A 144179-nucleotide genomic window follows, 5' to 3' on the forward strand; every position below is an offset into this window, starting at 1 on the left:
TAGACACAATGCGAAGCAATTTATGCCGGGGCGAAAACAAAAAATTAAGGATGTTTTTTATGTCGATTTCGAAGTATTTTTACGTAATCAGTGTACCTATGTGTTACAGGATTGCGTACAGGAAATATATTAAATCCGCTATCTTAATTTGTACAATTCCAAGAAAATGTATATAATTCCTAAAATCGTTCCGAAATGTAGAGTAGAGTCTAGAGTCTAGAGAGCTTTATCTTAATCTAATATTATATTATAAAGGCGAAAGTTTGTAAGGATGTATGGATGTATGGATATATGGATGTTTGTTACTCTTTCACGTAAAAACTACTGAACCGATTACAATGAAATTTAGCACACATATAGAGGGTAACTTGGATTAACACATAGGATAGGTTTTATCCCGACAATCCCACGGGAACGGGAACTATGCGGGTTTTCCTTTGAATACGCGGGCGAAGCCGCGGGCGGAAATCTAGTAATTGTATACATTTTCTAGTAGAGTAGTGAACAATTCCAAAATGTAACTCATTTCCCGTAGCAATACTTGAAATCCCTTCAGGCTTAGTACACCGACGCACATGACGGTGGGACATACTGTATATCGAAAGTTGTATCTCTGTACTATATCATTATATGTTTAATATTTATACCTTATATAGTAAGTTTCACAATAAAGAGAAGTTAAATGCCTTTAGTACTAGGTATAAACTATAAAGGCAAGGTATTTGCTTATAATAATTTTTAAGGAGTATATTTTCATCAAAGATTGTATTTTGTAAAGGCTGTCCGGCAGAATCGTCGTAAGCGATATGACCGCCTTGTGTTCAATTTTATTTTTATGACTGTATTTTATGGCGTATTTGTGGTACATATCTACAATTAAGGTAGAGCCATTTTAATAGGCAACATTTGACAGTTCAACAAAATTCAACAACGTAACCTAGTAACGACAACATAGAATAACATGATATTTCTTTCTGTTAGATCTGCACATTTGCTTAACTTTTTTCAATAACGATTACATATTTATAGTAATAATGACCGATACAAGTAATTTTAAGATTTCATTTTACTGATGAACCATTCTAAACATAATAAACAATTTCTGAATTGAAGAACTGACGTCGCTACAATTTTGTGTCAATAAACCTTTTTTCTTTTTAAATACCAGAGATGTTACTCTAAAAATCGAGATCTGACATCTAGAATCGAATGCATTGATTATTTGTGAACAAAAATCATCATAAATTAATAAATTCGATTTACAAATGTTTCAAATCCGTATCGATTAATTCACTTTAATCGATGTTTTTAAGCAGGTTACCTCTCTTCGAAGATAAAATTGATAGACGTCAAATGTTGCCTATTAAATTGGCTCGACTATAAGTATTTACATAAATAAAATATTTCTATTGTATCTCTCACTTCATAAAAATTTAATTTAATACTACTCAAATTTTACTATTGACACTATAATTTCATAGTATCAAATTGTTTTGACCCTGAATTACTTTTAATTCTTAAATAAAATAATATTTAAATTAAAAATTTACGCACGTTTCAAACTCGCTGGCATATACAATGATGAATAACAGCTATCGATCTACCTTTTATGTAAAGTGATTATTGACGTTTGATTAATATAAAATTGTAGGTACCTACAGATAAATTTACAATACGTGTAAACATATATTTTGACACAACCTCAGTGTGTGACGGCCAAACCGGCAATATCGACACGTCGCGTTATCGTCCTGCGTCTATTTGATAAGGTTAAATATTGATAGCGCACAGCCAGTTCGGCGCACACGACGACGTTCAATTCAAATTTAACGACAGGGAAGTTTGCATTACTCATTATAGCCATAAAACGATAATCCGCATATGTGCGTGTCCAGACGAGGCGTCAGTGTCTCGCTCCCCGCGGCGCCCGCGCGTGGTCATACCGCGGCACTGTGGCACCGCGCTCACTCCAACTTGGCAACGCTGATCAATAAGGAACAATGAATCTGCAGAACGGCCGCGGCTGATGGCTCGGTGCGCTCTGAGCAATCGCGGGAACGCGTCACCGTCCCTTCGCGCGGTCCTCCACTAGTGTTTGTGTTGTGAATTAGAACGGATATGTCCTCGCCTCTATTCAACTTTCCGCCGGAAAGTTACTCGGCCGTTTACACCAACGACGTGACGACGAGTGCTAATGTAAGTACTAAGTTTTGCAGGGAAACCTTATCGCAGCGCGGGTCGCGGTATGCGTACGCGCACCGGCAAGGTCGCGACGCTGCTTATTGGTGCATTCAACTCGTGTGCAATAGGCTGCTCTGAAAGAAAGCGGCGTGTCAACACATTGTACTAGGAGCTAAGTAGAAGAGCTTCATAATGAAGGAATAGACCATACGATGTAGATAATCAAGAAAAGATCAGTATTCGTTTATAATTAATTCGTTGTAATTATAGACTATAAGGAAAATATTGAACGCTCCAAAGTATCTTGAATTCACAGTAATAATACTCACTAGGTACAAAGAGGACGTGTATTATTAGCTATGTTGATAAACAGCGAAACTTGAGTAGGAAAAAATACCAAGCAAGCAAAGCTCAGATCAGGCGCCATATTTGTTAGTAATAGTATTAATTAAATAAATAAATTCACATACAGTATAGACCTGATATCATAAGGCAAGCACTCTTTTCGTCTTAGATATTTTACTAAACTGAAGTTATGACGTACATTGCCTCAGCAAATATCACCTGTCCATTTTAATGTGATATACAGTAGTGCGTCAAACTTTGTTTTTATTTAAATATCTTTATAAATTAGCCTTTTTCATTTAAAAACAGGTCATGTCAGTTAATTAAAACCAATTTACATGATAATGTTGAATTTTTAAACATTCAAGTAGTTAGCAATCTAAAATCGGGACTTTATTTTTCAATATTATACAAATCTTCTAGATATCATTAACAATTTCTTCCCAATAAAATATAGATTAATTTTTTTTAGCTCGCTTTCTATTTATTTTAAACTAGCTCGTATATATTTAAATAACATGGCTGAGAAGTTTTTATCAGTGTATAGAGAGATGGTATTCAGCATTAAAAGCAATGATTTTATGACGTCAATAAAATGAGTTAAAAGCTCATAAAGCTTATATATTTAATCAATTAAGTAATAATTTATTTAAATTAAGGATAGTAATTTCTTATTTACATATTAACAATAAACCGCAACTAATTACGCCTCAGCTATCATTATGTACCAACAAAGAAAGCTTGACCAATAGCCGATGGTAATACAATTGTTATAATTATATTGAAAAAAAAGTGACGATAAATAAGATACGAGGCTGATTTCAAAAATAATTGTTTCCTTTTTCAAAACATCTGTTATTACTTCTTAACTTTATTAATCCGCGGAAAGGGAAAGCAATCTGACCGCTAGAAAAGCTTATATATATATAGTTCAAGCAATATTCAAACTATTAAAGTATATATGTACATACATTAAAAACATTTTAAAATGCATTTGATTTTTTTTATATTCCAAAAAGGAGTAGAAACTGTTCGCTTAGAAAACTAATATTATGTTCAAGCAATATTCAAGCTTATAAGCATACCCATATATTACATTTTAAAAAGCAATTATGTTATCGTCATTTGTTTTCAGGTTACTTGCAAACCAGTAAATGGCGGTCCATCAGATGTGTCCTCTGCATCCAACGCCAGTTCTCCAACAACATCTCTGTTCAGCTGTTTTCATTGCGCTGTATGTATAATCACAAAATACTTAAAAGTAATAACATAGTATAATAATGCAGTAATGGCCAATTTAGGGTAGATTAAAGTTGTTATTTCGATTTCAGAGGAAAATATGAGTATAAAAATCGTATGGATATTTTATTATCAAAATATTCCGGGTCCAACATAATATAAATTAATTAATAATTATTATTATGTATTACAATCAACAGCTTAAATCTGCGATATTGGTATTGCACCGCTACATAAAATTATACCAAAGCGCTTAGTAGTTAGTTGGTACTTACATATGCATTAGTGTCTAAATAGTGGCTGCGGAAAACTTAATGAAAAGCTAAATGGAATCACATTCAACTACTTACGTAATTTTTCTATCATTAATACGTAAAACTAATAATACATATTATCAGTTATCTATTATAAAATAACATAAAGCAGTACGTAAAATTTAAGGAAACAAGAATACCCCATACCATTTACCGTAGGAACCATAATATTTCAAAGAACGATAATGTTCCGTCAACCCAACGTTTTTTCTCTAAAAAGATGAGATCAACGGGCTCTCGCAAGGACACGTTCACGAAAACTGAATAAAAGAAAACATTTTGTCGGTGACATATTGTAATCGATTGGATTATGTGTATGATGCATGAAATATCACTCGGATGTAGCTTGGAATACGTAGATATTTAATTGTTACATCATCCATGAGATTGATAACTATTTAGCTCAACTAAAATTTGCATCCTGACTTTTGTCAATGATATGTTGATTCATGTAGTTGATTTAATTATATAATTAACTAGCTTTCCACCCGCAGCTTCGCCCGCGCAGTCAAAGAAAAACCCGCAAGTTCCCGTTCCCGTGGGATTTCCGGGATAAAACCTATCCTATTTCCCGGGGTAAAAAGTAGCCTATGTCCTTTCTCGGGTATCAAAATATCTGTATACCAAATTTCATGCAAATTGGTTCAGTAGTTAAGGCGTGATTGAGTAACAGACAGACAGACAGAGTTACTTTCGCATTTATAATATTAGTATGGATTACAAAGTCGAATTAGTGATTACATTGAAAATTATTTTAGTTTCAGAATAGCATCAAAGTCATCAAGAAGGACAAACATTCTTCCAAAACTAAGGTAAGAAAGACATAATTTAAGCCTTTGTTTAAATATTTCTATATACTATCTCTCTTTCTGATGCACCATATATTGCATTCTCTTAATTTGTATTATCTGTTCTTAACAATAAATACATAAGTAATTGCAAATCACGTGGAAAAATCCGGCAAAATTATAATATTATGTTAAGTGACATCCCAAAAATACATAACGTTTTATATAATTTGATCGCGACTATGTAATAATGTCCCAATATACTAAATATTTAAATTTTTTTATGCGGATTACGTTGCGTAATATTTGGATAAAACATGACTGGTGGGTTCTTCAATAAAAAAACCTTTGAATTATACAAAATCGTTACTATAGTCGTTTTGTAAAGATTTGTCTATAAATTGTACCCGTTTTGAGTAAACATTCTTGTTATCCTTAACGCATGTGTTGCGAAAACTTAATGCGCAGTTGTTCAATATGTTAGACTAATTTATATGGAAAAATATTGTATCAAGCCTAGACAATAACAAGAATGATCATACGATATTTTTCTCCTGATTTGCATTTTGTAAGATATAACTTGATAACATCGTTTACATATTTCGTATTTTCTATTGCAACGAAGTTCCTTATTTATAAGAACTAAGAACTTAAAATAGATAATAGTGCGAATATTAGAAAGTATCTATAATTCAACATATTTAATTAGAATTATTAACTATTAACGAAGGATTACAAAAGCTTTTTTGTTCTATTTTATTTAAATCTTTAGATTTAAAATCGAATCAATGGATAATTAATGAGTAGGTACCATTCGCGTTTAAAATACATAGTAGTCATCATCAGGGGAGTAATTAATTTAAGTACATATTCCTACTAATTAAATAAAATAAACTAAAAACAACTTCAGCAAAATTATTCATAGATTTGGGCAATGTTATTGCTTTATCTTCATACTTTTATTATATGTACTGTTATGGAATTTGATTTCAAAGTACATACAATAAGATTTAAGGAAAAACGAAAAAATAAAATACTACGATAATACATCACATTTTCTACTTTCAAGTCTAAGCGATTGTTCTAGTAGCCGACCCCTTTACACAGCCATAAAAAAGGTTCTAGATCTGAAAGTAAATGGAAGTATTTATGAAAATTGTATTTTCTGTAATGCATGAGTTTTTGAATTAATTTGATATTGTGAGGTATAACGCTTATAAATTCCGGAGTGAGTGACCCGGTGGGACGGCGCGGGCGACGGATCACGTTTTCTCTCCCACTTCACCGACGAGGGCTCGCTTTCTTTCCTCCGAGTTTCAGATACACGTGACCGTATAATTGGAGCTTAGATTATACTCGCATGGAACTGTTTACTCTAGCCTCCTCACGTTGATTGCTTGTTGTTTTCCACAAGTTTGATAATGTGAAAGTTTGCATGAATAAATGATGAATAAAATATATTTATTTCCAACACGTTTCGCGTTAACTGTACATGGTTATTGATTAAAGATATATTCTTATAATACTGATGGAAGAGAAATACTCTTTTTCATAAACATTGTTTTTTAATGTCAGGTAGGTAAACACATATATGCGTAATATGATACCAGAAATATTAAGTAGGCTTTATTTTTTATATACTTATTAATAGCAAAAAACGCATCTCTTTAATAATACACTGTGGTTAAATTATTATTTATCATGGAGTAGATAATAATAATAATGAAGCGGCCACGTAATAGCATTAAAAAATATCCGCAACATTAATTCACAATGAGCTTTGGTAGAATACTAGTGGAGACGTTGTGAAGCATCATAAAAATATTTAATAATTAAACATGTAGAGCAAAAAATAATTGCTGGTTGCTTATTTTTGGTATGTTAATGTTTTCCTTGTTTTACTACTTAACCGCAGCCGTCAGCAGTGCGTTCAAATAAAACACATTCTAAAAATAATTTTCCCTTTGACTTTGTGATCTGTGCGTAACAGTATGTTAAACTTACATACCGTTCCAAAGAGTGGAAAAAAAAACTTGAATTATTAAAAATTTCGCGATTTAGCCATAAATTCGTAAACAACGTTCTTGAAAATATCACCTTATGAAATAAAAATGAAATAATAGCAATTTGAATTTGACTTTACCTTACCATTGGGCGTATTCAGAAAGAAAGCTTGAAACTTATAAGCGCTTATAAACGCTTATCGGCGCTTGTCATGTTCATTGTCTTGCTTGTCATATTTATATGAACATGTTACATGACAAGCGCCGATAAGCGCTTATAAGTTTCAAGCTTTCTTTCTGAATACGCCCATTGAAAATAAAAGCAATGAGGAGTGATGAAATATAATCTATCACATTATAATTCTTAAGTTGACAGGACAAAAAGAAAACGAAATGGTAACAAAGACATTAATAGTAAGTAGACATCGGAGTCACGTGTATTTCGCTACTTTTTTGAGCTAAGTCAATGCTTTAAATTACTATCACTTGCTGGGAGCACGTGTTTTAGGAATAAATTATAATATTTCAGGCGGTTAAGTCAAGCGTTCACTTCAGAAGTTTGGAGCTCTAGAATTCATGATATGTAATTAGAAGCCACGTGAAAGTTGAAAGTTTAAAGAAATGGAAAGTGTTTCCTTCATTTCATGTTCGTTTATACGCGTTCCTTGCCATTTTAATACATTACGGTTATTTTGTTTGTCAATTTTATTCTAATTGTTCCAAAAGTTGATAGTTTTTTTTACAGTTTACATTACTGTAAGTTTTTGTAGTTAAAACGTGAGAAGTAACAAAAGAAACTTTCAGTGGAGTTTTATTGGACGCAACTTTTCGAAGAACTTGCATTTATAAAAACCTTCTATGAAAAGAATATTTTTTGTGGTATACTCACTAAAGAAATTGTTCAGTAGTGAACCGCTTTAAACTAGTTTTAGGCTTTGTAAAATAGATTTTCAATACGATCTTTTATACTTTAATTTTTTATTCAAGTTGCAATGATGTAGCTCAAAATTTACAGATAATAATAGAGTTTCGGTTATATTTATATTTGTTATTAAACAAAGAAAATAATACAAAACAATATATGTACTTTTTACAGAAAAATAAAATGTATGAATAGGAATATCTCTAGACTCTAGAGTTCAAGCGCTTAGCGCTTTCGTAATTAGGTGTACTTTAAAGTTGTTTTGCGTTGCGTATGCGCTTTGCAATTCTGGGTTAGGTCGGACTGATTTTATGATCTTATACATCATATTCTAGCAGTCTGCAGTATGTAATATTTTTGTGATGGTAGGATATAAAATGCGAACAACATTTTTTCATTCAACTGTAAATTATTAATACCACCGTTTGTAATACTAGAGGTTATTATTGTAGTAAGTACGTAGATACTTTACGAACTTACACAGCTTCTTAAATTTTAGATCAGTTACTATCAAACAGTTTGATTCCTTTGAAATAATAATGAATAAGATACCGTCGTATAAATTCGGAATTCATCTATTCACGGTGATACAATATGTTATGACTTTAATCGTGTAAGTTTCAAATAGTTTTAAATGTTTATGAACTCTAAAGTTTTACATGAATTTCAAGGTCGCGATCACGTTTTCAATACTTACCTCAGAAAAACAAGTCCACACGAGTGAAATGATAAGCGTAATGTAATCGTTACATAATCCTATCTACATAATATTGATCTTGTCCCGTCTTGCGAAACCGATAAAGAACCCACATAAGTACCTAGACTTCGTATAATATAACATTCGCAGGTAAAAACATGTATGTAATATTTAAGAAACTCTGGAAAGTGCATGAGAGTTGTAGAAGATATTACTACCTTCATTGAATCTATAATTCGTGGGTCGTTTAAAAATTAATAAATGTCTATTAAAATTTAATGGCCACGAATAATAATTGCTCACTAACATAGGCAGGTTTCTATTATTCAAAATATTAAAACATGATTTTTAATAAAATTAATACGTATATTGTCTTCTGTTTTCAATTGTTTTTTTTAATTCTCCCGAATTCTAGTCTGTATTCCGACCAAATCTCCGAAGTTTGTTTGATTTTCTTAATTATTGAGAGATAAAATTTTCCCAGTTACGTACACCGATTTGGCGGTACACTCACCCCACGCGTAGACCGACACGATTTTTTTTCATATCTACAAATAAACGCATATTATGTTTAAAAATAAAACTGTCGTTGAACTTTGCAAAAACAAAATAATAATGCTTATTTTGAAAATCATAATATTATTCTAATATCCCATACTTAAATTTGTTATTTTCATAATTATTGTTTCTATTTAAATTAGGTACATTATGTCTACCATAAAGATATGCAGTATCTGTTGTATTATTTCAATTAGGTACAAATAAAGTATTTTAGACTACAGGCCCGTGTTGAAAAAATTATGGGTCATTTGACCCACCACCTGACCTATCTAGAATGATATAAGAGCATAAAATAATAAGATTCAGCACTATGACGTCACTTGTAAGCTGTCCACCTGAGTGCAGATGAGAATTCGAAGGTTCAGGTAGAGATTTTCTCCCCTTGTCTCCATGATTTTTGTACAGCGTTGCGGAATAATTGATTAAAAGTAGTATAGAAATAGTATGACACAGATGCCGTACAAAATCAAATGACCAAATTTACCCCGGCAACTGTCGAAAAATAAAAATAAATTCCGACTTTGTGGACCACCATTTTTGTACGGCATCTGTGTCATACTATTTCTATACTGCTTTTAAGCCATTATTCCGCAACGCCGTACAAAAATCATGGAGACAAGGGGAGAAAATCTCTACCTGAACTTTCGAATTCTCACCTGCACTCAGGTGGACAGCTTACGAGTGACGTCATAGTGCTGAATCTTATTATTTTATGCTCTTATATCATTCTAGATAGGTCAGGTGGTGGGTCAAATGACCCATAATTTTTTCAACATGGGCCTGTAGTCTATTTATTTCTTTGTCAACGGTTAGTTTTTTAGATTTACGTGTGTTTGTATGTGACTTGCGTACATAATAAAATTCACGTGTACGATATAACATGGGTGTAACATGAGGCCTGAGGGTTATGTTTACCATATTTTTAACGTTATCTTACAGTGCGTGGTACCTCGTACCTACTTACTAGTGAGCCAAAGTATTATATTACTAGAAATCTATAGTATGTAGTTAACTACAAAAATTATTGTTACTTATATGTGCTTATATACATTTTTACAGTATAAATAAAAAAATACAAATTGTAAAGCTTTTTTTTATGATATATAAATTCTTCAATAATTTATATATCTAATATAAATTATTGAAGTGAAAAAATAAAATTTATAATGGATGAATTCTTAGATGAATTGGCATTATTTCTTCGTAAAATAAATTAGATCTATATTTTTCGAATTTTTGTATCAATAATAATTACCAGCTTTCCGCCTGCGGCTTCGCCCGCGTTTTCACAGAAAAACCCGCATAGTTCCCGTTCCCGTGGGATTTCTGGGATAAAACCTATCCTATGTGTTAATCTAAGTTACCATCTATATGTGTGCTAAATTTCATAGTAATCGGTTCGGTAGTATTTGCGTGAAGGAGTAACAAACATCCATACATCCATACTTACAAACTTTCGCCTTTATAATAGTAGTAGGATTATTAAGAATAGCTTATGTCGTTATACTCCATAAACTTTATCGCCAAATTCATTTAGCTGGAAAAAATTTTTTGGGTTCGGTTGGTACCAACCTAAGGTATGGTATGTAGGTACCTAATACCTATAGGTCAAGAACGAAGTGACAGGAACTAGTTACATTTATTAATACATATTTATGAATATAATTACCTACTCACTAATATAACTATATATTTATAAAATATACACATCATATTTTTGTGCATGTAAATACAGGGTGTACCAAAAAGTAGTGATGAACGGAAGCTGAGAGGTAGAGGACCTAGAGGGCTATCCGAATCACCCCCATGTATGTTATGCGATTTTTCGTATTTTCGGAGTTATTACGTTTTTTTCAATTTTTCACCTATCGCCGAGTACGATGATATTTTCACTCATGCTGACGTCAATGATTGCGGAAGATGCTTGATTTTTTTTTGTGTGCTAAGCTGAAAGATAGGCCAATTTAATATGGTAACATTTACTATCGTTAGATCTTTGAATGGAATAAAAAAAAGAATTAAATGGCAAGAAAGATAAAATTACCCAGTATGTTCACCACTTCAAGGGCCCGTAAAAAAATAAAATCACATAAAAAAAGTATTCCGTTTGACTTTTAAAAACTTGCTCTATCTATCAGATAGCTACCCTAAAAATTTCATTTAATTATTGAGAAGGCTTCAATCGAAAAATTTAAATCTAAATGTGGTAAGTGAAAAAATTGAATTAACATGATGATCATTAAAACCAATAAATAGGTGTTTAATTACCAGAAATTTTTAAAATAACCCCGCTGTTGCTCAATGCAAGTGCGACATCACCGTAAAAAGTTGTCTTTTAAATGTCTGAATACCCTTTTATCATTTTTAATGGTTTCTTCTGCTACTATGAATTTCCGGGTTATTTCGTCCAAATTGTGGCAGTCTCTCGTCTTTGTAGTATCCCCACGGAAAAAAATCAATAGGGTTTAGGTCGAGGGACCGTGGAGGCCAGGCTTTAAGGCAGGCGTCACCGGCGCATGCGCAGGCTGCAACGACCAATCCATCTTTCAGGGTATCTTTGCCCTTTAGCCTGGCCTGCACGGTCCCCGGACATAAACCCTATTGATTTTTTTCCGTGGGGATACTACAAAGATAAGAGACTGCCACAATTTGGACGAAATAACCCGGAAATTCATAGTAGCAGAAGAAACCATTAAAAATGATAAAAGGGTATTCAGACATTTAAAAGACAACTTTTTACGGTGATGTCGCACTTGCATTGAGCAACAGCGGGGTTATTTTAAAAATTTCTGGTAATTAAACACCTATTTATTGGTTTTAATGATCATCATGTTAATTCAATTTTTGCACTTACCACATTTAGATTTAAATTTTTCGATTGAAGCCTTCTCAATAATTAAATGAAATTTTCAGGGTAGCTATCTGATAGATAGAGCAAGTTTTTAAAAGTCAAACGGAAAACTTTTTTTATGTGATTTTATTTTTTTACGGGCCCTTGAAGTGGTGAACATACTGGGTAATTTTATCTTTCTTGCCATTTAATTCTTTTTTTTATTCCATTCAAAGATCTAACGTTAGTAAATGTTACCATACTGAATTGGCCTATCTTTCAGCTTAGCACACAAAAAAAAATCAACAATCTTCCGCAATCATTGACGTCAGCATGAGTGAAAATATCATCGTACTCGGCGATAGGTGAAAAATTGAAAAAAAACGTCATAACTCCGAAAATACGAAAAATCGCATAACATACATGGGGGTGATTCGGATAGCCCTCTAGGTCCTCTACCTCTCAGCTTCCGTTCATCACTACTTTTTGGTACACCCTGTATAGGTAATAAAAACTAATTTTATTACATTGAGTTACTATGTACTACGCTATTATAATATTTTTAATTCGTGTATTATTTAATTTTCTTCCATATTTTACAGCGGATCGAACAACATCTGAATAGACAGAAACAAAAACTTTGTACATAATTATAATTCTACTTGGTAGTTATATTCATTACATTTTGTTAATTATACATTTCTTAGAGATTAAAACCCTAACTAAATAAAAAGTTAAGTAAGTACTAAAAAAAAATTTGAATGTAATCAACGAACATAATAATCAGGTCGGGACTTGGGACTTTCTGATGATGAAGCCGATGAAAGAGCCGATGTTATAAAATTAAGGTTATAACAACGTTACTTTAAACTAGATAAAAATAACTGAATAATTTGAGTTGCCTGCAAGATCTAATTTACTTACGCCTCTAATTTTTTAAGAAATCGTTGCATTATTTTTTGTTTATACTAGGCACTTTATAATTCACTGTAAACAAGTAGGTATAGGTGTATGATATAGAAATGCTAAGAAGTTTCTATAAACAACTGAAAAAACTTAAAAACATATCGAATTGATATTGATTTCATTAAAATTGCAACTATAGGTAGTTGATTGAATACTATATAAATATTTATAACTTAGATAAGTCAGTGACGTGAGTTGTTTAATCATAAGTATGTGCGGCGCTTCGTCGTGACTTAGTTGGTATGTGAGTACCTACTTAATAGTTAATTCATAATTTCGTTGCTCATGCCGTACGGAGTAAGGAAGCAAGCGAGAACTTCGCGTGTACATAATGCGATGTATAGGGTATTTCGGTTCAGATAAGCAGGCAGGAGGCAAGCCGGTACAGCCGGCAGAGGTCAGTATTGACGTCAATGAATCACGTGATCGTGTACTAATACCTACCGGACAAGGATAGATAGGCGCGTCGCAGTTGCTACTTGCAAGTCGAAGTGCTGAGTGCTGCGAAACGCGCGTCACGCCGCACGTGGTGGCTGCAGCTGTAGCCCTCAAAACTAGTTCCACAAAGCCTTGGCAACAATAACCGTAGACTTTACAAAGCCCGAACTTACATTGAAGATACAACTTTCTCATTTATGAAAATTTTGCATTATTATGTTCTTGAGATGTTTTTGTTTGCATCTTAAAACAATACCTACTACATACATGCATATTTGATATTACATACACAGATTGGTATTTAATCAATTTGTTAAAAGTATTGTTGGAATTACCTTAATCTCTCCCGAGATAAAATCGCAAATATAACTAGGTTTTAAGTAACAAAAATGTTTTCTTTTTTATCTGTTTCTTCTTTACATCTGATCTATTAAATTCTATGCGTTTTACCTATCTTTATATTACGCGCAAAAAAAACAAAGGAACAAAGGACCATTTGTATAGGAATTTATTTATCCTACTATACTTGTAAAGCCGAGTGTTACGCTACAGCGTATTAAATAAACTAAATGGTCAGGCGTTCAAAAATTGCTTACTGCTTTTATTTTATATTATACAGACGACACTCAAAAATCTAGCATTTTAATTAATTTAAATTCAGTGTTTTGACAAAAAAAAATAATTTGCTTAATTCGTGAATTGATAACATAATCAAATATAATAATAATGAAAAATAAACGAGGGTAGTTATTAATTATTACATATATTATTCAATAGCTAACTAAACATAGGTTAAAAGTCTAAATTCAGTAAAAAAATGAATACGGCAACATTTCCAAATAAAATTTCAGTTGCTATTTATAGTATATTCGCCACATTAAAAATACAAACGTGACGAATTTAAAATATGTATGTTTATGATATTAATACAAATATTATGATTTAAATTTTTAGATTTAGTTACTTATTTGTGATTTAAATACGAATTTTGAAATCCGCATTTTATTTGCGTTAAATTTTCACCACCGGATAAACCTTTTAAAATTGCAAAATATTATTGAAATGTAGACTTGCTTTTTAAATTCCATAATATGTGGCAGTTATTTATACGTAAACCTTATTCATTCAGCATTATTCGAAAGTTCATTATGGGGCATAAAGTAGATATTAATTTCATTTGCTACAAAGTAACTCAAGGTTCCCTAAACATTTCACATGAGTGGCGCCAGTCTAGGTGTTTATTGAGAAACTGGATATAATTTGCATTTATTGGATGTTTTGTATGAAATTGAATACATTATCCTTTTGACGTCAATCTATAATAACTGTCATCGAGGTCCCAACAAACGATTTTTCTAACACTTTACTTTTCATGTTTATGATTTCTGTGGAAAAGGAAAAATATTGAATAAATAAGTTGTATGGTTATATAATTTACAGTTTTTATTTTTGGCTTAAGTGTGAGTATTCACCTTTCAACCGTAACATAGTTTTGCCAGGTTTATTATCATAATATCTATAGTGTGTTGAGGCCCTTAAATTAGTCTATGAATATACCGCTACTTTCTATGATATTAACTTCGTAGAAAATTTATCACCTGAAAACCGAAGTTTACTCGTTATTGTAAAACGTAAACGTATAATAAAGTATAATACAAGGAATTGCGTAATTGTGTTTTTATTGTTAAAAACAAATTGTCGTCAGAACAAAAGTTCATGTTTGTTTCCAATGAAACAACATTACACCACAATATTCTATAAATAAGTTAGTGTTTAAATAAAACTTGTATCGTAGCCTATCGAAAGGCTTCGATATATAAATAATTAAATGCAGCTATTAGTTAGGTAGTTATCGAATTGATTCAACATTAGAGTTGATTAGCAATTACCATTTGGTAGCAGGTAGGTGTAAACCCTGCCAGCAGTCACGTAGGCTTTTTGATTTAGTAGAGTCGCGTGCCCTCTACTAATTGCCATAACATTTATGCAATAGAGCCTCATTTTGAATATTTAGCTATTAAACTATTTATTACTAGGGTTCCGCCCGCGGCTTCGCCCGCGCAATCAAAGAAAAACCCGCATAGTTCCCGTTCCCGTGGGATTTCCGGGATTACATCATTTTCCCGGGATAAAAAGTAGCCTATGTCCTTGTTCGGGTATCAAATTATCTCCATACCAAATTTCATGAAAATCGGTTCAGTAGTTTAGGCGTGATTGAGTAACAGACAGACAGACAGAGTTACTTTCGCATTTATAATATTAGTATGGATTATAATTTATGACCTGGTGTTGGTGAATATATCATGGATCTAACAGTTGTCACATAATTAGTTTTATAGTGTAAATTTTCAATTAAATTCATACATATTTTTGAATAAATCTTGTGTATTTATAGTCTAGTAGTTGATCGTGTATCAAAATTTTATAGTGAAAAGCTCTGTGTTTATGGAGCTTTATACGATATTCATTTTTTATTCTTTTCTATAAAATAATATTACAGTGGAGAAATATAGTACCTACAACTAAACATAGCAACCATATAATATTATATCCGTGGAATATTATTTACTTTGGTTCATATATGGTAGTCACACTACTTGAGTAATATTTCCCCAGTTAAAGATAAATTATGTTGCAGTTTTACTATTAGTAGGTAATATGTAACTCATATTATGGTCATGTACTCGTAAACACTGTTCGTTTAAATTTTTGTTGCATAAAACCATCCTAATCCGAAAAGACGTCAATCGATAATGATCTTGTCGCGGTTTATTATTTAAATTATTGCACACATATATTAGGGCCAGCGTCATTTTTTTATAATTGCCGTCCTCATTAGGGTGATAGTATAATATTTATAAAAACCAATTTAGGCGAAGCGTACGTGACTAAATACAAGTGTGTCAGATCATAATGATCAAGAAGCGTGTTGATTAAACGAATATTAATTAATATTTAATTGATTTCAAAATTCAGATATTATTTTCCTTATTCAAGCAGTCATATAGGAAATGCTAGAAAGAGGCACGCGGGCGAGCTTTCCTCTTTTGGCAGAGCGATCTTTAAAGGCGAAGCGTGTACCATATTTAGATCTAGAATAAGACGTTGCTTCAAGCTGCGCTATCTTTCACAACGTTTAATTTATGTAAACATGCCTTTGCATATTTCATACACAATCATAATTATTAATGATTTCCTAGATATATCAATGAGAGCTTGCAACGTCTCTAATGAAAATACGTGAAGCAAGCGTGAAGCATTATATGAAACGTTTTGAATTTATAAATTATACCGGGAATTGTAATGAAACTGTTGTCTGACAGACTTTGTTCAGACGTTATTTATAGAATCTCGTAGGCTATAAATTTTGATGTAGCATTGTTTGACTGGTGTCAGTGTAGGGCAAAGGGCAACGATCAATCGTCCCGGATCAAGTTAAGAATGCAGACGTTCGGGGTAAACGCACTTCGGATACATGATGCATTATGTAGGAGGTGCATCATTGACCCCTCGGAAACTGATTTCGTTTACTGCGATCAAACCTTAGGTACACCGAATCTTTTTGCAAATCTCACAAGAAAATATTCAGGACCGAAAGCCTCTACGAGGAAAGTTTAGTACGATAAACCTTAAAACGTATATTATTACAATGCAGTTGTAAAGTTCGAACGCAAGCTTTTGAAGGTAAAGTTGCTACAAATAACATAAGTAATATAATGTTTAATCATTTTCAAAATTAGGTATTAAGGATGATATTATTTTAACATTGATGTATTTGTATTAGTTATTTTGGTGTAAATTATTTTTATTTCCTATGAAAATAAATAACTTAAATATTTACAACTAAACAGTTTATAACGAACCATTTCGAAGACCGGGAATTTACATTATTTTATAGTATTATAAATTGCATATTTGGACTGGACCATTAATTATTCCGGTCCATTTATTTATTTTAACTAATGTGAAAGTTTTTACGAGTAAATTAAATAATAACACTGAACACAGAATTTTCTAAAATTTTCCAGAAAACTGGTTGTTATTTAAAGTATTTCGTAAACTGCAAAGAGTTTTTAAAGTTATTTAAATAAAGATTTGTTTTAACTAATGCAAGAAATAAAAACGTACATGTTTCATAAATATTATTCTTTTCTTTATATATACTTTTCATAGAAACTTGGATTTTTATCTATTTCATTTGATATTTTTTAGCAAATCAAGCGTTTATTAAAAAAAAAACTTGATTAAAACATCAACAAAACTATCGAGCTTTTATACGCCACCGACAAGCGACAGCGTCATAGCGCATACATTTATAGAGTTAAAATTAGTTCGAGTAGCATGCGTATTCATTAAATGGTCGTGTGAAAGAGTGGCTGTTGTGATTGAGGTTAAACATAGGTTAAATCGTAATTGGGCTTGACAAGACAGATCAAATATAAACGATGAACGACTCGGAACGGTGCGCGCCCACGGGCAAGGCGCGTGCTGTTTAGGCCTTTTATACCCACGCATTTCCGATTCATTATAATAATGAATTAATATAATGAATCCGAATAGTGGAAGCTGCCTATTTGGAACACTGACGAATCGCTTTCTTGAAATCTGTTAGACTCTCACACAGTCATGGGATGTACTTATTGATTCGTATACATATTATTTTAAAGTTTTTCTTATTCTAATACTAATACCTATTTGAAGTGAATGTTAAAAATTACTTATTTATTCCTCGCTGTGCTCATGCAGCTGCAGTGTAAAGAGCGTGAACAAAATATTGGGTCTAAATTACGAAGACATTAATCTTTAAAATCAAAGACTCTGATTGTAATCTGCTGATCAATGAATCGAATTACCAAACGCAATAGCGCAGATGAAATAGCATCTCGCATTTGTATTTGCATCGTGATTTATTATTGCGAATAATTTTTATAGTCTTTAGTTTGTAGGCGGCAGTGTGTTTGTCGCAAAATGGTCGTGCGTGCTTGCCGATTGTCCAATGCCGCCATTAACTTCTTCAATCAATGCTATTTACCTAACCCATAATAGTCTTGTGCTGTTTGCTATTTGAATAAAATAATGATTGAAGATACCAATTACTAAGAATTTACTATTATTATTCTATAAGAATTATATATTGATGATTTATTGAAAAAATAAGCTACAAGTTGTCAATAGTTGCTTTTATTTAGAGATATTCCTAATTTTATAATCTATATCTGATCCCCCAACTTTCATGAAAATAAGTAAATAAATAGACAGAAACAAAACATACTTTTACAATAATTACAATACATATTTGTAAAATGTACATATCAATTAATCATATTAACTATACATATTAACAAACATACAATTTCGAACAAGACAGTACCTATTTAGAATTTAATCTGAAGATTTAATAATTTCAAAGATGCAAAGATTTAATAATTTCAAAGATGTTATTATCCTTTTCTTTGTTGTTTCTTTTCATGAAATAAATGGGAAAATAACACTGAATTTTTAATATTACTATTCATAGATTTGTATATCCTCTCAAATCTTGTTTGTTTTTGCGAAAATCCAACTAGAATTATTAGGCTAAGTCAAATTTATTCGACTCTTTTTATTGAAATTTATTTGCATTTATACATTTGAGGAACGTACGAGAATGTTTATAACACACATTCAACTATCAAATTGGGGATTTATAATGTTTTTATTCATGGTTTTAAAAAGCATAACAAGAAATTAAATATTAGCATACTTTAAAACTCATTGTAATTTCGTATGGGGTCGGTGCCGGCAATTTTAATGCTGGCATTAGCAATTTTGGACGTCATTATGTAAATTCCTTATTTAAAATTAGTATAGGCACATACGTTTCCCATGCAAAGGGTACGACTTGCTTTGCAAATAAAAATAGAATTGAAACTCGTCAATCTTTGACGTATTCGAAAGTAGATATACATATTATACTGATTTAGGAATAATTTCATATTGGTATCCCAGTAATGGGGCATGGCCTTAATATATGTATGGAAACATAAAATACCTACTTATACTTTAATTAAGATAGGATGATGTGGAAGACTATTTGATAAAATATTTGATAACGATAACACAATACTACCTACAAACTATTTCATAAAATACCAATTACAACATCAGCCAAACTAGATGTAAATGATCCATAACAATAAGCTTAATCTGCTATTTTATTATGTAAAAGTCATTTTTACTGAACACATTTTATTCAGTTTTTCATTATATTATAATTTCATTTATATCAGTTACCCACAAGTACCTATAATTTTCATATCTCTCCCTAAATATCTTCGTTTAAAATGTGTTTGTTTATTAGTTTTTTTATTTTTTATTTGCTCTAGTTTTATTAGTGATAATAACTGAAAGACGTTGGACGAAAAACGATAAAAATGATACCTACCTCTCGATCTATCGTATATGATTGATACTTTTCAGGAGTAGGTACTTAAACTCCTTGGAAAATATCTTCTCTTTCACCTTTTGCTTTTACATTTTATTTTATCTTTGATAATTTTTAAAGTAAACAAAAATTACTACAACAGTTTCACTAATTAAAGTTATTTTTAATATTATAAAATTGAACCGGTTTTGCTCATAATATAATCGTAAAGGTAGGCTTTCTTTTTTCTTTGCTATTTGTGCTCAATAAATGTTTCTCTATCTATTTTATAATACAAGAGACAGGCTTATTGAATATTATTCAATCATACTTAGTCATAAATGAAAAAATAACTACAGGAACCATTTTTTTTCGTACAAAGAACGATATAATTTTATAATTTCTGTCATTATGGTAAATATAAACTATCATTCTAATATTGTTTCTACTACCTTAATAAGTTTTAGTTACCTATACCTGATATACCTGATATTCCTGATATTATTATAATACTATGTTATACGGAACTCTAAGTCAGTGAGAGGAACTTGAACTTGATTATTTTCATTCAGATTCAGATCAAGATTTGAATGAGAATATCAACAAGGATCTTGCAAAAAAAGGAAATTATTTGCTAAACAATACCGAACAGACGTATCATTCATAAATTAGAGACGTAAAAGTTTAACATAACTAGGTGATTATAGTGTAGTCACGCTGCAATATTTATGACTGATTCTTATCTTTTTACATTTATGTAGCAGTCTCATGTATTTGTTGTATGTTTCTTCCTAAATAATACAAATTCTATTTGAATATTGACTCAATGTATGACTCTCACAAACTTTCTTTCAGTTTAAAAATCCAGTTTTGTAACAGCATATAGGTACCAAAAGAAAATTCCTGTAGACATACGAATAACATTTATAGAATTCACGGCAATTATTATTATCGTTAATTGGGTAGAAACCTGTAGTAGAGATTCTATACTCACTGAAAATGAGTATTTTTCAAGAAATAGTTGTACATGTACGTTTATAATTAAATAAATATGTATGCAAAATTAAAAGGCAACATATTAGTGAAACTCTGTTCGTAAATCAGTTAGTGAATTGTACAGAAAAATTATATTATATCAGTAAATAATTATGAAATAATTGACAAACACAAAATACGTCATACATAAGGAGGCATGAGGAGGAGCTACGCGACCCTTGCGCTCGCAGGACGGGCGCGAGCAGGTCAATCGCCCCCAACGAGATCTACATTCGATTATCACTGTGATTGTCCTCGGGTAGTATTTTAAGGAGTTTCCTATTAATATTAACGTCCGCTGCATATTCAACGCGACCTCGGCCATGGACCGGTCATCCGGCGAGTTAACTCTACGACCGGCGCGACGTCTTACAACGCAAGTACCGATCGCGTCAAAACTACGTCGAGCATTACTTATCTACCTATTTTAAATTTGAATTTATACATCCTAATTAAGCTTAATTTCGAACGAAATCATGAAAAATTCCACAATACAATGAGGATCTAGCTGATTTTGCAAAGTTATTTCATTTAGATGGCTCTACATTGGTATGTAATATGGATGTGCAAAGTGTAAAATATAAAAATCGTGTTAAAATTTATTTGTATATAATGTAAAATAAAGTTTTTAGATATGCAGTGCAAAGTCTAAAGTCTGATGAGAAAGTCCTGAAAGATTTTCCTTTCATCGGCGATCGCGCCGGAGTCAGTTCACTGCGGGTTCAATGATCCGATTTAGGGATTCACTAGAAACACCTCGCCCCGACTTTAAATATTTAAAACTATCTATGAATAATTTTAATGTATGAATAAGTACATGACGGCTCTCATTTTTTTAGGATCAAAGATCTTTCAAACTCGTACTTCATGCCTCAAGGATTGGGATAGCAATTTATTCCTTTAGAATCACTTCAGAGATCCGAAGGTGGAAAGATAAACCGAGTCGACCACAGAGGTAAATAAGAGTCTTATGGGACAATTAATTTGTTTTTGTTTAGGTAATAATAGCAAAGAATAATAGACTCAAGTAATTTACATTTAATTCCCAAAGCATATAGTAATTCTTTGATAATTGTATGCCATTCTATTGAAAACTAAGTGATGACTTTACAATATCATAGAGCCAAACTTGAACACCTTTTTGAATAAATTTTGATATCAGTTATGAACGAAATTGAAGTCTGTGATTTTCTATTTAAATTATGTAAGTAGCTACGTACGTACCTACGTTCGTACATACCTCTGCGTTGAATACTCTGAACACCGTAGAAAATCATCAGAGGCGGTTTTCTTTTCTGCTGTGCACATTGTTTATCAGTATATGTAACTGGATATGACAGGCAACTTCTTGCATATTAATATTTCTATTAGCCATTTGTATTATAATCATATAAAGCCCACCCATGATGACTTCAAAGAATCGTACCTAGTCACAAGAGGAAAATTAAACAAATGTTCGTTGTAATTTTGTTATAATGAGTTTGAAAGTTTAATTTAATTTAGAATATATATCATAGTTTTCTCATAAATCGTTCACCCGTTACAAATAACATTGCAAAAGCAATTTGGCTGAACAAACGATTACAAACTTTATCTCTCATTCAATATTAGTTTCAGCTTTAGTTCAGATAGCGTTATAATCTTTCATTTATTTTTCTTGTTGTTTCTGTACATTTCCGTGAAAATATGCTTTCGCATGTTACGCTAATATTTTGCAATACCTACCCTGTATTATTTACTTATTACTTCCTCGTTTTAATAAGTTCTAAAATTGATTGATATACTTAGCCGTTAATCTAAAAATAGTCGTCACAGTCACCAAAACAGACTACATCAATGGCTCATTATAGCTAAATAAGCGAGCATCCTAAAACAACGACAGTATTGTATGATGTTTAGCTTTTCCCATAGCCCGACCATACTTACAAAGTTACAATACTAAGAAATCACGTGACATTACTTATTCGTCTAGTTTTATTGATTCTTGTACTGGTCTTATTTTTTGATAAATTTTATTGTCGGTCAGAGACACGTATGTTGAAAACGTGTTGAAAACGAATAGAATCTATAAAACTTATTTTATTATAAGGTATGAGACAAATAACGTACATAATGTAGGTAGAGTTGTTCCCATTTTGCAGACGCAAACAAAATAACTTTATCCAAGTTCTTGATTATTGACGTCAATGAGCAGCGACAAATTCAGCAGATATTAAATAAAAATATGGCTGCTAAAAATAGCTATATTACAATAATTATCGTTTTTAAGTTGCCATTAAGCGCTAATTTGAATCATTAATTAATTCAATGTTATTTCTTGTATGTGTGCCTAAACTTGTGTCTGGGACGTCAAATATAGCTATGGTGGTTAATTCATTGGCGTTCTGCGTTTCTCGTCATTACTTGGGCCCAAGATTTTCTTGTTACAAGTTAATGTTCATACTGAAATCTCCAGTGTATTAGATATAAGCTTCTTGCTTGGGCCAATTTCTCTGAATGTGATACTGTTTAAGACTATCTACAGACCAAATCTACATACATAACATGTACTGTACATAAATTTAAAATAATAAACACAAACATTCAATTGACGTCAACAAGGGGTAAAGTTCACGACATTGAAGGAAAGAAAATGTTCAACTTCAGGGGTAAAACCCACAGGTAACGGTGTACTCAGAAAGGAAAATCCATTTTTTTTCCATTCCATTTTGTGTATTTGGAAAGAGCTTAGAATTCATAAATGTTTTGCGTCGATGTAAATGTATTGTTTTCGTAGTAAACACATAGTTTCTCAGAATTTTAATATTATATGATGTGTATATTTAATCTACAAATTTTAAGCCTGAATGAAAAAATAATCATCATTATTATATTTACTATAACGTGCTTATTATTATTAATACAGTTGAATTATAAATCTGGAGGCAACTACGAAGTGTTTGTGTTTCACAGATTTGTGTGAAAACTGTAAAGTCCTATTGTGAACCTCTGTGAGAACAACACCCGACTGTATTTTTTTACTTGTGAATTTATTAATTATTTTATCCTTTTACATCCAATAAAAAACTGCTTTTTTCAACTTGTGCACTTGTGGCAAGAATACTACACGTAACTTGTGGTTTACAACTATTACCCTTAAAGGATGTTATCTAAAACATTGCCAGGGTTTTTCCCTAGTTATAAGTATGTATTAAGTATTAACCACAGAATATATAGTAGTACTACGGTATTAACCACTAATGAAATGAACTTTTGTCCCTTGACGTAATTCCAGCATCTTTAATATTATTTCAACTTTATTGTATGTTTAAAAGATGATGGTTTTTTGTGTGATCAAACTTTGATCAGACGAATAGACATGTAGCTATCATCATCTTTTAGTATTTTCGCGTTTAGTTAATATCTACATATTTATGTTATTACTCGTTACATCAGTGAGCTAAATCCTTACTTCTCAAATACTTTTGCAAATACTTTTTGTGCGCATTACTTAAGTGTACATAAGACATATTTGTAGTGTTTGCTCAATGGCAGAAAGTGCGGGTTCAACACGATGTACCAGAGAAAGTGCAGGCTTGCGTGCCGCATTGACGTCAATTGGTACTGCGTTTCACAATAAGCGCTAAGCCGTGCGCGTGCGTCGAAATCGGCAACCTCGATAGCTGGCCTTACTGATGACACCTTACTACTGATACCTACGATATTTGATATTTGTATACACGCTATGACGTCTAATTGACGTGCTCTACGGTTACAAGTTCCGTAGCTCGTATGCTTCCTAATTAAAATAATATAAAATATATGTAAATGTACAGTTATACGTAAATAGATTTGAAGAATTTTTAAGTGCCTATTATTCTGCATTCAAGTAAATCCAATCCACTGATGTGACGTAAAACACAGTCCAATTAAAATACAGATCACGTAGCAGTTTCTATTGGTATACATCTTAAAAACCCAGTAGTTACATTAACAAACGATGTGCGTCAACTCATATAATCTTATATATAAAAATGAATCGTAAAATGTGTTGGTAAGCGCATAACTCGAGAACGGCTGAACCGATTTAGATAATTCTTTTTCTATTATATTCCTTGAAGTACGAGGATGGTTTTTATGTAGAGAAAACGTAAATATGTACCACGGGCGAAGCCGGGGCGGACCGCTAGTATTATATATGGGTCATTGTCAAATTTTGCGCAGGTAAACTTGTCCCTCAAAAGTTTTTTACTTTTATACCATTAAAAAGTTAACTGTCACTCAAAACTTACAGCAAATACAAACTTAATCGCATTACTAATAATATATTAATAAAAGAAAGGCCTATTTTTTATTTTTTATTTTATTTTTTAAAGTAACATTGTGGTTTTTTCTGGTAACAGAAGGGTTTTCCATACAAATTTGACCTGTCCCAAGTAGCACTTCGTTACAGAAAATATAAAATAAGTACAATTTCCAATATACCAACCCACATCAATTAAAATATTACTATAAACAGAGTATTGTAAATATTTCTAAGAGTAGATTTTAAAACCGATCAGTGCTAAAATTTATTTAATAAAATTTTTTTTAACTTTGTCCCACGTAGTGTTTAGAATCGTGTGCTCTACTATGTTACTAAATAAATAATTACTCAAAATAGAGGTGGCGCTGTTTTTGACTTTCTATTAGCTTGAGCAAGGTTTCTGCAGCCATTGTGGTCGTTCGTTAGGTCGGGGGGAGGGGTACATTGAATTTCAGTCGACCGCATGGCGTTGAACGTGCCGCGTGTTTTTATTCCGCATCAACATTGTTACCTCCCTATTGACGTAAGTAAAACCGTTTTTTCTATTATTTTACGTTCAATTTGTTGTTTAAGGGGTAATTATGCTCAATTTGAAATAAAAAAATAACTAAATGCATTATTCTATGATTTATGTCTTTTAGAATGTAAAATTTACAACTCTGTTATCATCATTCTGTTACTAAGCTTATGGTAACAGAGTTGAGTAAGCATGTATTCTTTAACTTTTGTTTGAAATTTTATATTTGTAATATTTTTTTTTCTTAATAATCGGTTTCCTAAAGTAATTTTGAGTTGTTATATGTAAATAAATCATATATAATTAAATGTAACCTTGAAGATATTGTTACAGGATATTCTGCCGTTATTAACGCCCTTAAAATGCTTCTCACGCTAGCTGAGCAGCAAGCAAGTTAAGAGAAACATATCGCAGTTATTTACAGATTATATAAAATTTAAGTAACACTTACAAACAGTAAACAAGAGATACGAGACGTATTAAAAACAATGCAACAGAGAAAAACGAAAAAAGTTTAAAAATAAGGACGGCAATGCAGTAAAACCAGTAAATGCTATTAAAAAACGCCATGAAAAAGTTAAGAATCGGAAGGAAAAGTATGCTATTGATAAAATATTAGACAAGAAGGCCGTTAAATTCTCTAGGCAGGAAATACAAATTATACAAGAGTGTCTTGCTGTGGATCAAAGTTTCATATGAAAAAAATCAGCCCACATGTAAGAAAAATGTTTTAAAAACCAAAATACATATTTTCGAACGTGACAACATATCAAGAGTATGCAATTTATTCACTTATAGTACAAAAAGAACAACTAAGTTACTGTGTTACAACTCTGTTACTTTCGTGTCCCGAAGATTAAAGAACATATTTACGAAATTTAGGAAAAGCTATTCAATATAATACTGCTATATTACAATAGGTTAATTTGCCAGTTAATGAAGCGGTTATATCTTGTAATTAGCTGTTAATTTATAGATATTTCATGGAGTTGTGTAGAATTTAAGGTTTGTTATTATTCATAAAGTAACAGAGTTGACTAAAACTTTAAATGAATTACTGTAAAACTTAAAAAAGCTTGTACTTCTAATGGTGATTATAAGATATAAGACTGTAATTAATATAAAAGCCAAAATATGTGCAACTGGCTTATTTAATTTTATGATAAAAGGTAAAGTATAATGATAACAGAGTTGTATTTTTTTACCACCCTGACGCACTAAATCTGAAATAAATCTTAAATTATTAGCTAAACATCGCGGCCAACTTAAATTAACCCTACTTCAGTTGTTTTAACAGGCACAGGCATAAAGAAAAGTTCAATTTTAAAATATTTTCTTTTTCACATTTTTGAAATCTGCAGTTACGTTTACCTGCGCAAAATTTGACAATGACCCATATACTTCTAACTAGGTAGATAAGAAGTTGAGTATTCTGTTAAATGTCTTTTGTAATTTATATTAAAGTAGCTTTTCCATGCATATTATATTTAGTCATTGAAGGGTAAATATTATGGAATGTCACAATAAGAATGTAGGAATTCACATTCGGAGTAAGGAAAGTGTGTAATAGTAAATTTCCGTACAAACGACGTGTAAACACATAAAACATTCGTAACATTTACACAATTTTAAAACGATTTTTAGGACTATAAACTAGTTAAATATTTAAACTGGCTTGGAGCCATATCAGTAAATAGATCAAAGAGAAAATTATACTTTTAATTCTAACATCAGATGCTGTTTTATCATCACTTCGTCAAATTATATCGTGATATAATATATGTTTTTAATACAAGTAATTAAGTGAATTAAATCGAACAATATTCATTAAAACAAAAACAAAAACAAGTTAATAAAAGCCCTAGGTTTTTCATTCTTAGTTAGTCCTAGAAAGCTGTTTTAGCAATTATTACGAGTTATTCAACAATTTGAAGTTAGGGATTAACTATAGATTTTTTTTATATGATAAAGAAGCAGTGACTTGACATATTTATTTATTTACAATATGATGAGGTTATTTTATATTTTTATTTTGTAATTGTTAAGCCAGGCGCCGCTTGCGTGTTAGCACTGACCCGTTCGACTGTACATGGGTTATCAGAACTCTCGGCTCTTTCCACTCATTCACTGCAAACCGGCACAATCCCAATATCACAAAAGATTACTAAATACTACGTATATTATAACGAACAATAGTATTACGTAGTGTCTTAGAAGGTACTTACATACAGGCACACAAAGCAAAGTGATAGCAAGTTACACTTATCCATACATAAGGTTAAAAATTTGGACATACATAATGAATATCGAAATGTATATCGAAGAACGTATGAAATGGTGAATTATGATCTCCATCTTCCTTATTTTTATTTAAAGAAAATACAGTAACTTAGTATTTGATTACTTGCTGATATTACATATAAAAATAATGACTAACTTCATCAACTAATAACTTTTATAACTCTAGTGCAAAAAAGCCGTTCCGAATGGAATTGACTTGCAGTGTTGTTCTTTTGTTTGTATTCAATTGATGGTATACCGTATACGCTATGTTTTATTATGATTCGCTCTATCATCAAGTAGTTATGCTAAAAAGCTTCATAGTAATATTATCACCTTATCACAACAATTCATTAATACTAAGATCATTAAATGTTTACATTATCTCAATAGCAGTAATTAGTCGTGTGTGTTTCTGTGTCCGTAGCGGACGTGGAGTTATACATTTTATTACGATCATAATCCATTTATATTATAATGATATCCTCGATAATAGATACTAATACATTGTAATACGTACTAATTATACTTTTGAAGAACAAACACGTATTAGAGACCACACATAGAGGCCCACCCATAGATACTGACTGTTCAAGTCTGAACAATAATATGCTTATAAAATATATCTTGTATAGCAAAAGATATTCAATTTAGTTTTTATAGATCAGTCTCTATCTAGCTTCCATCAGTATTGTAGGAAATCAGTATTGTAGAAAATGTTTTTTGGCAGATTTTTCTATTATAAAAATTTCCAGTAACTAAATAAATCCAAATCGTTCCCATCACATTGGTTCAAGAATGTTTTTGTGACTACAATGTAATGAACTTTGTTTTCTTAATATTTGAAAAAAAAAAGTTTACAGTTCGCATTTTAACGCGGGCGATAACGAAATACAACATGCATTTTGTATTTTAAATACAATAAATTTAACATGTCATAAATATATCCATAGCGTGGTACATGTATGAGGCTAAAACCGTAAACATTCTCACGTTAAAGACAATGTGCATCTTTCCGTTCATTGAAAACCGTGCCAATGTAACTACTATACTATCACAGTATTACCATTATTTCCTACAGTAGTGCGACGAATGTACTTGTGCAGAGAAACGGAGGGGAACTGGCGGGGGTCGGGCGACGCGGGCCGCGTAAAGCAAACACGCTTAGTTTGCTTTACCTAGCGCGAAAGGATGACGCAGTCGTATTTTTTGTGTAATAATTTTATTATACATAGGTACTTACATATTCTATTATGGCGCGCACAAACTGTTCGGTTTACGGATGTAAATCTACATTGAAATCCGAGAAGGAAACAATATTTCAGAAAGATTGTATTAATTGTATCTGTTGAATTAAAATCAAAGCTATGTATATGTTGTCCTCATTATTTTCTAATCAGATTGTACATCCCAATGCGAATGCATTTCTTAGTTAAATGTTATAATATACAATTAAGAACATCCAAAAATAAAGTGTCCACGTAAATAATATTTAGCAGTGCAATATCTGTAATTATATATTTATGAACAAATAATTACATCAGATTTAATAATCGGAATTATTTTGAATGTACATATGAATAAAGATTTCATCATAATATTAATAATCACAATTGTTTTATTTCCCATTTGTTGCAACCCTAGCGTATTTTCGTGTGGCAGCGTAAGTACCTACGCTGGCGGCGGCATCGCGCGACATCAAAGGCGATTCCTTACTGTAGGAAATAATGGTAATACTGTGATACTATACTAATAACAATGCTCTGTAGCCGTGAGAAAAGTCTCTCAACGTCATACGATAACTAATTTGCTATTAATAGAGCTGTCTCTAAAATTATCAGTTTCTAAACCAAATTGGGCAAGTCTCAAAATCTTATATATAAAAATGAATCGCAAAATGTGTTGGTAAGCGCATAACTCGAGAACGGCTGAACCGATGTCGATAATTCTTTTTTTATTATATTCCTTGAAGTACGAGGATGGTTCTTATGTAGAGAAAACGTAAACATTTACCACGGGCGAAGCCGGGGCGGACCGCTAGTATATTATATAAATGACACATATTTTATTACTCGCGATCGTTAGTTAATAGGTAGTTACGATTTGAAACCTTCTAAATTTTATATGAATCGTCAATTGCAACCATTTTCACGAGGTATGAACGAATTCGTCATTACTTTTACACGTGATACAATATAAGTATAATCAAACTTCACCAATAATATCTGCGTGCAACTAATTTAACACCAATCATTATATTATTATAAGCACTTGACCTATTATCGAGGTCTATCCTCACATTATAATAATTATTATAGAGGTGCAAAGTCAAATCTTGGTAATTGAAATTTTACTTTGTATGTACCTACCTATTTTATTTGTTGCTGTGCTAGAAATGTCCTTGAAATGTCTTAGAAATTGTGAAAGTAATTTATAGCATTGTTATTTGAAATTTTATTTTCCAAGGATTTTATTTTGGTTTTTACCAGATAAGTACATGAATTACGAAGTAAAGTAAAGTCAAGTAAAGTCTATTTGCATACAGTAAATTCCAAACTTAGAAATTGTGTAAAAATTGGTACAATTATTGCTCGCATCCAACATACGTTTGATAATTTATGATCATGTGTCTAATTATGGTGCGTAGTACCTATGGCCTCGCGTGGCCACATAAAAATTATCGTAAGAAGGGGAAAGGTCTCATTTGAACTAGTTTTAATGTGACCTTTGTTATTGACGAAACTAATTAAGTAATTGCGTCTGGCGAGTGGCGAGTCTGTGTACAGACAGACGGTACGATAACGACCGAGTTCGATAAAAAATAATAATTGAACGCAATATTTTTTTCTTACTGCATTTGGTCGTGTCGAAATTTGATCATTCAATATGTATGAGCACGATTACAGCGATTCATTTCAAAGAGGATATCGACCTTCATGAGGTTTGGGACTACGAATATTGAATTGAATTTTATTACTGTTTAAATTGAAGTATACATATTTTAAATCCCCTATACATGTGTGGCATTTACTATGCATTCTTCAATTCGTTCTGAATTAGAACATAGAATAGCCAAAACATTCACCATCATCGATTGTAGTCAAGATTCCACGGTTTTCTTCTTGCGGAATCTATTCCAGCCTTTGCCATGTATGTCCTTTTTTTTAAGCGGGGAAATCTTGCATATAGATACCCACGGCCTCCGGGGAAGGGGCCGTGGGTTATGTCGGATTCCTAGCGACTAAAACACCACTGTGTTCCGTCAAGCCGCATCAACGACAGGACCACCAGTATGGGAAGAATTCATCCGTGACCCCATCAGCGGCAGCCCGTCGCGTCGCCGGGCCCAAACAAGCTAAGAGCTCTACCGTCATGGAGCGACGCGACGTGAGCGGAACACGTCTCACGCCGCCGCGCCTCATCGCACCGGACAATGGACTAAATCCTGCCATGTATGTCCGTTCTTCAGATACTTGCTGGTGAAAAGTATCTTGTGGCAACGTTTCTACTCGTGGATTCTTTAATCTATTGGCATCCATTACGTATTATCTTTACTAAACTGATAAACTGTTATATATAACAAAAGAGTATCTGCTCAAAATTAGGAAGAAAGAATTTCTACAAAAAAACTTATTTAAAAGTAAATAAGTATATGAAATAGAAATACATAATGTTAACTTGTTGCTATAAAAACATTTGACGTAATTAAAGTGCCGATAGATGTAAAAAATGCTACTTGAAAATCAATTTGTTAATTTTAGTGCATTTAAGAAGTTTTAAATACATTTAATGTCTTCAGAGCTGTGTAAATAAATTAAACTACTTGACGTCAATTCGTATTAATTTTATTATCAGTGAAATAAATTAAAAATAACTTTGGTGCGGAATTCAAATTTAACTCCTGTAAGGTCTTTATTTAAAGGTTGTATTGGAGACAAATCAAGAACAAATTAGGAAGGTATTCATTTGATAAAAAAATTATTTTTATAAGAAAACAAAATGTGAAAGTAAAAAATTAAGTAAGCACCAAAGTAATTTATGAAACAGGTACATTTTCTTTTCAATGTAGGTAGGATATTTAAATAATATAATAACTTTGTATCATTCTTTAATCTGAAATAAATAGTCGCACGATTTATGTTTTAAGTGCCTTTTGTAAACCGTTGTCATAAATTAATTTTGAAATAAAACATTTTATATATGCATATAATTGAAGAGTCATTTTCTACTCGTGTATATCTTTATTGCAGTTAAAAATAATTCAGTTTTCTTGGAACGGAAATAAATAAATTCCTACTTTTGCAACTGGATTACGTATTTTTTGTGTTAAAATCATATATATTTTAAAATATACATGTCTGCAATAGAATTTGGGTGGATACAATAATGTAGAGAGATGTGTAGAGTATTTGCAATAGATCGTAAAGGTTGTTACTTATTCAATTGCCGTATATAATAACTGATTATATAAAGTGTAAACTCATTGTTATGAATTAAATGCGTAGGTGTGTGTTACGTTGCAAGGAAAATAAATATTACGCATTGAATTTGAATCACTGTTGATTTAACGAATCAATATATTATACTAGCGGCCCGCCCCGGCTTCGCCCGTGGTACATATGAAAAATAGATGTAGGCCGATTCTCAGACTTACCCGATATGCACAGAAAATTTCATGAGAATCGGTCCACCCGTTTCGGAGGAGTATGCAGACTAACATTGTGACACGAGAATTTTATATATAAGATTATTATGGTCTGTGTACCTATAGTCTATAGGTAGATTTTGTCATATTCATATAAATATGACATTGATTATTATCAATACGAGATGTTTCTCGTAGCGTATGCAGTTGTACAAAAAAAATAATAATTAATGAACCACCTTAATTTTCTTATAAAGGAACCATAAAATATTTGTGAAATATATAAAATCCGCTATGTAAATAAACCTGTCGGCTGCACCATATACGACATTTATTTAGCAAGCCCATTCGAATAATTATGTGCGTACCCATAAATATGTATGATAGTGTTCCATTGACGTCAATGGCCGCTGCTGCATGCTGCTTATACGGCGTCCTGTCCTGCTGCGGAGTGCCGACCCTCCCCCGGCCGTTTACCTCTTTCTGGATTGTTCCTGGGCTACGTGATAGAAATTAGCCTGAATGATTAATTCATATTTATGATAAAGCTGGCCAGACTCTCGGACCAGGTATACGCGCTGCTGAGAATTTATGAGAAGACACTAGTTAATTTTGTGATTGATTAACATGTATTTCTAGAATGAACTGAATATTTATTCAGTTACCCGAATCAGAATTCATTTATTTTAAATTATTTTATAGCAAAAGTAGTTTGCTCTATATCAATTATTATAACAACTTTTAATAAAACTTTGTTGATAGATATGTCATTCATAATTTATTCAAACTAATTTCATATTCATTTGACAAGCCTCTCTAATAAATTCTTATGTAGGTTAGCTTACATATAAAATGGCTTCCCGGCAATAAAAAATAACAGGCCTAATAATTATTGTTATATAGAGTAGTAAAATAGACTCACACAGCGACCTCATCAGCGACACATTCATCATGGAATTTTAGCCAACTTCATGTCTTCAAAATATGCTAAATAGGTGCATAGTTTTAACGGGTTTGCAGTACTTTAAATTAAATGATAAAAAAAATAATGAATGCTTACAATGAGTCCAGGCCAAAATAAATAGCTTAAATAAAATACATAGGTATCCCATTCTAAATCATAACCTTTCATTTCTAACAGTCCACGGTTTCTGTAGTACAAAGCTGTAAGTACATTATAAGATTTGCGTAGATACTCGATAATATTTTTTTATTAGTAGGATTACTGATTATTATTAATAGGATAACAAGAGGATAACGAAGTAACTTTGAACGGAAGTTGTATTTGTGCTATATGTTTATTAATTACGATAAAAGTTGGCCTGTGCTCTTGGAGCTGTATATACCTATCTGTTATATTATGACAGCAATTAGCAACACGTTCAATATATATACATGCATTATAAAGGTCACATGACAAGGTATTGTAGAGAAATTAGTAACAAAGAACCGGGTCAAAGCTGCAAGATTATTATATAAAAATTATATTATGTTCGTATTTCTAATCTGACATTTATATATTTATTATGTTGTAACTCATTATCACTACATAGTATAAAACAAAGTCGCTTTCTCTGTCCCTATGTCCCTTTGTATGCTTAAATCTTTAAAACTACGCAACGGATTTCGATGCGGTTTTTTTTAATAGATAGAGTGATTCAAGAGGAAGGTTTTAGCACAGATTAGAGAATAGTTACTTCGGTTTTAGTATATAATTTATTAGGTTTTAGACAAAGCGGGCGAAGCCGCGGGCGGTAAGCTAGTAAGTCATAAATTACTTAGGTAAGTAAGAACATTATCTTATTGAGTGTCGCTTATTAAATTTACTTTAAAAATTGTCGTATCATGTATGCCATTTGTTTTATACAATAGTAACTCTCATTATAAAATAAATGAAAAGATGTAACGTAATAAATGGAATCTGATGAATAAAATTGCAAATGAGATTGCTCGTTACAATGGAACGCTTGTATTGTTTCTTTATTATTAAAAAAAAACTTAATTAAGTTTGACAACGTCTTTGCTGTCCTTGATAATATATTAGTTCAAGGCTAGCAAGTTTTATTAGCGTTATGTACTAGTTTATTCATTGCTTAGGTTCGATAATTTTCCCTAAAAAGCTTCATTATGGTGATTTTTGTCAATATTATTTTGTAGGATATTTTTGAAAATCACTTTTGTCTGTTACCATCAATTCCAAAACTGTATGAAAGAAATGCCAAAGTTTAATGAATATTACTCTTAATATGTCAACACATATAGTAATGTACATTTCATTGTACACTGTTCATTAGGCAATCTCAATCACTTTTTGTTCAAATTTCAAACATAATCTACGTGCCTTTGATATACTGCTATTAAGTGCTTATGCCTTTAACTGAAAGTAATTTAATACAATTGGTTAGTATAAGCCTTGATTGTATATAATGTTATCTAAGCTTTGGATTGCAAGCAATTGACGTCACCGCCCACAGGGTCAGCCCACTACAAAGTATAATATATGACATGCCATATCATATTAAATTTGTTGTTATCTTAGTCTGTTATTAGATTTAACTAAACTATCCGAATATAGTCAAATTAGACCGATTTAGTAGGTATGTAAACTTTTCTTAAGAAAACGTAAATCTAGTAAGTTAACTTTGGGTAAGAAAAAAATACACATTCTTATAAGTACACGATTATTTTCTCTCTCAAATTAAATAGTGATAAATAGCGATGGAATATAAACAAAGCCAAATATAATTTAATGTCACAAGTCGCTCTTGACACAGTAATTACTTCATTTAGATAAATCAGAGAACAATAATAACAATACGTTTATTTTAATTGTTCCGTGAAATAAATTCTTAATGCATTTTAAGAATTAAGATTATGTAGGAACGAGTATGTAATATTTATAGCAAATAATATTTTTAGGTTATTATTAGGTAAGTATAATATTATCATTATCACATTACCACAGAAGAAAAGGATTTTTTTTAAGATTAAAAAAATCTTTTTTTTTTAATTCACATTTTTAATAATTTGTAATTCACATTATTAATATTTTTTTTACAAACCAGTAGATATACGTTAATTTTTGATCCTTCAGCACTTGAGCCATCGGAACAGAGAAACTAAAATTCTCATATATTCAAAACAAGACAATAATTATGGTCCCGTTAGTTATTCATTGGTTTGTCCATTAGAATGTTGTAATATCCCCTTTTACTTTTAAAGTTTCAATTTCATTCTTCTTTATCTAAATGGCTTTCTTGTCACTTCGTCCAAACGCTCATTAAATCTTTAACGCCTACTTTCCTGACCTACCTCTATAGACCGGGAGATACTGACACAAAATTTCGAGTCATTTGTAACAGGATGGCGGTTCTACAGGGGTCTTAGTACGCAATGACAAAAAGAAAAACGATGGCGTGAACGCTGGTACCGGCGGCTTAGTCGCGTGGGCGTTAGTCGAACTCGTCGGAAAATAGCGAAAGTCAAACGATTTGTAACAGTATGGCACTTATTTTTCCTGTAAGTTTGAGGATCAACAAATATAAATACAAAATTTCAAAGATCTATGTGTTGGAAATCTTCACTTATATAAATTAATAATAAATTAAGTTTTCAAGTATGACAGCACTTTTTCCCCCTACTAGAAGTATGGCAAATATAATAATGGTCACATTTTATCAAATACTCTCCAAAAATCCAAATGCAATACTGGTACAAAAAGTTTGGCGAAATAAAAAATTTTTACAGATTTTCGGAGGTATGGCGACCATTTGGAATCGTCCGAAAAGTATGGCATGGCGATTTTCGTAAATGGCTGCACGACGATAGTTACCTGTGCAAAAGTTAGCCTGGTACAAATGGTTGAATGATTGTTTTATTTAAATCAACACATTCGCGTCGGTATGGCGGGCTGTAAGTCACACCGGAAAAGTATGGCATGACACTACCGCCTACTACTTTTTTATGGGCTATCGGTAAATTCTAAAATTTTTGTGTTACAAATCGTTTGACTTTCGCTATATTTCCGACGAGTTCGACAAACGCCCACGCGACTAAGCCACCGGTACCAGCGTTCACACCATCATTTTTCTTTTTGTCATTGCGTACTAAGACCCCTGTAGAACCGCCATCCTTGTTACAAATGACTCGAAATTTTGTGTCAGTATCTCCCGGTCTACTACTATATTACACAAACAATTACTGAGTTTGACTCAACGAATACCTTTTAGGCATGTCTAGGCCTTGTTATCTGTTAGTATCTCCACGTACGTACAAAGATTCATTATAACTTATTACTATAACGAGTGATTATGTTGTATGATAAAGCGATATGTAGTTCTTGTAGAATTTTAATAAACCTATTTAAAGCTTAAAATAACATGTTTATCTTTATTGTGTTTTTTTTCAGTACACAAAGGTCCGATGAACTTGTTAAATTCTTATTAAAAACAAGATTTCGGTCGGTATAAGGGATTAATATGGGTATTGTTTGGTCTTGAAAAATACTACATATTTTGTTAATTACGCGCAACAAGAATTCTTTGAAGATCCTGTTTTATATTATTTGTAGAAACCTTCAAAATAGTTCTAGTGTTTGTTCTAGTACTTCCTATGAACCGGTAATACGAATAGATTGACCGACCGGATTTTTTACGTTCGTTGGCAACCCAACGGGAAGAAGAGTGCGGGACGCTTGCAGCCGGTAGAGAAAACGACGCGTTACAAACATGCTCTTTGTGTTTCGACTAGAATTAAATTATAATAATACTACTTAATTATAATAAACTGTGAATTGAACAAATACGTTGAATAGTGTTATAATATTAAAAACTGTATGTTCACTGCATAAAAAATACGTTTTGCCTAAGCTTATTGAATGGACAAGAAGAGAGGTTATGTTGACAAGAGAGCTTGGATTATTAGTGAGTAAAATCATCATAATATTTTAGTTTGTATGCCACGTTTAGTTTTTATAACATACTCTGTATTCGAGGGTAAATAGGAACTCACCTCGCATACATAAATATTGCGAATTCTTTAGAATCGACGACCAGAATTTTAATTAAAGTCGATATAAGTCGGTTAACCAATTGTTTACCCATGTACAAAACATCGAGATCTCATTTTATTTGCATTGTAATTATTATTTTTTTTTGCTTGCCCTTGACATAATGATGACGATTTTTCGACGCTTTGACTCGCTACGTGACTCATTAAAATTTTGTAATTATGTAGAGAAAATAGGAATCAAGTAAGTACTTATATAATTTTCGATTACTGTTTACATGTTAAATGACTTAATCCTTTTATTTTTAATATATTATTAAATTGTATTTTATGAATGTAGTCGTGATTTTGTCAAATAAAAAAATCTATAAAATGTAAGTTAATATTTGTGACTACTAATAGTTTTATAACACTGTTTATATGATACTTTTACAGACGTCATTTATGAATCACATTAATTTTATGCTATTGCATATTTTGAATTTTAATTACCAATACCCACTTAAAAATAGCTAATAATAGCTGTTAATGAAAACTAAACGATTTCATATAACAATATTTCATTGGTTAGAAATTTTATATGCAATATAATAACTAAGCTATTTTAATTTATTTTTTGAATTTACTAAAACCGTACATATTTTTCAATGAAGTAGGTACCCCATTTTATACGACATTATTTTGTATCATAAACTAGCTGTAATTACACTATTATACGCATAGGTGACTTAATTTCTTGTTCGACTTAATTTTCTTCATTTAGAGTTACGCAACTTTTGCAGTAGCTACTAGGTACCTTCTGGCATCTTCTGGTACTAATTCAAAACAATAGGTAATTGTAATCTATAATTGATATGACGCAAATCCCTTTGTATGTTTGCTATTTTTTCCTAAACAATCGTAGGTACATGTCGCCTAGGCATGTAATAAACTTTAAAACAAAGGCACCCATTTAATCGTTCAAAATAATGCGTTTTCATAATGACTAGGTACTTGTTTTTAGCATATTATTTACGCTCCTATAACAATGTGATATTCCGTAGAGGTCCACTATTGATTGTAACACGTCCATGACTTATCTATAGACTATATCGTGCATACAGCTTATCTCCTACTTCCGTTGCGTTGTTGCGTTTATCCGATATCGCACGAACAGTCATGTATGTATATCAGATAATGCTCTCAATTATTATTAGTTATTAGTTATTACTATAATGCTGTCATAATTCAGTACTGCTACGTTTCAAAATAAATACAAGTTACAACAAATGATTACAGAATTGTAAGCGTTATCAGTTTATTCAAACAACAAGCCAAACTTTTTAAATGAAGTTTCTAGACCAAAATAATTAAAATGTTCCCTCTTAATTTGACATCACACATGACTCTTACATACATGATATATTTTTTTCATAAACTCCGGATAGGCATGAAATAAATAAGTTGGGAATTAAAATAATATCGATATAATTTACAACAGTCAATATGCGTGCTTTTCAAGGCGAAAGCTCTGCCCACATGACTCGTGTTCTGGTTTCGATGTCCGATGTACATAGTATTTAGTTATTTATAGTAAAAGCGGGTCAGGTCGGTGGCCTGGCTGTCGCAGGCGGAGCAGGGAAAGTCAGCCGAGCGCGGATACTAGTTATAGAGTTTCCTTTTTGCAAGTCGGGCCGAACGCATGCGCGGGGCGCAATGTACGTCAGTGTTGCGTGGAACCGACGTTCACTTCGGACGCGCGATTAGCACGTTAATTTGTGAAGTATTCGCCGTGCCGTGCATATGGATAAATTGTGTTTGTGTGTGTGACGGATACAATGAGCGGCACGGGGGTCGCCTCCCGGGGCGCGGAGTCCATGTCCCTTCCCACGGACCTGCCCGTCAGACTGTACATGCGAGCGTTGCGGCAGTACCAAAAGTTATTAGACTTGAAAAGATTCACGTCTAAAGATAAAGTAAGCGGAAATGTTTTCATCTCCTACGAATTGCACTATTTGCATTGCTTAAAGGTTCTTAGGATTCGGGACGTGGTGCTTGATGTATTATAATTTATCCGCGGTTCAGTCACCTCCGTATAAATTATACCCTATTCAAATATCACGGTTTCTTTGTAGTATTCATAATCAGGAGGAACTATATTATAAGATATTCAATCTTGTTTTTCAACTCTTTATAATATATAAGCAGTCGGAATGTACGAAACATTGGTGTTATTTCGTCTTGTGTAGAATTCGGACATGACCTTATGAAGGTTCCTTGAGTGACCTTATTTAACTTGATGTAGGTAGCGCTCAATAATATTACTCTATATTTACCTTAATGATGCCTTGCATGTTGAGAACTACGATCTCCTTGCATATAAAGGATTTGTATCTTTGTTTTAAAGCGTGCAAGATTTAAATCGTGCCTTTAAACGTATATACCAGAAATAGAGTTATCTAAATATGTGAATTTATTACAATATATCTTAGACATCCAGGTTCATTCATATCTTCGTTGTTTTTAACTTTTTAACTTTTTAGCTTTTTTAAATTATAACAATATTTTCATTTAATATAATATATATAAAAATGAATCGCAAAATGTGTTGGTAAGCGCATAACTCGAGAACGGCTGAACCGATTTCGATAATTCTTTTTTTATTATATTCCTTGAAGTACAAGGATGGTTCTTATGTAGAGAAAACCTAATTATGTACCACGGGCGAAGCCGGGGCGGACCGCTAGTATAATATAAATATACAAAAGAAATGTAGAGTTCTAGAACTAATACTCACTTATTGACTAAAATAAGTAATTAAAATAGGCTCTTGATATTATTTCTTAAAACGTATTCACTTTAATTAGCTACAGGATATTTTTGCAGTCAAGTTAGTAGAACAGTCTAAAATAAGAGTACCTGCAAATTGCAATGGCTTGAAGCTTACTCGCTTGTAGGTAAGTTTGGGATACTTATTCTCTAATCTGTGGATGAATCTCATATTGTACGTATAAAAAGATATCTGCTAATGAATAACACAGACACCATTAAATAATATGTATGTTTTTTATACCATTTGGTTTATTATATATACCATATCAGTGAACTTGACGAGTGCGTCAGATAGTTTGATTTTTTGTCTCTGGTAACATCCTTTCAACAGTTGCTAGTACATATATGTATTATTAAAAATGATTTCAACTACCGGCTTTCATACAGAACTGATCTCGACTTTTGCTATTTATGAATATAAAGGCATCAAACCCAATTCATTATTCGATAATACGTATAATATAATTATGTAGCCATGTACATTTGAATTACTATAGTTTATATGCAAGAAGAAGATAAAATGATGATTAATCTCCTCGACTGCGTGGGATAATAATGACACATAACTTAAAGGTTTATATTACAATGGTGTTTGTTACAAACAACAATATACTTCTAGGTATATAGATCGAGGTTATTATGTATCACTTACATGCCGTGGTGAGCTCGTATTACACGAGTAACGTCTGGCTTATACATGTAACATTAGCTAATACATATAGCTATTAAAATTAATAAAGAATAACGATTAATCTGATAAATTTCTATCAATCTCCTTTTTTATTTTTCTTTCTTGCGTGGTTTAATGTATTATTAGAAAAATGAACAAACGAATATAATATGTATAAATATACATTTTTTCGTGAATATCATCATTCATCAGTCATCACAAGTTAAATTTATCACTACGTTACGTTAAATTATCATTTGCAAAAAAATGTTCAAAAATAGAAGAGCTATTAGCTCGGTGCTACTGTGAATCATGTGGATATTATATAGTAAATTATTCTTAATATTTGTATGAAATTTTAAAAAAATAATCAAGGGCTTAACAGCTAAATGTATTTATAAACTTAATTATACAGAAGATACGTGTATACTTTATTACCCGCAAGGTCGACAAGTGAAATTAAACGAAGCTATAGCTACGTTTACAAGCAAATTTTAGCCCGTTTGTTTTTACTGATATTCCATTCATAAACCAGTAGGAACCTATCGTTACTATTAATGTAAGATTGTACCTTTATGTACTAATAAATAAATTGGAAAATAGTTATGATGATGATATGATGAGTAAGATATGAGGTGCTTTTCGAAGCGTCAAGCTGATATCTCCTAAACTCAAACTCAAACTCAAACATTCATTTATTCAATTAGACTACTATTTAGTAGCACTTTCGAATCGTCATTACATAGTATTTTTAACATTTACCACCGATTCGGAAAGCAGTATCTATGGAGAAGAATCGGCAAGAAACTCCATAGTTGCTCTTTTAAAATAATGTCAATAAATTTACATAATATGTAACTTATATCTAACTACATAATATGCCAAAGAACTGTCCTGTGGTTTTTACGCGACAACCCTCCATGGGTCTTTATCGTCCATATATTCCTGAATACTGTAGTACGCTCTCTGAACTAGTACATTTTTTATGTAAGTTTTAAATTTAGAACTACTAAACTCTTTAATATTGTGAGGAATTTTATTGTATAAGCGTATACCTTGACCCATAAATGAATTTTTAACTTTAGCTAATCGGAAAAATGGCATTTCAATTCTATTCCTGTTCCTTGTGCCATAATCGTGTCTATCTAATACTCTTGTGTGTAAGTCAGAGCTTTTGTGTACATGCAAAATATTATTAAATATATACTGTGATGGTACAGTAAGGATACCAGTATTCTTAAAATGATCTCTTAGTGAGTCCCGAGCACGTAAATTATATATAGAGCGAATTGCTCTTTTCTGTAAGATAAATATAGTTTCTATATCTGCAGCCCTGCCCCACAGTAGAATTCCATAGGACATAATGCTATGAAAGTAGCTGAAATAAACCAATCTAGCCGTATCTTCATCGGTGAGATGCCTTATTTTTCGGACTGCATATGCAGCAGAACTGAGCTTACCTGCAGCGGTGTTGACATGGGCTCCCCACTGTAGTTTCTCGTCCAATGTTAACCCTAGAAATACAGTAGACTCAGTAGACTCCTAGTCCTATATACTCTGTAATTTGTTCATATTTAAAATTAAACGAAAAAATAGAGTCTAAAATTTATAGTCAAACTAATTTACTTTATCAAAAACGTACTTTTGTATTATCTTGGTATTATCCTTGTACGTCTGAATAAGTAATTTACATTTTCGCACATAGAAGTGATATTGAGTAGGTACGTCATTTAATTGGCGTTATCTTAATTTTGGGCGTTTCACACACTTCCCATACAATGGCGGTGAGAAAAATAAAAATATTTGACTGATAGGTCAGTTTTAGAGATCTGTCGTTCAATACCGGGCCCCAGCGTAAAATGAGTATAGGTAGCTAAAACGTGAAAACACCTAGGTTAACACTCTCAGGATGTTGACCGACGGGAAAAGCTTCAAAATCTCATAAGTTTATTGAAGGAAAGAAAGAAACATTTATTTTTTGACTCAACCAAATTTTAAAATATCATTAATTTTCTCTTTTGAAGTTTTACTGGCCCTTGGTAAACGATTCGACAGTCGACACTGACTAAAATATATGTGCACCGACTCCGTTGATTAATTTTCTTCACTATTAAGTTTTTAAACCCGTGAATCATCTTCAATTAAAAGCGAATTTATCTCTACTTCGCTGTCACCTTTAAATACAAAGAAAAATTAACATTCGTTCCACTTTCTCTGTGCGCGACTGACGCATAAATATCTCTTTGTTCTCACGACAGATTTACTAATGGTTGCTGGATTTCCCATCATGATTGCAATACAATAGATATTTAACTTTATCAGAAGTATGTAGAATAAGTCGTAAACGACCAATGCTAAAATGTCTAAGCAAGTAACAGTCGATATTCATTGTGCTAGAGACGGTAGGGTGTCTTTTTGGGAAGAGGATTTTTCATATTTATGTGTCGTTAATATAAACGTGCCAGATTTATTAAATAATATTTCAATACATTTGGTGTGTATCTTGTAGAATATATGTAATTAAAAACTTCACGTTATTTTTTTTATCTAACTTCTTTTTAAGCAAAATATGCTTTAAACAGCTATGACGCTAACTTCGCTTAAAATGAAGGAAAGAAGGTAAAATAACTAAAATTTAATGAGCTTTTGTAAACATACGAGTATATTACGCAATGCAATAACAATAATATAGTCATGCGATTATTTGACGCGTGATGATAACGGATTCTCTTAAACTAAAATAGACTCATCTTGTCTCAATGTTATTTTAAACATTAGATAACCTATGATACCTACTAATTTAAGCATTTAACGAGAAATTAAGACTCAATTAAATTTTACGTTTCAGAACCCTTTTTGTTATTATTTTAGATAGGTATTTGAGTATTGTACGAATAGTTACACATGTTTAATTTTTAAAGTAAAACTTTTATTACATCGTCTCAAACTTTTTGGTCTGAAAGCAGTGTTCGGAACCGTTCGAACAGTTTCACTTTTACCGTGGTTTCATAAAACCACACAACATTTTTTTATTGTTGTGTAGAATAGAAATAAAGATATTCAGTTTCTATCATAAAAAAATTTAGTAAAACTTTTGATTTTGTTTAAAAATGGCACTGTAAATTGTAATAGCTTACATACATATTTCAATTTGAAATTTCGTTCAACATATAATTAAAATTTATCTGGATTGCCTGTTGTCATATTTTTTCCTCAACCAAAACTCATATATTTATAATCTAAGTTTATAATAATTAAACCGATAAACGTCATAATATCATGACTCTTCTTAAAATATTTTATTATTTGATAATAATATTTATATACGTAATGAACAGTGTTTTAATGCTTTCGGCTTCAGAGTCTTCATTTTTGCAAGAAATTATTTAGAAGAAATTATTTTCTCTAAAGATCCATTCAGATACTTATGAAGAAAATACTTTCTGTTCTTTTATACTGTTAACTCAGCAAGCTAAGCTTTTATACTGTTTTTGTCTATGGCACTAACCTACCATAATATATAATGAACGATTTTCACTGCCCCGTGACTATTTCTATTCCATTTGAGTTTTTTTTCAAAAATGTATTCTTTGCTCGTCTTTGACAGTTTACGAGTGACATTTTAATATTATCGTGTAATATACTTTATTGGGCGGATAAGTTTTATACATGGGTTGAAAAATCGGCCCTAAGTTATAAAGATCCATTTATTATTTTCTGTAAAGGTCATTGGTACCTATTGTATTCTATTTACGTTGGTCCTCATGTCTGTATTTCATAAATGGGTAATTAATTGTTTAACCTGTACCTTAAAGTTCAAACGACTTAAATGTACAAATACATTCAACTACTATTGACCGTGATTTTATTTATAAACGTGCGTAAAATAAATTATGAAACACGTGATGTTAAATAAATATAAATTATTTGTATTAATACATATATGACTTTTTGAGTTTTTTTTTTGAGTTTGACTCAAAAGAAATATGTCCTAGCCTTAAAAAATTGAAAACATACCTAGTCAAGATAATTATTGCAGTAGTTACAGGCGAAACGTGTAGATGATTCGTCAAGATTCAATTTACTAAATATCTATGTTCGAAAAAAAATACAATTAAAAACATGGAGTATTTTGTTTTTCAAGTTAAGTTTAAAACTGAAATTACTCAAATAAGTTTCCGAAGAATAATGCTCAGTTTCATCTCCTTTTAGAGTTGTTTTATTGAATACTTCCCGGGTGCATTTAAATGAATTATCGTGTTGTTTATTTAAATGCAATGAGAACCTTTTACGTCACATTGGATAATACAAGCGGAAATAATCACAAATCATTCAGCTAGCTTCCTTGTTGGCACCTTTAACCCGAAGATATTTATGCGCCTACACTTGGAGTCAGTCACTGAACATGCCGTAATTATTAATTTGAATGCAATGGCAAAGGGAGAGGATATATTATTGTACCTACAGTTGCACTGATGACTGTGATTCAAGGTTTTCTTGTGTACTTATCTTTGACGTTCCTCTTTATTCTGCATTTTTACTTGGATAGACAAACATTTATTCACAAAAAATTTCTATATAGCTATCTAGGATACATCTCTCTATCTTTTAATATGATGTTTCAACTGGGAATCTGTCATCTGACATCTATACATCTGAATGATTAAGAATATAGATTTTGTTTCTAAGACGATTTCTATATCCTATTCTCTAATATCTATATACATATTCATTAAATGACTACCTCGTGTGTTCATAAGTTTTGAGACGAACTTTATAGTTAAAAAATCAGATAAAATATCACTGGCTGATATTTATTTCTTTTTCTAATTTTTAATTTGGAATGTTTCATTTTAATTCCTTTGATTTTCAAATTAATTTCTTTAAATTTTCTCGTGATGGAGGGAACTAAAGAATTACGTGCGACCGTGATTTCGCTGTTTAAGGCGGGGAAAACACCAATGGAGATTTCTGCGAGGTGAATATTTTTGGTGTGAGCCGTAACTTCGTGTATTACACTATCAAACGATACAAGGAGACTAATTCTTTGCAAGATCGCCAAAGAAGTGGCCGGCCACGCTCTGTGAGGATGCCTGCGAACATCAAAATCATCAGAGAGCGACTTCGCCGAAATCCATGTTGCACTCAGAAAAAACTCGCACTGCAGACTGATATTTCGCGCGTATCAATCAACAGAATACTGAAATATAATCTTAAGGTTGATGTTCCGACCGTCCCTCCATACATTTTTGATTACCTCTAAACACTTAACACAGACACTATTTCTTTAAAACTAATCATTTTATCACTTCTCTATAATGAAATGTGTGCGCGTTCGACCTTTTTAATCAATAATTTACAATATTTACTTAGAAAAACAACAGTAAAATACCGGAAAAATTTGACACTTCTACAGTAGTGTGCGTGACTTTTGCCAAGCGAAACACGACATAAAGCACGACATCTAGCGCATAGACTATATACTTATTACAGATCTAGCGCGTCAATGTCTAAACGAAAGGCGATGTTTAGACATTGACGCGCTAGATGTCGTGCATTCGCGTTCGTTATCTTATGCATAATGAGCATAATTCTAATAAATCAAAGTTCTGTGTAAAAATTGAGTAATTTCATTTCCAATCGTTCAAAGAAAATAACAATAAAATAAAATAAAACTAATGACCTTAGAAACTATGTTTTTTTTTATTTATTACTCATTATTGTTCGTCCGTCGTAGGTCTGTAAACTGTATTGTACACTGAAGGTAAATGGTACTGTAGGTACTTTAGTTCGGCGTCGTCGCTCGTCGGCTTGATATAAAATTACATTCTTGATTTCATTGACACGCGCTATGATTTGCGCGCGGAATTTCTTGTGTTGTGAATTTATTTTTGTATGCTATGCATTTTAATTGATTCAAATTGCAATGTTTCTCTAGTATGCATTTGAGACTATATTGTAAATTGTAATAATTGATCGTGGGTATAGTAATTAATTATTCTAATAACGCAATTAGTAATATATGTATTTTCGGTGGGATTCAAAACAAAAAATTGGCCCGTGATTTTTATGAAATTTCACCACATTGCAAATCACATCAATCATAGTTCATACACATGTATCTATGACGAAAGTGATTAGTATTGTGGCTAACATTGACTCATCAGTTCATCACTGAAACCAGTGATAAATCAGTACCTATATCATATTGTGTTTGAATATTTTTAAACAATGATATAAGTATACAATTATTATAAATCGGTAAACTATCAAAGTAATCACAAACTTGCAAACATTGCATTGTTAAAATGTCCAGTAGTTTATGAGCCTATTCATTACAATCAAACAAACAAACAAAGTTTTCCTCTTTATAATATTAGTGTAGACAAACACTATGAATACGATCACGAATGCAAATTCGGGGATTTTCTAATTATTGCTAAATAATAATTGAATTCATTTTGAAATACTCTATAATTTTTAGACATTTATAATGTGGTGCTCATTTTTTTTGTACTGCTAACGCTATTGTAGGTTCCTATTTTCGTTGTTTTATTTCAAGTGAACACGGCCATACAATTTTGTCACGAGCCGCCTATGATTGTAGGTACTTTTGTTAGGCTCCTTCGTCGTCCGCGTCGGCTCGAAAGTTCTTGATTTCATTGTCACGCGCTATGATTTGCGCGCGGATTTTCTTGTGTTGTGAATTTATTTTTGTATTATTATTATTTTTTATTTATTTTTTTATTTTATTGATTCAAATAAAATATTTCACTAGTATGCATTTGAGACTATATTGTATTATGTATAATTTATCGTAGGTATAGTTATTCTTATAACGCAGTTATATTTTCGGTGGGACAATTTGACCCGTGATTTTTCTGAAATATCACCACGTTGCAAATCACATCAATCATACACACGTATGACGAAAGTATAGTGGCTATAATTGACTCATCAGTTCATCACTGAAACCAGTGATAAATCAGTACATATATCATATTTTATTGTGTTTGAATATTTTTTAAACAACGATATATACAATATTATTATAAATCGGTAAACTACCAAAGTACTTCCGAATTTTCAGACAGACAAACAAGTAGTTTGAACACGCAGTTTTCTTATACTAGTAGCAAAAATCAAAACCATAATATTATGTTTCCCTACTATATTTTACTAAAAGTCGAGTGCGTCGAAATCGTAAATAATAATATGTTTTTCACCTTCCTGGTTATTTTCCCATAGTAAATAGTGTTTTAGGTTTGTTGTTGTAGGTAGGAATAATAATAATTATTCTTACATGTTGGTTATGAAATGTATATTGAAATAATTTACTTTCAAATCATTAGTGATATAAGTTTTGAGTGAAAATGCTTGGATCAGCATAATATTATATGGTACTTCAAATACATGTTTTGATAAAAAAAACAATAGTGTAATAAAATAAAACTGCGTTTTATTGTAATCAATGTTGACAATTTTAAATTCCAAAATTATTGATCAATAAAATTGTTTACACCAACAAATATAACTTTTATTTTTATAACAATCGTTCATAATATAAACCGTAGCAGGTGGCGTTTTGAAGTTCTGTCTACTCATACAGAAAAATGGAAAACTTGTTTTTTTTGTAAACAATTTATTACTCATGTTGTTTGGCAACTCGAAGCGTGGTCGTCCGTCGTAGGTACTTTTGTTCGGCGTCGCGTCGTCGTCCGCGTCGGCTTGATATAAAACATTCTTGATTGCATTGACACGCGCTATGATTTGCGCGCGGAATTTCTTGTGTTGTGAATTTATTTTTGTATGCTATGCATTTTAATTGAATCAAATTGCAATATTTCTCTAGTATGCATTTGAGACTATATTGTAATAATTGATCGTGGGTAGGTATAGTAATTAATTATTCTAATAACGCAATTATATTTTCGGTGGGATTCAAAACAAAAAATTGGCCCGTGATTTTTATGAAATTTCACCACATTGCAAATTATATATTATACAATTACAATTACAATTATTATAAATCGGTAAACTATCAAAGTAATTACAAACTTGCAAAATATGCTTTTCCGAATTTTCAGACAGACACACAATTTTATTAGTTTGTTTTAGCAAAGTAGGTACCTATACCTATACGCTTACGTCGCGCGTCGCGTCGTCGAAAACGGTGCGCCCAGAAACAAACATACCTAATTCAGTTACAATCCTTTTTTTGTTCCGTAATTTATTGTATTTATTCTAATACGATTTTTTTTATTCGTCGGCCAGTTCTACTAGGTATAAAAAGATAAAATTGAAATATAATTATTGTAGCGACAGCCATATTATGTTACTATGTTTTCGTAAATATGTTTTTCACCTTCCTGGTTATTTTCACATAATCTTATCTTATATATAAAAATGAATCGCAAAATGTGTTGGTAAGCGCATAACTCGAGAACGGCTGAACCGATTTCGATCATTCTTTTTTTATTATATTCCTTGAAGTACGAGGATGGTTTTTATGTAGAGAAAACGTAAATATTATGTACCACGGGCGAAGCCGGGGCGGACCGCTAGTATATATATATAAATGAATCGCAAAATGTGTTGGTAAGCGCATAACTCGAGAACGGCTGAACCGATTTCGATAATTCTTTTTTTATTATATTCCTTGAAGTACGAGGATGGTTCTTATGTAGAGAAAACGTAAACATGTACCACGGGCGAAGCCGGGGCGGACCGCTAGTCTTATATATAAAAATGAATCGCAAAATGTGTTGGTAAGCGCATAACTCGAGAACGGCTGAACCGATTTCGATAATTCTTTTTTTATTATATCCCTTGAAGTACGAGGATGGTTCTTATAGCTAGAGAGCTAGTTAGTTTAGTTTTAGTGCAGTGGCAGTGTAAATGTTGTTGTTGAGGTTATGTAAATTTAACACTTTAGTTAACTACGAAGATATAAAGAAATGAGGATAGGACACAATAACTATTGGTTGAGGTATTTATAAACTCATAATATACTTTTAAAAAAATCACGTTTTAATAAATTTCTAGAATTAAATTAGAACAGCTGATTCAAAATAGCCTAAAAAATCTAATAATAATAATTACGCTTCACAGCAAGAAGAAATGTACCATATGTACCCGCACAAAGTCGATATTGTGTTGCCTACCGTTCGACTCAATGGCTAGGGTTGTAACTACCTTTAATAATTATTACCAAACTAATAAACCGAGTGATGCGAAATAACCATAATTCTTTTAGAGTTTGATAAAATGATCAGGCAGGTATTTTCTTTAATCCTCTGAATTCTCGGTTACTAAATTGTATCGTTGAAATTATTCTTAATCGCGTAAATTTAATAAATAATCATATGGAAAACACTTTTCATTTGTTTTTTTACTTTCACGCCCAACTACTATACAATAATTACGTTGTTTCGGTATTTTGACGAGAAAACGCAGGAAACATCCGTTGTATCATTTTAGATAGATTGTATATTTTGTATCTGTAGAATTGAAATCAAAGCTATGTATATGTTGTCTCCATTCTTTTCTTATCGGATTGTTGATCCCAATGCGAATGCGTCACTTAAATTTTATAAAAGACAATTAAGAACATCAAAAATAAAGTGATACGTAAATATTTCACAGTGCAATATATTATGTAATTAATAATAATTATATATTTATGAAAAAATAATTACATCAGATTTAATAATAGCAATTGTTTTGAATGTACATAATATGAATAAATGATTACATCATAATAGTAATAATCACAATTGTTTTATTTCCCATTTGTTGCAACCCTAGCATATTTTCATGTAGCAGCAGAAGTACCTACACTGGCGGCGCGGCGGCATCGTGCGACATCAAAGGCATTGCCTTACTAGGTAAGTTTATAATGACTCATTTCTTTTATTATATAATTTACGTTTTACTTTTACAGAATCCGATTCAATGGATTATGAAGACGAGTCACACAACGCCATACGATAGTGATGATGAATGAACATTTCAATAAATGCATGCGTGTTTTTTTATGTTGTTTTGTAATTGTTAATTGTTTCTTAAATAAAGAAATAAACTAAATATTTAAATGATGATTTGTTATTTGCAATACAACTTTATATTTGAGATTCTTTACAAATGTATATTTAGTTTTGTATCATCAAATTTATAAATTTTATTCCATAGTTTTCAAAATTAAATGTAAATGACCATAAAAACATTAATAAAGTAAATCATTGATGTAAGGTCAGGGAACGTAATACATATATACATCTGACCATGTAGAAGCTAAGTCTTGTTGACTCCTGAAGTCTGTAAAGTTTTGTTGTCTGCTGAAGTCTGTACGCAATGAAAATGTCTGCCGTTTCGAAAATAAGTTTTAAGACCCTAATAAATAAAATATATGAATGGCAGATCTGGTCAAATACTTTCAAAATTGTATTTTTTTCAGCACTTTCATAAGTGTCTGCCAGAATGTTATCCGCGTGATAATGGTCTGCCATTGTTATTTTCCGATAGTAATAATAATCTATTTTCAAATATCAAAATGGCAGACGTGGTCAAATGGTTTCAAAGTTCGCCAAAAATTTGCACCTGTCTTACCTAAGCGCGCGCCCCGTCCACCACTCTGGGCTTAGTGACTCCTCATCTCATGTATAGTAGGTATAGGGGAATCAACACACAAAAATCCAGGTCTGGTCAAATACATACAGGTAGCTTTGCGCTAGCTCTCTAGCTATTACTTCTTATGGAGAGAAAACGTAAACATGTACCACGGGCGAAGCCGGGGCGGACCGCTAGTAAATAATAAAATAATAAATAGTGTATTAGATTTGTTATTGTATCTTGTATACCTACGAATAATTATTCTTACGTCTTGTTGGGAAATGTTCAAATACCTACCTATTGAAATTTTTATTATTAGTTTTGAGTGAATAGGCATGGATCAGAAATTCAGAATATAATATGCTACTAACTACTCAAATACATACATGTTTACACAACAAACACCACTGACCTCTATAACTATAAGTTATAGAGGTCAGTGACCGTCAGTGACAAACACTATGGATACCTACGCTCGCGAATGCAAATTCGGTGATTTACTAATTATTGATACCTAGTCATTGAATTCGTTTTGAAATAGCCTGTACTTTGTAATTTTTAGTGTTATAGACATTTATAAAATGTGGTGCTCATTTTTTTGTAATAAATCATCCCGAACGCTATTGTATTTTCGTTGTTTTATTTCAAGTGAACACCTATACAATTTTGTCACGAGCCGCCTCTGGCCTCTGGGTGAAATAAACAAGTCAAATGATTTTTGTTCTAATTGTATTTTGGTAGTAGTTTGTTTAGAATTTACATTACCATTGTTTAATTTTTATTTTGTATTTGCAGTAAAATAAAAAGATGAAAAACTTCATTAGGTATATTGTACGACACCTCACTCTGAATCGCGCTAGCGAAATTTTTTCGTTACAGAGCACATATACAACTTTCGGACAATCTTCATTGAGGCCGGCCGGCAAATCGAGTATGTCGAGAAACTTCACTTATTCGATGGAGGTATTCTACCTTCCTTCCTCCACAGTTGTGGGACCCCGACGTGCATTGAACACGCAGCTTTCTGATACTAGTAGCTAAAATCAAAACCACAGATATGTCTGTGATCAAAACCATAATAATATTTTTACCTATTATTTTACTAAAAGTCGAGTGCATCGAAATCGTAAATATGTTTTTCACCTTCCTGGTTTTTTTTCCATAGTAAATAGTGTTTTTGATTTGTTGTTGTATGAATAATTATTCTTACTTGTTGGTTATGAAATGTATTTTGAAATAATTTACTTTTACAAATCATTAGTGATATTAGTTTTGAGTGAAAATGCTTGGATCAGCATGATATCATATTTGCTACTTCAAATACATGTTTTGATAAAAAAAAAACAATAGTGTAATGTAGGTAATAAAATAAAACTGCGTTTTATTGTAGGTAATCAATTTTGACATTATTTATTTCCCAAAATTACAATAAAATAGTTTACGCCAACAAATATAACTTTTATTTTTATAACAATCCTACTTCCTACTAATGCGAAAGTTCATACATGTTTCAAAAGAAAAACTTTTACTTTTACTATTATTTCAATTTATCCGGTTTAATTAAGACTTAATATTGATACATATGATCATTATAAATACAAATAGGAATTAACAATATAACGAATACGTGGCACAACTAAAATTTTACCGATACCACCCGTGGTCATTCTCCTTTGTGGGTCATTTGTAACAGGATGGCGGTTCTACAGCGAAAAAAGAAAAATGATGGTCAGAACGCTGATACCGGATACCTTAAGATACTGTAATATAAAATATTACTAGATTAGATAAAATATTATAGGTAGTATCTTCACCGTGTGTGACGCGCTTTACATTCACGCCATCTAGAGTTAAATCTTTATCATTTTTGTATACGTCTGTGTGTGTAAACGACCCTGTATGCAATGACAGATGTTAAAACGCATAATTTTACCGAATTGGGTGGATTTTAAGGCAATGATATAACATATTTCAATAAAATATAATATTCAGTAACCGCCATGACTATTCCTAGGTTTGATGACTATTCCAATTACGCAAAAACTCAAATAAACTAGAAATGTAGAATTCAGCGCCATCTAGCGGGATATTGGCTGGGAACAGATCGTTGCAATCACCTTAAGGTAAAGGCGTACAGCCGTAGGAAAATTCACTTTTTAAACGATCGCCTTCGTAAATTGCGACGCGAACGTTGTCCAATACTGCTTAGGAGACACGATGCGAGGAAGATACTCTTTACCGATGAGAAAATCTTTACTGTCGAAGAAAAGTTCAACCGACAAAACAATAAAGTGTATGCCAAAAGTAGCAAGGACGTCCCACCTTCAGCACGGAATGTCTTGCGTTCTCATCATCCGGCTAGTGTGATGGTATGGTGGGGAGTTTCGTATGAAGGTGTCATTCCGCTGCATTTCTGCCAACAAGGTGTCAAGGTGACAGCCAAGAATTATCAAAGTGATATTTTAGAGGCTGTTGTGAAACCCCTATCTCATACTTTATTTCACAACAAGGATTGGGTTTTCCAGCAAGACTCAGCGCCATCTCATAAGGCAAAAACCACCCAAGCTTGGTTGAAGGAGAATGTGCCGGCCTTCATTGCGGCTAACGAATGGCCCTCCTCCAGCCCCGACCTCAACCCGCTGGATTATTCTTTATGGACTGAATTAGAGCTCAGGGCCTGCCGAAAGTCCCACCGAAACTTGGAGTCACTGAAGCGAGCTCTTCTCCGAGAGGCAAAGCGAATTCCATAGGAAAAGATTCGTGCCGCTATAGATGACTGGCCAAATCGTCTGAGGGCCTGTATAAAAAATAAGGGTGGACATTTTGAATGATAATGAAAGTTTATTGTTTGTTATTACCCACTTAATATGTTGTATAAATTTTAGAATTATGAGATAAATATTATAAAAGATATGCAACTTTTAATTCGTCTCAAAACTTATGAACACACGAGGTATAATTCTTAAATAATAAGAACTATGACACATTAAAAACCAGTGTTTATTTTAATAATCTCCTTTCCGTTATTGACTCATAGTACCTACCTATGCTTTGGATTCAAGTCTCTACATCACTGTAATATTTTAACTTAAATACGCATCACGTTTTTAAGGTTACCATTGAAATCGTGAAAAATAGATACTTATACTAAATGCAACTTATAAAACATTTTTTTAAGATTCCATTGATAACTAAATATTTTATTCAATGGAATGTAGTTATGTGCATAGCTGTTAATCTGTAAAACATGAAAAAGTTTTTAAACATGTGTTAACATAGTTCTAAAGTCTAAACCACTCTAAACAGTATCGGGATAACTAGTTTAAGCGCTCGCAAGCGTGGGCAGCCCCCGCAGTCAGTCTCAGGGTACAGACGGCCGGATGCACTAATTTGGGTCATTTAACGACCACCGTTTCAGAAATCTGCCTTTCGACTTATTAAATCTATATTAGTACAGCACGGCCTGTTATTAAAGCTTTAAAATATATGTTATGATGATTCGAAAACAATTTAATTATTTACTATGTATGTATTATATTATATTTTTTAAGACGCAAGCGGGTCACTATTGACGTCATGATAAGACTCCAGTTTATTGGCTTATTAACATATAATTAGCTCATTCATTGGAATGTAAGTTTTAATTTTGTCGTAAATGTTTATTTTATTTGAACTTTCAGCGTTCTGTAACTGACAAAAAGATCAAAGTATTTAATATAAGGACATTACGCGGTAAATTGCAAACAATTTAGGTACATACACCTAATTGAACATTTGACATACTTACATTTTGATTTCGTAGTAATTATTATGATTCATTCAAAAGAAAATTCAATGGATAATTGTTCTACATATTTATATTTTTAATCGCATAGTGAAATAAATCAATGTTTAATAATTTGAATTATGAGATATAAATTTCGTTTCATCCTATGATAATTTATAACTCCCAAAGACACTTCTACCATAGTCTTATTTTTCTAATTTACCATGTAAGTATATATTTGAACAAGCGCTACTGAATAATTAATTAGTGTTTGCTATAAGTTGATTAAAACGGTAACGAAGCGAATGCGGTGCATAATAATGTGACCCATTATGGTTCTGTCGGCGCCGCCCATAACTTGTTGTGCAATACCACAGAGAATGACTAAAGGACATGGCGAGATGGTGTTACAGTTTACACAATACTATAAAACACATGTGGGGAATGGGGATCTGGACATTATCCCACTGAATTACGAAGTAATAAATAAATAAATATTATAGGACATTATTACACAAATCGACCTAGTCCCACAGTAAGCTCAATTAAGGCTTGTGTTGTGGGTACTAGGCGACGATAAATATAATATTTAATAAATACATATATATAGATAATAACACCCAGACCCAAGAACAAATAATTGAGTTCATCACACAAATATTTGCCCTGACCGGGGATCGAACCCGAGACCGTCGGCTCAGTAGGCAGTTACTTTACCACTGCGCCAACCGCGTCGTTAGTAATGCTAACGAATTACAAAAAAAATGTTACTACATGTTCATGTATCGTGCAATTTACATAATAATACCATAATAGATAATTAATCTTGGTAAACTTACGAGATCGTGTATAATTTGTATGTCCTATGGCAAAGAAAGGTATGATGTCAACAAGACGAAGGTGACCATCTTAACTGTACGCTTAACATAGCTTAGGGCGAATTTTTAATCTAATACTTGTCGTACCGTGAAACTACATAAACTATAAAGTTTGTTCACACGTTACCAGAAGCACAGACTAATAATAATATGTATACTACGTATACAACCAGGGGCCTTAGACAAAGTAACAATTACAAAACGATAACGAAGTTAGAAATCGCAAAAATGTATGGGATTGACATACGCCGCGTTAGATCACGTGGTCTATCTAATGTCAATCCCATACATTTTTGCGATTTCTAACTTCGTTATCGTTTTGTAATTGTTACTTTGTCTATAGGCCCTGAAGTGTTATATAATATTATTTCTTCATTTACGGTCAGTCATAACGGCTTCAAAGATGTCAATACTCATATTTTGTAAATGATGAATTTTATTTATTTTAGATATAGGCCACCTATTTTAACGCAAAAACATATCTAAGTAAAAAGTTACCTATTATCTTCTTATTTGTTAGAGCAGCCTTAATACTTCCTTATTATATGAAAATGTAATTTATGTAAATACGTCAATGCGATATCTTTCAATGTGCTTCTTTTATTTTCTTCAACGTGATATGAGGGACAAAAAATTATATACATAGTTATATTTCCACAAAATGTTGGGCTGCTAGTAGGTTCAAATAAATATTTATACTTTTGTAGGTGCTCAAACAATAAATTTAAACTGAAAATGTCGAAACATTTTTGAATAATGTGAAATGTGACGCACGGAGTAGCCTTGTAGATGCGCCTTATTTCGTAACAAGACGATCAACTGCGAACAACTCACAGGGAAACATGGCTTTGTGTGGTCAGTGGTCACTAGTCGACATATTACATACGATCCCGTGTCAACTCCTATGATATGCAATCCATGTACTTACTTATAATCATTATTTTCCAAAATTAAAAAAAAGTTTTTGATGTTTATAATAGATTTGATTTCAAGATATAAAATACAAGCCAATTTATATTCTTTATTTTGTAAGGTTTTTAATATTTAAATGATGAATATACTTGTCAACGGTGTATTTATGTTATTGTCAAGCATAATAATATAAGAGCCCGCGACGGCCAGACTTTCCTTTCTTTCGGAAAGTTAAAATTTTCTCTGTATATGTCTCCTATACAGATAAGAACGACCAGCGACTATCAAGTTTGGGTTGTGGTTACTTTGGCAGGAAACAGGTAGTGAAGGTGTATAAAATAGTACCTAACTTTCATTATAGTTTAAAAGCTAAATTTTATATATGTTACTTGGGGACCTATAAAAAGACATTACCTTAAGAGCCAGACAGTTTTCATGGTTCTTACATCTAGCCAGACACATTTAAAAAATAACTAACATATCATCAAATTCACATAACTACCTAAAAGCGTAACAAATATGAAATAACCCACTAAAACATTAGTTAACTATAATTATTAAAAAAATAAAAGTATAATATTATAAGTAATAAAGTTATTACTTATCTTTTACGGGGGTTTATGTTGATGAAATTTCACGTATCTCGATGACACAATAAAAAAGTCATCGGGATACGTGAAATTCCATCAACATAAGTCTAAGTAAAAGATAAGTAATAACTTTATTACTTATATATTATACTTTTATTTTTTTAATAATTATAGTTAACTAATGTTATTAGTGGGTTATTTCATATTTGTTACGCTTTTAGGTAGTTATGTGAATTTGATGATATGTTAGTTATTTTTTAAATGTGTCTGGCTAGATGTAAGAACCTTGAAAACTGTCTGGCTCTTAAGGTAATGTCTTTTTATAGGTCCCCAAGTAACATATATAAAATTTAGCTTTTAAACTATAATGAAAGTTAGGTACTATTTTATACACCTTCACTACCTGTTTCCTGCCAAAGTAACCACAACCCAAACTTGATAGTCGCTGGTCGTTCTTATCTGTATAGGAGACATATACAGAGAAACTTTTAACTTTCCGAAAGAAAGGAAAGTCTGGCCGTCGTGGGCTCTTGATCTATAAATAAAAAATATGTCGCATTTTAATTCAATTTCAACTCGAATGGTTTTTCAAAAAATTTCCTGTTGCATACGTAGTAGAAGCGTAGTAGTCGAATTTATTCCATCCTTACTTGAAGCGAAAACGGAATCGATAACAAATAGACACATTGTTTGTATTGCAAATATAATAAAATTTTAAACATTATAAAATAATAATTGAATGATATAATAGTTCAGTTTCGTTGGTCTTTGATACCGGTTTTATAGAGCCTTGATAATATTTTAGAATCTCGTCCGCGTGCTGGGGCGAGGTGAACAACAAATATAAAACTATAAAGCCGCCACCTTTGTCTTTTACACCGTTAAATGAATGTGCGGTTGACTGAAGTTGTAGTTATTATTTTCTTTAACCTTGTGACATTTCCAATTACGAAAACAAGACCAGACATTCAAAACTCAAAAGTCGTAAAAATATAAGGCCAGTTGTAAGGTATTTTTTAAATATCAGAATGAAATTTTCAAACTAGGCTAAGGCGTGTGGTATGTGATTGCATACCAGTTAGGCTGCAGACCCTATTTACGAAACTCTATATATGCTATGACGTCGCTAACGCTTCGCATTTGTTCTTATTTAACATACAATGTACGGGTGCGCATTAGTATCTAATCTTAAATGTATATTAAAGTCGTTTTTTTATTGAGTAAATAAGGATGAATAACGTCATTTCCCCTTCCGTCATGTACATATTGTGAATTTTGATCGTAAAATAATTATGATTCTTATCAACCAACTATGTAACTCGTAAAATTTGGCACACGTACTTTGTTGAATTATTTTCACGCTTCCTGGGTTGCATCGAATTTATCGAATACTAGCTTTCCGCCTGCGGCTTCGCCCGCGTTTTCAAAAAAAACCCGCATAGTTCCCGTTCCCGTGGGATTTCCGGGATAAAACCTAGCCTATGTCACTCAGAAATGATGTAGCTTTCCAACAGTGAAAGAATTTTTCAAATCTGCCAAGTAGTTTCGGAGCCTATTCAATTCATACAAACAAACAAACAAAAAATCAAACGTTTCCTCTTTATAATATTAGTATAGACAAAATACCTTCCAGTATTGTTTCTGTCGTATAATTAAGTTTCTGATAGAAAAATACACACAGGAATGTAGGTACGTATCACATAGAGCAAGGCGTTTTAATTAATTGCACGAATGCCGTCATTATGTGGTTAAGTGATTTTACGTGATTCACAATATAAAGACGATTATTTATTATTCAGCCTCAAGAGAAACACTGCGTTTATGCATGTATGCGATCGTTGTTAACATTTTAATGCATTTGCTGTGACGCCGCGCTCGTCCTCAAATTGTAGGCGCCAAAGACATGGTGTACGAGTTCCGCTTTGGATTACACTTCGCTTATAATTTGTATTCGCTAATGTCTGCTTCCGCTTGCCGATATAACAATTGACCCCGAATCGTCAACGCCTACAAGGAGTCGCTGATTATCCTCAAACTGAAAGGACACCTACTTACAGATGGTACTGCTGTGTAAGTGCGGTGCAATTATCTAGATATCTGAGAAATAGTAATTAAGCGATCAACCTATTTCCTATATTATTGTTCATTTGAATTACATTAAAAATAATTACAAATAAAATGGATGAATTTACGACACTACCATTTACGTTTTACAGTAAAAAACCGTTTAAAATTGGTACCTTAAGGGCCGATTTTTCAATCGCGAGATAAACAGTCTAATAACTACCCCTCGAATAGATTTATTCAATTATTTATCTAACTCATTACGGCTCGCCTATTTTTCAATCGTGATTTATTTGATGAATAACTATCTGACCAAATATTTCCATATTGGCAGCACTGCTCTCGGAGTGGCGAAACAAACATATTAAATTAGTCAGGTTAGAGCGGGTTAGAGTCAAATCTTGCAATTTGTCAACAACCGTCATTATGACTCACGTCAGGAGTGCACTTGTCTTCTATGATTGTTGATTGTTGTTTTGATTCGAGTAAAGAGTTTGGTTAAATTTGTGTTTCAATTTATATATTTTACGATGGAAACGACATACTTAAAGGCAGCGTTAGGCAAATTTTCAATGGCATGGTCATCAGTACTATCAAAAACATCAATTTCAATATGATTTTAATTGATAATAATTATATAGAAAGAGGTTTAATTGTTAATAATTCTACGCTCTATGTTATGACATACGAAAATATCTCAAATTTGACGCGTCAGTTGTCAACTCAAACGCCTAACAGTCGAATAGCGCGCTATCTGGCCGTTGGAGCGGCAAATAGATTTATTCCTCAAATAACGTAGTTATTCGATAGATAAGTCCTATTCGTCTATTGAAAAATTGAATATTTTGTTAACTGAAGAATAAAGTCTATCTAGCTGTTTATCTGGGCATTGAAAAATCGGCCCTAAATTATTTAACGAGCTCTACATTGAGCTCATTCGTTATTCGTAAAAATTTAAATTCCATAATTAGTATGTCATCCACAGATGTCATCGCAAAATGCTTTAAAACAAGTGTCCAAAATATTGACTTGTCGAGCATTCCGTCACGGAATAAATGAACGCTAAGGGCGTTTGTCCACTACAAGGAATTTTACGGTCCGGCATTCCGATTTTTTACGGTCCGGTATGGCACGCCATTAATCTATATACTAGCTTGTGCACTATACGTAATTTTACTGTCCGACATTTTACTTTTCCCTATTCCGGATGGTTTTTTGTGTCTACGAGTCGCTGTAGGTATAATTGTTTTCGAATGCCCACTTGCTTGGATTTTACTGTTTTTACTGCATATGCCAATTAAAAGCAAGCTCTTGTTTTACTTTCTTTTAGTTGGCAATGAGATTTGAGAAGTCGGTATTGTTATTTTATATACATTGACCAAGCATTGACCTATAATTATTATCTAAGTAAGTGTTGGTAAGTTCAAGTTCAAGTGGGAATAGCTTTAGCTCCTCGTCACCGATTAAAATAAATAAGTAAAACACGCATTTTAAATCTCTTACGGAACTTTACTTTTTATTATAACGAAGTAATATAATATTTCACCTTCTATATTTTTTACTCGTTTCTTGTAAAATGCAAAACAATCATTTATGATAGCATTATACCGCCAAACTTCCTTGAACTGTACCGCACTGATCCGAGTAAAGACGGACAGGTGCACAAGCAATTCATCGGTTTTTTCATGCCACACCGGACCGTAAAAAATCGGAATGCCGGACAGTAAAATTCCTTGTAGTGCACAAGCGCCCTAACGGGCTATTGTCACTATTGTGATGTGTAAGGACAATACGCCGCCCCCAAAGAACTAATAACGTGTCACATCTATACTTATAAAGCTGAAGAGTTTGGTCAAACCTGTGGGTCAAACTATACTCAGGAAGAATGGGCTGATTTGAAAAATTCTTTTGTAGAGTAAGCCTTATGAAAATTTTACTCACTATGATATACTGTGGTCAGATGAATTATTAATTTCGAATTGTTTGTGGAAATATGGCAATAGCATAGAAGTAAGTAATAAATGTTCAAAGAATCATATATTGTTGTACCTATATGTATAGATAAGTACATATTTAGAGAAATGTAACACGCTTTTATTATATTTTATAATGTAAAACATTGATCTTGATCCCTTTGGGGTAAAATACGAGTTTAATATATGTATTGCATTTGAATGACGTATGTATGAAACTTGATTCATTAATACTGGAAACTGTTTAGTTAGTAATGTTTACTATATCCGGTCTACGCAATTTTCTATGAACTTATGTTTTATTACGTACGCAGCTGTACAAACAATTTGTGTTTTTATTCGTATCTACTAAAAATCAATATGTCCATAAACACTAGGTACACACTACAGTCGTACGTGTAACAAAGTGTTTGATACAAAAAGTACATCAGTATCACATCACCTATAATAATCTATATATAATAGTTTCAGGCAAAAGAAAAATAACGGTTGGCGAAAGACATTCTTTGAATTTTCCTGTAGGTAAATATTATTTACTTAAACTATGTACAAACTACAAAAAATGTGTTTCTAATACATATAAAATTTAATGAATAATAATTAACTAACAAAGTTTAATAAACCCTAATATTATTCATATTAGGTTCATTGGATAGGTCAAAGATATCTATTATGCTACAAATTTTATTTAACGATTGAGTCATGGAAATATTAAATTGTTTATAAATTTGGATATAACCCATCCGTTCGATTTCTTGCAGCTGTGTCAACAATACAGCAAAACCATTTGCGCGGGTTTGTCCGACGTCATGAGGCCAATTTAAATACTTCGGTTAAGGCGTTCTATTGATAAATAGTGTTTTTCGTAAAAAATATTATTCATCGATATTCATATAAATAAAATAGAATGACGTTCAACATGTGTTTCAAGCAAGTTGAATGAAACAATCGAGAGAAACTTATCTGCTAGATAGATAGATAGATAGATAAAACGTTTATTCATAGAACACAATCACACTTACAAATAAAACACAAAAGATAAAAAACAGTAAACAATACAGAAAACACTCATACACACAGAAATATTAAAAGTATAACAATTAAACCGTTAATGTGCACTGCGTTCTACGAACAGGCCTTGGCTCAGCATAAATGTCTGAGTTTTTTAAAGAAACCCGGACGCTGATATTCTGCCAATGCCTCTTGAGGGCAGAAAATTAAAATAAACTTAAATAAATGGATAGCAAGGGAGATAAAGGTTAAATATTTATAAAATTATAGTATACAATATCAATAAACATATAGGTACACAAATGAAAGGGAAATACACAATATAAGAAATAATAATAAACTTCAGGAACCAACAAGCATTCCACAGAAGGTGTAGATAACTCTGTGGGCTTACGCCTTACGGCGGAAAGACTGTGCAAATGAACAAAAATAAACTAAGAAAAAATAAATAAATATATCAAAATTATGGAACTGATTTTTGTATTCCTAGAAGGTAGTCTCGATAGACAGTTTTGAATCTTGATTTACAACAAATGTTGCGTATGGGCGGAGGAATGTCGTTCCAACATTTTGTTGCACAGTACTTGAAACTGCCGCGGAAAGCCATTGTTGCTGTTGTTTTCTTACATTATTTTCAGTAATGAGTCACTACCGCTTTATATATTCAAATAAATATGTTAATATATTAAAGTTTTATATATATTAAGTAATTGAAAATTTTATATTATAAAATTATAAATGGCACTGTGCTGTATAGAAACTAAAAAATATACCTACAACTAACTAATTAATCCAATATAATTTTGTATCCATAAAACAGGAACGATAAATAAAACAAACTACATAATATGTATATGCATTGGCTTCATGCCCATGTATTGGAATAAACATTAATAGCGATCATTGTCAGTCTCTCATTGATTCTGATTCTTATTAATTAAACGTAACGAAATCTTAAAATTATATAACAACCGCCACAAGAAGAAAAGCGAATATAAAATGTAAAAAACATATCACTTCTACCGGTGCACCAATCATTACCGTCTTTACCATAGGGGCACAGGGGGCCAGTGCCCAGGGCCCCCCATCGTCTGGGGGCCCCCCTGGAGGAGATGTAGGACTGACAATTTTTCTCACATAAATCTCAAAATATTTTATTAAAAAGCAATACACTTTTCTCGTTGCCAGAACGTCAGATCATTTTCAGATTTATTCGAATCAAAACATCTATGTATAGGAATAATTCGAGTGATTCGAACACCATTATAATTAACTTATCAGACATTTACTCGAATTATTTATTTACTTATTAACGTAATATATTTTTACTTGAATTATTTTGGGAATTATGAAAATTAATAACAAGTCTCAGTTTACAGTATGCTATTCATACAAGGGCGTTGTGACAAAACTTTAATCTCTGGGCCTCTAGACAAGTGGCAGAAACGCTAGAGAATAGAATCCGCTATTGATACTAATTGATATAAGCTTATGACGTTTTGCTAATGTTTCGGTCACACTACCAAGGACGACGACGACCACGACCAAAATTCCCATCCAGCCGAAATTTGGTAAAATTATTAAAAACACAATCTATACTTAATATTATAAAGCTGAAGAGTTTGTTTTTTTGTTTGAACGCGCTAATCTCGGGAACTACTGGTGCGATTTGAAAAATTATTTCGGTGCTAAATAGCCCACTTCTTTGGCAAGATTATAAGATACGAAAATCGTTGAATTACTTCATGACGTTACGGTATTGTTATGATGCGACCTTGAAATTTTACTCTCAACGTGCCTAAAGAAGTTTCACTTCAAAAATATTTTAAAATTTCCTATCCTTCTGTTACTAGGAAAAAAATTTTTCCTAAAAGTCAATAGATAATATATAGATTTTTCGTGATTTTTACCGAAACGGTAAGTTTTATCATATAACCACTTTAACCCAAATTGTAGATCATAAAATTATCTATACAAAAGAATCAATACATTATTTTCCTAAGATGTAGCTTCCTACCATTTTCTAAGATATAACGATTTATAAACTCATCCCATCCTTATAATATGCACACGTTTCATAAATCACTTCACACCTAAATGATTTTATGATAAAACTTATCGTTTCAGTATTAATCGCGAAATCACCTATTTTTTTTTTTATTTATAACCTGGAATGTTTTTTAATTCACGTACCAGAATGACAGTTAATTTTGTATTTTATTTTTAGTAATCCTTTGAACAATTTTACTAATTTTCTGCTGGATATGAAATTTTGTAGTTTTAAAGGTCCTAGAATTTAGTGAACTCTGTTCACACCGGACCATTTCTATACGAATAGATGACAAGCGTTTTGACTTTTGCCATTTGCCTAGGCCTTGAATAAATTATGTCAATAACGCAATAATTTTGATCAATTTGAAACGCGCGGCTACGAATGAAAAAATCCAGACGCTGATTAAAAAGATAAATTTGAAAAAGAGAAAGGTAATTTGAAAAAGTAATTCTGAAAATATTTCTTAATTAAATTAAATTTAAGTCAACTTTGGATCGCCATTACAGCAGCAGCGTTTCAAATGAATTATATGAAAAATAAGGAAAAAAAGTTTCCTCAAAAGACCATATTATAATACAAGATTGGTCAGAAGTAACTTTTTTGTAAAATGTATAAAAAAAATGGAGCAAAAATTTTACATAGAAATTTTCTCGTTTCTTATTACTTCTTTAAGTTTCAATTTAGGGCAAAAACATATATAATTGTGGGAAAAAAATTGTATACCTATTATAGTTTGATTTCTTTACGTTTCAAAGGGCCCCCAATTCTTGTGTGCCCAAGGGCCCCGGCATAGTCTAAGACGGCCCTGGCACCAATATTTTAAAGAACAGGTTTGGTTAACATAATACCTGAGTAATTATGATATCTAATGAATAAAACAGAATGTTGTTGACTAAGGTTGTTGACGTCATTTTCACTTTTGATACAATGACGTATAATTAAACTTGAACATAAGTAACCATTAGTTTAATTGATTCATAATTGAATTTTGCTTATTTACAAATATAAATTCCCAGTGGTTCGTTTTACATAAACGTGAAAATAATTCACGTTATAAATGCACTGGCGTATAAGAAGCTGTGCAAACTGAGCATTATATGTTAGCTGGTGCTAAACATATTTGATTTACACCTACAGGCACGATCACAAACAATTACAAACATAGGAAAAGTACGAGCAACAATATTCTCGTCGACAAAATGACCATGCATGCTCTATATTTTACTCTACCTTCGGTACTGGATGTCGTTAATTAACAAAAATTCAGTCGATACTTAATATAAACCTCTTCAATATGGTTTACATCATATCTTTAACGAATTACCTTTTAATGTCGAATCGATGACGATTAAAGGTGCTATCACTTACGTATTCAATAAGAACCCGAGAGATGTTTTCTTTATATAAAAAGTTACGTATAATTGAGAGTGTTATAACGAATTTATGCATCAATAAAATATATTATGCATACATTTGACCTGTTGGCCGACAAATCATGATAAAAACAGTGCAATCTATATGCAGTTTCGGCCTCCAGACTGTGCATAAAGCAAATCATTGTCTGCGCATAATGCACTTGCTAGGGCCGGATTTTCAAAGCTCTAAATAATGTAAATAAAAAATAATATAAAATTTCAAATATATAAATAGTACATATACTTATAATTAAAGCTTAAACATTGTAGGATGGACATTACAAAATTATGATTTTGAAATCAATGGAAGGCATCATTTTATAAAAAAATAACAAAGTTGTTATCGTTTGTTGAACTTAGTAATATATGGCTGTTTAGTAAAAGAGAGTTGTGACTTGTGACACACCGCGTTTATGTCTGAAGAATGATGATTCTAATCTATAAAAAATCGTCTGCATAAAAGACTTGGTGGCAGTTAACACCCTATTAGTCGCTCTCAAGTCTCAATTGAACGGTTAATTTATTTCAATTTCACTACACACATGTTGTTAAAAATCTTAATTCGGCCCCTTCTGAAATAAATGCAGCGCTGTAAGTCTACGAACTGTACTAGCTTTTGTAACATGACCCTGACCCATTTTGCATGAAAGGGTACAATTTATTCATTGGTTCTCTCAATTTACTCGAAAATTTTACCCACTACCCACATATATTCCTTATAAGTCTTATATAATTCATATGCTTTGATTGCTATGTACAGTATGTAGTTATTGTTTATAGTTGGGTGTAGCTCAGCATTGAGAGAAAGATAAACAAAATCAAATTGTATTTATGCATTACGTCTAAAACATTATCACCTATTATTGGCAGTAAACTCGTGAACTGAACATAGTCTAGACTTCAGTCTAGGTAATGAAATCGGAACGGACTTTAATGACGTACTAGGTGTTTATTACTGGGCTTGTATTTATTGCAATATAAAATATAACCAAAATTAAAACAACAAACGTCCATTTAAAAAAACTAAAAGAAGAATTTCTTCGAGCTTATCCACGAATAAAGCTGTATATTTTTATGATGTCTACTTTATTCTAAAGGCTTACTTTACTGCCACTTTAAAGTGTGTACTTCGTAATTGGGCAACATGCGTGGTTAAGTTTTTATATGACCAACGCCAGGACACGTTTGGATGCAAAGCGCGTCTTCCCGTCACGTCATGGCTTTTGTCTTAATAACAAAGCATTTACGTCATGTCATGCCCCGGTTACATTTATCCCAGCTTCTTTTTTGGTATCTAATTACTTAAGTTGAAAAATTAATCTTATATACATTTTTTTAAAGTACTACAAGCATCACGTCACGGCATTCATGTTAATTTTTATATATTCATGAATACTTTTAAGAACTAATAATATACCTACTTATTAATTTGAACTGTATACGGAATACATTAAGGAAGACATAATGTATTTTTAAACAAAATCTTTTAAAGAATGTTAATTAATAAAAATAATATATAAATTTATAAAGAATAGAAAAAATTCGATCACGAGGCGGGACTCGAACCCGCATCCTTCGCGCCATTCCGGGGCGGATGCCTAACCAACTCAGCCACTCGTGACCCGCCTGAGCAATCGAATTTATTCTATTCTTTCAGTTTTATGTGTCTTAAGGGACACACCGCGCGCCATCTATTGAGATGATTTAACAACCATCTCAACCAATATGAAGCACTTTTCAGTGAATACAATATTGTAACGATGGAACACGACCTTTTTTGTTGAATTTATATTTTTTGGTTTTATGGCATTCAAATGCTTTTAAATATAAATTTATAAAGAATAGAAAAAATTCGATCACGAGGCGGGACTCGAACCCGCATCCTTCGCGCCATTCCGGGGCGGATGCCTAACCAACTCAGCCACTCGTGACCCGCCTGAGCAATCGAATTTATTCTATTCTTTCAGTTTTATGTGTCTTAAGGGACACACCGCGCGCCATCTATTGAGATGATTTAACAACCATCTCAACCAATATGAAGCACTTTTCAGTGAATACAATATTGTAACGATGGAACACGACCTTTTTTGTTGAATTTATATTTTTTGGTTTTATGGCATTCAAATGCTTTTAAATATAAATTTATAAAGAATAGAAAAAATTCGATCACGAGGCGGGACTCGAACCCGCATCCTTCGCGCCATTCCGGGGCGGATGCCTAACCAACTCAGCCACTCGTGACCCGCCTGAGCAATCGAATTTATTCTATTCTTTCAGTTTTATGTGTCTTAAGGGACACACCGCGCGCCATCTATTGAGATGATTTAACAACCATCTCAACCAATATGAAGCACTTTTCAGTGAATACAATATTGTAACGATGGAACACGACCTTTTTTGTTGAATTTATATTTTTTGGTTTTATGGCATTCAAATGCTTTTAAATATAAATTTATAAAGAATAGAAAAAATTCGATCACGAGGCGGGACTCGAACTCGAAATTTAGTAAGTATTCGAAACCTGTAAAATATTCAATCTCAAGACGCTACCATCAACGCACTCCAAAAAACATATGAAATGTAGAGCCCTGTGGTAGAGCCATATGATTGACATTAAAAATGTGAACTAAACGATTATTAGTAATAACTTTTTGAAGTTATGTCTATTAATTTTCAAATAAACGAAGATATTTTTTTTTAATATTTCATGTATGTGTAAAAACATACTTACATCAGAGATCATACGCTTGATAGCAAAAAACTAAATTTTGTACGCTTAGAGCGTGCAAACAACACTGTTAAAGCACTTTCCTGGCGCTAAATGCATTAGTCTCTCTAGCAGTATGTGAAAAACATACGCTAGGAAAACTGGCGGCGGAGGCGTGCGGTGCGGGCGCGAGCATACGTCACGAGAAAGCCGAGGTCTCTATATAAGCAAGGTTGCCCTCCCTCTGGCATCACTCGCAAGTAAGCACTAGACGTCAAGTCGATCGCTACTCGTACTCTCGTTATTCGCTCATTTGTGTTCGCGCTCTCAACGCTCGCGTACGCCATGACTGTTACAAGCAAGATGAACAGTGTCTCCCGCCAATCGGTGTTCAGCCGCCTGGGCCCGGGCGGGCTCCTCTACACCGCTAACAAAATACTAGCGGTACGTTATCACACTGTGTGGTGTTTTACACTAAACAAATGATAGTGAAAATATATTCTGTAGTGTGCTTTGTGATGTGGTGTTTCAATGTGCTATTTCTGTTGTTCGCAGGTCGCTGCTGGCAAAGATGAAGAACGCTGGCGTGGCAAGGAGGATGGTGCCCTTTTCAAACGTTGGAGGCGCACGGCATCTTCCGTGGAAACTACCCCTGCGACACCCACCCCTCCTCAGCCTTCAGAGTTGCTGAAATTTTTAGCTATTGTAAGTATCTATAATAAATTATAGAACAAAAAGTTTTTTTAATACTTAAAAACTCTCTAGTCTAAATTACAATTGAATACCAAAATATTTGGTTCAATAGCAAAAATATCAAAAAAAAAATACCTCTAGTCATTTTCGGTATGGTTAATATTTCAATTTATAAAAAACGGTGTCTTGAAAAGATTGTAAATTTTATTTATTTATATTTTTTTGTTATTTACAGAATGCACTCGAGCTCTCAGCTCCAGCGTCGGACGCTCTGCTGAAGACTCGCTCGTCGGAGTGGTTCCAGCTGTCGGGCCACCCCGGCTCGCTGGCGCCCGCCGGCCCCGGCACGGTGTGGAAGAGGCGCGCGCCCGGCGACCACCCCGCGCACAACCCCGAGCGCGACGCGTACGTCGCCCTGGCGTCCTGTCCCCACATGCGCTCCGCCATCCCCCGCTACTACAGGGAACTTGAATACGGTGGCGAACATTTCATTGAACTTCAAGATCTCCTGCACGGTTTCCGCGACCCACACGTTATGGACGTCAAGATGGGAACTCGCACTTTCCTAGAAGACGAAGTCAGCAATGCCCGTGCTCGCGCTGACCTCTATGAGAAAATGATTCGCCTCGACCCCAATGCGCCCACGGAGGCGGAACATGCCGCACGTGCGGTCACTAAGCTGAGATACATGCAATTCCGAGAACAATGCTCGTCCTCAGCGGAACAAGGTTTTAGAATCGAGGCTGTTAAGCTACCCGGCCAACCGCCCTTAACGGATTTACAGAAAGTACGTGAACCAAAGCATCTCGCCTCCACAGTTGCGAGGTTTCTTGGTGATGATGATCGCGCCCGTCGCGCCATTGCGGCTCGCCTCCGAGAAATACGGGAACTCTTTGAAAATTCTGAATTCTTCAGAACTCACGAGATTGTCGGAAGCAGTATATTTATTATTTATGATGATGAACGTGTCGGTGCGTGGCTCATTGACTTCGCTAAAACGAGACGTGTACCGGAAGGCCTAAAAGTAACTCATCGTGAACCATGGGAGCAAGGGAATCATGAAGAAGGCTTTTTATACGGCCTGGATAGGCTGATTGAAACCATAGAGACGGCAAAGCTACCTGAGGTGGCGGTGGAGCAGGACGTTTCTCGTTGAAGAAACGATATATTGAAACCTGGACACGCCTTGCGGTCACTGCACCGATTGCCTGGCGCTCGCGCCCCAGTGCCAGCCGTTCTCCCGCGCTCCAGTCGCGGTGGAGATGTACAGAAAATAACGTTTGTGTGTTATAATTGCGAAAAGAGTCTTCGCTTTTTGTTAATGATCTAGTCGTAATATTTCATGAAATATAATTTAATGAATTGCTTACAAATGTCTTTGATTTTACCTTTTATCTAATTGAGCTTTAAATAGTAGCTCAGTTTCTTTTTCTTTGGTACAAAATTTAGAACAATCGTTAAAATAGTTACCATGTAGTTAAATGTAGGTTTATTAAGTACTGTCTTATTTAAGTTTTTGCTCATTGGCATAACTCTAGTTAATTACCTACTCCGAGGCATAACTGGATTGATCAATCACATGACGCCATCTATCATCAATTTCTTTACACTTCCGATATAAATACATATATATAATTTTGAGCGGCAACACTAGATGGCAACAAACAATATTTATTACAAAGATCTGATTTGAATATATAAAATGAAAACGTAGAAGATTGTAGGCAACATCTACTTATGGAAGACATTTGCACATTGTTCAAGTCGTTTATACATAAAACATACAAACAAATATTTCGGAATAAATAATTTTCATTCATAGAACAGTCATTGCCCGATAAAACATGTGCTCGTATGAATCTAGATTCTAGAAGTACATAATGATCATCAGTTGATTTTATTTTTGTATATAACTATCCCTAAAGTGCCACTCTGCCACTAACCATGTAGGTAGTTTATTAAATTACGAATTATGTATTACCAGATATCACTTAATTTGTATCACCAGACCCATCTAGTGGTGATATCGGAAACTTTAATATTGCCTGTTATGTTATCGTATAGATAGGCTGACATGTATAGTAATAAATACAATTTTTTTAAGTTTTAAAATTCAGGTTTCTACATACGTAGGCAATACGCACGTAAACAAGCAACCTGTGGGCTTTTGACGTATCATCTCACTGTTTTTATTCAACTCATTAATACATAAAGAATACATACATGTCATAGATATGTGTTTAAAATTTATTATATTAAAATTGTACACGAACATATAGAGTAAACATAATATGTACATAAATTAAAATAAAATCGCTCAGAACCATTGAGGTATTATTACTACAGAACAGGACAGAGGAAGAAAGCAGATGTGCTTGTGTAGTGTATGCAGTTAGCAGTATACCTACACTTCGCTAGCTGCTCTATAAAATCCTTCAAATGTAGGGAAATCTATGCCACTCTTTAAAATTACTACTTGTACAACATTTATTTGTTTATTTATTTATTTACCCGATACCATGAGAACTCGAGCTCACCTTCACAGGATACGGGACAGCCTAAATTATTAAGGTTCACATTACACATTAAAAAAATAATATCTAATAAGTATCGCATTTTATAGCTATCTAATAATAATTATTATTAAAAACAAGTCTATTGGTCTTAATGCTTTTATTTATTCTTTACGACCCATTTTTTATTTGAAAGTTTTTCTTTTTTAAATTTTTTATTAATTTATTAGTCCATTATAAACATAATTAGCTACAATTTCAAATATGTAAGTACATATATTGATTTATATACTTCTTAAACAATATCCCTGTGGCTATTTTATATTTTTAGTACTATCATTTGAAGTGGGAATTTGCGTGTGTTTTTGTGATAGGAGTGCAATAGTTACAACGTTCATAACCTCCGAACAATAAAACGTAGGTTCTTCAATCTCCCCGTCCGATTAGGGCCCTTCTGGCCTCCTCCACTCAAGCGACAGCTCAAGCCGAGGTTCGTGGTCCCCGTCAAGGGGGGACGCCCTTGTGCATGTCGCTACCAGGGTGAACCTTCAGTTCACCCCCGCGTCCGCGTTAAAATGTAGAAGCCCTTCTGGCTAACATTGAGAGACACCACACAAAAAAAAAAAAAATCTTCAATCTTTTAAATCACGTATTCCAATATTAAAAATATGTATCCCATTTGTTACCTACAAGAAGAATGAGCTCATATAAGGCCAATTTTCATATGAATTGGTTCAGTAGTTTTACTACTGACACACCAAATTTATTGAAATGCAATTTCCAGTATCAAAATATATTGAATGCCCTCCAAATATACTTTTAAGCACATTCAATGTACCAATTTCAATGTACTTTTAAAATATTAATTTTAATTTGAATGAGTAACTAATACTGATAATTATTTTTGTGAAAAATAAGAACAAAAATGCATCTTATTAGTTAAGTATTTAGTTAGTTTTCAACTTAGATCATAAGGTTTTCAAAGTAATTTTATGAAAAATATTCCTTCAAAGGCTTATAAACAAACGGCTGGATGTCAGCAGTTGAAAGAAATTCATCTGTGAAAAGAAATTGAGTAGGTATGGTGAATTGAGAAATTGGAATAAAAAGGTTATTAATAAATACAGAGGAAAAAATAAAAGAAAACTTTAACTAGTACTTATATTAGATTACAGATGCGACATAAAAACTAATACTTGATAATTCTAAAACAATTACAAACTAAAGTCACTAAAACAGTTTATATTATAGTGGTCTAAACTATAAGTGTACCTAGTAAACAAAATCATGGTCAAAATAGTAAAAAATGATGTCAGTATGTGTAGGTCTGTAGCCGACTACATAAACCAGCAGCTTACAGTTATTTATTGTCCATAAAAACTATACAAGTTAGGAAAATACTGAGAATATACAAGAAATGAATAAGTATAGAAAAATATCAATGTCTATTTTTATTTTATAACGTAAATATGCTACTTTTTTCATATACAATTCCAACATTATTTTTCCAAAAGAATACATTTTTTGGAAACAATTTTTTTTAAATTTATTATCTATTAAAAAACTCGTAACATGAATATAACAGATCGGTGGAATACATCAGTATATTAAAGGTAGCCTTAGCAAATTAAAATATAATTGTTATTCTAAATTGTCAGTAACTTTAATTTACATTACTGTTTTGCTCAATTTTCCAATATTTGCTACTGGATTAGGTGACTTTTTGTTGCAATAAATGTTGTAATATTACTTTATTGTACTAACTAGTAATATAAATTAAAGCTAAATGTGTAAATATAATTGCTGTCAATTAAAAGTCAACCATAGTTAAATTCTTTTTGGCTTTAACTGTTCTACAGCTGTTAACCTTGGTAGCGAATCTTAAGGAGTTAAGAGTCTCGTTAAAACTCTCATCGAATTGATTAATATTCACCAACATAAGGGTTTTAGAATTTCCACCCAAACTGGGCATAAGGAGATGAGTAAGCTTTGAATTCCGGTACGGAATATGAGATTGGTTGGTTTGCAATGATAATATCACTTTGGAAAGCTCAGAGAGCGATCTATTTATGTGCTTTGTCTCATCCATCCTTTGAGTTGTCTTGCCACTCTCAGATCCGGCCAGATCAACCAAATTCAAGTTACTGGTAAACTTTTCCTTACGTTTCTCATTAATGGCAGATATTTTGATTTGTGCCACAGAATGGGATCTGGAACTCCTTTCGTTGTTTATTGTTGCTGCTGTTTGTCTGTTACGTTGGGCAAAAATTAACAGCCTGATGAAGTCATGAGAGCTCTTAACTTCTTCTTCCTGCAAGTTGGAAACATAGACGTCCGTGCCTTTTGAGTTGACCATTTTAATATCATGACTCTCCTGTTCTTTGCTTGAGTTTAGAAGGTCATAAATTATCTCATTGTAAATTTCCAAGAATGACGCCTTTATTGTTAACTCCCAACCCATTCTCTTGAGATCCTCCATACAGTTAAAAATCATGTTTATTGATCTTGGTATTATACCATATTTCTCTGCTCCACAGCTTCCTTCCATAGTATATGTTTTACCAGACCCTGTTTGTCCATATGCAAAAATGCACACATTGTATCCATCCAGTGCTGATTGGACCATAGGAGCCACTTCAGCAAATACATCTTCCTGGGATGAGTGAGGGGTAAAAATACCATCAAAAGTAAAGGAATACTGAGATTTTCCCTTCCTTGCTGAATTGAGTAATTCAATTTTTTCAACCTCAATTGAACAAGCATCAAGTACATTCAAGTTGTACAATGGTTTGTTAGTTTCAGATTCTAGTGGTGGTCGAACTCGACAGTATACTCTTATGTTACCTTTTAGATCTTGCACTGTGTTCCTTAAGATTCTTTGGTCTCTGTACATAGTATCCAGAATATTTTGGAGCGCATCTTTGTCATTTTTAGTATTATTGATTGTTTCTATTGCTATTTTGTGGTCTTCTTTGAGTTTATCAAAGTCAACTGATACTTTTTTGAGCTGTTCTGTAAGAACTCGCAACGCTTCAGTCTCTTCCTGAAGACTTTTATGCCTTCTGCTCAACTCTTCATGTTCTAGTTTTAATTTATCATATTCAGCCGATTTAACCTTAAGACTGTTTGTAACATCTTCCAATATTTTTGTTTTATTGTGAAGATCTTCAAGCTCACGTTTCTGAATTTCATAATCAAGTTTTATACTATTATATTCATTAGATTTTTCTCTCAATTCATTCATACTTTTCAATAGTTTCTCTTTTAACATGGCACTCTCACTACTACTACTTTCATAAATTTCTTTAATCTTTTCATATTCATCAGATACTTCTATATGTTTATCTTTTAAATCGCTCAGTTCAGTTTTAATTACTTTATGTTTTTCTACTAAATCATTAAATCGCGCTTTATAATCATAAGGTGGGATCCTTACTGCAGCGGTGACTTTCTTTTCCACCTTGTTTACTTTCGGGGCCACTGAAACTGCAGTTGGGGCAGTTGCAGCTCTCTTCAGCCGCGGAGCCGCGACGGTTGATGTCGTCGATGCTTTCATAGGCTTAGTGTGGTTCAAAAGCAAACTCTTTTTATCAGCGTCACTCAGGCCATTACCTATAGTTCTCGTCACAACATTATTCCTTAGATTCATTATGCCAGGCCTATTTTCTTTCGTAGTTGGCAATTTTGGTATACGAGACATCTGAAACAAGTGATGATGATGATAAGCAATTAAAAACTTTTTTGATACTTAGGTATTTTAAGTGACGGTATAGAATGTATAGGTACTAAGATTTATCACTAGGGAATGTATATCATTCAAAAATTATGCAAAAGCAGCGATATGTTATATTAATATTTAGAAGTAACCAAAAGAATTCTATTACAACACAAACGCTTATTGAATGTTTTATATTATTTACATATATAAATTCAAACAAATAATAAATGTAAACAAAAAATTGAAACATAAATACCTTTTAAATCTTAGAAAAATAACATTAAATTCATAAAACACACTAAAACGAATAACAACGCTTCGTTTATCCAGCAAAACAGTAAACGGCCATTTCAAAATTCGAATTTCATTGTTTGATGTTTCGTTTTACGTTTATTAAACGTGTCAATACTGGATACAAGGCTTTTGGTATCATAATAATTAATTCTTCATTCGTATTTTAGACGTATACTTTATGATTAAATTTGTTATATTGTTGTTTGTATATTATTAGTAATGATTAATAAATTAAATTGCCTTCAAAAAGTAAAAATAAAGAAAATGTTGTGTGGTTTTATGAAACCACGGTAAAAGTGAAACTTAGGCACAAAATTATCGTATTTGTACGATAATTATCGTACGGTTCGACCGTCACGCAACATGCGCTATATAGACCAAAAAGTTTGAGACGATGTAATAAAAGTTTCACTTTAAAATGCTACAAGATACATAAGATTTTTAAGATCATAATTTTTGCACAAAATTTCCGAATAAAATATGAAAAGACCACAGAAACTATAATCATGCCTGTAAAATTTGAGAGTTTCGTGGTTTCTTTCCATTTCCTCTTGATCTTATCATCAACCTTAATTCGTGGAAGTATTTTCATAGAATATTTTTGAAACTTTTAATAATTTGATTAAAAATTAACCAGTCCCGATCTCTTTGAGTAATCGAGTAAAATGAGTAAAATAGATAAAATAAAGTAAAAGTACTTCCTCAATTTTTAAACATGAATAAAAACCAGTTTCTTCGTCTTCTAAAAATTCCAACATTGAAAGAACCACGAAAGAACATATTTTATGCACTGATTAATGAAAATCATTGATATGATTTGAAACCACTTTGAAACACAGAAACGTAGATTTGAAATGATATAATTTCATTCTATAGTAGGTATTATTTATAATTTTCACAGATAATTTTCCTTGTTTAAAATAGTCACAAATAGTAGTATATTATCTGTGATCATGGTAATGTTTTCGTTATCTGTTTAGAGATGATTAAAATTAATATCCGTAGTAAACTGGCATCACCGAATTAAAAAAACGTCAAATTGCTATTTCCTACACACCGATGTGTGTCGTGCGGTGTGTAATTTTAAGTCTTTATCATTTGTTTATTGTGTGGATTTAAAAGCTCATCCATAAGAAAAGCTTTGGTGTTGTGATGTTCTAATATTACTGTTTGTGTAAAATCTACATCTATAAAGACAAGTACAAAAGACCTGTTTATCGCTATTGACGGATGTCCTTGTACATTTTGCAAGAATCGTCGTGGCGGTAAATTTGATTTTAAGTGTATTGTTGTTTTAATATGTAATCTCTATTGTAATATTTAATGCGCGATGGGTAGTCCTGGACAGGATTTAAATTTAAGTGAAAGCACAAGTGAAAATAAGAACGTCTTAGACGATAGTGTTAATAATGTGGAGAATAAAGAGGTTGATAATTCCGATACATCTCAAATAGACACGTCGAACAATGTTACGGCAAGCGATGCAAATTCATCTAAGGAAGAAGATACGCTCGGTGGTAGTAATTCGAAAAAAGTAAAAAAGAAATTTCGTCATGGAAAGAAGAGTCACGTAGCTTCGAAGGAAAACCCGGAAAGAAGTACTATTCGCAGGGTTCATCATGCAGGCACAAAATTTAAACAGACTAAGAAACGAGCACAATCATTTCCATCTATCTCTAAATTTTTCCTTCCATACAAGAGGCCTCGTAAAGAAGCCTTCATTCCACCTACGAAGTTTTTGCTTGGAGGAAACATATCAGATCCTTTAAATCTTAATAGCTTACAAGATGAGGATGTTAACAGAGCAATGAATGCAGTCACACCTGAATCATCCCCACTGCCAACACCACCACGGCATAAGGCAAAAATAGATGTTATAATTCCACCAAATATAAGAGATCCTTTAAATCTCATGGAACCTTTGGACAATGAAGAGTACGAAAAGAGACTTGAAATGCAACAGCGTAAAAAGACACCTAGAAAGAAGCCCAGAGTGAGGCGTCGCACAACAGAGTCTATACCTCCACCGGATGAGGTACAAGTTGAGGAGCAGGAACAAACAATCAAGGAGCCTCCTCCACCGGAGCCGTCAACGTCGAAATCGCGCAAACGTTCTTGTAGTGATAGTGATAACAGTTCCCAAAAGGGGAAGGATGCCAAAAAGTTGCGACGGATGGAGTCGTTGGATAAAATCGTTAGTCCGGTTGTGCCTCAGCCTGGTGCATGGATGAGGGCGAGGCCTCAACAAAGAACTGCAACTCAAGAGCGTCCAGCGTCTCCTCACAGGACCAAGTTGAAGAGTCTTTCAGAGGGAGAGCAAAAGCTGCCGACGTTCCATCCCAAAAATTCACGATATCAGTATGGAAACTATGATAGGTATGTTGACATTTTGCAATTACTTTATTTCAATACATAGTTCTTTTTCAAAATTTAGAACAAAAAATCTGTTCAAAAATTGCAACATTAAGGCATCCAATACTGTATGTCTCACAAATTGTTTTTTAAATGTAATTTCCTGAGAATAAAACTTTTCTTGCATTTGGGTCACTCCTTGTTTATATTTATTTTGTGTCAATAAATCTATTAGAGAACAATGAAAGCTGCAAATATGCAGATACTAATTGTTGTCTTCATATCCTACTAGTTAACATAAATTGAATCAATGTGCATATGTTTCAATGTATGAGAATGTATGAATGCCTATACATTTTTGATGTCCAATAATTTTTAATTATTCACATATTAAACTTATATAAAAATATGAATTTACATTAAGAACCAACCATTCACAGATTTACTTAGAAAGTCTTTCATATTATAAAAAAATCTAATAAGGTTTGGCTCTAAAGCCTATTTAGATATTCCATCTTATTTTTAGATATCTATGTCATCTCAAACAGTTTTATTATTTAGAAGTTAACAATTAGTATATTACTTTTCATTTTCATAATTTTTTAATGTTCAGTAGACACACTTTATTTTATTAGACATCTGCTGTAGACCATTAGAAATTAATAATAATCACATGCCTGATGCATTTATATGCATACTTATTCATGTTAAATAATTATTTTAATTTAAAATAGTTCATTGAACTTGTCTGTCCCATACCTCAGAAGTGTATTTGAGTTCACACTTTCAATTCACATTGTAGTCAACTACATTAGGCCACTTTCTCTTGCATGTTGTGGTTTTAATTTTAATTCTCTTACAAAAGATTCATCTATTATGTTTGTGTAAAGCTATATTTACTGCTTTACAAATACAAAATGTAAGAGTACTTACAGTTGATGCAACAATGACAATTGTTCAATATATGTATTACTTTTCAGATATTATGGATACCGCAATTTAAATGCAATGATGGATATACGTCTGCAAGTCTTTGAAATGCATCGGCATTTGTTCCAAAACAAAGATGTGTTAGACATTGGTTGTAATGTTGGACACATTTCTGTAGCAGTCGCTCGAACTCTGGGTGCAAGATCTGTGGTTGGAATTGATATTGATCCTGTTCTTATTGGTAAGTTACAAAATATCCTAAAAAATATCTTTCAAAGTTATACATTTATTTCATGCAATGATGTATTCAAATTAACATTTGGAAGGATTTTGAACTATTACTTGGTTCTTAAATTTTTATTAAATTGGTATACTTAAATATACTAGAACGAAAATTAAAAAACATGACTATTATTTACTTTGATCATGAAATTTTAAATTTCCAAAAAAAAAAAAGAAACTAACTAGACCCATTAAGTACTTTTTTAGAGAGCAAAACTACCCATAATATCATTTTGGTTTATTAATTTCAGGCCGTGCGCGGAAAAATCTACAATCATTTGTGCCAGTACCATCGGAAACAGCAAAAGGCGATGATGAAAAGAAATCGGAAGCCGGTGAAGAAAAGAAAGACTGTGATAAGTGTAAAGAAGAGAAATGCGATGAGTGTGTGGGATCTGATCAGAAGTTAGATAAAGAGGATGATAAGAAAGCCTTAACAGGGCGGAAATTGAAGAAACCGCGTAAGAATAGAAAGGCGATCCATAAACCAGAGACGCAGTGCTTTTTCCCAATGTCCATGTCAATGCTCTTTGGGCCGATTGGAGACACGCAGGCAGCTGATACATCACCACCACTTTTTCCGTATAATGTTACATTCAAACAGGTAACTAATAAGAATTGATATTCTTGTTAGTATAATAATTTGTTAGGGTTTTTTGCAGATATTATGATAATATGGTCCATCCTATACTTTTGTGGTATGACTTCTAGTATTTGTGTAACCTTATGTAAATAGTAAATACATAATATATAAAAGTATGTACCTTAAGTTTTATGTTTTGGTAACTGATATGAATTTGACTATATAGATTTTATTCAATAGAAAATTTGTGTGAGCAGTGAGTATAGAAGTCATTCATGTTGAGACTGAGATGTTCAACTCCCACGAGAATATGAGTCAGGTATCATAAGTCTTACTAGCAATATTGCGTCATTTTACAAATTATTATGAAAACTGTCAGTTTAGACATCAATACAGAAGATTTATTTATTTATTTATGCTTTATTGCTCAAGATAAATTACAAATTGAGACTTAAGCTAGGATACATTGTAAAGATGTCCAAAATACATAACCATTCTGGGATGAACAGAATTAAAATAATAGAGATATATGTATATGTCACGGCTAAAGGTAGGTGAGAACATAAACTTAAGATTAGCCGGCTAAACTTAGGTTTATTTTCGACGAGGTGTTAATGTTAGTTTGTTCTATCTTTAGCCGGCTAAACTTAAGTGTAACCGCAGGCCCGTGGCTAAAAATGTCGGGGTGGGTAGATTTGGTTAGCGCCGGGCCGGTGGAGGGCTTGAGGGGCCCGCACAGTGCCAGAAAACACTCGCCCTGTTCCTTACATGTATTATAGTAACCAAATCTACCCACCCCGACTCAGGGCAGAAAGCTGGTGGCTAGGTTAGGTTAGGTTAGAACTCTTAAGACCCGCACGAGCCGAGCGAGCGCAGCGAGCGTGCTGCGGCAGCAGCCGGCGAAGTGCCAGAAAACACTCGCCCTGTTCCTTACATGTATTATAGTAACCAAATCTACCCACCCCGACATTTTTAGCCACGGGCCTGCGGTTACACTTAAGTTTAGCCGGCTAAAGATAGAACAAACTAACATTAACACCTCGTCGAAAATAAACCTAAGTTTAGCCGGCTAATCTTAAGTTTATGTTCTCACCTACCTTTAGCCGTAACATATATACTTTAATTTATAGTTTCAACATACTTACATGCTTTGATTGTATTTCATAACTCAAATGGTAGTTCCTTTAATTCCGGGTCCACCTATTAGACATTTTGACAGAAGACATTAATAAATATTTGTTTCCAGGGCAACTACGTGCCCCGCGAAGACGTAGCAGTGGGCTCCGGCATGGAGAGTCCCCAGTTCGACCTGATCCTGTGCCTGTCGACCACCAAGTGGCTGCACCTGAACTGGGGCGACGCGGGCCTCAAGCGCGCCTTCCGTAGGATGTTCAACGACCTGCGCCCGGGCGGGAAACTCGTGCTCGAAGCGCAAAACTGGGCTAGCTATAAGAAAAAGAAGCGTTTAACGGTAACTGGAGTTTATTTTCTGGCACAGCGAAAGAATTTGTTGAGTATAATAATTTGATTGTCGAATGTTGTTGTTGTTTGATTATGTGTAACTAGCTGCGCCCCGCGGTTTCACCCGCTTAGCTCGGCTCCTGTTTGTCTTAGCGAGATGATATATACCCTATAGCCATTCTCGATGAATGGTCTATCTAACACCGAAAGAATTTTTCAAATCAGACCAGTAGTTCTGTACTGAGTAGGTACTGAGATTAGCGCGTTCAAACAAGCAAACTCTTCAACTTTATAATATTAGTATCTGTTTTTCTAGTATTAAAATTATTGAAAATATCGCTAATAGCGAGAGTTTTTTAAGAGAAATTTTCTTTTTGTTTCAGCCGACCATTTATGAAAACTTCAATTCAATTGAGTTATTCCCGAACAAATTTAGAGAGTATCTACTGTCGCCCGAAGTCGGTTTCAGCAAGTCGTGCATCCTGGGGGTGCCGCAGCACGCCAGCAAGGGGTTCCGGCGGCCGATCCAGCTGTACATAAAGGGCGACTTCACGCCGAGCAAGGCGCGCTGGTCGGACGCGTACGCGCCGTCGTCGCACCACAAGCCGGAGGCGGAGCCGCCGCGGCGCACCGTGTACGCGCCCGTCGCGCCCGCGTACCGGCCCAGCGACGACGCGCCCTCGTGCGGCGCCGTGACGCCGTACTCGCCCAACCTGGACCCCTGCGCGGACGACTCGCCGTTCTACAACCCGCGCAGCGACTCGTACGCGCCGTCGTACCAGCCGCCGCGGCTGACGGTGTACGCCACGCTGCCGTCGCCGCTGGGCAGCGCGTCGCCGGCCGCGTCGCCCGCCGCCTCGCCCGCGCCGCACGCCTCGCCCGCGCCCGACCCGCTCTCCGCGCGCGGCTTCCCGCCGCCCGACCACGACTGAACCCCCTCCCGCCTTTGGTTTATGTAAATATCGGTAGACACCCTAAGATTATGTTCCGATAGGCTGAAAATATTTTATAATATTATATTCGTAACGTATTAAGCATTATCGTGTTTTATTTACCTCCGCCTGCTAGGATATCCTCTTCCTTAATTCTTTTTAAAAATTATTTAATATAAATGGAGCAAGTCTAAAATGAATGACGCCGTGATGTAATATGCGTACATTATTAAATTATGATTAAACAATTTTAGAGTTCTAACAGACGAACGGCAAGTTGTGAACGGCAGAGGCTGCTTCAGCCGTCGCCACATGTCGAGGGCAGTTGGCTCGCAACTTGCCGTTCGTATGTTAGAACGCTTACACTCATCGATGTTTTACAGGCAAACGTGTCGCATTTTTTATCAACCCATACTCATACTCGAAACAGAACTAAGCAACTAGGTATTTGTATTTTTTTTCATTTAAATTATATACCGTACTTGAAAAATTTAGCTGATAATATATTGTGTTGCCGAGGACTAATAGCTATATAATATAGCTATTAGTCCTCGGGAATATATAATTTATGAAACGAATTTTTATGAAATATAGGCATATATAATATAGCCTATGTTTCATAAAAATCCGTCCACTTTTGCAGTTATTGCCTGATATCCGGACAACAGACAATCTTCTACAATTTTATTGTATGAATGGAGTTAATAATATAAAAAAAAAATAAGTTTATTCGATAAAACTTGATAAGTCGATGTTGTAATCTGGCTAATCGCTAGGCGGCTAGGTACAAATTACAAAAATTTAAAAGTAAATAGGTGGTGCCGTACAGTTTCAATAATAATTATCAAAATACGTTCAGTAATTTTCGCGTGAAAGAGTAACAAATATACATCCTCACAAACTATATCATAATAAGCATAAATTCAGTGTCGATTCCTAATTCTTTTAAATATAATTTGATTTACATTTCATAACCGCAAAATAATTATTCACACGAGTCAGTTCTATACCTACGCATGTTTAAGTATTTGGATGGATGTATGATGCTGTACCTATTAGCACAGACTAATAATAATATACTACGTATACAACTATTAGTGTGTTTATGTTATTTAATGTTGTAAAACCACATGTGTCCATAAGCAAGTGCATTACTCTCCTGGGGCGATATTATCTCGACGGGAGAGCAAATAACTTTAGACTGATAACTCGACTATACGATAATAACATAAGATAACATAACATCTAGAATCTAGAAACACAATTTAATTTAAATCTTTCATTCATCGTACATTATTCATTTAAGGCAAAACATATTTAAATGACTAAGATATACTTTATTATAATCGCATAACGATCAAGGTGTACGATAGTAGGTATTTATTAATCATGATTTTAATAATAAAACGCATTATATATAAGAATAAAAAAAATCGCAGAAATGTTTAGGGCCCGGACGGTAGGAATTATTACATAACTATACTCTGTCCATTATATTATTTGCTTTTTGACAGCTTCACGCCTATGAAGGATTGTATTGTCTATGTTAAAATGTCATACAAATAATTATCGTTCTTCATGGACAGGTCCCGCCCACTTAGTGATGTCTACACAGAATTATTCAATGATGGGTCGATAGATTATAATAATCGATAGAAATACTTTGTAAAATATATCCGATGCAGAAAAACTCTTCTATTATGTTATATAATTTAAACGTAAAGACAACCAAATTGTAAGATAGAAACCAATAAATAATAAAATATTAGTTTAGTTTAGTTTTAACATACAATGCATAGATATGTGATCTTATTATTACATATCTTATTAGTACGTTTACGTTGTAATTATTATTTACGTACCTGATTCGATTTATGATAATATTTTTAATTTATAATTGAAATGGTATCAGAATCGATAATCTTTTGAACATCACTTCTGGTATCACCCGTCGAGCTGTCAAAAAGCAATTCTTAATGTATCTACAGACGCTCCGATTTGGTTGGTGCCAACCATATCGGAACCGACAAGGCAACCATTCCAACATTGCTACAGATTGTCCGACGGTTGGCCTTCCAGCTGTCAGTTGACCATAGAGTAATATGTCAGTTGACCATAGTACGAAGAGAATGGGCTAAATTCTACTATAGAAATAGAGAAAATTACAGTCATATGCGGCTCTTACAACTTATTTTTTAAGGTTTTTGATGTAGCCGCACTGTCAATTTTTTTTAATACTTCTAACATAATAAAATACGCTTGATTTCTGGCATCTCTATTTGCGTAATCTTTGTTACTTAAGTCCCACAAACAGGGAAAGTCTTTATATAGTTCCAGCAATTTTATTAATATGTCACGTTCGGTGACCGTAACTCCCTCGGCGTTCATGTTGACGTCCTACACCGGCGGCGTTGCGAATGTGAATGAGCCAATTACCTATATTACTCTATGGAATGAGCCGATTTGGTCGGAACAAAGCTTCCAGACGTTCCAATTTGGTTGGATCGGATAGGAAGTTGGTTTGGTCGGTATCGCCGGCGCATCCGACCACGTCAAACCAATATTAATAATAATTATGTCGGACCGACCGCTCTCTACACTTTCCGATTTGGTCGTGGTCGGATGGTTGGCACCAACCAAATCGGAGCGTCTGTAGATGCTATTATAGTGGACAGACTTTTATAGGTACTTAGTTATTGAAGATGTTACACAATAGGGTTCACTAAATTTAACCGTTGTAGCAGATGTGAAGAGATTTCCGTTGGGTTTTAAGATTCAATGAATGAAACTAGTTCTTTTTCTTATTCATCCTTTTGTTAAATATTGCAATTTTAAATTCTTATGTAATCAGTAGCTTGAAGTTCACGTAAGGGTTGATATTATAATAGCTGCCTATTGGTCACGAATCACGATGGAAATTTAAAAAATAATTGATTTTTATTTACTATATTATTAGCAACTTTTTTGTGTAGACGTATCAACATACATGTTACATTATTTTTTTCTTTAAGTAACTATATTTTTCTTTTTTTATTTAGTTTTGTTTTCGTAAGAAAAATGATTTAAATAATGTTTAAATAACTATGACTTTCTCTCAAGTTACATAATATATCTAACTAAACTCATCATTATACGTGAAGCCGTTCATGGGGCCGCGATGTTTTCTATTCGTAACGGAAACAGGAACTAAGAGCTTTTTTGAATGCATTATAATATGTAGAGAGTAGAGACTGTGGTAGACCGTAGAGACCACGAATTATTAAGGTAAGTAGATACCTACGCTTTTACTTTTAGTTTCAGAAGAATGAGACACATATTTCAGTACAAATATATTATAAAATTATAATCCGAAGAATTTTTATTTAATATTACATTTACATATCTACAAAATATTATACATTTACAAGCGAGGTGATTAAGCTATTACGTAAAATATTACGCGAGAGGTCAATAAACTGTATTACCATATTACTTTGGTAGGTTGCAGTTGCTTGATACCAACAATGAAGTTAAATAATTATCCATAGTCTGTTATCTATCAACAGAGATAGGTAAGTATATGAAGTAAGTAGGTGCATATTTTACGTGATTAATACCTCCCCTTTTGTTTTTCTATTTTAATGACCCAGTAAAACCTTAGTAAAACAAATGCTTGTTAAGTTGATGTTAATTGTTAAGCATGAATAATTTAAGCTCAAAGATCGAAAAATCACAACGAGTCATGGTTATAATAATATGTATTCATTCACCCCATAGTAAAAGATCCATAATGCGAATTTCGTAATAAGGCTGACATGCTATTCCACCACGATGCGTTATGGCACAGGCTTTGATTAATAAGTTTATAAAACAATAGTTTTAAATTTTGTGAAAATTTAAAACTAATGTTTGTTGATTGGCACTCGTTGTCCTCAGCCATCAGCACGTTCGCTTCGCTCGCTCGGCTCGTGCGGTGGTTCAATACATATTATGTACCTACAACACGTCGTCTTCATTCGCCGTATCCAAAATCCAAATACCAAAAACATAGATATAAAGTGTACAATTGCAGGAAAAATAAATATGTAGGAAGCTCTAGCCTTAATGATCTATTCTCCTTTTTCCATAATAATAATTATTACTTACTACTTTTAAATTATATTACTGCCCTTATGTACTAATGTTATTTTATAAATGTGAAATTGACTGTCTGCCTGTCTCTTTTTACGCCTAAGCCACATAACTGAATAACTGATTTGAATGAAATTGGGTACTATAATAAAATAGTTTAGGATCTGAGACAGGACATAGGATAGGTATTTTTCCAGAAATCGAAAACTATGTGGCTTTCCTTTATACCTTCCTTTCTTCGTGCTTTCTTCCTTACTATGTTTGCGAAACCGCGGGCGGAGAGCTAGTATAACAAACATATTTTAATACAGTTACTATAAAATTCCTATATTTGCCTAGAATTAAAAAAATGTAAGAATTCAACCTTATAAGTGTTTTTATGGAAACTTATCAAATTACGTTTCGTTATACGCATTTACTCACTATACGTCAAAGTCAAAGTCATTTTGACAAATCACAAAACAATGCCAGGGGCAGGCTTCCAGGCCCAGCAGGCCACTGTTTTGTTTCTTGAGGTTTAGAAAATTAGAATATTTGTCTTTTTACAAAATTTTAAGTAAAAGAAAACCATCGAACCATGTACAAACACAATGCAGGAGATTAATATGAGTTTTCTTTATTTATACATTATTGCAGTATTGTTTTTAACTGTTATTACAAATGGTATCAAAACTGATGATATACGGAACCATTTGGGGACCCGGACTCCATATAGATTTAAATATAACAAAGATGATTCCAAGATAAAATATGGGAGTAAGTGATGATGTAAATTCAAACAATGCAATTCAAGATTAGTGTTATCGCCTATCGAATAGCTAATACGCGCATTCTCTTTCTTGATTCTCAGATTGTAAAGAACAAAAGATTTGGATGTTAATTCGGCACGGTTCTCGATTACCCAGTGCAAAGGATATAATAGGCGCACAAACTACACTACAAGATTTAAAGTATGAAGTGTTATTGCAACATAATTCAGGAAAAGGTATCTATTAAGACTTGAAGTACCTATTCACAGTTCTACAGTTTTGCTTCAAGGCCAGACAAAACAAATTTGTCAAATTGAACTAGCAATGTTAGACATCCTCATTATAAAGTAGAATAGAGATTAAAATTAACTTCACAATTTCAGTAAGATCATAAATCATAATCACTTGCAATAAAAATATATGCATTATATTGTCATGTTTTGTATTTTTATCCTTTTTGTAATGGTAGTGTATAAGTGACTCTTAAAAATGATAAGTACCTTTTAATTATACTGTCCTTTTGATGTGTAAATATGGTGTAGGGTACCTATATGAGTAATAATTAATTAATCATTGTTGTTTCTTTAATTTAATGTAAATATAAATTGATTATAATAATTTTTTATTGCATTCTAGGTCATTTAACCAGTGAACAGCTTAAAAAATTAGAACATTGGGCCAGTGACATGCCTGTGGAACAGGAAAAATATTTGACCCTAGAGGGGCAAGACGAGATGATATTACTGGCTGAGAGGATACAAAAGAAATTTCCACACATTGTCAAACATAAATATGATAATAACACATTCCAGGTATATTAGACACTAATGCTATGTCTTAATGCACATATTAAAATAATTTAAAGAATTTAAATACATTTTTATGTATGTATAATAATATTTGAGCATCAAGATAGCTAGATTATTATAAAAAGTTGCTTATTTATATTTTCAATATTGTTTTTCAGTTCAGGTACACAGCAACTCAGAGAACACAACAAAGTGCAAGATATTTTTCACTTGGATTATTTGATAAGAAGAATTCAGAGAATGTTGTTTTTGAACCTGCTTTGAAAGTAGACACCACCTTGAGAGTATGTATAGTTTTTTTTGAAATATTTGAATCTTTATATTGTTATTTGTTAATTATATTTCTGTTTTGTTTTTAAAGACACAAACAATGTTTTTTCTTGGTGCAAAATATACATTTCAGCTAAATATTTAGATAAATAATCATTATCACTTTTGCTACAAAAACTTTCAGTTTTACAAACATTGTGAAAGGTGGCAAAAGCAAGTTAAGAAAAACCCTCATAGTTACAAGGAGCAGAGATTATACGGCAATAGTAAAGAAATGAATGAAACTTTGGAATATGTATCTAAATATTTGGGTCTTGATAGGTTGCTGAGTTTGGGTTTGTAACTTGAAAATTACCCATACTAAGCCATTGCTTAATTTTTAGCTGTTTGTTCACTCATGTACTGGTACTTTAACAGTATGCACTGTAGCTTATGTGATGATTTTGTATGTAAATTAAGGATTTGTGTTTTTACAGATACAGTTACATTGATGTATAGAATATGTGGGTTTGAGACGGCTTGGCATAAACATGCTATATCGCCGTGGTGCTATGCATTTAATGATGAGGGAATAAAGGTAATATTGTTAATGATAATTAGATAATTTTGAGGTCTTAAAAATACTTCGTGTGTTTGTACAAATATGATCAAAAACACCATGTAAAAACTGCTGAACTGCTTTTGATGAAGATTTGATTATAACTTATAGCTGAAGAGTATTAGTGTATCTATTAACGAGGGACACACTTACCTTAGTATGAGAAAATTCATATAGAACAATTAATGTGTAATAAAAATATATATATTTCAGAGGATGGAATATTTTTACGACTTGAAACATTACTGGGTGGATGGATATGGCAATGAATTAACACATCAGCCAGCCTGTTTGCTAATGAAACATATGTTTCACAGTATAAGGTAATATTTTATCATCTATGTATGAGCTATGACGAGTGTGGAAACTAAAAGTTGTTGCTTATGTTACTCAAACAATTATATTTTTCTACTTATAAAATTTCTACAATAAGATAGTAAACATTTCCTATATTTGTGTTGGCACTACCCCAAATCAATAGATATAATTTGGTCAGGTGGATTTACTCCTATTTTTGTGTGTGCAATTTTCTGTATTAAAATATCATAAACTTGCTTATAAAATAAGAAAGTACATCCCTAATATTATAAATGCGAAAGTAACTCTGTCTGTCTGCTCAATCACGCCTAAACTACTGAACCAATTTGCATGAAATTTGGTATGGAGATATTTTGATACCCGAGAAAGGACATAGACTACCTTTTATTGCGAAATATGTACCACGGGCGAAGCCGGGGCGGACATCTAGTATTACATATTTACATATTACTATTTGAACATGCCTATCTTATAATTGAAAAAAATAATTGATTATTTATTAATTCAACAATTGTTTTTTTCTAGTAACAAAGGTCGTAACGCAACATTTCTGTTCGCCCACTCTGGCACATTACTGAAGATGTTGACTTACCTGCAGTTGTATAAACCTGAATCGCATTTAAAAGGAGATACAATTAACAATAAGAGGTCTTGGAGAGCATCAAATATAGACTGCTTTGCATCGAATTTAGCTTTTGTTTTGTTTAAGTGAGTTTTTAACGTATTTATTTTACTGGCAATATATTATACACTGTGTATGCAGATTTCGTATCGTGGTAGTTCTCGTAGTTTATCTATATTAACCTTTAACTCTTTACTACAAAATGTAGTGTAATCTAATACTGAAATCTAATCTAAGTAATCTAATCTAAGACTGGAAAGAAAAACTTTTTTAAAAGTAGACATTCTAAATACCATGGTTCAAGTTAGTTGTATAGGTTAAAGTGTCTAAAGGTGAAAATTTCGCGTTGCGATTGAGATTAACACCTAAATTTGGAAGAGTGAAAATCTAAAAGAAAAGAGGATAATTTTCTCTATTTTTGCCGCTCGAATCCGTTTTAGAATCATAGAATTAGAAGCAGTGTTTTTTTATAACATTTTACATGACTGCATTGAATTCGAAATCTGTTTTAAATATCCCGGTGGACTCACTGGTCTAGGACGATAAAATAAATAATTGTTTTTTTTTTTCAGATGTAAGGATGGAGAAAAAGTATTAACATTACACCAAGAAAAAATTATTAAGCTGCCCATGTGTGAAAATGAATTGTGCCCAGTGAAAACGTTGAAAGAATATTATCGTAATTCGATACAAAATTGTAATTTTGCGGACATGTGTAGTGTTACGTAATATCTACGTATAAATTTTACATTATTACTATTTATAATTCTACTCTATTCTTCTCTATTACTATTTTTACTTATATGAAATAATGACAGAAATAAATACCAGTACCAAAGCTTTAACAATGTATTTTATTTTACTCCTTTACAACATTGCGTTGAAATGAGATAAGTGGGTTCCCACAGAGCGAGCATCCTCGTGAGACATTTGCTGCTCCACGTAGAAATTGCTTCGCGAGGCTGCTCGCTCTGTAGAGCGAGCAGCGCTCTGTATCTATTAAAAAAACCGCATCAAAATCCGTTGCGTAGTTTTAAAGATTTAAGCATACAAAGGGACATAGGGACAGAGAAAGCGACTTTGTTTTATACTATGTAGTGATAAAACAAAGTCGGTGTCGCTGTCTGTCCATCCTTATATGTACATATATGCATAAATCTCGTAATCTCTAAAATTTCGCAGCGGAATTTGATGCGGTTTTTTTCTAGTAGATAAAGGTTCCTGAGGAAAATTTATGTATATAATTTGTAAAGATTTTTATAAAAGGGCCCGGAGCCGCGCGCGCCAAGCTGGTATAAAAATAGTTATCGTCTATAACTATTTTTTTAATATAATACCTATAGTTAGTAGTTACAATAATAGTTAATTCCGAAACAAAAGCAAAGCCACAGCAAAGCAATTAGTCTCAATGAAGGAAGTTTAATAGTCTAAGGATCATATTATTATCTAGATTAATCAAGGAAAGACCAATAATAGCGATTGAAAGTTCTGCTGAATTTCAATTTCCTACGAAAAAAGTAGTTAAGTAGGTATTGGCTTTCTATACTTTATCAGTATTTTGAGAAATTACAAAGTAATCAAAATATTGTGAACCCCCAACATCAATCTAAAGGATATCCATAATTTTTCATTTTAATTTCTTCATCTCCTTACCCATTTTATATACCTAGATTCGTTCCGTTATCTTCAGTTGTAAATTCAGATCTAAAGTTATTAAAGACTAACTTTGTAATGATTACCTACTCCTCCCAAATTTACTTCTGACCAATTCTGATTTAATCGGTTGTCTAAAGGGAATAAAACATAAATTAAAATAACTCTAATCAATAAGCCGTCATAGCTGGTAGTCGATCGACGTAATCTATATTTCCCAGAAGGCTTAAACAGTTTCTAGAAAACTCAGATCAGCTCAACCTCCCCATAAACATAACATTATATTATAGCTAAGAAGATGATCGATTTAGATTTATCTCAACCCTTTATTAACATTATAAGTTTTATCCAAAAATTAAAGAATAATATAACGTATGATGAAGACATGTTGTATCTTCCTTACCTCTATAATAGATATAGATTTAAAAAAAAACTAGGTATCCGTATCCCCGGGTATCCCGGATCGCTTCTATGTACAAGTTTTTCGGGAAACTTTGCCCGTTTTCCCGTAATATGCTCTAAAGTCTATTAGATAGCGTAGGTAGTATTCATTTTTAATTATAGTATGCAAAGTACAGTTTACTCGTATGTACCAGTAGGTACATATTGTTTCAGTTATGGCTTCAACATGTTGTCAAATATGATAAAGACAAAATTTTTAAGAATTTACATGTCTTGCTAGAATGAAGGTTCATAATTATTGGTCATTGTATAGACTGGGGTAGAAGCCTTTAAAAATAATGAAAAGATAAAAAAAATCGCAGTCGGATGAAACCCATTAGAAAAGGAGGGGAATATGATGAAAATAAAAGGAAAAATAAATTACGGGCAATCCGAGTTCGGGAAGCGGGAGGGGGGAGCTTTTAGGAGAAAAAAATGGTTTCTCCTGATTTCCGACAAAACTACAAGTCCTATAGAAAAAAGTTCAATGGCAAAGTTGTAGGTAATTAAAAGTTCTACAACTTTTGTATTCACAATTTTTTCACATAACCTAAAAATTTAGGTGAAAAATTCAAAAAACCAAGTTTTTGGTCTTTTATTTTTATCTACTTCAAAATTTATTTTTTTTCTACGAAATTTGGTGGAAACTTACTTTATTATGTCCCAAATATACTGTAATTTATTTGATTGAAAATATTTATTTTTTCGCCTTATTTTGAATTAATACCAAAAAAACAACCTAATTTTCAATCGAAAAGTCACCCGTCAAAATATCAGCTTTTTTCAAAAACTTGGGGTGCCTTTTATTCATTGAAATCTCTACTTTCATATGGTGTAAAAAAAAATAAACACCACTATAGTAAATCTTCTCAGGAAATGCATACAAACAGTGTAATAATGAGCTTTTACTAAATCAGGCACTCTTCTTGAACTCTATATCTTCTCTTGTATCGGCTTTTCGGTAATATTTCAAAAGAAAAATAATTATCTGTTCTAAGTTTAATATTTTACAGCATATTCAAAAGCAAAATGATGTCGATAAAAACATTTCAGGTAGTTCGAGAAGTGTGCCTGATTTAGTAAAAGCTAATTTTCACACTGTTTGTATGCATTTCCTGAGAACATTTACTATGGTGGTGTTTATATTTTTTTACACCATATGAAAGTAGAGATTTCAATGAATAAAAGGCACCCCAAGTTTTTGAAAAAAGCTGGTATTTTGACGGGTGACTTTTCGATTGAAAATGAGGTTGTTTTTTTGGTATTAATTCAAAATAAGGCGAAAAAATAAATATTTTCAAACAAAAAAATTACAGTGTATTTGGGACATAATAAAGTAAGTTTCCACCAAATTTCGTAGAAAAAAAATAAATTTTGAAGTAGATAAAAATAAAAGACCAAAAACTTGGTTTTTTGAATTTTTCACCTAAATTATGAGGTTATGTGAAAAAATTGTGAATACAAAAGTTGTAGAACTTTTAATTACCTACAACTTTGCCATTGAACTTTTTTCTATAGGACTTGTAGTTTTGTCGGAAATCGAGAGAAACCATTTTTTTCTCTTAAAAGCTCCCCCCTCCCGCTTCCCGAACTCGGATTGACCGTAATTTATTTTTCCTTACATTTTTATCATATTCCCCTCCTTCTCTAATAGGTTTCATCCGACTGCGATTTTTTTTTGTTTCAAAAATTATCTACTCTAGTCTAGTAATGAAATGAAATGAAATAAAATGCAATGAAATGAAAATGAAATGAAATGCAATGAAATGAAAATGAAATGAAATGAATAAATTTATTTGTAGGAATTGTGGTTACAAGGTTTTACAATATCTTACAATAACGTCCGCACAATCCGCGTAATCACGAAAATGTGTTTGAACGTCTTTCATGTGATAGAAGACCTATTGTCCATACTGAATAATCTATAGAAAAACGAAAGTAGCGTTTGGATATTACAGGTAGGTAATTAATAGTTAGGAGGTAAAGTCTTTATACAAAATATGAAAGAAAGTAATATATTATGTACCATTTATCAATAACAAATGACTAGAACAACAGGCCATTAAAACACATTATTATCAAACATTTCACAATAACGAATACTTTGTTAAATTTTCTTGAAAGGTCGTATAGCAAGGACATAAAACTCTTTCTAAGCAGTGCATAAACCGAGATCGATAAACGTTATTGCTGAAACTCCCACACACATTATGTAGGTACATGTGCTAGGTATGCTGTCTCACCGGAAACTCTAAAATGGAGTGATGTCAAAGGGTAGCACTAAAACTGGTTTACAAGAAGCTGGCAAAAGCCGTTTATACTATAAAAGTTCCCAAACTTAGATAAGTAAGGATCTAGCTGGAGACTTATCTAATTTCACAATCATAATTCGTCGTGATCTATAAAGAGTATGAGACAGGTGTTGTGATGATTATAATAAGCACTGATATTGAATCTTAGAATAACTGTAGGTATAGCATGCATATCTGTTTTCTACCGATTTAATTTTAACAGACATTCTCATAATGAAAACTTTTAAGATTAAGACGAGAAATAAAGATTGTTTACCAAATACAACGAGCAAATTAAAACATCGCTTTTGATTTATGGCAGCCTTTAGTTCAAAAATAATGTTATGACAGTGAGTTACAAAGAAATTATTTACGATCCTGCAAAAATAATGTAACCAGGTCAGGTTCGTTTTAAAACCGTTTACAAATTCGCTACGTGCGTTTGGTACTGATCCTCTGACATTTTACGATTCATTAAAATTAATACAGTGAACATAATTGAACGACTCTATCATATTAAGAAAGGAACTCTATTACAGGTATTATCAATGAAAATGATGTATAATGCGAAATATTTGTTCTAATATATAGCGGGTAAAATTACCTAAGTTTAAGTAAAGGCGAATAATGGTTGCGGTGATTAATAAACTTTAGCAATAATGTACCTTCTCGGGAGTTATTTTGAATAAGAATATGTATGACTACTACCTATAAAGATTTCTAGACGTAGGTATGTCGTAGTTACATTTACCTACATCATATAAAATTATACCTACCGCTCGTCATAGTCATACGACAAAACTTTTCCTTATATCTAAGCTTTTAAGTAGATTGTATTTATAAATTTATACTCCAACTAGGTAATTATTTTCATAAACTTCTACATTAGTATAAATATTTAATTTGAAAGATTTTGTCGAGAAAATTAATCTCAAGATTTAAAAAAAGTTTTGTAACGTTTATTTTACTCTCAAGAGATAGAGCTGGTAAATGAACAAAAGTTTTTGTTGTTTTATTTTGATTTCCCAAGATGTTTTATAATTTATTTACAAGGTGTAATTAATTTGTAATTTAAAAATTACAAATCACAATAAACAGAAAAAAGCTCTTTGGTAGACCCACATAATAATATGCTATCAAGTGCGTTTTTCAAGGCAACATTTTGTATTATTCTTTTGGAATACTTCATTGTAGAGAAAAGATCTCTTGACACGGATAAATTGAGTGAAGGTTTTCTTTATATTCTACTGGTGCGAGTTGCATCTCTTGGCAGGAACGCGAGTGAGTTATGGTGTCATAATGTTGGCACAACGCATTGGGCAGCATGCCATAGGTCAATGACATAGGTGCACGCATTCTTACCCTAGATCTTGTAGCATTTATCTGGCATTCAGCTCTATGGAACTTTCAACTTCATGCTTGGCGCGCTTGGAAAGGAAGCGATGTACAGAGATGACATGAAATAACTCTGTAAGGAGAGGTTGTTTTCTTTTTATCCTTGGCAGTATTCTAAAAATGTTTCTGAACTAGACAATTATAGGTTGTAGTATTTTTAGACTTTATTCGATGTTATTTTCGTGAGCTTTCAAGATGAGTCGCGTGGTCACTGGTATACCTATTAAATGACGTTATGGTGATGTACCTACTGGGGAAATAGTAAACTTATCGGGTACTTTTTGCTTAAATGCTTCTATATTACATTAATTTACATAAATTGAAACATATTTCTTAAACATGTTCTTTTTATTTTGTTGACGTAACTATCTAACGTGTAGCAACCTACCTAAAGGTAAAGTTAGTTTAGTCTGTAGTTTTAGGAATCTTTCCTAACAAGTAACTCTTTTTAAACATTTTATAGGCTTAATTCGTTTTTCAAATTTACAATTAGAGTAAGTCTGTTTTTCTTAGATATCTGATACTAGCTGCGCTTGCGGTTGCCTCGCGGTTTCACCCGCGTGGCTCCGCTCCTGTTAATCTAAGCATAATGATATACAGCCTATAGCCTTCCTCGATAAATGGGCTATCTAACACCGAAAGAACTTTTTAAATCGGACCAGTAGTTCTTGAGATTAGCGCGTTCAAACAAACAATATCTTCAGCGTTATAATATTAGTATAGATTCTGCAACACTACATAGCTTTCCTTGAATAAGATCGCGGGCAAATTGAACATCGGTTACATATGATATACGTACCTCCCTTTCAAAATTAATAGCAACAGACGTTTTATTTTATGGATAACTAATAACTTATACACTTTATGGTATATTCTAGTATAAACAATGAGGAATTGTTATTTCAACGTGTACCGGAAAGCACTCTACATAAATTAAAAGCATGTCAGCATTAAAATTTAAACAAGTTTATTCTTTTCTATTCTGAAGTGAGAACATCTGTTCCATTTTAAATGATGATTATATTTTATCTGTTAAAATACTGGACGGGTCAAATTTATCGCGACATAAACAATGCAGACTCAATTATTAGCATTTGAATAGTTAAACAAACAACGTAGGTAAACTTTCTAGATTCATCGGAATACTGTAGTCTTTAAAAATATAGTCAAGTAATAAGGTATCTACTTAAATAAAAAAAGATAAGGTATTACTGCGCTATCGAAATGTTTAACAGCTGTTCTGGGGCTTAACCAATGTCTTCTCTTCTTCATCTTCTTCTGTTTTCAAGTGTCAATTCCCGATCCGAACGCCTCCATGGTGGAATCTGGTATTTTTATCAATGATAGACCTAATTATGAGCAATCTATCTGTACCGGTCACAAGTTGCACTTTTGACTTTTTTAGTAAGCTTTTTCTAGTGAGCTTATCTATTGAGCTTTTCGAGTGAGCTTATCTATAGAGCTTTTCGAGTGAGCTTTTTCTAGTGAGCTTTCCTAGTGAGCTTTTTCTAGTGTGCTTATCTATTGAGCTTTTCGAGTGAGCTTATCTAAAGAGCTTTTCTAGTGAGCTTTCCTAGTGAGCCTTTTCTAGTGTGCTTATCTATTGAGCTTTTCGAGTGAGCTGATCTATAGAGCTTATCTTTTGAGCTTTTCGAGTGAGCTTATCTATAGAGCTTTTCTAGTGAGCTTTTTCTAGTGAGCGTTTTCTAGTGAGCTTTTCTCTCGCTAAATCGTATCTCTTTATAAATTAGTACAGAAAGACCTTAGTAAAGAAATAAAATATTAAATAACTATTTAATAAATATTTCGTGTAATGAGACAGAAAGAGATAAGCTTTGAATCATCAATTTCTTTTCACGTTGGTGATTGTCCAATGATGATAATTTAACTTCGTCTGCGATCCTGAAACAAACGAAAGATAACTAAGCATAATAGAACAATGATATAATTATCGCATTTATACATACAACTAGTAACACAACACGGTTTTATCCGGAACATAAAGCATTATGAAAAAAGAGCGTGTGTGCCGAGCATTCGTGTCAGAAGTGAAACTTCTTTAGCAAGATTCAAAGACACTAAATTCGTCACCTTACACCATAACGTGACTGTATTGCCATGATGCGACAATCTTTTAAATTAATATTTTTTTGAAAATAATTGTAACAAAAACTTTTACTATATTATCTCCATTTTTCATAGATGCGAATGGATTATAAATATAATATGTAGGTAGTGTGTTTGCAAGAGATGAAAACGAATTTATTTATGTACTGAAGATTCAATTGAAAGTTTATTCGTAATAAATTATAAGTAGGTAGGACATGACAGGTGTCGAGTCCATAAAATGCAAAAAGATAAAATATACATATAGGAAAATTTCATAATTCAATAACACTGTTGTCTGGCTAGTTGTGTAGTTTATTGGCGAGAACAAAACAAACTATAAAAACGCCTTCCCGCTATGAATACAAGGAGCCAGGTGAATTTATTCAATCCATTTTTGGGTTCTGTATGTATAAAACAAACTTTAAAGAATGCTTTTTTACACAAATATGCAACATATACAGTGGCAAAACAGAACTTTATGACCTTAAAATTAATCGACGAAATTAATTTTAATTTAAATAGTTTCCTATACTAAGTAAATAGTGATTTAAGCTGACAGAACCCTAAAAATATAAAATATCCGAACAGGGAAACCGCAAATCATCTCTCAACGGAGCGGTGAATATGTTTGCAATTTTCGATTGTGGTTTTACAAGGTAGATACATTATGGCTAGCAAAAATTGTTTATAGTAAGCGTGTATGGTTAACATTGTGCAGTCAATAAAAATCGCTCTGGAAAGCTTCAACCGCCGATATTTACGTTCTAAATGATTAAATGCTCCATTGTTATAGCATCGTGGAAACGGTGAGATGGATGTACCTAAAAGCGGTGCGTTCCCGAGTGATACCTAAACTTACAGAGCTTTACGCGTTTTTAACGGTCGGAGTAAACATAGCGTAAGTTCATTATGTATTTATGTTAATTCTTGCAGTGTTCTGGCGCCTCTATCAGAGTACGCGCACACGCACTGACTTCGCGAATTCATTTGTTCGTTAAACGAGTTTTAGTGTTAGGTGTGTTTAAATAAGTATTTATAAATAATATTTACATTAAATAAATTGGAGCGATGGGCTAGGTATTTAATAAATAAATAATAACAAGTTTTAATATAATTTAGTTGAGGTTTAACATGGTTGTAATTTTCCTTTAACAGCGAAATGAATTTGAAATTAAACAACGAGGTAAGAAGCTCAGTCAACCTTCTTCATAAACCGCCTGTCTCTTCTGTAAAGGTAATTTTAAAATAACAAAACTTTACTTTCTATTTTCTTTAATAATATTAAAATTTAGCGGCGCTGTACAGTTTATGCAGTAAATTTTAACCATGAAAATATTTTTCCCATAGATAGATACTAACAATTCTAGAATTTAATTCTTTAAAATTTTTTGGTATTATAAATTAACTGAATTATAAATTATCTGAATAAACTCACACTTTATTTATTCAGTTAATTTATAATTCCTTGTATCTACAGTTGTTTACTTTTAATAAATCCTGTTGTTTTACGATGAAGAGATTAATTTCGATGTTTATCAATACGGCTCTGATCAGAACGCGTACCTAAGTTAATATAAAATAATAATAATAATATGAATTTCCGTTCCTCTATGCTTGTTTGGTATTGAACAAAATATTTTCACACAGTAGTGTGAGATTTAATTAATGATCCTTGATTAACATTTCTGCGATATTTTAATTAAAGAGAATAACTGAAAGGTCAGGTATATTTTTAATTTTTAACAAAATATTATTTCTGACTTGCATCTATATTTTTTTAAATTGTTTGTTCGTATTAGTTTTATTTTTATATTATATAACTAAAATATTTATCTCTCAAGAAGGATTTTATCACATTCATATTATTTACAACATTTTTGCGATACGAATTTATATTTTCAGAATTAATAATATGTTTATTAGCCTAAACTACAAAATGACAATATAATAAAAACATCGATACCTACAATAGTGGGTTTATACCAATGTGAAAAATATTTTTTTTATCATCATCACACAACTATTTTGACGTTTCTTTTGATAATAAACCAATTTCTATGTAACCAATATCTAACCACTTCAACGTACATTGATAAAAATTAACAATAATTTATGTGACTTGTTATCAATCTCAATTAAGATCTAGGATAGATAATAATAGAAGAGTTGGCAATATATCTAGGCTTCGTGAAAGAAACTATAACAAGCACCTAACAATACGAACGTAGGAATGTTAGTAGGTATCATGTAGGTATGTATGATGATAATATAAACTTCATGAGTAGGTACATACTTACAAACTAGCATCTAAACGTCACCAAAAAAATTACCACATTATAGGTATTATAAACAAATTCAAGTTCGAGTTCTAGTTAGTGTAAAAATTTTAAGAATAAAACATATTTATAATTGCCGATTTAATACGTAAATGAATATGCAAATATTAAAAACACACTTAAGACATGAAGTTAAAATATCCCAATAAGTCTACTGTCTACCACTTGTAAAATTAACTGCCATGTTTACGTAAAAGTATGAGTGTAGAGTTTTTCTTGTAAATGACTGTATGAGCTATCAAAATCACCTGTTAAAATTTGTATAGCTCTGAAACCACGTGTGTTCTTTCGCCCACACAAATTCGTTTCAGTGGAGTAAAAGAATTTCACGAAATAAACTAAATACCTGAATTAATTAGACTCTCTAGGACAAGCTTGTTGAAATTATTTTGATAAATTATCTGTGTATTTGATGAACAAATTATTTCAGGCTTTATAAATAGGGTATTTAGTAATTCTTGTATTTCGTAATTTTCGTATTAGAAAACTAAAATAGATGTTAAGTTGTACCTAATTGTTATCTTTACAATACGAAGAGAATTTGTTGGAAAATACAAATGTTTTTTTTTTAAACGAATTTCATAAAATCCCAAATTTAAATTTAGTTTAAATTTACTAGAATTTGAGATTAAATAATCGATATAAAGTAAAATATATCATAAGGCTCTTGAAATATCCAGTGGGTATTATTTTCTGTCTGTACTTCAGTTTTATCTACCCTTTTCAAGACATAGAAATATAACTTTGATTTATTTATTAAATTCATAAAGATGTAAAAGGAACGTGGGTGTACCTATCCAGTATCCACACCAAACAATTGAAAGAAGATTGAGCCGTACAAAAACTTCCATAAATTAAATGTTGTTGTTTTTTCAATAGGAAAGTTATAAAAGTAATGTTTCAAACTTACCTACCGGAATTATATCGTTAAATTTTATTTTGAGAATATTGGTCCGCCTCGGCATCAGCCTTCCTACTAATATAGCATTCAGAGATCATGTACAATGTCCATATCCAGCGAAGTGAAATAATTTTGAAATCGACCCAGTAGTTATACTGTCTACTGAGATTACCACATTCAAACTAACAAGCTCTTTATTATTGCATCGCTATATGTGGCTTTAGTTTCATATTGTCGTTCATCATAATTGTCACACGAAATTAAAAAAATTATACAAAATCTAGATATAAAACAGGTCATTGGTCATTGTAAAGGTCCTGACAGGGTAAACGACTGGGGCGACCCTATATTATGTCTGTCAACATTTCCTATTCAATATATTTACGCACGGTTGACAGAACCGAAAGGAGATTGATCGGTCTTTGACGCGAGCCGTTTAGAAAAATGAATTCATTTCTGAACGGATGTAATTATATGTTATACCTGTGCCCCGCGGTTTTACCCGCAGTATTCCGCTCCTGTTGGTCTTAGCGTGATGATATAAAGCCTATAAACCTTCCTCGATAAGCGAGCTATCTAACACCGATACCTAGAAGTTTTCAAATCGGACCAGTAGTTCCTGAGATTAGCGCGTTCAAACAAACAAACTCTTGAGCTTTATAATATATATTAAGTATAGATAGTAGAGATATAGAATACTTCAAATTGCATAGACCATGTTACAAAAAAGTTTGTACACTTACCCTAAGGAACTCATTCACAGATATCGCTGTTACCTTGTAACCATTATTGCGCTTTCTCATTGAATTATTATTTCGAATAGTTAAATATACGTATTTTACAAAAATACAATCAAAATTCCTATCAGTATTCTGTTGTAATAAAAAATGGATAAAATCAACAGTTTCAGTATGAAAATATTGTTACACAGATAGGATTAAATAAATAAGAATATTCTACGATTGTGAGCATTCATGTTAAACCGCTATAAAAATATTATCGTTTCTCTTTATTTTCCTATTTCCCAATTAAATATACACACATTTAGTTTAATATTGTAGGTATATAAAATGTTAATCCATTTTAATGATGAATCTTGTTTTACTGTTAAGTGGCATGCATTGATTTTTGTACATATCTATCAAAATTACTGATATAAATTAAAACAATAAACTAAGACATTTTAAATTCACTCCACCGAAATGAGAGAACATAATTAAAAAAAAAAAATCTTTACGTTCCCTGTTTTACAGTCTGTTTGTCTGTTCATTCTACTGCTTCCGTCTTGTACAGTACAATCTCCTTTTAATATACTAACGTATAAATTAACTCTTTAACACTTTGCCAAGAATTAATAATTTTCACATCAATAAGCAATTCCTGAAATTCATCATTTATTCCATTACGAAAATGAAAGTCTGCAATTTTAAAGTAATCTATAAAAGAAAATTACATAAACAATGGATGTTTTATTTTGAAAAGAGATGGAGAATTGATGTAATAACGTACCTATGTTTACGAAATTCAATTTTACGTGTCGATTGACAAGACTTGTAATATCCGCAGATGTGGATTACGAGAAACACTCTACTTATTCTATAAGTAACAAGGAATGAATTCAGAATTGTAAAATAAACAAAATATGAGATTTACGTACAATTCTGGGGTAGATTTTAAAATTCAATTAATGTCGTGTAAGCCTGGCAATACTTGAACTCGACGTTAATTTTGTCAGGCTCGGAAATAACCTTCTCACTCCAATATAATGAATAATACTTCTTGTTGTGTCATAAACTTCATAACCAAGCGTATAATTTAACGCTATAGGAATATTTAACACGTTCACGTCAAGATGGTATATGATGGATAGGGTAGACTGGGTACGGTAGTGACAATTTTAGTTTGTCAGCCTATATTTTTTAAATTATGCTAATAATCTGAACAAAAACTGTTTTATAATGTAGTTTATTCATTGGTTAACGACTAAATGTTAAAACTTTAGGCCTAAATCAAATAGTTAAATTATGAAAAATATTTATTTAAACAAAGGAAGATTGTCACAATCGACCACATCCCAGGGGCGGTTGTGACAGTACTGGGGGTCAATAGTGACAGTATGAAAATTATGTGAATTGATTACACAAAAGGATAGAAATGCTCTAAATGATCATGAAATACTTTTTCATGACTTTACTTATTACTTACATTGCAAGAAATATTTATTTTTTATAATATGACTCATTTAACAAAAATAACTTTCCTTACAAAAGTGATAAAATCTGGTAACAGTTTAATCTTTCACAACTTTCAAGGCACTATAGTATCTTAGGATATATTATGAGTCTTCATTAATACTGACTTTCTATAATAGTCCTCATTAAAAATTAGTTAAAATTACAATACTTATCAAAGAAATCATCTCATGGTATCTTTCAAACAAAAAAAAAACAAAAATATTCTCATAGTAAAGTAGCAGCTATGCGAAAGTCTATCAAAATAAGTAATAATCTGCAGCACTGCGCAAAGAAGTCCTGCGTTTTACTTCATCATACGCATCTTCGTACTGCGACACGGTACACGGTACACTCTTTGAGTTTTTCTGATGCGATTTCTAGGCATCTAAAACAAAAACAACAGATTTTACTTATGTCACAACCGTACCCGGTTAAAGTGTCACAACCGTTACCAGAGACTGTTTTTATAAAAATACAATCACCACGCCAAGACAAAATAACCTACAATAAATGTAATTATTGATATTAAACCGCTAATATGTGACTTATATCGATGAATAACACTCAATACCCTATCAGCATAGATATTTTAGTAATTTGGAAATGAAAATGAACGAAAAAACTTACTTTTTGGCGGTTAAAATCAAAATGGGCTTCTGCTCACGTACTCACTGCGCGGAAAATGATGCAACCAAGCCGCTCGTCTTTCCCCTTGCATGACCTCTGCTATTCCCTATATTTTCGAAAATATGACGACTGTCACTACCGGGACCTGGCACAACTGTACCCAGTCTACAGGTTCTATTAAAAATGTAAAAATATCTAAAAAAAAGTAACAAATAAATATTCACACTAAATGTTTCAGGAGGAGCGGCGTCGTACCGGTCGCTACATAGCGATTCTCGTAGGCATATGCCTTCTCATGCTGGCTATATACCACGCGTGGGTCCGTCGCATTCCAGTCGTCGCCAGTCTGGTGGTACCAGCCCTCATTATGTTCGTGTACGTTGGATGGGTCCTATACACTGCTTCGAGGGATAAAAAACGGGTAAATGTTAATAATGTATTAGTAAGAACTTTAGAGAATGATCACGAGGCGGGATACGGTAACAAGAAATTACAGAAGGAAACGCGTGGTCTTCTTTTATGCACATGATGCTAAAGGAGAATGGGCAAATTGGTCCTGAAACTTGGGCTAAGACCAATACACACGAAATATTGTTTTTGTGATAGATCATTACACATACCTTACGAAAAAAATAAAATAAAAAAATAACAACCTTGTTGATTATTTTTTTATATATATTTTTCCCGTTATGTATGTGTTATGATCTATTATAAAAACAATATCTCATGTGTATTGGTCCAACTCAAGGGTTCAGGCCCAACTTCCATAGTAAAATGCCCATTCTCCTTTTTATTAAACAAGAAGCTGGATAATTTGATGTCTTTGTGGATTTTTCACATGGTAGAATAACTGTATCTATAATTCTATAATACTAAATCTATCGCGTTATCTTAGATGAGCTTTATTTTAAAAAGCGTAACATTGATAAATCATAAAACGTTTGCTTTTCGTAAAATAAATAAGTATCTATATTCATATTATACTTACTTAATTCAATTACCTTTCACGGGCAATTCAATATGATATGATTGTCTTCGTTGTCTTATCACATAAAGGAAAATACAAATGGACTGATTATAATATTATCTGCCTTTGAATTGTCTCATAAATAATATGAACAATATACTTAGTTCATAGTTTTTTTGATGAATCCAAAATTTTATGTCTATATATAATTAGGAAAATATATATCGACTAGGTTGCCAGTCAAAATTTGGCAAAAATTGACTATATTATAAATAATTTATAGAGGATTAATTGAGTTAGTTAAGCTTCTTAAAGGTTTACATTATTCACAACATTTCTGAGAAATTTCTAGTATGTACATATTATCTTTTCACACAATAATATGAGATTTATTCGCTCAATTTCTCAACTTTCAAAGACAGGACACTTGACAAGAAAAGCTAAATAAATTGACTTCATTGATAGAAACCGATACAACGATGTTTTTATTGTGGTTAACATTAAATAAATCAATATATAATATAGCCAATATAATTATAATATAGCCTATGAATTCTGAAAGACCAACAAAATCTTCGTAAAGTCTCCGACAATGCAAACGCTCGTGGGCGGCGATGAGCTTCCAGAAAGTGAGCCTGCGCTTTTGTTAGACTTTACAATAAAAAAAAAAATCAAATCAAATAATCGTAATCAGTGGATAAATTATAATTTAAAATAGGCACAAGGATAAATAATATGTATATTGTATATACTATTCTCGTCATAATGTTACGTAGGAAGGCGGGGACTATGCAAAAAAATCCTGTGAAACTAATTTGTAAAAATCAACACTCATATGACTTCTCACGCCCAATTCAATGCTAACATTCTGAAAAGAAATTTCCTGTTATCTCAAAACATGTTTTCATAATAAATCTCATTAATTCCACGTAAATGTCAGAGTTTTCCTAAGTAAACTTCAATGATTATTTATTTTCTCTTTGTTTACCAAATACAAATATGGTTTTCCTTTTGTCGTCGACATTTTATATCTTTATAAATAAGTAAGAGATTAAATAAAAGTGACATATTCTTGGGATATGAGTACGAATATCCACATAATTAAATAAGACGGCATGTTTTTATCACTATTTTCTATATTAAATACATAGTTAAATACGTACAAGCGTGCAAAACACAGGCATTTTGCAACCCGGAACTATTATACGTATATCCATCACTAACCATGATATGAAGCATCAAAATCGAGACTCTGATGAGATTTTCTGTAAACACAGCGTCTGATTCACTCCCTCCACTGTTTGGCTCTATGTAAATATCTGCGAATACTACCGCCAATCGATAGAAGATGCTTTGACCGTGTGTTTACAGCAGCTGGTATAAATATATTGCAAAGTCAAGAGCATGGTCCACGGTATGTTATGCATCTTAATGAGAGAAAAGTTAGTTAAATAAGCGCGGTAGAGTTACGTTAATTAGATTTTTTGTTACAGTTTCATCTAATTTGTCATTTATCATTTGTTTTTTAAATTGATTGTTGAAGTATATTCATAAAAAAGATACCACAAGGCAATTATGTTTACAACAGAATATAATACATATTCAACAATAAATCATTGACTATGGTTTCATTCAATATCATGTTCATGATATCAGGATAAGGTACATGATATTTTTGGAAATATAAAAAGACAAAAATTAATTTTGAAACCTATTAGGAATATGAATGTGCTGCAGAAAAAAAATATTATTGTAATTACTGTCTAGTATTTTCCTTTAGAATAACCCTGAAATTATCTCCTGCTTTTTAACGTGAAAAAGAAAACCTGGAATAAACAGTTTAGTGATTCATAAAGATAGCTTGTTTAATGAACGTTTAGTAAAAAAAATATTGCTATTTATAAATTCGTGAACTGAAAGATTTTAAAAGAATTCAGTGAATTCCATTGATAGATTCATACCTGTTATCGAATTTATTGTGAAGTCTAGAATAAATAACATTTTCATATCTTACTTTCAAGTTCAGTTATGTAAATATATTTCATGTACGTAGACCAATACTATCTTCTATTTGATCTTCCTTGTAAACAAGTTTATTACATTCAAAGAGGATCATAAGTTCGGTTTGTGGGTGGACCATAATCACTTGATATTGAATTAGAGTTTAGACCGTCATTATTTTAACATTTTGATATAACATGTTGGGTCTGAAAATTGGCTTAAACGTCTCATAAACGATTATTAAACAGAAAATCTATTACTTCAATGCTTACAGCGATTTTTCTTAGGTCAAAAGGTAATTAAGCACATACAAATAATAAAAAAGAGTGTTTAACACGAAAATCATACACTGTATTAATTAATAAACTGTAGTAATAATTCGCTGGTTTGTCCCGATCTTATTACAAATAGTTCATCTGATAAATAGTTAAAAACAGTATAAAACTTAATGTTTTATACTGTTTTTAACATAAAACATTTAAATAAACATATTTTTATACAATCATATGAAAACAATATTCACAAAGATAATACGCCCAAGCCAGCAAAGCCTCAACTTTAGTACCTGAAAGTTTGTTTCAAAAGAATGATACACGTGTCACATCCATATAAAATTGTGGGGATTTTTGCAATGTAAAACAAAGTTTCTTTTGTTACTCTTGGCTAGCAACTGAGAACACTTACACGAGGAACTGATATACCCTTTAAAAGATAAACACTACGACTTAGAAAGATTTTGCCTTAGAAGGAATAATTTATTCACAAGGGAAATCTATATTCGTAAAAATATGGCTTTTGTAGCAAATCACGATGCCTATATTTGTGGTTTATAATGAGCGAGAATATTATTAGGAGGCTTTTTTAATACGCATTTGTCACCCAATCGTATATTTACACATTTAGAAATTTTATATGATTATCTAGCCTTCGTAGAATTAATTATATCAAGAGTTTTTTTTTTAAGAAAATCCCTACAATGCTACAGATAGACATAGGTATAGAGCCAATTACTGCTGGCTGTCGACTTCGTTATTCTACATTTCTAGTAACTCCTAATACTTTGATAGTTTTGTACAGGCATAGGTATATCAAAAAATAGAGCATAATAGCATTTAAAGATACTGTAGCTCTAGTACTAGTATAGTACCAGTTATAATATTATCTTGGTTATATGTTTGTTGTAACTATACTATAAAAATACTACAGCTATTTCGCTACCGCTATAATTTAAAGCTTTGATAAACAAAAATATGAGCGCGAAAATTGTGTTTACGTTTCGAACCCTTTTGTTTACAACACTCATTAAAACGCAAGGTTAAGTTCAAAAAGTCAAGTACGTGATTAACATTTTATCGCCTATGTGGGTGTGTGTAATGATTTGAAAAATTCATAGCTGTGTTTGTTGGGGTAGAAGTTAAAAATAAATATTTATAACAAGCGTCTACCCATTTTAATTTTCTTTGTAAAGAATTGAATGGCTGTATTATGAGGGAAACAATACAATATTATGTAACTTCTCATTGAAATACTTATTATAAAAAGCGCCCTGTTTTACTAAGCCAATTAGGTGTGCCTACGTAAAATCATCCGAGAAACAGACAATAACTAGTTACCTATATAAAAAATAGAATTGTAAAAAACATTTATCTGTCCGCTCCACTTAATTTACACGAATATTAAAATGTCCACAGTTGATAAATTATTCGTCACAGTCAAAGTAAATGAAAGAATTGTAGAACACTATTTTATTTTAAAATGTTTACGTGGCGCTCAGTAAATTTACATAACAAATTAATTTACTATGCGGTGGTCGAAGTTGGTAAACAGGTCGTTTATAACAGGCTTAGCTCGAGAACCGCAATAACCTAAAATTCGATACATGTACCATGTTACCGGCCACCGTTTAATTTGATTGGAGTGACAGCACACCTCGCTAACGTAATATTGTTAGCTATCGTTGCCTCCTGAGTTTACTTCATCTATATTCACCTTGTGGCTTATCCTGTATTGATGTTGCAGGAATATTCAGCTATGATAACGCCACAACAACATTTATAAAATATAACGTTAATAACGAACTATTGAATTTGTTAATTCCACCCACAATTCTGGGGCGGTAACTTAATTAATTATCAGTTCAAAGGGCACAGAAGCCTATAATTATAACAGAGCTATTAATATGTACCAAAACGAATTATTTAAATACCTCTTATTGATATTCATAACGGTATTTGGCTTGTGTCCAGATGGTACAGTAAAGTAATAATTGATTTAACCGTAACGATCCAAACGAGTTTCATTCCAGGTGTCCTGCGTTAAATACTAGGGAGAATACATTAGCAATTCCAATAGTCTAGAGATTATTTGATTATAAAAGTCTGATACCCCTAATATATTCAATTTAGATTCAATAAAATATGCATGGGAATTCTTTTATCAATTAAGGTTTTAATTACAATCGTTCAATAAAGACAAAGAACGATATTATGTTATAAATTTTATACTTACCCATACTGTTAAGGAATATGTATAAATTTAGAAAAGCTTTATTTATATGGACAAACACGAGTCTAGGTTGTACATTTCTAAAACTAAGGTTGTACATTTCTAAAACTAAAAGCTCTTTTCACAAAATTTTAATAAAATTAAATTTAAATGTTTCAATTATCTTATTGATAAAGAGCTTCAGTGCTTAAATACAACAACGTTCTCAATATCAATTGGATTCAAATTTTAAACAGTCGACGCGAAAGAATAATATGAAAACATTTTTGTTATAAACACTAAGTACGACAATAAGTCTTGAACTGTGGCCGTAGTTGAATTACCATCAAAAGACGTTTGGGATTTGTTTGTCGTAGTTTTACGAGACTTTTGGGTTATGAATAGGAAATTCAACTGCACGGATACATTTAAGCTTTATTACAAACTATCTGTAAGTTTACAGCGCAATGAACGTTAATCTGAATTCGTTTCAATCTGTAGCTTCCTTTGTTCTTGGAAATGAGTTAATATGGGACTTCCTCTGTTCCCGTGTACATGCAAATTATTTAACTGTGTTAGAAATTAGAATATAAGATTTCTAATTTTCAATGTAAAATGAGTTGTTTTTTATTTATCACAATATTTACGATATTTATAATGGTACGACAATTAAATCGATGATCATTTTTAAAATGAAATAAAAATAAGTTATTTTTACGTTTTCAGTTATTGCTGTTGGATGCAGAAGCGGCGTTGAATGCAGCGTCTTTAGAACATACAGAAGACCAGCGTTCCGACGACGTGTCACACAATAGCGTAGAAATATCCGTTATATCGAACAAAGACAATTCCAAAGTAAATTCTCCTCAAGACACTCACACTTGGGCAGAAGTGTGTACAACGTTATTAAAGGAGGACAACGAAACAAAAGAAAACAAACGCCCAGCATTTATTAAACCAATAATACTAGTTAACGACAAACCAGCGGAGGATCTAGACGAAAAATGGACACATGTTTTAGAGACTGTGTATGGAGATAATTTGAAAAATTATCAACGAAGAAGAAAATTTAAACGGAAATATTGTCGAAGCAGGCGGTATGCCGCTTTCAAAAGATCATATTCAATAGGTTGATAATGTGAACCTGCTAGTTTCTGAAGTCCATCATAATATGCGTAGAGAAGAATGAACCATTAAAAACGTTGTTTGAATTTTAATTTAATTCTAATGAGAGGAATTGAGAACTTAATCAGATTATGTTTTATTTAAGGAATGTTTTATCAGAGTATGTGAAAACAAAGTCTCACCAAACCCTGTAAAAGTACCGACTATTGAAATTTATGGAAAAAAACAATTTGCATAAAAGGATGAAAGTTTCGAATAAAAAGTATGACTGTATTTATTACGTAACTTTAAGTACTTACCGTGATTCGTGAATATAGACAACATATTTTAATAAAATATTGACAAGAAATTGTGTTTCTCTGTTTATATCACATTGGTCATAAAACAAAACGCATCATTCAGAACAATTGTGTAGCATACATACTAATGATATGGGTAGGTATTTATAAATAACGGGTGATTTTTTAAGAGGTATAGGATTTGATTTTCAAAAAAAACACAAAAAACTTGAAAATGTTGATGTAATCTATAATGGAATTGATAAAACGATCAATATAATTTAATGTTTGAAGATGATTTCATGCAAATGATGGCCACGGCTCCGGTTTAGATGGCCCATTCGCATTTCGGCACACTCTCTACAACATATCGGCCGGTATATCACGAATACTTAAATGCTTCAATATTGGCTACCAGTGCGTCAATCGTTGCTGGTTTATCCCTGTAGGCATAAGAAATAGTCCAAAGACGTTTGATCACGCGATCTAGGCGGCCAATCGACGGGCCCAAAACGTGAGATAAACTGTTCGCCGAAGACGGCTCTCAATTGGGCTATTGTTTCGCGTGCCGTGTGGTATGTGGCACCGTCTTTTTGAAACCACGTGTGAGGCATGTCCAATTCTTCCATTTTGGGCAAAAAAAAAATAAAATCGCCAATCGATGAAGTGCATCGCGCACTTCTTAACCGACTTCACACTCTCTTAACCGAGCATGCATTTTGATAGTAAAATTCAATAATTTGCAAGCGTTGTTCGTTCGTAAGTCGATTCATGGTTAAATTATAGACCAAACTGAACAAGTTTGATAAAGACACAAGACACGATTCACGCGTGATCTATCAAAAACAGTATTGCCAAAAAGAAACCAGCAAAAAAATCACCCTTTATATTATGACTTTTTCTACTCATGATAATACTAAACCAACAATGGGGGATTCGAATGAATGTCTAACATTTTCAGTCTTTTATCTCATATGATATTCTGATTTACAGTGCCTTTAGAGTAGCGCACATTCAGTTAATGTAACATGCATCTGTGAAATTCATTGCTAAGTTTCAGAGTAATTATACAAAATTACTCTCTCCGTACATAACTTTCAATACGCTGCACATTAACAAAAGTATCCGAATTAGATTAGCATATATGTGTGGAACAAAGCTCTACTATTAACTCTAAATTATTACATTCAGAATGTCGTAGTAACATTTGACATTGTATCAGTACGCTATTCAAGTTTATTGGTCCAGATAATCCATTGAAATAGACCGAGGAAAAAAATTGAATAGGAATCAATTTATAGGAATGCAAGCAGATATATGGATATGGTAATTGAATTGATTCAATACTGAATCAATGCCTGTATTTTAGTATCTAGTCTATATCTTTCTTCAAAATGTACAAATATCTCTTAACTTCCTCAAGTACAGTGACACATATTAAATGGTACGTAATCAACGTACGTTGCTAATGCTAAAGGAAATGTTTCAATTATTAGCTAAGGTTACAAGAGGATTTGTTACAGCTGTTGTTCCTTGAAGAGGCCTCTTAATCGAGCATCCTTGATACGAGGAGGCTGTAAGCGTTTATGACATACTTCATTCACACACTCGAGTGTTACCAATTACAGTAGGGAAACTTCATGTGGATAAAAGAGTTGTTATACGGTATTAAACTATAAATAAATCTCCATCTAGTCAGGACCTATCGGATATTGAACTCTTTCATAAATAATAGCTGTCTTACAAGTTACGGATGAATTTTTCCTGGAAATAAAGTCTCAATCGTGATATATAATTCGATTTTCGTTTTCTTGAGATTCACTTTGCGATTAGAAACTGTTTCCATGTTTTTATTGTTTCTTTGGTTTGGTTGTTTTGTAATAAAGATATTTTTTTAATAAGATATTGATTTGTATTTATTGTATTAGATATTGAGGTTTTTCATTAACTTGGATATTATTGTTTTTTGTACATCAATCATGATTTATTTACTCAATGGAAAAGGAAAATAATTCTCGTGCAGGTATTGCACAGACTTCGTCGCTGAATAGAGTTAGTACCTAATAGAATATATGATACAATTGCTGTATGTATCACGAATCTTTGAATAAATTTGAATTAAATATTGTCTCATATAATATGCTCTGGTTTGTTTGAGCAGTATTATGCTAGAATAGAATAGAAATTATTCATGTCACGTAAACTTTCAAGACTTTTCTCTAATGCAGAATCCTGATGCTGATATATAGCGAATACGGTTGGTGTCGTTATATCTTAGTTTACTCACTAAAGTTTCGTAGATGCCGCAATGCAGACAGGTACGTGTTACTCAATGCTTTAATAGAGAAACATGTTCTTCTATTTCTTAATACTAAATGCTTCAAAGACATGGTAAAAATAAGCTTGAGCTTATTTCTTAGAACTTCAATAGGCACCGAATTCACGAACTGATTACCCAAATAAGTTCCTTACTTTTTTCCATAAAAATAATCGAAATTGCAATATTTTAGCTAGTGTTTCTTTTATACGTGCGTACAAAGACGGTTTGCTAGTACTATTATTATAGGTACTACAGCTGTTTCCATCTGCCCGAGGCGGTAGGTATGCGTTACATCGATCGTGACCACATAACCAATGCTGTGTAGGTATGGTATTTGGGGCTAAATTGGAAACCAACTTCGGTTTGTTGTACATTGGATGGATAATTGTTTATTAGCGCGGGATATGAAAGTTATTTATAGATGCATTGTATTGACAGTTTGTGTGCAGTGTGCTTATAATATACTTTTGCAGTTGATAAGAAACTCAAGAGTTCTTTATAAAAGTATTATTTCTACGTAGGTAAATAAAAATATTAAATTAATCAACATGAATGATTAGGAATAAATTCATTGTAAAATTTGCGTACCTATACTGGAGATGTAGCTACTTACCTACAATTTCTATGAGGCTCCAGAGTCCAGACAGATTAACTTACTAATTAAAAGTTCAACCTCTCAATCAGTGTCAGTTATTTTTCACAGACAAAGCTTTTCAAAAACGACCACACAAAAGTGTTACCATTTTTATAATATTATTCTCATTTATCCTATGGCCATCTTGAATTTATCAATCCTTCTTCTTCTTCTTCTCTTAATTAATGGCTCCACCCAATAAATTTATCAATCCTTTATTGGCGTCTGAAATGTGACACATTGAATAGTCAATAATTATTAATTTTATAAATTAAATTTTAAAATGACTACGGAGCATGAAAGTATCACGACACAAAGTCTTCTTACTAATAAATGCAAAATTGAGTAATAATCAAGATAATTTTCAGCAAGTGGTTGCTTTCAGATGTTAATAATTAATTCGGCTAGCGGTTAATGTGGGCTGCGAGAATTTTGGATGTCACAAATTTTCACAATATTAAAACTCATCCGACGAAACACGCATCCATTGTTAATAATGCTACGGTTCCATTCTCGCGTTTTGCGGGGATATAAATTAAAAATTTGACGAAATGTTTAATTTTCGTAAAACGGGGGTGTGATTTAAGTTCTGGCTGTAATGAAAGTGTTTTATATTCGCTTGTAATAATTAACATGCGACTTAATAACTGTTATTTTGTTGTTAGTGGATGTGGATGGTGGCAATTAATCACTTTTTGTGTGTTTTATGGTGAAATTTAGGCCTGTGTTGCAAGAATATGAAAATAACTACTGAATAACGATTTAATAGAATCAGACACATGCTGATAAATAGGTTACTTATAGTTGTAAAGTATTCGACTAAAGAGTGATTATGAGTAGGTACCTAATCAAAAGAGGAGTAGAGAAGGGAACTTTTATATCAATATTACAAACTTGTCAAAGGAATATACCTACCTATTTTGTTGGAAGCACAATAAAGTATTAAAAATTAAATAAAAAAAATATAGAAATGTTGCTGTGATAATAGATAATGTAGGTACCATATACAGATTGCCACAGTATTCGCAATTGTCTAAGTGCTCGAAATATACTTATTTTGATTTATGTTGCAAATGTTCTAGAACGTAGTTCGGAATAATCCTTGTCTCTCTCGTTATTTAACTGATGCGGATTCATTCCGGAGAGTGGGGACTGGGGATACGCCCAAACCCAAACCTATGTGAATGTACCATCATTTATACACGTCAACTAAAGATAGATTAAGGAATAAATAATTTATATAGATAACACACTGAAACATTAAATGTCTACTTACTTACTTGACAATAGGCTATTTCTTAACAATTGTTAAAAAAAACTCCTCTTTTACCTGTTACAATGTAAGTTAGTTATTAGTTTTTTATTTTATAATTACCTATGTGTCACCTACCTATGTCCATGAAATATTATATTACGGAATATATCGTTACAGTAATTATTATCTCAATGGTAATTATTCACATTTTGCCCATAGTTTTGTTAAACATTTGTATTTTTCCCTGTTACAAATAAAAACCATAAAAATACGAGAAGAAAACATGAATTGCCTCAGAAATAGATTGATATCATTATTTTCGTTGAAATATAATTTCAGACAGGATACAAAATGAATATGTACTTACTGCGAAATTATTGTCAATTCCTTTTTATTTAAAGAAGTTCCATTTTCGAATTCCCAATAACAAGATTCCAAAATAAAACAATTACAATAACAATCTAACTGAATGTTATTTTTATTGTGCTAATGGTAAATTAATGTATCCTAAAAACAAGGTGATAACTTCGCAAACACGAAATTACCACCTATTTGTTTAAGGTGATGAATTAATTTTTCTAACATTTACGGCCCTTTTTAAACCTTCGTAATTTTTATATTATTAAAGTTGTCGTGATGAAAATTCTTGACAAGAAAGTTCAATAGTAACACAATACGTTTACCGTTTTAGAAACATGATTCCATGATATTTTCTCGATAGAAAAAAAATACAAAGTTCTCATTGTTATTTTTTTTTTAATATCTGGCATCTTCAAAATAACAAACGTAAAGTTACGACTTTTTGGATATTAACTATAAAATATACAACCTATACGTCTACCGTGTTAGAATTTTGAAATATGCGATGGTTTTGAAATAAACAAGAAATACTTGAAATTAGCGCCTGACCAGCCAATATAGCGAGAGCCGCCCTGTACCTTCCTACCCCGATCGCTGCACGAGTCATTCCCGCTACGGCCGTCACACGGGGAACTTGTGTCGCTTGCGCAATCGTAAAAAAGGGTGACAACACGATAAGACAAAATGAGACAAATGGGGACAATAAAGAAAATAAGAAGAAGAAACATAAAGGTTGGAGGAAAAAGAATGCTTACAATTGGAACAAATTAATGAAGTAAGTTGGTTTTATTTTAAATTTGATGATAATTGTATTATAGACGATGTTTGATATGTACCCCTGTTTTAAGTACATAACGAATGTGTAAGATTTTTTCATTTATAGCATAAATAATCTTTTCAGAAATCCGGAATCCAGAAGGAAAATAAACCCACTGATTGTTCACAATGTGAACCCACTCCTTCGTAAGTACCTTTATTCAGTCAAAAATGTATGTTATCAACGCTCTACTGGTTTTATCGCATGATTCCATTTTTAGCAAAAAGCAACAAAGTGCAAAGAAATAAAAAATCATGGTGAACTTAGTGGAAGTATGGTGGACGTAATATGGAATTATGGAACAGGAGCTCGTTGGAGTAGTATTATATTTTAAAAAAATACGAAAAAATTTCAAGAATTTCTTAGTAGGTGGTAGATAAGTATGTTATATAAAGAATTTGATGTTGATATTTATTTCATTTATACTTACTACACCTGTGCGAAAATTGCTTAGTACTAAAACCGGTTTATATTCATATTTACATAGTAATGTGAGTTTTCATTTCGAAAAATGTTGTGTAAGTATATTAAATTGAGTTCCTGGGTGATCTGGAAACACAATTGGGCCCGGAGGATGGCGCTGCAGTCACTCCTCCTAATCTTATGAACCGATTTGGATGAATATTTGTGTGCACATTTCATTGTTGTGGGATGATTGGTTGATTCGTTTTCACATTAGCTAATAATATTATGTATTTTTGTTGTAAACTTAATTTAATGTTTATAATACATTATTATTGGTATAAATAAGCCAGTGTTCGTCTCACATTGCTGTACCTGCCTACCTACCCTATCAGGGCCTAACTTTGTTCTGGCTATTTTATTTTGATTATTTGTAATGAATAATTACAATTATAATAGAGTGCAAAAAATAAATACATGCGTCAATATATTTTGTGTTTTTTTTAAACAATTTTTTTATTTAAAAAAATATCATTCCGACCGCGGCTTTGCCCGCGTGGAATTAGGTTATATCGTGAATCCTGTTTTATCCCACAGAAGTGTTCAGTTCGGATAAAAAGTATCCTATGTGTAAATCCAGGCAATTAGCTATATTTTATCAAAATTGGTAATGTAGTCTTGACGTGATTAAGTAACAACTAACAAAAAAATATACAAATTAACATCCAAAGTTTCGCATCAGTTTTACTGTATTAGCGATATCTTCCACTCTTGACTTTGACTGAGAAGAATTAGGGTTTATAACTTCTTTCAGAAATAGTACCTTTCATTTCTGGGCATGATGTAATATCTACGTCAGCATCAAATTCTATCTAAATCAATTCAGTAGTCCGCGTAATTAGGTACCATTTCATTTTTTCAGAGTAACAATATTTTTTGTTATTTTAAAGATTATTTATAACCTGTATTATTTTGTAATAAAGTAAACATTACGAAATAATAATAATTAATAATTATTAATAATGTCTAAGTAGTTGTTAAAAAGAAGATAATTTTGTGTTTATAAGCAAGAAAATAAAACCAATAAATAAATAAATAAAATATAAATAAATATTATAGGACATTGTTACACAAATCGACCTAGTCCCACAGTAAGCTCAATTAAGGCTTGTGTTGTGGGTACTAGGCGACGATAAATATAATATTATAAATACATATATAGATAATAACACCCAGACCCAAGAACAAATAATTGAGTTCATCACACAAATATTTGCCCTGACCGGGGATCGAACCCGGGACCGTCGGCTCAGTAGGCAGTTACTTTACCACTGCGCCAACCGCGTCGTCAATAAATCAACAATTAAATATATGTATAACAATATTATAACTGTATGACGACTCCATACATGTTTGTCCCGAGTCGGCCAGCGGCAGCGCGGCGAGTATGCAAGAATGACTTCGCGCACACCCGCGTTCGCGATAGCGAGGTATTAGACTCCGCCCGCCAAGCAGTGGATTTTTTTTTGTGTATCGTCTTAAGACCAAAAAATCTGACCCTTCTAACGAGGGCTGTTTATTACAGCCCTTGTAGCGGTGTTTTCTGCAGACTAATCTGTTTATCATAATGTCACATTTTTTTTTAATGTTTAAAGTTTCTCTTTTATTTTTATTCTTTTATCACACCTCATTTATTTGATGGTGGAAATATATTTAATTCAGTGCTTTTATATTGAAAATAATTTTATTAATATTTTTTTAATTATTGTTCACAGTTATAACAATTTGCTTTACAATAATTATTTTATTAATTAAAAAAGATTTTAATATTTAAAGTTTAAACTTTTAACAAGTCATCATTTGTAAAATTAACATTTATAATGTTGTTCAAATGTTTGCTGGCTGTTTAAATTATGGACTGAAAAAAAAATTAAAAGAAATAGAAAAATAATGTTCGATATTTGAATTGGAGCGCGAAAATAGCCAACGTTGAGGTTGTGTACCTACCTACCTACGCATTTACGTAATATTATTAACGTGTGTTAACGTGGTAAAAGCATTAACGATGTACATATCCTAATTAAACACCTGTTTATGTGAACAATTTCTAACCACACATGAAAAACCACAGCTGTGAATGTCGGGTCATTTGGACAATATATCAAAAAGGTAAAGTAAACAGAATTTTCAAATTATATTGTAAGATTTGCCGTTTTTCTGCCTTTGCTTGATAATAGCCTATGTTACTTGGTTACATTGAAATTGAGCAATATTTAAAGAATACTAGGTACATTAAAACTCGTTCAATGCCATTTCAATGCAGTACAATTAATTTATTGTAGCCACAATTACGACCGTTCCCTTTTGCCTACATTCAATGTTTACACATGAATAAATTGATAAACATTAGGAAATGTATTCATTGTACTTTAATCATAACGATTAAAACTTTTGGCTGTAGATGAAGGTAAAAACTACGCAAACCGAACTGGCTCCGTTCAGCTTTTTACCCAAAGCCGTGCCGCGTAGTTTATGGCCAGCGCCAAATTACAAAACAATGTTTCACTAAAAGTTTTTACTCTATCGCTAGTCCCTTGTTAATGCTATTAATGTACATTTAGCTTTCGTTTGTCGTTTTAATTTCTAAAAGAGAATCGGTAGATACTTTAAGACCTCATTCACACGAGAGCTTTTTTAACGTCCGTTAAAAAAGCGTCCAAATAGAACAAATGCATTCCCAAGTATATGTTCACACGTCAGCGCTTTTAAAGCGCGACGCTTTTTTATCGCGCAGTGTTCTATTTTCAACGCTCGGCGTTGGGCGTTAAATAAAATAGACCATAGGAAACTTCTTACTATTATTCAGACGAGCGCTAAAAAAGCGCCGGCGCTGCGTTCAGTATGCCGCACGCTCGCTCAGCGGTAGCACGTGTTTGTTGTGCTTATAATCATCAGAAAATCGATACGATGTCGTGGATTGTTGATCCCGAACTATTAATTATAGATGTGGAGTCTCGTCCGTTCCTGTATTCAAAATCGTTATAGACATTTGAAAATAATTAAAAAAAATTCCGGGGTATTGCCTTAACTCTTCGTACAGTGTCACAAACTGCCCTTTTAAGTATCTCTGTTCATTCAGAGGATGTACCCAGAATGCCTTTTGTTTTCTTTTTCGTCTTTTAATAACACAAATCGCTAGTGCCAATCTTTCTTTTTTTCTTTCTTTCAAATATACCTAACATATAAAAATTAAAACAGTAGGTATTTTTATCATATTCCTTTAGTAACATGTTTATCGATGACGAGTTTGAACAAATACCTAAGTAGGTCCCTACAAGTGGTTTATTAAGAACAAACTTTCCGAGGAATTCTAAGCAAATATAATAATATAAATATCATAAAGATATTACGCAACTGACATTACGTAATTATTTTAGCAGAAACCATTTCCACGTCTTACTGAAGCCAGAGACGAGACATGAGTGATTTTAAAGCGTTAGTATGAACAACCACAGAGAGAACGTTTAAAAAGCGCCAACGCCGGGTTTTAACGCAACGCTTTTTTAACTCTCGTGCGAATGAGGTCTTAATACGTATAAAAATATAAGGACGCTTTAGGATTTACATAACTCTCGACCTACCAACCTACAGTGAATTTAGAAATGATACTCACCTATACCTACGTATTTGTAAATGTTCCATGATAATTTATTATTAAAGGAATTGTAGTTTTACGTCTTTTGTTTATAGCTTTAGAATTAATATATCCTAAATCCATCCAACTGGTTGCTCTAGTGATCTACGTAATCTATAAATAGTATGAAAATCGTTTTTTGCATCAGAAACTTTGAACGTGTCAGGCGAAAGGAAATAGAGATAAAATTACTTTTCCTTCATTTCTCTGCAGACATTTTAATATTCGCATTTAAACGGCTTGTTAAAGTTTATTTTATATCTAATAGATTGTAGATTAGATTAGTAGATTGATTGGAAGGAAATCTTTTATCTTAACTTGATTTCATTTTAATAATTCTTAAATTCTACCACTTTTGTATAAGAAAGCCGGTTGTTTTTGATAAACCTATATTAAGTGTTGTTTTTAAATTAATTGGGTAAGAGTTATGATGTACAATTGTTCATTAAGAATCAGGAACTTATCAAAATTCCTCTGCATTAAACATTTCCAAATTCCAAAACATACAGGTACGTAGATATGTCATAAATCATCAAAAAAATAATGTTCACTGATTTACCTTACGTTCACTGATTGATGTAGTTTAATAAATAAGAATATCTGCAATGTTGTCTTTTCATCCGTATATTTTAAACTGTTAAAACAAGAATGGAGGTTTTGCTAACAATCAGATAATAACTTAGCTTTCTCACGCCCTAATTGAATAGGGGATTAAACTAATCTTTAATTAATTTACACTTTAAGCTCATCCGATTTATTAAATGAAATCCATCTACCGTATAACAGAAACCATAAAGGGATTATAACAAAGGTTGTCCGTTTATTATCTATCTTATTATTCTTTGAGCGAAATCATGTTGTCTGTTATCCTGAATTATTAGTTTGTTACGTTATTTATTAGAACGGTAACTTACTAATTAGGTACCTACATAGTTCTTTTCATCTTAAATCTTTATCCACTTATATTATGCTGCTTATATATACGACCCTCCATATTACAAGTTAACAATCTGACTGAACATTAATTTTCATCATTATTTATATTTATTTATGTTCGGAGTGCTTATATCGAAAAACAATAATTATTTCACTGTTTTCAATCTTGCATAAAATATTTGCGTCCATATTTCAAATAAATATGTACAAAAGAATAGAAACGTGAATATTAAATAGTTTATGTAAAGACTTATACTGTGAAAGTTCGTTATAGTTAGATCAGTTTCTTAATTAAGTTGTCTTCCCCGCTGTTGTAGTGTTGACATAACGTCAAATTGTTCGCTCTAACTTGGCTCTAACCAAGCTCTAACCGACGCTGTTGGTAGACATTTAATTATAATCCATAGATCTTTGGATGTCTATAATCCTTGATACTTTTTAGGGTCGATTTTTCAATGCTTGGATAAAACTTATCCGTCCAATAAAGTATTACACGATAATATTAAAATGTCACGTAAACTGTCAAATACGGGCAATTAGAATACGTTTTTAAAATGGTGGTTTTATACATTATTCGATGAATAAGTTTTATCTAAGCATTGAAAAATCGGCCCTTAATAAACTTAATAATCATTCTACTACTATTTTGTTACAACTTTCTTCATTTTCAATCACGTTACCAAAATAGGTACAATTTTGAATACATAAGTAGTTTTAAATACTGTTGTGTAGATATTTTTAACACATTTCATGAGAGGAGTTCGTTATTATTGTTCCAAACTAATGAAATGTTATAAGTATGTTCCCAATTATTTTTACCTACATTTACATCCAATAATTATGAAACATCGCTATTGCGTTTCAACAAAGTATTGATGATTTCAGCAGTTATTATTTACGAAACAAAATTAAAATCTTACTATTTCTCTTTTAAAATAATGTTGGTATCTGTTTATCATTTACCTAATATTATATCTAAGTCGACTTTTACCATCTTTCTCCCATTTAGCAAAATAAAGTGATACAAGGAAGATGTTGAAACACCAAAATGTGGCGCATTTCGCACAAACGGCTAATAGGTAAATAACTTTCAGGGAATTCTATTCAAACAGTACGTGAACTGGTAGTAAAGAAAGGGGGAAGGCGGTCTGTCGGTGTATAAATCTTTACAAATTGCCGTGAATAGTGTATTCGGTGACGATAGCGCAGTGAACGTGCTTGTATTGTTTTCAACTACGTTTCAAATTGATTAAAGTGAAAATATATGGCGATTATAGATAGGAATCCTTCATAGTGTGAATATATCATTTCCTGAGAGACTGCGACCCGCTAGACGTGTTTAGAGCTAACGATTTTGTTTGTTTCAGGTAAACAGATATTTTTCATTTTACTGTGGTCTTAATCGAGAAGAATTCCTAATGGTTGAATGAATACTAAAATGATTATTTTTCTTCGAAGAATATGCCAAGTTAAATAATACTTTACTGAATAATACGAATCAATACTGGGAAATTACAAAGATAAAAAGTAAATCTTAATCTTAATACTATTATAAAGGCGAAAGTTTGTAAGTATGGATGTATGGATGTATGGATGTATGGATGTATGGATGTATGGATGTTTGTTACTCTTTCACGTAAAAACAACTGAACCGATTACAATGAAATTTAGCACACATATAGAGGGTAACTTGGATTAACACATAGGATAGGTTTTATCCCGGAAATCCCACGGGAACGGGAACTATGCGGGTTTTCCTTTGAAAACGCGGGCGAAGCCGCGGGCGGAAATCTAGTATTAGATATTATAACGATATCTTAATACTATTATAAAGGCGAAAGTTTGTAAGTATGGATGTATGGATGTATGGATGTTTGTTACTCTTTCACGTAAAAACTACTGAACCGATTACAATGAAATTTAGCACACATATAGAGGGTAACTTGGATTAACACATAGGATAGGTTTTATCCCGGAAATCCCACGGGAACGGGAACTATGCGGGTTTTCCTTTGAAATCGCGGGCGAAGCCGCGGGCGGAAATCTAGTATTAGATATTATAACGATATAGGTTCCCAGATTTGGGACGATGTGTATTGAAGGAATTTTATCACACATACTTAACCATTCTACGGATTCTGATTGGACATCAACATAAATATAGAAATATTATAGGGTTGTAAAGAGTTAAATAATAATTCTTTAAAAAAAGAAAACTTATCGGATGTTCGCGATTTATTCTAAGATTTATTGGCTCTTGTTTCAAACAGCTTGTATTTGTACCGCCCGAGGAACTTTTAAATGTAATTACTTTTTAATTATTATTCTTCTTAGTTTAGTTTACTGAATACTTATACAATAGAAAGTGGCATAAGCCTATACTATTGTGTGTATGTATACGTTCCGCCCACAGCTCCTCCTACACTTTACACTTCCGGTTATAGGGCAATTGCCGTTCAAATACAATTTCCATCCACCTATTTCACCCCTTCGCGCTTTTATCACCATTATAAAACAGAAATCAATATTTTCTTCCCAAGGTTCCATTGTTTTATAATTCAAAGTCAATAAAAATCTTAGAAGCGCGGAATAAAAATACTATTATAGTATTGTAGTATCTGTGATGATATGATAATATATCAGAGACAATCAGTACATTCTGATTATAGTGATTTTATGTAGGTATCAGAAAAATTATAGGGAATAAGGAGAACTCTGAATTTTACCGTCTCCTTCGTGTCGACGCCATTCAAGTACCATATCTAAGTATAGATGTCTCAGGAAATGGCGTAGAACTAGATTTTTACTTCTTTAGAAAACGGCAAACCAAATAGCAAACGGCTAATTTAATGGAATATTTTCTCTCTGTTAAATGCATATTTTTCGTTACGTAATTTGGTTGTTTGAATGATATTAATTGTATCGATGAATTAATTGTGTGCCCAGCAATTTATCTATATACAGCCCGCTTATGGAAAAAAAATTCCAGATAGTAGATAGATCTATCATCTAAGTATTGCCGGAAAAGTTCTCATCGCTAAGCCAGCAACGAATATTACAAAAGACCTGCAGCTCCTGTAAGCTAAGTGCACTTTATATCTAATATCTAATATCTAATATATATTATAAAGGCGAAAGTTTGTAAGGATGTATGGATGTATGGATGTTTGTTACTCTTTCACGTAAAAACTACTGAACCGATTACAATGAAATTTAGCACACATATAGAGGGTAACTTGGATTAACACATAGGATAGTTTTTATCCCGGAAATCCCACGGGAACGGGAACTATGCGGGTTTTCCTTTGCAAACGCGGGCGAAGTCGCGGGCGGAAATCTAGTTAAGCTATAAGGTATACTTTATACGCTTTATATCACTTTTAAGAGCGTGACATAATTTCTGAAATTTGTTACATTATACCTCATTAATTAAATGTACAGGAACAGGTATTTTTTTCGTATCTTTTACTAACAAGTCAGGAATTTTTTGTCTCCAATTTCCAAAGAAATGCAAGAGCAATTTTATTGGAATGCGGAAGCTTTATTCAGAGCAAACTGTTCGCGTGAATATCTTGTTTGAGGAAATATAACAAGGATTTTATTTTGACTTGATTTTTGATCTTTTACCTTTAAAATATTATACAGTCCTTCGTCACACACTGAAAAGAGTTTCGAGCTGTAGATTGATTGAACAAAACGCGTTTTAAATGCATATTATTGGCATATCATATTATTTTATTCATTATCATATTATTATGCATATTATAATAATTATTAATTTTTACCGATAGAAATGAGAGATAATTTTGATTTTCATCACATTACACGCATACAGTGCCATGATGTCACGAATTACAATAGAGTAATAGCATCTACACTGTCATAGGGTTACGTGCAATATATTGTCTTGTCGACAGTAATGGATGTGAGATCTGTGTTAGATTGAACATGAGGAAGAAGAGGGTCTTGGAATCCGTATCCTCGAGCTATTCAGATACGAACGGGAAACCATTCTGAAAATAAAACAATCTGTGCAAGCTTCAATATTAAGTACCTAGCTTAAATAAGTTAGGTAATTCTAATTAGGTATATTGATATATTACTTATAAAAGATGGTTCCTTTCTTGAATCTGTTTTATTATAATAATTATAAAGCACTGACAGTAATTTCTAAATAAATATAATTTCTAGGAATTTAGGAAAATCAATGAGGTTAATTATTTGGCACAAAGAAAAACAACTTCAAAAGCCGCTGCAATATTCTCTGTCCGACATTCGACTGAGCAAAATTTGTCAAAAAAATGTTGAGAAATTCACATACATTACATTGATATATGTATACATTGATACCTTGAAAATGTCACACTTATTTCGGCAGTACAATTCGTTTAGCTAATAACATGAAGATATTTTTCTGTATTTTCATAACTTCTTAGAGATAATAAGATAACGTAGCCCAGAAATTAGGCCACAATAGATGTCGGTACTAGATTCTCTCCTTAGAAGCTCTTGCGGTTGAGCAGTTTTCTTGAATAATTTATTATTATAGCCCCTTCAGAATCGAATTATTGGTACGCAATCTGAATAGAAAGGTTTTTCGTGTCTTAGTACATCATTTCAATAATTTTTCTTTTCTTGTTCCAAGTCTTAAAGGTATGCAAGGACTTGAGCTATTTTTCTAAAACTAAATATGGAAATATGACGAATAAAAACGAAAGAAAGTTACTTACTGATGATTTATTCATTTAGGTATAGCAATGTGTAGGTATGTCAAAAACTGGCAGTTGAATTAAAAACTTTCAATAAGCAGAAATGCAAAGAAGTTTAAAAATAAGTTTCACAAAGGAGCATTTCCATTCTATAAAATATATCACAAACATTTAATATCGTATTTTTCGAAATATATCTCAGATAAACTACGTACTCGCGGAAAAGCTTGAATAACTTTTTCAGTATTTATTTCATTCTGATATTATTTTGTTTTCACACGCAGTTTTAAATATTACTGAATTAATATTTTATCCATCCATCTCTTTTATACTCTTGCGTCTTTTTGTACTGTCCAAACAATATGGGGCCAAGATTTATTTTCGTGTTGAGAGGAGGGTCCAACTCCCAACTGTAGACAAAGAAAAGTGAACAATAATTTATCAGAATGACATCAATAATAACTCTAGATGTTATCCGGTCCTTTCCTATTTCCTTTGGTCATCGATTCTTAGGCAAGATAGCTTATTCGTGCATCTTATTCTAGTAAATTACATTATATTTTTGATGTCGGGTCGTAAAGTTACATTTTTCTTTATAGAGCTGACTAAGTCGAAGTAGTGTATACTAAAAGATATGGTGAAACTGTTACGCTCGACATATTCGAAGATTTGTGGTTTGTGACTTATATTCCGACCGTAATTGGTCATTATCATTGAAAATCTACCTATAAACCTCGCTTCTTAATTAATATACATTTAATTTTGAATCAATAGAACATTTTTGATGATTTGCTTATTGGTTTCTTTTGCAACATAAGAATAAACGTTGCAAACGCAAATGAGGTGCAAGTGCATTACATTTACTAAAAAATTTTCAATAAAGACTTCTTTGTTCTCGAGCTGTAAAGTAATTACCAGACATCGTATTAATAAAGGACGACGTAGGAGGTGTTTGTGTATACCTCGTACAGGTAATAGGTACCTACTTGTGTGTTACCTCCGTTTACATCAATGCGCGTCTGTTGTCTAAACAAGAGACTATTATCTCAAGTGAAGGATAAATGATAATGGAGCAAGCTTTACAATTTATAATGAAGTAATAGAAGCTGAAAGCGTAGGCGTGATAGTGCAACGTAGTTATGAAATTCTGTGCAGACGTGTCATGTTATAATTTTTAATTATTTAGATTATTATTTTTGAAACAAAATATTTAATCATTTCATCACTAAACTTGTGACAAATGAGAAGTAAAAAATGCATGTTTATCGTATATATTTCTTGCTTAATTTTTATCTCATCTTTTCTGAAAATGACATTCTGTCCCGGCTTCATTATTACAACGTAGCGACGTAGCTTCTTATTTATTATGTCATATAACCTGTCACGTCTCATGTATCCTTTTAAAATAATCGTGTAGATATACATATGCATGTGTTAAATGTTTAATGTACCGTGGAAAAATCTATAAACATAAGCTGCTGATGATTGATGAGGTCATCAAACAGCCCGACGAGGGCGGTGGCTGGATAAATTGCATGTGTTTACGCTCATTATATCTTATTTGCAAAACTTGGGGAAATATTCGCGAAATATGGTGTGTATTTTCATGTATTGTTTTATCTCCCTTTGCTTTATGATAAAAATGCTTATGAATAATTGTGTTTGCAATGTGGTACTGAGATGTTGATTCCCAAATACGAAGTATACTTATTATGTTGGTTATTCAGGCAATAAAACAATAGAAAGTTTATAATTCCCTTTGTAAAGTTTTTTCAGTCGTCTCTGAAGCCAAAACAAAGTCTTATTTGAAATGAAATACTCAAATGAATATATTGTTGTATTGAACAATTTGGAACATTATATTGCAAATTATATTTATAGCATTAAATAATGCTGTTAATCCTATTTTAATTTTCAATACGGCTACCTAATAATTATTCCGTAAGCATTTAGGAGATACGTTATGTAAATCCTTTTATCAGTATATTTAGGGCTCCTAATTTGCCTACACGTGCTCATCATATTTTCTGCGTCTGTAAATGTCATTTGAATTGAATAACGAAACCTAATCATTCGATTTATTATTGTGTAAAGTCTAATCACTTTTTTAGATGCTGGCCAACTGAAGGTTAAGAATATTGAAAGGGTTGATCAATTAATGGAAATCAAAGCATTCCATTTTTGTAGATGTGAGGTGACAAAAAATAAAGAATTTTATAATGACTTTGGTTTCATGAGCCTTTCATGAAATATCCACCTTTGTTTGCTACTGTGGGTTTACCAAAAAAACCTATCAATGCATTATAACAAAAGTGCCTGTCACCGCCCTCGAATACATTACTCAGGAAAGCCTATATTGTCAGTCCAACCCCGCCTGCGAAACCTTCCATTGTTTATTTCAAAGCTCCTCTGTTTATTGTTTCGTAAAAAATATGCTTCCCGTTTTAATTACCTTTTCTTAGGTCTCTGTAAAAGTTTACAGTATTTCATCTTGTATAAAAATGAAGCCTTAATCAAGCCCTTTGTAATTAAGATGAGTTTATAAAATCTTCTCGCTTTTACACTATCATCCTGTTGATTTTGCATTACTGCTCAAAATAGCCTATAAAGAAATTATTTTTATGAATGTAGGAAGTTCTACTTTTATTAAAATTTATTTCTATTCTATACTAACTTATAAATACCTTACTTACTGTCATTAGAAATGCTTCCATAGAAATGACACCTGCGGGTTTTATTGGTTTGGTAAATGCATAGGTAAATAAGTAGGTATTTGGTTTACGCGTCTACCTCATACTAGGTCATAGATGCTCGGGAATTTACCATTTTTGAATTATTAACTTAAACATAATTTATAACATCCTTTGCATTTAGATTGAACTAATATTAAGTAATAACGTAAAGATTTCAACCGAAATAACAAATTAAACGTTAAAACGAAAAACATGAACGTGCAGGTATCCATTACACTTAATGAATACTAGTAACATCTTGTGCTCTCAGTAGGAAACTCACAAAGCCTTCGCTTTCCTGTTATTATATGGCGCAGTCATGTGCAATGTCGAAACAATTAGCCAGCCGCACTCCGGCCATCATATTATAAGCACAGTATTACAAGGAAATATGGTAATACTGTGTTATAAGGCACTGTTCATTATATGTCACCAAGTTACGTTGAGTAATCTATTTCAGAGTAGATAATTGCTTCTCAAGCTTTAGACTCAATTTAGTTCAGAATGCTTTAATAAGCAAGCACATCTTGGCTGTAGCAGGTTTATAGAAAATAAGGCTTTAGTGTCATGATTTAAATATACATGTAAACCTAAATTTATTGTAAATATGTTAAGGTATACAAAATAAGACATTACTTGCATAATTTCAATATTCATTTTGGATTTAAAAATTTATTTAAAATATAAATTATTAACATTTGATATAGGTAACAAATGTCATTTATGATTAACCTCTTATCTTTATCTTGTAAGATACAAAGACAAAGCCTTATCTCTTCTTTTTATTACATTTAAAATACATAGAATGATATAAATTGATCGGCTATTGAACTTTTTTATATTTCATCATCAAGTGATATCGAACTTTGGCTGAACTCCTCGCTTCAAAACTTTGTTGTTGTTAGAAGCGTGTGATGGGTTGTATATGTATACGGTATAGCTTGTACATAATATCTATTTACTACGGTGGGTAAGGTGCCAATATGAATTGATTTGATTTTGATATAAACCGGAATTTAATTAAGTCTAACTAGTCAAAGCTAGAACTAAGACTAATATAATATTATAATATATAATTGTACTACAATAATGTGCGTCACAAATTTCGAAATACATAATTATTACCTATATTAAACACTGCTTAAGTACGCGAAGTAGGTACCTACGTGTATGTTCTTAAAATACATATTTAGAAATGCTTTTAGTTATTTGACTAGTTAATGTAGGAATATTTACAAAACATCACTTACCGTTTTATGAAAAGCTTGAACGGTAGAATCCACACCTACAACGTCAACATTTAATGTATGAAGGGGAATGACTTGCATACAGCGACGTGTTTTGAACAGATTTGATAAATAACGTTTTAACTATACTATTTTGTTTTCATTCCAGACTATCGAACAAACAAGACATATTATAATCACAAATATGGGCCAGCCCTATTGTCCGGAGGGAAGGAACTTCGCAAGGATTGAAGTGAAGTGAGACGCATATCCGATAGCATTATGTCGTCCCAAAGGTACAGGGATGCAGCTACTTTGCCTACTTAAGTAGTGTATTGTACAGTGAAAGAACTTTGTATTGTTAATATTTAATAAGATAGGTACTCTTATACTTACATAATATGAAAAAATCTATATATCGTAAGGTTTTAACTCCCAAAACCGTTAGCAAATGGCCCTTATTTATTTTGATGTGGCCAAAGTATCTTAAAAGACACTCTAAGTCGATATAACCATGCCCTCTTCATACAGAGAACAATACGAATATTCCAATATTTTAACTCAGAACTTAATTGTCTCCAATGAAGCGCGCTTCATTCATCTGCTAAATTAAACAAACTTTGGCTTTTATTTCGTTAATATTAATTTAATTAAGCGTCGGTAGATTTTTATCTATTTTTAACAATTGAACTACAGCAATTTTGGGTTAGTTAAACAAGTACGTTTTTCCTTATGAATATTAATTAAATTGATCTTCTTATTTTTAGCTGGTAGATATGTCGTGGCCATATCGTAGATTTGCTCATTTCATGAAATGGCCAACATAGTTTGATCAGATCGTTAAATCGTCAACGTTTCACGATTTGGTCATCGACATTTGGCCAGATCGTATAAAATATCTCAGAGAGTCCATAAAACATTAAAAAATTCAGAATATTTTAAGAACTTGTTTATTGTCATTTAAGTTAGTGCCGCGGTAGCGCCGGCGAATACCAGAAGCGAATGGTTTTTTCAATAGAAAACAGTTAGGTTAGGTTAGGTTAGACTTTAATAAACAACGTACGAGCCGAGCGAGCAAAGCGAGCGTGCCGCGGCAGCGGCCGGCGAGTGCCAGAAGCGAATCGCTTTTTAAAAAAGAAACAAAAATGGTCGCATTTCGTGAATGGCCATCCACGTTTGGCCAGATCGACGATCTGGCCAAATGTGGATGACCAAATCGTGAAACGTTGACGATTTAACGATCTGGCCAAACTAAATTGGCCATTTCATGAAATGAGCAAATTTACGATATGGCCACGACAGATACACAAGAATCCTGAAGTATTAGGTAATAGGTACATATTTTATTATAACAATATTTTACAATGTTTCGATCTTTCGGTAGATAAAAACAACGGTCTTTTGTTTCAGTCGTGGCAATAACGACGAAAACAAAAGAAAGCCAAGCCCAAGACAATTCCACTTGATGAATGTACATACTTCACATGTCGATATAAATTTTCGTCGACACTAAATCAAGCACTGTTCTACCCTCTAGGGTAATTTGCTATTCCCGACTACCGAGACCGCGTTTTTGTACGATAAACTTTCATATCTTTCAACTTTATTACATTATACAATTATTTGGTGTGATTTACAGTTCGAAGATAAAAGTAATGGTGATATTTTAGTGCGTGTCTTGGATTTTGAACGTATGTTTGTTTTTATTTATTTTTGTAAGCCTTTATTCATAGATATTCAATCGTATATTAGGTAGTGATATGTTAGTTTGGATACACATATTTTTTTTTGTTTGTGCTCTAGATTAATTCTGCTATAATATTAATATGCTTCGTAATATAAAATCATATTAAAATAAACTAAATGAAGAAATCAAGTCGATAAGATTTTATTTCTTAAAAATATTTTTGAATAATCCATACTTTAACAATATTTTCCACGAATACGAAAATCTCTTTATTAGCTACTATCCAGTAAGTTGTTTTGGTTACCGAGTTTTACTCAGAAACCAAAACAACAAAGTATAATAGCCTCGTGAATCCTTGTTTTTAACAAGTTCATTTGCTATTCTTGTTGTTAGAATTCGGGATATACCTAGGTAGTTTCCCCATAATAGGAGGATTTGTATGACCATACTTTTCTATTGTGTAACAATAACTAATATATTATGTTCTTAATTCTTTCGACGCATGCTGCAATTAAGTTCGATAAAAAATTGGTAGTTTATTGCGAAAAATGTTTTTAGTGTTCGTTTTAGAATTGTTATTACCTACTAGAGATATGCTTAACATAATTGTGATAATAATTTCATTTTTACAAAGATCAAGCTCCAAGGTAAGGCGCCTGTAGGTAATTAGATACCCGTTGTGTTTGTGTAAAAAAGTTGAACAGAGATATTACCTTGAACGGGGTGGTATTGCATCCTACTGAGTCTACTGTATTTCTAGGGTTAACATTGGACGAGAAACTACAGTGGGGAGCCCATGTCAACACCCCTGCAGGTAAGCTCAGTTCAGCTGCATATGCAGTCCGAAAAATAAGGCATCTCACCGATGAAGATACGGCTAGATTGGTTTATTTCAGCTACTTTCATAGCATTATGTCCTATGGAATTCTACTGTGGGGCAGGGCTGCAGATATAGAAACTATATTTATCTTACAGAAAAGAGCCATTCGCTCTATATATAATTTACGTGCTCGGGACTCACTAAGAGATCATTTTAAGAATACTGGTATCCTTACTGTACCATCACAGTATATATTTAATAATATTTTGCATGTACACAAAAGCTCCGACTTACACACAAGAGTAGGAGATAGACACGATTATGGCACAAGGAACAGGAATAGAATTGAAATGCCATTTTTCCGATTAGCTAAAGTTAAAAATTCATTTATGGGTCAAGGTATACGCTTATACAATAGAATTCCTCACAATATTAAAGAGTTTAGTAGTTCTAAATTTAAAACTTATATAAAAAATGTACTAGTTCAGAGAGCGTACTACAGTATTCAGGAATATATGGACGATAAAGACCCATGGAGGGTTGTCGCGTAAAAACCACAGGACAGTTCTTTGGCATATTATGATACCTATATTATGTAGTTAGATATAAGTTACATATTATGTAATATTGACATGATTTTAAAAGAGCAACTATGGAGTTTCTTGCCGATTCTTCTCCATAGATACTGCTTTCCGAATCGGTGGTAAATGTTAAAAATACTTATGTAATGACGATTCGAAAGTGCTACTAAATAGTAGTCTAATTGAATAAATGAATGTTTGAGTTTGAGTTTGAGTGTGAGTAACGTATTTTCTGTGTTCCACCAATGAGGCACTACGTGGCGTATATTATATTACTACTTATAGTATATTACTAGCGATCCGTTCGGACTATAACATAGGTAGCCTATTTATCACTCAAGGATCACCTGCGTATCTAACGGTGAAAACGGTGATCTAAATTTTTGAAATCGGTCTAGTCATTTCTGTACCATGAATAAGTACGTTTAAACCTTAGGTTCAAACGGACAACATCAGCTTTTATATAAGAAAAGCTTGCCGACAGATTCATAACCTATTTTTCGTAAATGTCAAATCGTATTAGTCCGAACCGTGGTCCGAACAAAGATCTCGAATGTTAAATATATTTTTTCAAAGAACTTAGGAATACAATAATATTATAGTTTATTATTTTTGAGACTACAAACATGAAATTGTTTTCATATTGTATGTTGAATATGACGAATAACATTAACCACAAAATCTTTGATATATTTTATACTAGCTTTCCGCCCGCGGCTTCGCCCGCGTTTTCAAGGAAAAACCCGCATAGTTCCCGTTCCCGTGGGATTTCCGGGATTGCGTCATTTTCCCGGGATAAAAAGTAGCCTATGTCCTTTCTCGGGTATCAAAATATCTCCATACCAAATTTCATGAAAATTAGTTCAGTAGTTTAGGCGTGATTGAGTAACAGACAGACAGACAGAGTTACTTTCGCATTTATAATATTAGTATGGATTAAGTTATTATTTAAATAACAATGTAATAAATTATTCAATTTAATAAATATGACATTTAAGGTAAAATATTTATTTTGTTGATGAACCGAGCTCGTTATAAATGCAAATATGCGAGGTTTACAGCTTTGTGGGCGACCCTGCGCCCTCATGCCGCCCAACATTTTCTTAACTACATATAGGAATAAATGGTGTGAGGCTTTTATAATATAATTCCTGTAAAACAACTTGAGTTTTTATAATGAAGAAATTTATTGGGATGTATCGTGTTATTCTCCGGATTTTTCTGCAAAAAATTCATATTCGATATAATGCAAGTTTATACTTTACATATTTTGTTAAACGTAGACTAATAAAACTTTTGTAAAGACAAATATTAGTAAATTTAGTAATGTGTATGAATATTTCATGGTGGTATACAATTTAGGGATTCGGATGGTAGGAGGTATAGTCATTACTATGCATGCATATTTATTGTATGGAGTTTGATTGCTCATCAGACGAAAAATTTAATTTCAATCGATCTCGTAATCTTTTATTTTTAGTACCTAAATTGACTTATAGGTATAAAGAAAAATATCCCTTTTCATAAAGCTTTTTTTCGATCCAATCAACGCAGAGCTGGAGAATATAAAGCCAAAGTTTGCGAAGACGCGGAACATTTTATATCTCGTAATAGGCAGGCTCGATCGGCGCAACAGGCTGAATGAAACCTACTTATTTATGCGCCACCACAGCCAATCTTTTATCATAGATTTCTTTAGGTTTATTTTTTTATTAGACTGTTTTATATTCCTAACATTAATAGTAATTGAATATATAAAAATGAAGCTCTAGAAACTACGTGAACATCGATTATTTTAACTTTAATGCTATATTTATGTATATGTATTGCAAATGATTTTATTTTGGATAATATATAGTATGATGTATCATTTGACTGTGATAAAACGTTTAATATGCCTTTATAAAATACCGAAGGCAAAGGCATGTGATTATTCTCGGTAAATGTATGCATTAAAGTGATTATCTTTGATCCTCATACATTGTATCTTCTCGAAATTTATTTAAATTTTTCAATCACGTCTCTAATATTGCGTAGCGGAGAGGTAACCCAGCCCACAGGGCACAGGCGGCAGGCGGCATTCAGCGTTCGACCGGCCCGCGCTGTGCACGTCACCGAGTGCTGGATATCGACCAAAACAATCGTTTGACCGCGAATTAAAAATAATAGCATGTGTTAATTGAACCCATCGCTACGAAAATGAAGGGTCGACACCAATTCCGACGTAGGTTCAGCTTGCAACCCTCTTTTATGAAAGATGACACTGAGGAGGAGAGGAAACCGCACAGGTATAGTTTTTATAAAGCGTTTTTATAATAATTTTGTATGGAATGAAATCTATCGGTAAAATTGAATCTCGTAGCGCTGTCTACGACGGGCGCTACAGCGCATTGTTCTTATTGATATAGGTATATTTAATAATAATTTATTCAATTAACGTGTTTTGTATGTGATGTTTTATATATTTTATAAAGTAAATATAGTTTTAAAAATTTAAAATATTTGTAATAAATAAGGTGTCTATTTTTTAGTGTGTTTTTGGTTTGTGTGTGATTTTGTTTAAATTATATATTGTTTATGATAATTTAAGTGTTTTCTTTCATTTTCTGGCATGTTTTTCCATATATTGAATAAAAAGTTCGCTGCAATTGTTTTAATTGAAAATCAGATTAACATGTTTTACAAAAAAAAGTAAATATTTATAATATACAATATATCAATGCAAAGTTTCTTAGATTTGAAATACTATCTTGAAAACAGAAAAAAAATAATACTAAGTATGCTTAATACAGAGTGTAGAAAGGTAAAATGCACGAGTTTTCCTCAAGAACATTTCTAGGAATGTAAACAATTACATTTACATGGGAAAAGCTCAATGGTAGCAAAAGCAATAAAGGCAGGCGTATTTCTTTTGTGTTTCGAGTAAAATAATATTAGAAATATTAACAAAACATTTTACTTTTTAAACATTCCTACCTAAACTCGAATTATACACGAATATTGAAATTATGTCAAAAGGTTTTTTTATAGTTAAGAATTACTGAAATTTAAATCTAAAATTATTTGATCACCGTAGGCTTAGCTCTTTTTAATAGTACTGAAGCAGATTTAAATAGAAGTCGTTTTCATTTGACTGTAAAAAGGAACTTCCATAACTTAACTTATACATATAGTAACTTATGATGTAGCGAACTAATGACACAGTTTTCGTAGTAGGAAAATAAGATAGAATTGTAAAATTTAAAAGAATCATGTATATTATCCTAGCGATCTATGAAAATGACTTTACACTACCAATTTGCGTTAAATTTGCGTTAATTGAGCCGTTCCGTCCATAAAATGTATGGATCAATACTATGATCGTATGTTGCAATATTGTTGATGTGATACTTGTTATAATGTATAATAATATACCAATCAATAAGGCAACAGCTTCTGTTTAAAACACCCTTAATATAAAAACAATTACCTTTTTAAATTGTAATTCATTAAACGTGCCAAGCTTGTATTTATAGCTGGCTTGCAGCCGAGTGTATAAATCCATAACAAAATGTATCATGGAGGTTAACGCAAGCTTAAAATTGATTTCATGCAGCTTCTGTGTATAAAAAAAACAGATATTGAATTTTATAATTCTTCATAAGATTTACTAAGAGTTTTTAAACATTTTCAACTTTATTAATTATGATGTATCTTTCTTGGAATTTTTGCAAAAAGTTTATTTTTACTTTCATGGCTTCTCATGATCTTTGAAGATCGTTTTAAAATCTTACAAATGCACAGAAGAACATTCGTCCCATCTATTCTGTTATAGTCAAATTTTTAAAATAACCTATCACCTGAAACCTTAATTAACACTTCAAGTTTAATAATCTCCGTCACATAAACATCTGGTTAAGGGCACAAATGGTGTCTTCGGGAGTGTTGTGTACACAATAAAACTTATTTCCAATGTTTGTCTTAACACAATGTGAAAAGTTCAAAGCTTAGTGTGCGTGGGATTCTGAGAGCTACACGAAATAATATTGTCGCTGTTTTGTTTTGTTAGGCAAATTATGGAAATATTTGTTCTAGGCGTCCTATGTTTATCTGTGTCATTGTGCGTGATAACACTGCGACCACATATTGCAATTATCATGTAGCTCCATTTAGTGTTGTGACACGTATAAGCCCGGTGTTTACAAAGGGCTTTTCAACGATCTGCCTCATTATAACGCCACGGGCTTGTTATTGGAGCGCATCGTAACTGCGCATTTGACACATTTGTAAATTAGCACTTTAACAAAATAGCCAATTTAAAGAATTTATCGGTTTATTATAGGGAAATTATCTGCATAAAGGTTATAGAACTATATCGTAAGAAAGGTCCTATTATATTAATTGTGATAAGCACTATTGTATTCAATGAAATATTTAATGATGATGCGTATAAAACGGCTAAAGTAAATGTGTAACACTTAAAAATAAGGACCGTTGTTTTATAGAAAATCAACTATTACAGTTAGTAAATTACATTCCTATTTAACGCAAAACATTCAATTATTATAATAATTAGCTTACTACAATAATTGTTCAGAGGAAATCACAATAGGTAATTTAGTTGTACCTGTAGAATTAATCATAATTAACCACAAACCTACAAGCTATCTTAATAAGAAATAGCCGAAGGGCAGAGGTATTAACATTTTCCTTCATAAACCGCTTTCAATAACAATAAGATACTTTTCAATCGCGCTTAGCAAAACAGGGGACGAAACACAAAGTTTCCAAGTGGGTCACTAAACTCATTTGAATTTTGATACAGAGTTTTCCTTCTGGAATATTTCGAATTGTGTGAAAAATGTATTTGATTTTATGACATTAATTTATAAAACAAGGGATCTCATGGATAAAATTTGTACACAATTATCTATTTATTTATCACTTATACAAATTAGTATGACCATTGTGATTTCTGATATGAAGAAATATTTTATAAAAAAACAATAACATTTCAAGGAGCTTTCGAGTTGACATTGTTATAGGTATAAAAATGATTGAGAGGGTGTAAAATTATGGAAATATTTTTATTCACTACTATATTAAAACTAAGTTTTTATTTTTCATAAAAAATGAAACATATTATTACATAAAAAAGCTTAGATAAAAAAGTGTACCTATCGAATTGATACAAAAGTTCCAATTTCAAACGTTATTGCTTTTCTTTATAAATTATAAAGGTTATCTAAGCCACAAAGCGAAACGCTGGCAACATTTAAAAGTTTCTTTTAATTTGTTAACACAGAACAGCTGAGCTTGTCATGTATTATAATTTCCTTTCATAAAAATATTTCAATTTAACTTAAGTAGATACAAAAGAAAATGTTTCCTTTTTCGTATGTTTGAATTATTTTAAAATATGAATGTGATATTGAAAAAAGTAAAACTCCTTTAATTGAACGTAGTTTTTAAGGTCATAATATTATTATAAGTTTTCTGGTTAAACTAATAAAAACTGAAAAATGAGTTCTTCTACATAATAATATGAAAGTACCTATCTACTGATATTCATTGTAATTTACTCTCTTGTACATTACTTTAAAGTATAAACCATAATATATTAATTGTAATTATGACTAACTTTTAATTTAGACGTCTTCTAATCTACAATAAACTCATAACCTTGTAAATATTAGAAGAAACATAAAATAAATATATTTATACCTAACTTTTATTACTAGAATTCTATTTTTACGTTATCAATCTCTATTAAAACTTAGCTCAATGCTTTTACGCTTCTCGTTGACGTCGGCGCACCCTATTTCAGCGACTGTTGATTATTATTGCCCATTCATCCGATATTAATGTTTTTAAAGGCACTCGCCGTCAGTACTGTGACCCGATAGGGGGTGAAACCGCCCAGGGTGGTCTACCCTTACATTGCCTTTTACTTATAACGTAGCTGTTATTAAACTCTGTATTGTTTAGTTATTGTCAGACCGCATTGTAGTTGAGAAGATAAATTTACCAATCATTTATAATGAAGGTTAAATTAAGGCATGAATTAATTGATAATCTTCTGTCATACTCAATTTATAATTAATGATAGTATTGCGAATCCGGTATCGGGCAACAAATAAATTAGCTTGTTTTACGTAATTTACATAGTAAATTATAAACTTCATGAATAATTGAATAATAATATTAGGTAGAAGTTAGCTTAACGGTTCATAGAAGGCATAAAATACATACTACACTGTTATTCACAGTAAGTAATTAAATAATTGATTTCAAAAAAGCACAATACTTCTTATAAATATTTTTAGTTCATGAAGATTTTTAATATAGCATTTTGACAATAATTAATATTCTAGATATTTCCATAGAGCTCAAGGCTTTCTAACGTCAAAACTCAAACGCCGCTTGGATAAAGGAAAACCCTTTATTGTGACTTCATTTAACGCATGTTCAGGCTTCAATAGCACTATATAATAGCACTCAACATAAACGTATTACTACGGCACTATTCTGCCCAAAATGTCTTCAGTCAACTGAAGGATAGAGATCCGTGAATTATTTTTTCAGTCACGTTCCGTACCACTGATTCACGCATCAGTGAACTTTTCGACGTTAAGGAATTGAGATTTCGAGATTAGAGGAATTACACGGGTTTCCCGATATTTATCGAGAGCAAATACTGAACGGCCCATATTTGCTGCATGAGTATCAGATTTTGTAATTCTTCTTTCTTATTATGTAAGACGGTATGATTCTTATTTGAATGCGTTGTAAAGTAGCCGTTGACAGCGTATTGTACAATCCATACTAATATTATAAATGCGAAAGTAACTCTGTGTGTCTGTCTGTTACTCAATCACGCCTAAACTACTGAACCAATTTGCATGAAATTTGGTATGGAGATATTTTGATACCCGAGAAAGGACATAGGCTACCTTTTATTGCGAAATATGTACCACGGGCGAAACCGGGGCGGACCTCTAGTTTCTTATATTTTATGCTCTGAAAACAGAACTATGTGAGATGTTATTTTTAAACATGCAAGCTGTGTTTAAAAACAATTATTTATAACTTACAAATGAACAGAATTTCATAAATGTTTATATTACCTGTATCGAAATTGTAGATGGAATATGGAAAGAGGATTAAATTTATTAGCAAAATTATATTTTAAATATAATCCACAGATTTTTCTCATGAACAAGAACTTTCCTTATTCAATCTCCCTGATATTATGCATATAAATTAAAAATTAAAGTACAACATATTCCTTAAATTATGAAACAAAAAATAGGAAATAAGTATATAATTATATCATGGATATAATTCCGTTTTATATGTTTCTTTTAATTCATAACTCTCTCCTAGGAAAGATATGAAATTTTTACTCCTTTTCCCGCCTGCTTATTGGGGACAAAATTACCCACATTTCCGGTACGAGGACAGAAAAAATGAACCACATCGTGACATGCTTTACTTTCGCATAGAATAAATAGGATAGAATAACATTAAAAGTATTCGTGAAAACGAAAACGAATATCTTATTACGGCCATTCGATGATAACATGATTTAATTTAGCACGATCAAGGTATAACAATAACCGGTGCGTGACAAACTTCGATTGCCTTACGATGTCTTAATAAAATTAATATGGGACCGCCCATTGATAAATGAAGCGTCTCGCCCATAAATTGTATATTGTAACAGTCGTATTCTATTGCAAATAGTCTCAGAATTACCCTCTTCCAAACGTTATATTATTGGGAGATCATTCCGATCTTTATTTTAGGCACTCAAAAAGCATTTATATCGTAAAATTCTATAGCATTGTTATTACCTTTATATATTTGCAGTGATTTCGGAATGCCGTTATTTTCAACCTTCTGCTTTGAATTGAATGTAAATATAATCATATTTTCCCGTTTTATTAAGCGTAAAGGAAATGTGGTTAATTTATATATTTATTTATTTTTTATCTCATAAACAGTCTAATCATCTAATCATTTTATGAATCTTTGCTATTCCATTCTGTACGTAATATTAACAAATATTTTCGAGCAATATTTATTCGGTCTCTACGATTATGTGTGATTATGTAGATAACTTTTTGATGTTGCTGGGTGTTTCAGACAGTTTTTAGCGTGGTGACATAAAACTTTTTGTATGCCTGTCAAAATATAATATAATATTCCAGTCTGCCCGTGCTTGATTCTTTCTACTTTATTTAAGCGTACCAAAAGCGATATTTCGCATGATATTTTTGTCAAGGAATAAAAGTTATTTGAGGAATAATAATGTTCGTATTTATAAGATCTGATATAAAATATGTTATATTAGGTATGTCTTTGTTAAAATATAACATATTGTTTTATCAGACGTTTATCTGAATATTGTACATTTGTAAGAATGATATCAGCTTGTCTTTACCAGAGACAATACTTACATACAGAACAGAAGCAACAATAACATAATAATATTTTTGTACGATTTAAAAACCACGCCAACGCGACGCAAAGGCATAGTTGTATTGTATAATTTATAATTAATACTTCTAGTCACAATTAGATCACGTTCAGGACACATTTGAAGTGAAACCGTAGAGCGTGATCACATCGAGTCATAAAACACGAGGGTTTCGGAATATAAATGCGGAGATTTATTTCGCTTTACATTTAAGAGATTCTGCGAATATTTTCAGCTTGAAATATATCAGCTGAACTAAAGCACCTGTCTACTCATCAGCACGTCTTGGAGTCACGCTAAAGGAACGTTATTGCGATGTTTACCTACATACGTTTTTGTTCCTTTTCGTAGAAAAATGTATTGTATTACATACCGTAAGAAATAGTCTATACAATCAACTAGACTTTTCTTAAGAAGTAAGTTTTAATCACCACCTCCTATACAATTTATATACGAAGAAACAGTTTCGGTAGCTGGCTTGTATACAATTCTTAATGTTCTTCTCTCTTTTCAATAATTCTCTAAGGTGAGAGACCTTAGATTATAAAAGACCTTAGATTATAAAAGATATTTAAAAAAAAGTATTCAATCTTAATTAAAAGAAGTAGTTTACTTGGATAATTAATAATGACTTCGTTTTGGCTGAATTGTGCTAAAAAGGATCGTGTTAGGTTATTCTAGGTGGGCACAGACGTTAAAATGTTTAATTTCGAATAAATAGAACAGTGGTATGATAGACTCTCTAAAATTATTTTTTACAAATTATCCTATCATATAGGTACTACATAATATGATACGATAATTCCTAATAGTCTTCTTATTGGTAACTTAATAGCACGCACTTCAGCTGATGAAGGATGGTTTCTTATGATGGGTGATTAGTTACATAAATATGATGCGAACCATGCTCAGAGAATTACAAAAGACCTTTTCAGTAAATAACACCCACTGCAAACTGTCTTTACATATAAATATATTTTTTAATATTGTCTAAAAATTTTATCTTTATGACCTGCTTCGGTCGACACAAACTTAAAATGAACATTGTTAGGTGCCGCCGGTAAACAAAATACTCCATTTAAGATACAAATGATACCTCGGAGGCGCTTTCAAATTTGTAACTTTGTTGTGTATATTTCAAACAGACTTTTAAGGACCGAAAACAAAGATGACACCGTCACAAGTGTAAAATATAATATTATTTACAAGAATAACAACAGTCTGACAAGCAAGGACGGCCAACACGTTATCAGACTTAGAAAATTTTAACTTCTTTGTTCAATAGAACACGGACAAAGCTTGAGCTTTGAGCACATAATCTTTAAAAGAGCCCTTCAACAGATTTTATCTCGCACATCTTGCGTTTGAAATGAAAGAAACAGAAGTCATGAGTGTAGTGGCTGGTAGGTTCAAATTTCAATTATCGTATGTTCCCACTAAATACTTTGATTTATTATGAAATCAAAAAATGGACAAAGATTTCAATCGAGTTGTATCATAATTATTTTAAATTATCTATCCACCCCCTACTTCGCCCGTGTTAGTCATAACATAACAAATTATATTCTAAAAATCTAAAAGCTTACTCTTGAACTAGGTGTTCAATGCATTAAAAAAACCGCATCAAAATATGTGCGTTTAAGATTTAACCATACACACGGACAAACAGAAGCGATTTTGTTTTATATTATTATGTAGTGATTATATTGAAAATTCACAATAGTTTAAACTAGTTACCAGTACATAAAGATTAACTCAATGGAACTCCCATTGAATTTGTATTTAAATAGAAATAAAGAATATAAGCTGAAACCTACACAACACATTTAAATTTTTCGACAAAGGAATTATAGTATTAGAATAATACTAGGAATAATGTAGTCTGAAAACAAAATAAAATAATAATTGAATTCTACATAATCCTTACTTTGTTTAATTTATTCAATCTATCTTTTAGTTCCCGTATGTAAATTATAAATGATGCTACATTATTTGAAGCAAATAATAGGCATCCCGAGTATCGTTCACTTCGATGATATTAATTCTATAAATTTACTCTATTATGATTAACTGAATTACGTATAGGCAATATGGGCACTTTTACTTTAATTGAAAGTAAAATAAACCATGAAATATAATGGAAGACTCTTCTATTTGAGCTATAGTATTCAGGAGATTGAAATGACCCACGGGGATTTGATTTTCATTTTGAAACGATTCAATTTGAATAAATTTCTTTCCTTGGGCGAAAGGAAATTCGGGTAAAGATAATCTGCGGTGTAACGATTAAAAACTCTCTAATTAAAATCCTCTGTAACGGAGGAAATAATCGTTATCAGTAATCAGAGTTGATTTTAATGAATGCTACGCGCGCTGCAAGTTATTTATTTAACAATTGTTTCAGAATATTGTCAATTATTATAATTGGATTATTGTCTTTTAGTAAATATTTTTAATTAATTCCCACGTCCACGAACCACGAATTATTCTTTTAACTATTTTTTTTCATTGTCCTTTAAGTACCTATCTATATCTTTTACTAATATCATTGT

General features: G+C 32.2%; 6 protein-coding genes and 1 long non-coding RNA gene across 9 annotated transcripts in view; 6 read left to right on the forward strand and 1 right to left on the reverse strand.

Annotated features, from left to right (window-relative positions):
* The first annotated feature begins 1694 nt into the window (after nt 1–1694).
* Nucleotides 1695–70983, forward strand: IP3K1 (inositol-trisphosphate 3-kinase-like protein). 3 transcript variants are annotated; one of them, XM_089699314.1, is made up of 5 exons: nt 1695–2196; nt 3662–3760; nt 4838–4891; nt 69473–69622; nt 69846–70983. In XM_089699314.1, exons 1-5 carry the CDS (start codon nt 2119–2121, stop codon nt 70764–70766), a joined length of 1302 nt encoding a protein of 433 aa, XP_089555440.1. In that variant the 5' UTR covers nt 1695–2118; the 3' UTR covers nt 70767–70983. The 3 variants fall into 3 exon arrangements, with proteins under 3 accessions (XP_089555440.1, XP_089555441.1, XP_089555442.1); XM_089699315.1 differs by lacking the exons at nt 1695–2196; nt 3662–3760; nt 4838–4891 and adding an exon at nt 39118–39411; XM_089699316.1 differs by lacking the exons at nt 1695–2196; nt 3662–3760; nt 4838–4891 and adding an exon at nt 69092–69361.
* Nucleotides 70984–73291: 2308 nt separating this feature from the next.
* ncd (non-claret disjunctional) lies at nt 73292–76322 on the reverse strand. The gene is made up of 2 exons (XM_089699303.1): nt 76098–76322; nt 73292–75823 (listed from the first exon to the last, which is right to left on the reverse strand). Exon 2 carries the CDS (start codon nt 75821–75823, stop codon nt 73934–73936), a length of 1890 nt encoding a protein of 629 aa, XP_089555429.1. The 5' UTR covers nt 76098–76322; the 3' UTR covers nt 73292–73933.
* An 825-nt stretch (nt 76323–77147) lies between these two features.
* LOC149486017 (7SK snRNA methylphosphate capping enzyme-like) lies at nt 77148–82779 on the forward strand. The gene is made up of 5 exons (XM_089699304.1): nt 77148–78511; nt 79468–79658; nt 79951–80303; nt 81529–81753; nt 82127–82779. The coding sequence occupies exons 1-5, from the start codon at nt 77466–77468 to the stop codon at nt 82673–82675; spliced, it is 2364 nt and encodes a 787-aa protein (XP_089555430.1). The 5' UTR covers nt 77148–77465; the 3' UTR covers nt 82676–82779.
* Nucleotides 82780–87049: 4270 nt separating this feature from the next.
* On the forward strand, nt 87050–90990 carry LOC149486018 (multiple inositol polyphosphate phosphatase 1-like). The gene is made up of 9 exons (XM_089699305.1): nt 87050–87541; nt 87636–87770; nt 88171–88346; nt 88502–88627; nt 88798–88948; nt 89090–89190; nt 89425–89534; nt 90055–90237; nt 90724–90990. Exons 1-9 carry the CDS (start codon nt 87376–87378, stop codon nt 90878–90880), a joined length of 1305 nt encoding a protein of 434 aa, XP_089555431.1. The 5' UTR covers nt 87050–87375; the 3' UTR covers nt 90881–90990.
* Nucleotides 90991–98988: 7998 nt separating this feature from the next.
* Nucleotides 98989–110992, forward strand: LOC149486019 (uncharacterized). The gene is made up of 4 exons (XM_089698733.1): nt 98989–99055; nt 99196–99274; nt 104377–104559; nt 110317–110992. The coding sequence occupies exons 2-4, from the start codon at nt 99200–99202 to the stop codon at nt 110722–110724; spliced, it is 666 nt and encodes a 221-aa protein (XP_089554859.1). The 5' UTR covers nt 98989–99055; nt 99196–99199; the 3' UTR covers nt 110725–110992.
* Nucleotides 110993–115971: 4979 nt separating this feature from the next.
* On the forward strand, nt 115972–116800 carry LOC149486020 (uncharacterized). Its single transcript, XR_016316025.1, has 3 exons — nt 115972–116337; nt 116464–116525; nt 116600–116800. It is a non-coding gene; the product is annotated as an uncharacterized LOC149486020 (long non-coding RNA).
* An 18473-nt stretch (nt 116801–135273) lies between these two features.
* The window catches only part of LOC149486021 (ras-related protein Rap-2b), a 14108-nt gene continuing 5202 nt past the window's right edge, over nt 135274–144179 (forward strand). Inside the window, exon 1 of the mRNA XM_089698734.1 lies at nt 135274–135454. Within this exon, the coding sequence (XP_089554860.1) occupies nt 135366–135454 (89 nt within the window). The 5' untranslated portion in view covers nt 135274–135365. The remainder of the gene's footprint in view (nt 135455–144179) is intronic.

This window comes from Colias philodice, chromosome 9 (assembly GCF_061535455.1).
Source record: "Colias philodice isolate Cphi_HAF_F1 chromosome 9, ilColPhil1 Martin Lab GWU primary, whole genome shotgun sequence".
NCBI classification, from domain to species: Eukaryota; Metazoa; Arthropoda; class Insecta; order Lepidoptera; family Pieridae; genus Colias; species Colias philodice.

Bases quoted from the DNA above. Each gene is read 5' to 3' on its own strand.
- LOC149486019 (XM_089698733.1), top strand. From the start codon at position 99,200: ATGAATTTGAAATTAAACAACGAGGTAAGAAGCTCAGTCAACCTTCTT. The intron at 99,275-104,376 runs GTAATTTTAAAA...TAAATGTTTCAG, and splicing joins CGCCTGTCTCTTCTGTAAAG to GAGGAGCGGCGTCGTACCGG. The intron at 104,560-110,316 runs GTAAATGTTAAT...TTACGTTTTCAG, and splicing joins CTTCGAGGGATAAAAAACGG to TTATTGCTGTTGGATGCAGA.
- LOC149486018 (XM_089699305.1), top strand. From the start codon at position 87,376: ATGCAGGAGATTAATATGAGTTTTCTTTATTTATACATTATTGCAGTA. The intron at 88,628-88,797 runs GTATGTATAGTT...AAAAACTTTCAG, and splicing joins AAGTAGACACCACCTTGAGA to TTTTACAAACATTGTGAAAG. The intron at 88,949-89,089 runs GTTTGTAACTTG...GTGTTTTTACAG, and splicing joins TGATAGGTTGCTGAGTTTGG to ATACAGTTACATTGATGTAT.
- IP3K1 (XM_089699314.1), top strand. From the start codon at position 2,119: ATGTCCTCGCCTCTATTCAACTTTCCGCCGGAAAGTTACTCGGCCGTT. The intron at 4,892-69,472 runs GTAAGAAAGACA...TGTTGTTCGCAG, and splicing joins AACATTCTTCCAAAACTAAG to GTCGCTGCTGGCAAAGATGA. The intron at 69,623-69,845 runs GTAAGTATCTAT...TGTTATTTACAG, and splicing joins TGCTGAAATTTTTAGCTATT to AATGCACTCGAGCTCTCAGC.
- LOC149486017 (XM_089699304.1), top strand. From the start codon at position 77,466: ATGGGTAGTCCTGGACAGGATTTAAATTTAAGTGAAAGCACAAGTGAA. The intron at 78,512-79,467 runs GTATGTTGACAT...ATTACTTTTCAG, and splicing joins CAGTATGGAAACTATGATAG to ATATTATGGATACCGCAATT. The intron at 80,304-81,528 runs GTAACTAATAAG...ATTTGTTTCCAG, and splicing joins ATAATGTTACATTCAAACAG to GGCAACTACGTGCCCCGCGA.
- ncd (XM_089699303.1), bottom strand. From the start codon at position 75,823: ATGTCTCGTATACCAAAATTGCCAACTACGAAAGAAAATAGGCCTGGC.